The following is a 114920-nucleotide window of genomic DNA, read 5'->3' on the forward strand; positions in this document are numbered from 1 at the left end:
GTGGCAGTCAAAGAGAGACTGCCGAACAAAGAAGAAAAAAAAAAAAGCACGTTCATTTTGTTATTCAAAGGACGGTGCCAAAGAAAGAAAGAAAAAAAGGAAAAGTGGACGCGTGATTAACGCGTCCACTGCGTCCCCTTCTCCTATAAAAAGGAGAAGGTTTTCCTTCATTAATGTGTACAAAAACAAAATATATAGAATAGGAATACACTATTGAGTGTAGAAAATTTTAGGAACGGGTTCCTAAAATTGGGAAAGAGAGAAAATAGTGAGGATTAAAATTTTGGGGTGTTTTTGTTAAACACTTAAAGTACTACTATTTTTTGTAATCTCTTTTGTACCTACTATTTTTAGTAGAAGAATTATTCGGAGTTTTTGTCCCGTGGACGTAGGCCATAACAGTTGAAGGGTGAACCACGTAAATCTCGATGTTCTTATTTTTTTTATCTGGCATTTACGGTAATTATTTAATTTTTACCGTGATTATTATTTATGGTGGATTTGATCATCAATATTCAATATTTAATTATTGGAGGTATATGTGGTAATAGTAATTTTATTTTACTTTTACTACCGGTATTTTTCCGCGGCCCCACTCGGGATCAGTTATAATCCTAACAACAATCCCATTTTTTCAGGCCGAAAAACGCAGATGCTGCCTCATGACGGTGGAACCTATCGCCATAGTTGCTCCTGGCAAAAAAGAAGAAGGAGTGGCTCCTAAGGCGAACATTCCACCTGTGCCCGGCCCTACGCTAGCGCTCTCCTCTAAGCTTCTAGTTAGCTCATTAAAAAAACGGACTCCCGGGCACATGGCTTTGTGAAGATGCGTTGGTTGATCAGGATCCTGCATCAGCCAGAGATAATAAGAGAGCTTCTCTTCTTGCGCCAGAAACAACCACGCTGCCATTGCTATCCCTTATCACAAACTCATTGCCACAACTTCTACCCTCTCGTACAGCCGCATCCGTGTTAAGCTTATAGCTAGGAACCATGAGGGGAGGTGTCCAGTGAGTATCAGGGGTAAATTGTTCCACAGTAGGGATCGAATTAGCTTCCTAAAAATCATGTAAATATTTGAGGGCTGGACGATCTAAACCTGAATCGACTTTGTTTAAACTTCAACTGGTTCCTTGCATACAATAGAGACCAAGAAAGCACCGAGAACTATTTGGTTCGGTGAATAAATTTTCGATTAAAAATTTGGTTTAAAAAAAGTTAAAATTTTCGGTTATTGATTCAGTTAAAAGTTAATTTAATCAAATTAATCGACTCTTAAAACTATATCGTTTTGATTAAGTACATAATAACATCAAAAATATTTTAATTTTTATTTTTGATAAAATAGTGATTAACAAGTTCAGTTAATTTTTGTTTCGTTAATTAAATTTTATTTTCTTTAACTTCAGTTGATTAAATTTGGTAAAATAAAAATATTTCAGTTAATTTATTTTGATTAATTTATTCAAATCCACCGAATTGGCCGAATGTTGTCCCGTTGAAAACAAGCAAAGTTGTTCCGTAGCAAAATTAGCAGATAAGAGAGTAAACTAGTCTAAAGAGGAAAGAACTTGAAACTGAGATGAATACATTCGCAAAGCGCTGTAAACCCAGACCATTCGGGCAATGGAGCATTCCTTAGTACATGCAGGATTGTTTTGTACGCTCTCACCTCACTGACCACAAATCGGATCCATTTTCATGCCCCTCCTAAGCAATGCGTCCATGACAGGTAACTGGTTAGTGCATGCTCTATGAACGAAGTTGCGAACCTTTGGGTGGAATATTCTGACGAATTGGCCAAGGGTTATGAGATAGGCTTGTAATTCCTTGGCTTGAAGAATAGTTGTGCATTTATTTTTTATTGTCTAATAAATTACGAAAGAATGCTTAGGAAAAAGCAATCTTCATCAACTTTTTCTTATTAAATTAACCAATAACGTTTAAGAAAAAACATCCTTTAACTTTTTATTAAGCATAGTTTTAAGGTTTGTTTGGCAATATTAACCATTATAGTAGTTGTTTTAGTAACGTTTAACTGTTCGTTATTAGTTGTTTATATAGTGGTTTAAAGCAAAAGTGTTTGGTAACTATTGAATTAACACAAATTTACCTTAATATATATAATAAATTTTTAATAAATAAAATTAAATTTGATATCTTTCTCAAAAAAAAAAATAAAAACTTATTCAATTAGTAGCCTATTCAATTAAAGAATGTAATTTAATTCAAGTTAAAATTCACATTCATTAAATAATTAATCTATATAATTAAGGAAGGTATTTCACTATTTATCTATTATTTTTATAAAAAATTTAATATCTCCAATAAGCATTATATTTGGCATGTTAGATTAATTTTTAAGAACGCACTTTATATGTTATTTATACTTATTGTTGATACTTTTGATTTAGTAATTTTAATAATAAATGAAAATTAATATATGAGAATTTCTAATTGAATTCAAAATATTAATCTTTAGTAATATTTATCTTTTATTTTAAATTTTAATGTTGATAGATGATTTTTTAAAATGTTTAATATTAAATATTAATATTGGTGATCATCATAATAGTTGATTTCAAGTATTAGTCATTTAATATCATAATTTAATTGTGATATTAAGATTATAATTAAGTTTAAATATTAGTTTTTTCTAATGTCAATTATAAAATAATTAATACTTAGGATTTTTAATTGAGTTGGTAAATTTAAATATTGATTTTTTAACATCAGCATTAGTTATGAGGTACGTATTTTCTAAGATAAAAGATTCTTTAAATGGAAAAAAGTAATTTCAAATTTTTTTAGTATTACTTTTATATTTATTATTATTTTCTCTATCCATATAAATCTAATGTGATTTAGCATTATTTATTTATTATGATACTTGGATATTATATTTTTATTCAATTGATTGTATACATAATAATCAATAGTTAATTTTACTTTGAATTTAAAAATGAAAGTGTGAAATATTTTTAATTATTTTGTCATAGATTTTATATTTTTTTATTTTTTTATTATTAACTAAAACCTTTAATGGCTTAATAAGGGAGAGATTTGATAATTAGAAGAATTTTTCACATCAATAACTAAAAGAAAGGAAAAAATAATTTTAGAAAAAAAAAATAGTTTTGAGAAATAAGTAATCAAAAATTGAAAATAACTTATGTTTCTAATAAATAAAAAACTAAAAACAAACAATTATAACAAACACGACCTTCGAAAACGTCATTTTTTTTTTTTTAAAGAACAAAGACATTAATTGTGAGGTATGTCTTTTCTAAAATAAAATATCCTTAAAAAAGAAAAAAGACCATTTCAAATCTTATGTTCAAATCATATATTGCGTATACCTGACATTTCAATATTTATCTATAACTTTTTTTAAAAGAAAAAAATTAATACTCTTAATCAGCAGATTGAATTTCTATATTTTTTTATTAGAGAATAATAAAATTAATTATCTTAAAAAAAAAAATAATCCGAGAACGAGTTAGGGATATCATCACATATTTAGATATGAGCAAAATGATAAACCGACAAACAGCAAATAGCAAATAGCAAAGTGCTAAGATTTCAACTATAGCTGCGGAATTGTTGCTTTCATAATAAATAAACTTTCCTTCCTCATCCTCAAATAGTGCACCATAGCCTGCTAAACCAGAATTATTAAGTTTATATTTAGCTACTTAGATTAGTTTTTAAGGACGTTCTTTACATATTATTTATACTCATTATTGATACTTTTTGATTTAGTAATTTTAACAATAAATTAAAATTTAAATATGAGAATCTCTAATTGAGTTTAAATCTTAACCTTTAGTAATATTTATCTTTTTCAATTTAATTTTGAGATATGATTTTTTTTTATTTTTAATATTAAATATAATTATTAGTCATCGTCATAATAATTGATTTGAAGTATTAATCATTTAATATCATAATTTAATTGTAATATTAAGATTATAATTAAGTTCAAACGTTAGTTCTTTAACATCGATTATAAAATATAATCTTTAAGATTTTTAATTGAATCGGTAAATTTAAATATTAATTTATTAACAATGAGGTTAATTATAAGGTATGTCTTTTATAAGTTAAAAGATTTTTTAGATAGAAAAATGTGATTTTAAATTTTATGTTCAAACCATATATTGTATGTATCTATTGTAAGAATTAACAAGATTCAAAATCCACGTATAAAATCAATATAGAAGTACTAAATTCAATTAGCATAAAATACATACACATAAATATAAACATAAGTATTAAATCACAAAATAAAAAATTGATTATCGATGTTAAGCGATATATATATGATTGCACAAAACTTCTACACTAGCGTTCCTAGTTTTGAAGTAAGATTAGACAAAATTTTAAAATTTTAATTAGGATAAAATAAAAATTTTCGATTAGAATTCATAATATATATTTGCTTTAATATCAATGAAATATAGTTTAATTTTATATCATGTTTATTAGTATTTATAAAATATATAATATCAATGCTTCTCATTAAGTGTATTTAATTTATTAGATTGTTTTTTTTTTGGTCAAAATCTAGAATAAAATTCTTTATATTTGTCCAAATATTTATGTTAATATTGATATAATCACATGTTATATTATATAATATTTTTTATTTAATAAAATTTCAATTAAAATAATTTTCTCGCTATACAATTAAATTTTTAAATCAAAATTTATAATTATAACTTTTTGTAATAATAATTATTTTATTTATTTGTTAGCCAATAAATCTTACATTTAAATAGAAACTCAATATAACCAATCAAATCAAATTATTTTTTATTTTTTCAACCAATGAAATTAAAATTTTTAAAAATATTTTTATCAATCCATAGATTTAATAGAGATATTTTTATCAATCCTAATATTTCCTTTACCTATTTCCACTTTGATATATAATTGTAAATAGATTATCTATAGTAATTTTATTTCATTATATTGTCAATATGTTAACATTAGCACATCTAACATATTAATATCGTGAGTTAAAATAAACTGATCTTGATCTATGTATATATAAAATAAATTTTTTAATGTAAAAAAATTAAAATTCATATTTTGTTAAAAAATTTTGTTCAATTAATTGTCTAATATTCAACGAAGGAAGGTATTTTAATTCTGTGTTTTTTAACCAATGGAATTAAAATTTTTTAATATATTTTCATCCATTCCTAAATTTATTAAAGTTATTTTTAAAAAATCTCTATATTTCCCTTCGCATTCTTATTTTTATATATACGCGTAGTTTTTATAAATGTGTGATATACGTTGTAATTTATGTAAATGAATTTTTATATTTTTTCATTGAAAAAATAAAAAGTAAAAAGTGCACGACAACATGGTTTCTAATATTTTACAGTAACGGTTTTATGGTACAACTTATAAAACAAAATCAATCTGCTAGAACTCGTTCCCATTTCTCTTTCTTGCCCCCTGAAAAAATAGCAAGTTAAAAAAATAAAAAAAATAAAAAAAAAAGACAATAATCAAGAATACGAATAGTCTATACTCAAAAAGAATACGAATGGTTCAACAGACAACGCACACGACACGATATTTCCGATTTTTGCTCTAACACCTTACACTTACCGCTCTCTTCTCTCCTATATGATTCTACACATGAAAATTTTAAAATTTTCAGCTGCTGGGTACCTCCTCTTTTGTACATAAACAGGAGAGAGAGAGCAGCTCATTAGCATATTAATTAACCTTTTTCGAATGAAAAGAAACAAAGAAAGTTCTATTTTCTTCACACATGCTTCGAATCTGAGTCACTGTGGAACAGAAAATATGATTAGCGTGACAAGATACAATTATTATGGCCTCTTGGTCACGGCTTTTGTAATTTCTTTGTTGTCTTCTTCAGTTTTTGCCCATGATGGGAAGACTCGAGAAGTTAGCTACGATGGAAGGTCTTTGATCATTAATGGAAAACGAGAGCTTCTTTTCTCTGGCTCTATCCATTACCCTCGTAGCACCCCTGATGTAATATTGCATTCCAAGATTTTGGATTTCTTTCGTACTCATTATGGTTTTTCCATTTTTAGTGAAATATGGAAGAATTAATTGACATTTTTTCCATTCAGATGTGGCCGGAACTAATCACAAAGGCTAAGCAAGGAGGTTTGAATGTGATTCAAACTTACGTTTTTTGGAACATTCATGAGCCCGTTAAAGGCGAAGTAAGTTTTTGGATCGTTCCAAATACTAAATCAAGTACTATTATATATGCTACGTTTCTTGAACCATAATATAATAGTAATACATTCTATTACGGCTCACTAAATATAATCTTATATTTGATGAAATTTCATGGGATTAATCAATTTAAGATGTTGGTTTGTGTTTCTACAGTATCATTTTGAAGGACGATTTGATGTGGTGAAATTCATGAAGATAATTCAAGAGAAAGGAATGTATGCAACTCTCAGGCTTGGGCCATTTATCCAGGCTGAATGGAACCATGGGTATATATGCAATTATTGGTTAAATGAATTCTCCATTTCTCTATCTTTATTTGACTCTTGTATTATTGTATTTGTTTATGTATTTTTAAATGTAGTGGACTCCCCTATTGGCTCAGAGAGATTCCAAACATCATATTCCGTTCTTATAATGAACCATTCATGGTAATAATTAATGTCATCCATCGTAATAAAAAGAATAAAGGGATTTTTGTCTGAATTTCATGTAATTAACAGTATAAAACATTTTGCAGAATGAAATGGTGAAATTTATCACGATGATTATTGACAAGATGAAAGAAGAGAAGTTATTTTACCCACAAGGAGGACCCATTGTCTTGGCTCAGGTTAATTAATGATTCCCCTCCTCTAGCCTACATTTCTCATTTAAAAAAAAAAAAAAACAATAGTCTGATCCATTTTTGTGTTGTATAGTGCAGATTGAAAATGAGTACAACACTGTCCAACTTGCCTATAGAGAATTGGGAGATAAATATGTTCAGTGGGCAGGAAACTTTGCTTTGGGTCTGAATGTAGGAGTACCATGGGTCATGTGCAAACAGAAAAATCCTCCCGGTCCGGTGGTAAGCTTAACTATAAGGGCCTCCTTATCAGCACAAATACCCTCTGGTTCATTAAAAATCCTTAGTTTGATTTTTTTGTTCATAAGTAGAGCCGTGAACAGATAAGTTTTTCCCTTAGCAGAATATTCCAAGAAACAAATCAGGCTTTGAACCACTGATATCCTACATTAATGAGAAAAGCAACCAACTGCTTGCTTAAATGCAGGTCATTATTTGGTTTATAATTTTATAACCTGAAACACATGCTTTGTTATGTAGATTAACTCTTGCAATGGAAGGCATTGTGGAGATACATTTGTAGGCCCTGATAAACCTAACAAGCCTTATTTGTGGACTGAAAACTGGACTGCTCAGTAAGTTTATGCTTTCATACATACTTTTCCTTTTTCTCTTTTTCCTTGTTCGAGCAATTCATGAGGATGCATTAGTAGTCCAGACCAGAATATGACCTGTGTCCTAAACATCTTTGTTCTTTATTAATGTTGTATAATTACAGATTTAGAGTATTTGGAGACCCACCTGCTCAGAGATCAGCAGAAGATGCTGCATTTTCAGTTGCACGTTGGTTCTCAAAAAATGGATCTCTGGTCAACTATTATATGGTATGAAAATACATAAAATCTCTCTTTCATGTCTTGCAATATTTTTCCTAGAAGGTATTAATCAATTTATCTATGCAGTATCATGGCGGGACAAACCTAGATAGGACTGCTGCTTCATTTGTAACAACTCGCTACTACGATGAAGCACCTCTTGATGAATTTGGTATGGTTAAGAATATTATGAATCTCTTACTGTACGAAAAACAAACATAGATCCTTTAAACAATTAACTACATATGCTTCTTTCTTGGTGTTGCAGGTTTGCAGAGGCAACCAAAATATGGTCACCTCAAGGACTTGCATAGGGCTCTAGGACTATGCAAAAAGGCCCTGTTTTGGGGCAGTCCTGGTGTTGAAAAATTGGGTAAGGATCAAGAGGTAAGCGTCAAATGAAATTTCCTAAAACCTGGCAAAGAAGGAGTCTCGTGGATTCAAAAATCCCTTCTTTCATTTTCCACTTTGCAGGTTCGGTTTTATGAGCAGCCCGCAGAAAAACTCTGTGCTGCTTTCTTGACAAACAATGACACTAGAGAAGGAAGTTTTGTTAAGTTTAGGGGAAAGGAATTTTACCTGCCTCCGCGTTCCATCAGCGTCCTTCCTGATTGCAAGACTGTAGTATTCAATTCTATGCAAGTAAGTAGATAAGAAACGGAGATTAAAAATGTTTGTCTTTTGCTTGTCCATTTCTTGCGGTTAACAAAACTGTTGGTTATGTAATAACAGGTTGTGTCACAGCATAATTCAAGGAATTTTTTAAGATCAAATGAAGCAAACAAGAATCTTAAGTGGGAGATGACATCGGAAACAATCCTAACACAACTTAAAATGGATTCCAAGGTCCCTAAGGAGCTGTATAGCTTGACAAAAGATACCACTGACTATGCTTGGTACACCACGGTGTAAGTGCACTTTCTTAATCCACATGTTCTTTCTATCATATGCTAGAGCATTTATAACAGAAGCGTTAATTCCCAACATCCCAAATTTTAATATAATGCTCTTTGCAGCATGATATTGAATCCCCGGGACCTGTCGATGCGAAAAGATATTCTCCCAGTTTTAAGAGTTGCAAGTCTTGGCCATGCCATGCTTGCTTTTGTCAATGGTCAACTTGTAGGTAAGTATTTCCACATTCCTATCATCGCTGCGAGATATCGAATCAGCTTTGACTTTATCGGTATTCTCATAATTTCATTTAACTGAACGGACAGCAAGGTCTCAAGTTTGAGTTTTTGCAACATCAGTGTATACATATTTAGGTGATTGTGCTAATATCTTTTTCAGGATCCGCACATGGAAGTCAAATCGAGAAGAGTTTTGTCCTCCAGAGCCCTGTGGAATTGAAGCCTGGAGTTAATACTCTTTCACTTCTGGGCGTTCTAGTTGGACTCCCTGTAAGTAGCCACATATATATATATATATATATATATATATATATATATATATATATATATATATATCAGACAAAACTACAACTATTTTATAAATGATAAAAAAATGATGTTAAGTTTTTTATGAATAAAGGATAGCGGAGCTTACATGGAGCACAGATTTGCTGGTCCTCGAGGTGTGGAAATCCTGGGTTTGAACACTGGAACACTGGATGTATCCTCCAACGGTTGGGGTCATCAGGTACCTTTTTTATCACCTTACGACAAAAATTAAATCTATTCACTTTAAATTATCATCTACATAGTGTTTTTTTTTTTTTTAATAAATCTACGTAGAATTCATTTCATTAATAAAATTCATGCTAAAATGAATTTTCACATTTGTATCAACCATAATACATTTTAAGTACGTAATTTTACTAAGATGTACTCGTAGTGCTCTTTCATTTGCTAATTTTCTAAATTTGGTAGAATTTTGACAATGCATAATTAATTCCATGGAATTAAAAATGAGAAATTCCAAATGAATTTTCATTTCTACCTATATTAATAGCAATTGATTATCTTTTAGGTTGGGTTGACTGGACAGAACGAGAAATGGTATACAGAGGAAGGATTAAAGAAGGTAACCTGGAAAGAGGTTCCACAGGGAAAAGGTCCTCCTCTTACATGGTACAAGGTAATGATAAAATACTATATATATATATATATATATATATATATATATAGAGAGAGAGAGAGAGAGAGAGAGAGAGAAAGAGAGAGAGAGAGAGAGTTTGAAGTAATTAAATTGGCAAAGAATTATGTATTGGTACTCAAATAATTATGATCGTTTTCTTTGTTGGCAGGCTTATTTTGATGCTCCTGAAGGATGCAAACCTGTTGCTATTAGTATGATTGGAATGGTTAAAGGTATGATTTGGATCAACGGTCAGTGCATTGGCCGATACTGGATGTCGTATCTCTCCCCTCTAGGCCAACCTACTCAACCTGAGTGAGTAATTCACTGGTTAGGGATATATATTATCTCCAGACAAACTGAGATTATATATTAATTAACTTTCTGAATCCTTAATATTGTAAAATCCAGGTACCACATTCCAAGATCTTACCTAAAACCGAAGAATAACCTAGTAGTAATCATGGAAGAGGAACCATCAAACCCTGAAAGAATAGAGATAGTACTAGTGGATAGAGACACAATCTGCAGCTTCATAGGAGAATCTCATCCACCACATGTGAAGTCATGGGCAAGACAGGATAACAAATTTATACCGGTTCTTGATGACGTGAAACCAGCAGCTCACCTCAAGTGTCCAGCGGACAGGAAGATAGTAGCTGTCGAATTCGCCAGTTTTGGTGATCCTTATGGTGCTTGTGGTGGGTTTATTGCTGGAAATTGCACTTCTGCTAATTCAAAACAGGTCGTCGAACAGGTAAAAAATTATTACTGTTTTCGTTGTATTTTTATATGCGATTTAGTCTGTAAGAAACTTACGTGAATCAAATTGGAACAGCATTGCATGGGAAAAGCTTCTTGTGATGTTCCTATTGAGAGAGAGCTGTTTGACAAGAATAATGATCCTTGCCCTGATATTAGAAAGACACTTGCCGTACAAGTGAGGTGTGCCTAGAAGAAGAAGAAGAAATAGAAATCATCTTTTAGATATATGATTCCTATTCTTTTTTTTTTTTTTTTTTTAAATAATGTCACTTCTAAATTTGTTAAAATTTTTACCGGTTAATTAATATATATCCGATTTTTTTTTTTTTTGTTTAAATTTTGTGAATGAGTTTTTGGACAAGTTAAAAATGAAGGAATGCATCATATATTTTGTTTAGCCAACAAAAAAATTAAATTCCAAATAGAATCTTGGGCTTTAATACCCTCCTCTTTATTTAAAAATAACTATTACTTGTTACAAGTACAACACCTAACAGCTGATATACTTCAACAGGGCAAAAATGAAAATTTCATTGACAATTATAATAATTATATTTCTCATTCACCTATAATGCTCTAAAAAATAGATAACAATGTTAGGTATAAGGTATTGCTAGAAATCAACGTTTTTAAAGTGGGATTGCATATCAAACCAGCTTGCTAAATAAGTAGATCGCTACTTGTCACGACCCATTTCCGTGGGCCGGACCGGCACTAGGGCCCAGGTAAGCTTAAGGCCCCCGAGGCCCGTAGTAAGCCTAAATCTCAATTAACACATAGTATCTAACCAGGGCCTATTCACAATAAATTATAATCACATTATGGGCTTACTGGCTCACCTGCAGCTAATTACATAATATTTAATTTATAGTGTAGTGCTAACAATAAATCCAATAGTAATACACAACCCTATAACTGCGGAGTTCAATAATAATCTGATAATAGAGTAACTTATACATCCAAAATTAGACAACAGAAATGTAAAGTTTACATTTATAACTCTGCGGAGAAGATTGCAGAGCTTCAGTCGAATCAGCTGCTTCCTAGTACCTGGGAGGTTTGGAGAGAAGGGGGTGAGTTTTACAACTCAGTGAATAATAATAAATAATACACACCACATACAGTCAAGCAAAATGCACCCTAGTATACTGAATGAACACACAACAGTCAATCATATGACATTACATCAGCACCTACAAACAATATCACCTTCAAATAATCACATCACGTGGAAATTAGTCAGTGGAGTCACCGAACCCCCGATGAGCCGTCCTCCCACATGGCTCATCCTCTCACATGTGCACCAGGGAGCCGATCCCCCATACTGGCCAACCGGTCTAATCCTCACTTGACCAGCCCTCTCATTGTTTTTCCATTATCTCTTTTCTTTTCCATACCAACAGGAGGCAACCCGGTCGTCTCCATCAAATCTAGATCATCAGGCGCTCACAACAGGAGGCCACCCTGCGGGCTGCGATCAAATCTAGATTATCCGGTGCGCCCAATAAAGAAGCCAACCTGTGGTTAACAGTAACGGTAACGGTAGGTGCACACGGGGGCGCCGATCTCCCATTTACCCGGCTAACAGAAACAGAATCAGGATCCATATAACAGAATCAGAATATAACAGAAATCAGAATCAGGATCCGTATAACAGAAACAGTCTCACAAACCCATGGTGACCCACTTCATCCCAATTCCACACAAACAAGGCACAGTATATGCACAGCACAAGTAATCAAACAATTCTTTCAACGTATTACACCAATTTCATCCAAATGCACAATTATATATAAGTATAATTATAATGATCGTAACATAATATATATGATAAAATACTTGTAATATATTGTAAATATGTAAATAAAAATATAATGTTTATGAATAAATGTTATGCAAATGCAGTGTTGATATACATTATTTATTATTACTCACAGTGATGGAGAGCGAAATTCTAGCTTTGATGTTGTCCTGGAGGAGCACTAAATGGACCCGGGCGATCTAAGCAAAGTAAGAATAACACAAAAAGAATAACTCTATCAGACAAAATATTTCTTTACCCTTCTAATAATTTTATTTTATATTCTAAATTTTTCTACGTAATTTAATCTCGATATTTAATTTCTTTTCTGTAATAAATTTTTATTTCTCTATCTAACTCTATTTCATTTATTTTCTTCTAAAATCTATTTTATTTCCTACCGAAATCTATTTTAATTTCCACCGAAATTTATTTTATTTTTTTACTGAAATTTATTTTATTTTCTACCGAAATTTCGACAGCATCTCCCCTAAAAATTGGACTATCCACCTGTTAAAATATCAACAATTTATTTAATAATTCCAAACCACACAGCCCATCCGTCGGGCATTCAATCAATGCAATTTTTCCCGTCCTCCATCCAAATAGTAATATCAAAATTACATTCAACCTTAACATCAACCTACATCCATAATTTATAAATTAAAATTACATACAATATAATCTACCTTCAATCCACACTTAAATTCCATAAATTTTATTATTACCAAAATTTCCTAATAAATTATTTAATACTGAATTTAATTTTAACTAACTATTATTTTTATTAATCAATAATTACTTCATATTAATTAATCAATAACTATTTTGAATTCATTTTAAACTAACTAAACAACTAAAATTACTAACTAAATATTTTATTTATCAATAAATTAATACTATTTAAATTAATTACTCAAGATTACTAAAATCAATTACTAAAATCAAGTTAATCAACTAAAATTGTTAGAATTAAACTAACTAAAATGACTAAATTTAATTAACTATCATTAATAAAATTAAATTAACGAAAATGTAGTTAAATTAATTTATACCCCAAATATAATTTTTTTTTTTTGTCGAATTTTTGCTAGATCGGAAATTTGCTCGTGTTGGATCGGAGCTACGCACGCCAGAAGTGGTCCGATCCGACTGACAGTGGCAAGGGAAGGCGAAGGTGGCACGATCTGGTGGTGTTTCTGCGACAGGGAGCTGCAGCGGTGGCTGGGTGATCTGGCAGAGGGCGGAGGTGCGGCTGGCGGTGAGGCTTGAAGCTGGTGCTGCTGCTGTAGGCGCGACAGACCTGGCAGAGGGCCGACTGTGGCGCGCGGAGGAGCTACGGGACGTGCTGGCGCGCGATGGAGGCGGTGCGACTGCAACTGGCGCGCGGTGGTGATCGGCCGACGTTGCTGGAGTTGCTGGCAGTGACGCAGACACAGTTGCAGGGAAGAAGAAAGGGAAAGAAAGAAAGAAAAAGGAAAGAAAGAAAGAAAGAAAGAAGAAGAAGAAGAAGAAGAAGAAGAAGAGAGGGAGGAGGAGGCGCGGTGGCTGTGTTGGTGGAGTGGAGGTGGGGCGCTGGTGAGGATGAGAAGTAGAGGTGCAGCGCTGGAGATAAAAAGAAAAGAAATAGATGTTTCTAGATGGTTTGGGTCGAACCGGTTCGATTCGGTTCGATTCGACCCAAATCTTTGATTTTCAATTGGTTTTCGGCTTTTTCAATCGGTTTTCGATTCGATTTCTCACAGTGTTCGCAATAAAATATTAAAATAAATTTCCAAGCTGTCGGTTTATTAAATTTAATTGGAAAATCTTTGAAAATAAAAATTCGGGTTGTTTCACTACTAAATCAATCAACACGATTCAACTGATTTATTTTTAATTATAAAAATTAAAATATAAATTCATAAATAAATTTATAATAATAATAATAATATAATTATTAATATAAAATTATTTTCCAAATCATTCATCATCAAATATTAATTACAATAACAAATATTATAAATCAATATATCACTCTTTTTTATATTATATAATACATTAATTAAATTTTAGATTTTTATTTAGTAACAATAATAATGAGAAATAATAATAATAATAATAACAACAACGACAATAATTATCATTACCTTCTCAAAAAAAAATTATCATTATTATTGTTATCACTATTATTATTATTAGTTTTCTTGAACAGTGTGTTGCATGTTATTTGTGCTTGTTGATTTTATTTGTTGCAATTGAAATGAATTGAATTTTTATATATACTTTTTTATTAATTTATATATAATTTTTTTATATAATATTATAAACAATTTATGTTACTAAAAGTCCAAGAGCTTTCACAAAATAGAAAAAAATATATTTTATAAAATAAAAAATAAAAAATTTTCTCAAAGTGAGAATTAATTTATATTATAAGTATTATATACTGTAAATAGATAACTACTAATAATTAATATATTAATCATATTTTAGAACGTGGTTTATAATTTTGATTCTTTTTTTTTTTTTTACTTTTTGCTAAAATCCATTAGCACATAATTAATTTGTAGTTGCTTTTTTTTAGGAAAAAAAAAATCTCTCAACATGTTATTTGCTAATAGAATGCATTATATCATAATTTTATATTTTATATATATCTAGTAAGTTTTATTTTTTATTATAATATATTATTTAATAAATAATAATGAATTACATTTATTTATTTGTATAAAATAACTACCACCGATGAAATTAAAAATCTATTAAAAGTAATAATTAAATAATATTATATTTTTACTATATTTAATAATATTTATATATTATAATATAATCAATCAAAATTAAATTATTTTTTTAATCAAAAAATCTTTAAAGATATTATATTGTTAATATATTTAATATATTTCTAATTTAGTATATAATTTACGCAATAGAATTTATTATTGAATGAGAATTAATATAACAATCAAAATTATATCATTTTTATTTTTCAATCAATAAAATTAAAATCCTTAAAGATATGATATTCTTACCATATTTAATATATACTCTATATAATATATAATATAATTTATTATTTTATCCAATAGAATTTAGATTTAAATAGAAAATTAATATAGTCAATCAAAATTAAAATCCTTAATAATATTTTTTTCAACTATTGTGTTTTATAACTATGTAACTTATAACTGTGTAAGAAAAAATTTATGTTGTAATTATTTAACTTTGAAATATTTATGAATCAAAACCACTAGAAAACTCTTATTTTGAGTAACTGTGGATTTTGATGAAAACATATTTTGAGTAAATAAATTTTTTTTTTTATTGAAACTCTTAGTTCACATGGTGGACTCTTAACAAAACATCATTCTCACATATATTTTTTGTTAACCAGTGGTCACATCCTATGGTTATACTAAAACCACCAAACGAATTGTGTGTTTTAGTGAAAATGCAAATTGACAACGTAAAATTTTCCTTTTGTATTAAAACCACCAGTTGAATTGGTAATTTCAATATAAAATAAAAATTATTGTTTATTTATATAATTACTTTTTGCAATGCTTATCAGTACAAATTACTTTTTCTATTGCTAAGTTGGTGGTTTCATCTGTCCATGTCGAGACAAATATTAAATTAATAAATAATTTTGATTTGGCATTAGATTGAGAAATAGTTTTTTTGAAAAGTATTATTTTTGTAAAACCCCCATATAAATGCATCCTTCCTGAGTAGCTCTCTTAGAAGCTTATTTATCACTCAATAACTCCTTATAATTAACTTTCTCTATAATTGTAAAATTTTATCAAATTTATATATTTATTTCTTACCATAAATATAAGAAATTTTAAAATTATATTTTTGGTAACAGAATTTTGATTAAAATAGAAAGTAATATATTCAATCAAAATAAATATTTTCTTTATTTACTTTTTTGCTAATAATATTTAGATTCAAGAAGAAAATTAATGCAACCAATTAAATCAAAAATTATTTCAAATAATTTATTTTTTAGCCAAACAAATTAGACCGTGAATTGTCATTATCAAATTTAATCATGTGTTCTATTTTGGCAATCCCAATGTTGTCTTTCCCATTTCCACTTTTATATATATTAGTTTTTTTCATTATGCTCACTGCATGTTGACTATAATTATTATATACTCATTTCTTACACTCTTTTAATTTTTTTATCTATGTAATATTAAAGTATAAATTTTTGTTTAGATTAAAATAAATACAATTGGTCAATTTGTATTAGACTTTATCGTATAAACTACTTGTAATGTTACATCTTATGTACTTAATTTATTTTTTTATAATAAAAGTGATCTCAAAATAAACTTCAACTTCATCCATAAATCTGATCATTCGATTCTTAATTTATAAATACAGATTCTTAAAACCCTAATAAGTGCTCAAAAAGAAAATCAAATTATCACTCAATTTCCAAACCCTGGCACCCAAATCAATATCTATATGTAAATATAATGAAAAACATTTAAAAAATTAAAAAAACTTAATTATTAATAGACCATCTATTTATTTCAATGATATAAATCTCTTACTAAATTAATTATTTAAAGTGATAGCAGTTAATTATTAATTTAGTAATGAAAAAAAATTATTATTAAGAATAAAGCTATTTTCAGAACTTAACATATAACAAGAAACAAATTATATTAAAAAATTATCAAGTTGAATTTCAAAAATAAATCCCTTTTTCAATTGAAAATACCATAATCGAAATTTGATGTGGATGAAAAAATAAATGATTAATGCCGAGTCAATAAATACAAATTACAAAGAAAATCATGCTAGGATTTAATATTGGTCAGTTAATGAATTTCTTTAAATATTTTGTTTCTCGTAAGTTATAAATTTAAAATAAATAAATAAGTTAATTAATTAATAAAAAAGATTACATAAAAGAAATGTTTCATCCTCTTCAAATAAACTATTAATTTTTCCTATAATTATAAAACAAAGAATAAAATTTTCTTTTTTATCTCTCTCCTAAACAGTATATTTTAAATTTTAATCAAAAGAAAATGAAATATTTAAAAAAATAAAATTTTAAAAGTTGAAAATTCTTAATTATCTATATATTCATTAATAAAAAAGATTATATAAAAGAAACGTTCTAATATCTTCCAATAAACCGTCAATTTTTCCGACAACAACATGCACAAAAGAATATAATTTTTTCTTTTTATCTTTATCTTAAATAAAATATTATATATATTGTACTTGAAAACTTATTTTTTAAAATCCTTTTCAAATAAACTCTGAATTTTTCCTACAATCATACATAAAAATATATTTTTTTTCTTTTTTATCTCTCTTCTAAATAAAATATTATGTATATTCTATTTGAAAAAATATTTTTTTAAAAAAATATATCCAATCAAATTATACAAACATGAAGAAAAAAGAATATACTTTTCCTCTTTTTATCTCTCTTCTAAATAAAATATTTTAAATTATAATCAAAATTCTTTATTATTTATATGTATTTATTTAAAAAATAACTTTTATAAATTATATCCAATCAATTAATAAAATGTAAATTTCTAATTGGGTATAACTAAAGTTATTTTAGGATATTCAAATTTTAGTAAAGGTGATATCGAAAATTCTATTATTTTTCCATATTTCCACATTTATATATAGTATAGATAGATAGATCATAAATAGATAATATTATTTTTTTAAAATATAATTTTAAATAGCATACTTTATTATTACTTTTCCTATTTTTTGGATAGTAAAAATCATTTGATTTAATGATTGATTGTCCTATTAACTTTTGCGTTTGTGCATACATGTTTTTCGTTATATGTTACTTGTTGTTCTCACTTGTATTTTAATTTTTGTATATTTATAAATTTCTTGCTAATTAATCATTTTCTTCGATTAGATTTAAGTTTTAGGTTTTAAGGTTACTGGAGTTACTATTTAAGGTTAGATTTAACTAGACAATTAATCAAATGTAAAATTAACAATCAAATTCATACGTCTCACGATATTTTTTCTTAATATACTATATAATTTATAGGATTTGGTATATTCAACTATTCATTTTCTTGAATTTAGAATTTGAATGTTAGAAAAGGTAATAACTATTTTTTAAAATTAAATATAAAAATAAATAAATAATAGAATATAATATGTATCTTAAAATCAAGTAATATTATTTTCCTTAAAAATTCATTTTTATGACTAACAATTTAATACTTTATCCTTTTTGTGAGTATCATCATGTTGAATACTAGTTTGGTCTTCCATATCATTGTTATCTCCTACAAAATTATTTTAAAAAATAATTGTTAAGCCAATAAGAACATATTCTTGATAGAAAAATAATAAATTATTAATAGCTAAAAACAATTAAAATTATATATATATATATATATATATATATATTAATGCAATATTAATTTTCAGACCCTTTACGAATTCAATTGAGTTTCTTTGATTACTTATAAATTCAATCTAGCTAAGTTGATTGAAATATCGTTTAAATTCAATTATTTTTTATCAAAATAAGTATGGTGAAATTTGTATTTTGATATTGCATACTTTTTTTATTTATACATATATTATAAACAATTAAAATTTTAATTACGTTAACATTCTAGTTTAATATTTTAATTTTTATTTAATATGTTATTTTTTAATTATATATATATATATATATATATATTGAAAATTTATTTTTAAAAATATATATCCAATTAATTATACAAATATAAAAAAGAACAATATACAAAATATACATTTTCTCTTTTTTATCCCTCTCATAAATAAAATATTTTAAATTATAATAAAAAAGAATCAAATATTTTAAATAAAATATAAAAATTTTCAAATATGTCATTATCATATATATTTATTGAAAAATTAAAAAATAAAATTTCTATATGTATTTATTTAAAAATAGTTTAATAAACTTTATCTAATCAACTAATAAAATATAATTATTTAATTGGCTACGACTAAGGCTATTGTGGGATATTCCAAATCTCATAACCGGCGATATCGAATATTCCATTATTCCTCTCCCATGTTCCCACATTTATATATTTACTCGTTTATTTTATGACGTGCAATGCATATTGACTATACTCATAATTATATGCTGATTTTTTATATATGTTTAGCTTTCCTATTTATATAAGTAAAAAGTGAATTCTTATTTAGATTACAATAAATATAGTGATTTTTATATATATAGTAATTTTTTAATTATATGTCTTGAATTGTAATATCTCATTAAAAAAATTGATATATTTGTTTCTTGTTTAAGATAACAATTTAAATAAGAAATCTGTTATTTATATTCTCATTAACATACTGGTTCATATAGTTTTTATTATATGTTAATTTTTTTTATTTTTTGTTCAACTATCAAATTGATTTATAAAAATTATCATATAACTTTTATTTTACGTTTTATAATTAAATTATATGTTTTATTTATAAATTTCACTATAATCTATTTTAATAAATAAATATACTTTAACAATAGAATAAGAAACTAATATAATAAACCAAATTAAATATTTATATATGGTATTATTTTTTATTTTTTTATCCAATCAAAATCATGAAATTATTTTAAAAAATTATTAATAAAATCATATTCCTTAATAGAAAGAATAGGATTTGAATTAAATAAGATATAACTATAATTAATCAAATTCGAGATGTTTAAAAATAATAATTTTTTATCTTATTTTTTGGCCAATCAAATTAGAGTGCGATTTGTAATTAAAGAAATTTAAACATACCCTTTTTAAATTAAAATTTAATTATGTAGATATATTTATTTAAAATAAATTCAAAAAAATAAAATTTTCAAATGTCTCATATTTACACATATTCATTGAAAATAATAATATTAAATTATTACAATAATAGTAAATAAAAATAGAAAAATAAATTATAATTATTAAATTATTATTAATAATGTATATAATAATATAATATAATTAGATATAATAAGATAATAATATAAAATTTTAAATTTTCAAATGTTTAATTATTTATATATATTTATCTATAAAAAAAAGTTTAAAAAATATCCAATCAAATTATAGAGATGTTATATATATTTTTATGTTAAAACTTTTTAATTGGGTATGATTAAGGTTACTTTAAAGTATCTTAAAATTTACAAGGATAATATATAAATTCTCATTAGTCTCACCCCTTTATTTCTACTTTTATATATAGTATAGATAGATGGATACATACATAGATATAATAATAAAATATTATATATTTTTTTTAAAAATTACAATTTTTGGTCATTCCACACACACATATGTTCAATTTATTTAAAAATAAATTTTAAAACATAAAAATTTGAAATTTGAAAGGCTTAATTATATATATTCTATTTGAAAATTAATTTTTTAAAAAATATATCCAATCAACTTCAACAAACATAAAGAAAAAAATAATATTATAAAAGAACTTACTTTTTTTTTTCTTTTTTAATTTTCTTCTAAATAGAATGTTTTAAATTATAATAAAAATATAATCAAATATTTAAAACTATATTATAGTTTTTTTTATGACGTGCATTGCATGTTTTTATTGCTCATTTAATACTCGTAGTTTATATAGATATTATATATTTTTTTTTGTTAAAATTTTTTAATTGACTATAACTAAGATTACTTTAAATTACCTTCAAATTTACAAGGACAATATATAAAATCTTATTATTTCTTCCCCTTTATTCCTACTTTTATATATAGTATAGATACATACATATATGCATACATATAATAATAAAATATTATATATATTTTTAAAATTACAATTTTCGGTCATTCCACACACACATATGTTCAATTTATTTAAAAATAAATTTTAAAACTTAAAATTTTGAAATTTGAAAGGCTTAATTATATATATTCTATTTGAAAATTAATTTTTTAAAAAATATATCCAATCAACTTCAACAAACATAAAGAAAAAAATAATATTAATAAAAAATAATATTATCTTAGATAATCGTCTATAAGAAAAATAAAGTGAAGGAAAAAATTAATTAAATATTCTCATATACACAATTTTATCATTTATTATTTTTTCCATACAAAGAACTACAAAAAAATTGAATAACATAATATTTATATGTAATATAATTTCAAAAATTAATACTTAAAAATTTATTCTATTTGAAAATTTATTTTTAAACAATATATCCAATTAAATCATACAAACATAAAAAAGAATATTAATAAAAAATATTTTTTTCTATTTTTATCTCCCTCCTCAATAAAATACTTTAAATTATAATCAAAATAAAATTAAATAAATAATAAATTTTAAAAATAAAATATAAAATTTTTCAATATCTCATTATAATATATATTTATTAAAAAATAAATTCAAAAAAGATAAAACTTAAAATTTTGAATACTTAATTATTTATATATATTTATTTAAAAAATAAATTTTATAAATTATATCCAATTAATTAATAAAATTTATATATATATATAAATCACATAAATATATGTAAGTGAAGGTTAAAAGAAATATCGAATTTCACATAAACTATTATACAATTAAGTATTTATTAATTTTATTATTGTATAAATTTGTTTCACTTTTATTGCCATAATCTGATTACTTCTAAGAGTATTATAAAATAAAAATATCACATATTATTTTCTATAATGAAAAAAAAGAAAATTATTAGGTAACTATTTTTCTTTTAGATAATCATTTATAAGAAAAAGAGTGTGGCAGAAAGTGAAAAAAAAATTAATTAAATATTTTCTTATACACTACTTTGTCATGAAATTATATTATTTTTTTCCATAAAAAGAACTAAAAAAAATTAAATATCAAAACATTTATATGCAATATAATTTCAAAAATTTATATTTAAAATTTTGTTCTATTTGAAAATTTATTTTTAAAGAATATATCCAATCAAATCAGAGAAACATAAAGAAAAAGAGAATATTAATAAAAATATATATATTTTTATTTTTATGTCCCTCCTAAATAAAATACTTTAAATTATAATTAAATAAATAGTAAGTTCAAAAAAATAAAATACAAAAATTTTCATATTTACCATTATCATATATATTTATTAAAAATAAATTATATCCAATTAACTAATAAACTGTAATTTTTTAGTTGGCCATCGTTAAGGGTATTTTAGAATATTTTAAATTTCATTAAGAATGATATATGTTATCTCATTGTTCTCTCCTCATTCCCATTTTCATATATAGTAAAATTTATTTTCAAAAATATATATCCAATTAAATTATACAAACATAAAGAAAAAAAACAATACATTTTTTTCTCTTTTTTATCTCTCGCATAAATAAAATATTTTAAATTATAATAAAAATAAAATCAAATATTTAAAAAATAAATTTAAAAATGAAATATAAAAATTTTCAAATGTGTCACTATCATATATATATTTATTAAAAAATTAAAAAAATAAATTATCTATTTGTATTTATTTAAAAATAATTTAATAAACTTTGTCCAATCAACTAATAAAATGTAATTCTCTAATTAACTATAACTAAGGCTATTGTAGGATATTCTAAATTTCATTAAGAGCGTTATCGAAAATCTCATTCATATTTCCTCATTTATGTATAATATAGATTATAGATTATGATTATATGATAGTTAATTTTTTTTTGAATTGATTATATGATAGTTAATATATAATTTAAATTAATTATACGTATATATTTAGATTTTTTTAATGGCAATTGATGAAGAAAAAGGCATACTGTTTTTAAGAGAATGACTTGAGAGATTGAGACGGAAGTAAAAGTTAGATTTTGAAAATGTATTTCAATGTAATTAAAGTGACTCCAAATTATTTTTTTTCCGAATATTTCTCAATCTTTTTATTTACCCGCCAATGTCGAAGTGTTGTCCTTGTAATTATAACATACAAGTTGGCCAACCGAGTCAAGCGGGTCTAGTTCTTATTCAAGCCTCTAACTCATTTCTCTCTCTCTCTCTCTCTCTATTTGTCTAATGCATGACCATATAAAAAAAAAAAAAAAAAAAAAAAATTACAGATGCCACAATTTCGGTCTTCTTTATTTCTGATTTCGTTTCTGCTTAGAAATAAATAATTTCAGATGCTAAAAAGTTTGATAAAATGTTAAAATAAGATGGAAGTGACAATGAGCCACTTTCTTGTTCTCTCAATCCTGGTTTCCTTACTGTCTTCTTCAACAATGGCCAATCAACTCGGTGTCAGCTATGATGGAACTTCTTTGATCATTAATGGGAAAAGACAGCTTCTTCTTTCAGGATCAGTCCATTACACTCGTAGTACTGCTGATGTAATTAACACAATCTCATAAAAGGGTTATTGAAATTAAGAAATTTTTTATTTCGCCCTCAAAACTTCATAAATTTATTTTTTTGCATTACAAACTTCATGTTCTAGCTCCTCCCCCGATTCCTATCAGTATCATGTCCTATTCATGTCCGTCTTTGTGTTCTAAAGATTTTTCATTTGATAATTGGAACTGCACTAATAAGGATCATATTGAAATGGGTTTACTCAGATGTGGCCAAACATCCTTGCGAAGGCTAGACATGGAGGTCTTAATGTAATTCAGACTTATGTTTTCTGGAACGTACATGAACCAGTTCAAGGCCAGGTATATAATCTAAATACGTATTAATTCAAGGTTATGTGTATCTTACCTTTCTGTTTGATAATTAGGTTTTTACTTGAACTTGAGTTCGTAATTTTATGATCCTAGATATGGATTGAAAGCTAATTGGTAAAAATAACATGCTGTCATTTTTGGGTGCTCGATTATGAAACTTACAATCTTGCCCAAAAATTTGCAGTACAATTTTGAAGGGCAGTATGACCTAGTGAAGTTCATAAAGATGATTGGTATCTATGGTATGTATGCAACAATCCGGGTCGGGCCCTTCATAGAGGCTGAATGGAATCATGGGTATAAATTCTGACTAATCATGCTCTTCCATTATATACTAATTTCTGATTTGGCTTAATGGCTTTGAGAGTTATATGATTTTGAATAAATTTTTTGGTTTAGAGGGTTCCCATATTGGTTGAGAGAGATCCCAGGCATTACATTCCGGTCCGATAATCCACCATTCAAGGTGATCAAGATTCACCTAGATTGATTGCTTATAGAAAGCTTTTTCTTTCTAATTTCTCTCTATTTTCGTAAAAATACAAAAGAAAAAAAAAAGCGTTCAATTTGCAGTACTACATGAGCAAGTTTGTTGGGATGATTATTCATAAGCTGAAAAAGGAGAAGTTATTTGCATCACAAGGAGGACCTATAATTTTATCACAGGTTAGAATTTTTCAATTCTTATGTATATAGCCTTTCAATTAGTTTTGCTATCCTTTAATATATATATGTTTTAATTGACTCTGATTGACAGTTTAAGCTCGCAACCTTACAATCCCGGAAACTACTCTGTTACAGTTGAACTGAAATCATTTTCTATGAGTATTTTGCGTATGCAGATTGAAAACGAGTACAAGAATATCGAAAAGGTATATAAAGAAGCAGGAACTAGATATGTTCAATGGGCAGGAACCATGGCTGTGGGGCTGAAAACTGGAGTTCCATGGATTATGTGCAAGCAGAGTGATGCTCCTGATCCTGTGGTAATTATGCATTGATTTTGTTAATTTCAGGGAATTAGGCAATACTATTCTGATGAAGAAAATTTTTATATATTTTATGAAACTCCAGTTTCTTAAAATTATCACTTTCAATCTGTAGATCAATACTTGCAATGGAAGGCAATGTGGTGATACTTTCCCAGGCCCTAATAGACCAAACAAACCTTCTTTATGGACTGAGAACTGGACTGCACAGTGAGTATCTATCTATATATATAGCTTAGAGTTTTCTGCAATTGTTTTAATTTAAAAAAAAAGGCTAATGGTAATAGCATTTCCATTGATGATATGTGATTACAGTTATAGAGCATTTGGAGACCCACCGTCTCGAAGAGCAGTGGAAGATCTTGCTTTCTCAGTGGCTCGTTGGTTCTCCAAGAATGGAACTCTGGCTAACTATTACATGGTAAGGGCATAAACATCTGTGGCTTCCAATCTGTATCAATTTATTAACTATATCTGCTTGCAGTACCATGGAGGAACAAATTTTGGCAGATCAAGCTCCTCTTTCATAACAACTCGCTACTATGATGAAGCCCCTCTTGATGAATATGGTAGGGATTTGAAATTGATCATCGTCATCATCTCTAAAATAAGAAAGACAAAGCTTTATACTGGACTCCCTTGATTGTTGTAGGCTTGCAGAGGGAACCTAAATGGGGCCATCTCAGGGACTTGCATAGTGCTATAAGGTTAAGCAAGAAGGCTCTACTTTGGGGTACTCCGACAACTCAATCTTTGGGTAACAATCTAGAGGTAATTAATTCGCATCCAAAAGCTATGCATTGGCTATGATAGATTACTAGAAAGAGTTTTGTTTTTTTGCCCAAATTCATGAATGCTCAAATTGTTTTGGTATGCAGGCTCGTATATACGAGAAACCTGGAACAGACATGTGTGCTGCTTTTTTATCTAACAATGACACCAAATTGCCCATGACTGTCAAGTTCAGAGGCCAAAACTATTACTTGCCAGCACTTTCCATTAGCATCCTCCCTGATTGCAAGACTATGGTCTATAACACCATGATGGTGATCCTCATTACTTATGCTCTCTCTTTTACATCGTAATGAAATACAATATAAAGTAATCAAATGCATTTCTAATTTAAATGATAAGTTAAAAATGTATCTGATTACAGCAATTCTCATTTTGATTCATATGTAAAAATCAGATTGTGTCACAACATAATGTGAGGAGCTTTGTGAGTTCAGAAATTGCAAACAAGAATTTTAAATGGAAGATGTACAAGGAGCTTGTCCCAACCCAACTTGAGGAGACATCAAAGAAACCATTGGAGCTCTATAGCTTGACCAAAGATACTACTGACTATGGATGGTACACTACAGCGTAAGTATACAAACTTGTGGAAAGCAATTATCTAGATTCTGCTTCTACTACTTTTGCCAAATTCTAAGCATGTTTTATGTTATTCTGATTACAGTTTTGAATTGACGAAACGTGATTTGCCAATGTGGAAAGATAGTCTTCCTGTCTTAAGAATTGAAAGTCTTGGTCATGCAATGCTTGCTTTTGTGAATGGTGAATTTGTAGGTAAGCACTGATAAATAACATTGCAATTTCAAATCTGAGTCATCCTGATAAAAATTTCAAATCTTAACTACTAAAGTATCTTCTTAAAAACCTATTATACTGTGAAACTGTAATTTATTATGATTTAATGTGGGAAGTTTGTATTGAATGGCAAACCAATAGTAGCTAAGTATATTACCCACTTTAAAAAATAACTACCAGATAAATGTATAAATACAGTTTTTGAACTAACAAAGTGTTCGGATGAGTGGTTCGGCATCCTTTCCCCTTAAGTGAGATCGAGGGTTTGATCCTCATAGATGAGTGAGCCGACTCAGTGCGAGCAGGACTTTACACTCCATACAGTCAACTAACATGCTCCAACAATTTTCATATGATAATACAAATAATATGCACCTTTTAGATTCATCATCTAATTTTATGTATAAGGGTAATGACTTTTAGGAGCTGCACATGGAAGCAAAGTTATGAAGAGCTTTGTCCTGGAGAAGTCTGTGAACTTGAAGCCTGGGAACATCACCATTACTCTCTTGGGTTCTATAATGGGACTTCCAGTAAGAAAACTATAACTCATAATAAAACAAAATTATATTTTACCATTTTCATAAATAATTTAAGAAGGGATACTAAATTTCCTCTTTGTTATATATTGAAGGATAGTGGAGCCTATATGGAGCATAGGTATGCAGGACCTATTGGAGTTTCCCTCCTTGGTTTCAGCAAAGGAACAGTTGATCTCACACTCAACGGATGGGGCCATCAGGTATAATATTGCAAATGTTCAGAATTCAAATTCTGACAACTTTCCTCTCTCTTACACATTACTTCAGTTCAAATTTAGATGTGAAATAATGGAAGGAGTTACTTGCACCTGGTGTATGGTACACCCATATGCCAAACCAATCAAAAACAAAATGAGGCCTGCTGGTATTCCCTAGCAAGAAGATCAGGTAAATGTTAGGTGTAGCAGTGGCTAATAGATAGAGTGACTTGTTGAAGGTAGGCTTGGATGGTGAGAAGAATCAATTGTACACTGAGGATGGGTCAAAGAAGGTAACATGGACAGAAGTCAAGAAGCAAGGACCTACTCTTACATGGTACAAGGTATATCAATTTTCATTTCCATTCTCTTTTCATTTTCAAGACAAAAACAAACATTACAGTGGTGAAGCCACTTGATGAGGAACAACTGATTTTTGTGTTTAATAGTTTGCCCCTAACTTTTCAAAATCCTGGCTTCGGCCCAGCCTGGAGATTAGCTTTGCAGATTATATCTGGAAATTAAAAAAGAATCATATATATGTATATATATATATATATATATATATATATATATATATATATAGTATCACTTCTTGTGTTATTAGTTTCAAATTTCTACTGTAATTTCATATTACAGACATACTTTAACGCTCCTGAAGGTCGTGATCCTGTCGCTATTAATATGGATGGAATGGGCAAAGGCATACTTTGGATCAATGGGAAAAGCATAGGCCGTTATTGGATGTCTTACCTCTCCCCGCTAGGATCGCCCACTCAAACCCAGTAAGTAAAATCAAGAAATTATAACAAGTGTAATTTTTAATTTAATGAATGTCATTCTGAGATAAAGTTGATTTTATAGTACATGAATTGTAGTAATTTAGGTTTCTTATCCAATTCGTGGTTTGGAATCAGGTATCACATCCCCAGAGCATACTTAAAATCAACCAATAATCTAATGGTTATACTAGAAGAGGAAGAAGCAAACCCGGAAAAAATTGAGATATTCACTGTGAATAGAGATACAATATGCAGTTACATGGTAGAAGATCAGCCAGCAACTGTCAAGTCATGGACGAGGAAGCGAGGCAAGGTCATACCTGTAATGGATAATGTAAAACCAGCAGCTCAGTTAACTTGTCCTAACTACAAGCAGATTATTGCTGTTGAGTTTGCAAGTTTTGGTGATCCTGAAGGTGCTTGTGGAAGATATTCTTTTGGAAAATGCAATTCTCCTATTTCAAAGCTGGTTGTTGAACAGGTAATTTTAATTTCGTTTTAATTATAAAATAATATAATTAGTTAAATATAATTAATATGGTTAAATCATAAATTTTTTCTTAGTTCTTCCTAATATGCCTTTATAATTTTTTCCAAAAATGGGAATACCAAAGGTCCATGTTTTAGTTAGTCTGTTTTAATGTAGATTAATTTAATGGTAATGTATATAAAGATGCATATCAAATAGGGGTAGAATAAGAAATTAGAAAGACTATTATCTTCTAAAAAGGAAAATAAGACTGTAATTCGAGGCGAGAAAAAGGGATAATGAACCTTTTTTGATTCGGGGGAGGAGTATATTTCCATATTTAGCGTGAATTCAACAAAAGAAAAGGTTAAAATGGAGTGAAATTATACAAACTTACAAAGTTTCGGGTTATTGTGATACATTAGGCCTAAGAAAAGAGGAGGGAAAAAAATATTAGAGGGTAAATACATTAAACAACTTGTGTCATTTTAATGGTTAGGCTAATATTAAATGCAAAAGGCAGCGTAAATGATAAATACCTGATAAACAAACTGCTTGGGCCCAAGTAATTTATTAAGAATGTTCAATTTTATTTTTGTGAATTTCCTACAATTTTTGTTTCTTAAATTCATTTAGATCAAACTGAATAGGAGATATGCATTATGAAAGATGATTAATAGTTGCTTTGTGTTGGATTTGAGCAGCTTTGCTTGGGAAAGAGGAGTTGTAGCATTCCAATTGATAGACAGCTCTTTGATAACAAAAAGGATGATTGTCCAGGTATACAAAAAGTGTTAGCTGTTCAAGTAAAGTGTGGCAGGCATTAGCTAGAAAGCAGAAGATAGGTACATTATGTTGGGGTTGAATTGTAGAGTTTAGGTATTATTTGTTTATTATAGTTTTAGGTTTTGAATTTACTAGTTAAAAGTTATGTTAATGTAAAGGAATAAAGCCTAATTTGGTCCCTGAACTTGTAATTCAGGGGAAAAAAATAGCACAAAATCAACTTTTGACTCAAGTTGCCTACTAACTACACTGAAACGGTGCAAAAAGCCCCAAATATCAATTTGAGATCTCGCGTGAAATTACAGGGTCAGGAGGCAAAAATTGATTTTGAACTTCGTTTTTCCCTGAATTCAGGAGACAAATTGGGCGTTATTCGTAATGTAACAGGCCAAGTAGATGTATAGATAGAATATAGTTACAGTAGTTTTAATAGCTGTGTTCTTACCAGAAGTGATTGAATATCAGGAGTTGACAAGTATATTCAAATTTGATTCTTAAGTATTGTTTTTAATTAATTTTTCGAAAATGTTTGATATTATTTCTGTTTTTTGTTTTTGTTTTCTTACAGAAAAGAGTTGTATTTAGGAAAAAAAAAAAGAAATAAAAAATAATTAAACAATGCATATTATGGTTTTCACTTCTTGTTACAACTTGTTTTTCTATTGTAAGTTATTTATTGAATAATATATATATATATATATATATATATATATATATATATATATATATATATAACATACCATTCTTAAATAATTGGAAAACAAAAAACAGAAACAAGAATTGTACCAAACATTTTCGATTTTTTTTTCTTCTTTGATGCAACAATACAACTAGCCTTTGCATCGGAGAGAATACTTGGAAAAGAGTGCGACATGTAAAACTGCCTTTTACCGCATGTGGTAGAAGCTATCGGACTAAAAGCTAAGAAAAGGAAAATCAATGGAAAATAAAGGGAAAATATAGTCAATTGAGAATCAGATCGAGAAAGTTCAAATCGAAACTGGTCCAAAGATTTTGGTTTTGAACCACTGCAAACCTAAATTAGTCCAGAATTGCCGATTAAACCGATTGTTCTAAGCCGGTTTATTCCCAAATTAATAACCGAGAACAATAAAAAATAAAAAATAAAAAATAAAAAATAAAAATTATATCGAAGTGGTAGATCCTTACTCAGTCCAGAATTAGCCCAAAATCAATTGAATCGGTATCAAAATTGAAACTTTAAAATCGATTTTAATTTTGAAACAGTGTTTTTTGAACTTAGGCCAGAGCTTAGACACAAATTGGATACAATGATCAAATTAGTAATCAACAAACCAAATTAGTCGGAGATTCGAATTAGGTTCGATCTAACTTAGAATCTTATGCCATATTTTGTTGGATGTAATTGAAATGCAATTAACATTCCATATTTTATTAGGCTCCGTTAATAAAATAAACTTTCTCTAACTTGAATTTTCAAAATCTGCAACTACAAAAGTCAACCATCTATATTTTTTGAACTGTTAAAAAAAAATATCACATACGTATAAATTTTCTCAATAACGAGGAACAACTCCGTTAAAAAAAGAATATACAATAAATTAAAAACACATGATTCCATTAAGAGGATACTAAAAACATTGATGATCGGTGAACTAAGGCAGATTTAAAAGACTAAATTTAAGATTTATTCCAAACCATCACAAAAAGTAAAAAGGATGAAAGGGAACCACCATTGATAATTAAGATAGTCAATAAAAAAAAGACATCAGTAGAAAAAAAAATGAAAAACCATTTTTAGTCATTTACTAACTTTATCCCCAATAATTAATTATCTACCCTTAACAATTATAAAATAGATCCCACAATTAATAAATGAGCTAGGCAAAGTCAAATTTAATGACAAAACTTAAACCACAAAGACATTAGATCAAAATAGTCATGAGAATTTCACTTCTCCATTACCATGAATAAAGGCGTCATGCAATTGAAATGTGTTGGAATATATTTTCTTCCAAAAAACTTAGAAATTTTATTTTAAAATTTGAAAAAGCATGCTATTCCATTCCAACTTTTTGCGAATGAAAACTTTTATCTCGATAATCAAAATTTAGTTTTTCAAAATTCCAAAACGTCTGCCTAAATAAATAAATAAAACTTTCCAAATTCAATAATTAATTATTCCATTTATCTAAATAAAATTTAAAATATTAATATTTAATTATTAACAAGAAAACATTTATATTTAAATGAAGTAGGATTAATATTCCACTCAAAAACATTTATATTCAATTTATGTTAAATGTAATTAAAAATTTTAAATACAAAAATTTAAAATATGAATTGAAATATGAAATTTACTTTACAATTCCATTTCACATTCCTAAGCATTCCATCTTGAATCACATAATTTAAAAAATTCCATTCCAAATTAAAATGGAATATACCTAATCAAGTAACATCCCTAATTTCAAGAGAGAATAGAAAGATTTTTTTTTCAAGTATCATGGATGAGAACTCAAAGCTAGATCTATTGTCATATCGTATATTCACATACCACTGAGCTAAGCATTGATTTGCGAAAATAGAAAGATTTGCCCTTGAACAAAAGGCCAAAAAATTTTATACCTCAAAGTTCAAGCAATTAAACAAAATGAATATCCAAGGAAACCACATGCAATAAACATGATAATGTATAAGAAAAAAAAATCAAAAAAAGAGAGAAAGATAGGGGAAATTAATATTTAATATTTTATTTTCCCATTCTATGGTTTCATGGCATACATGTATTTTCCTACTAAATATGGTGAAAAAAACAAAAAGAAATAAAAATAAAAATGAAATTCCTATTTATTTACAAAAGCATTAGCAGCTTAAAAAGCCTTCCACATGTTCCCTCTTTACAGCATGAAAATGCGGCAATCCAACCTGAAGAAAAATTGAGTCGACATTTTAAAGGATCTAAGACTCAACTGTTGAAGAATGGACAACAATTTCAATTGAATATAAACTTGAAACACATACACAGATTTTCATTCCATCAGGCCCTGATTCAACAATTTTGGCAACTGACCTTTGATGACACCATTAGTTTAAAACGCCCCCACCAAAAAGAAGCCATTATTCAGCAGAACAGGTGGTACTTTTCTATATCAAATTATCCAGGAAAAGAGAAATAATCCCTGACAGTCTTGTGATACAATATACACCCCTTTAACCAGTTAGTCAAAAACTCATGACAAATCGAAAGAACCCTGTCCTTCACTGATTGCATATAGTAGTTTCTTGTACATTATTTCCTGTTAAACCGTGATAATTATTAGCATCCACAAGTTGATTCAAAAAATACCTAGATGACTTGGAAACATATAATGGTAAAAGGTAACAACAACTATTTAAAACTCCAAAATGCTTACCTTGGTGGAGTATGGAGGAAGCTTCAGGTAATTAGCACAGGTCATCACACTAGGCAAGTCATCATCTGCTGATTCTGAAGGGCCGGTTCCATTCGCTGCCACATTCCCAGCAGATGAAGAATGCTGCATCCAGCCATACAATGCATCACAACAGTAAGTTTCAGGAATATGTACACCAGCAATAACACTATAAATATTGCCCCAAAAAAATATTAACTACTTTGTAATACTATATATATCATTGGGAATATACACATATCAAAAGGAGCAATCAAGGCCCACTCGTCTGCCCATATAAAAACAGACACTTAAAAATATGAGTACAGAAACCCACTAGCAGAAGGTTAACAGTTCCATGAACACATGTCCATTGAATTAAATCAAGTCATAAGCATTAAAAGTAAATAAGAAGATTGTTTGAATCTTAATCATTGTATTGTACCTTTCTCACAATGGTTAGCTTTGGATTTAGTACTGCTAGACCACCAGGCGGTAACCTTGGAGCACCAGTAACAAACTGGCAGAAGGCACGCTGCTGCTCTGGTGTGAACTCTCCCATAATCTCCAGCAACTATAAACATCATAAAAAGATGGCACAACCATGATTTAGTTCATTTACCAAAAACACAAAAAAAAAGGGTGAAGGGCATGATCAAGAGTTCAACATACATTAATAATTGCAGGACTCTTGGCAGTGTATCCATGATCAAATTTTATATGATCAACAAGGGTCTCAGGCTGCACAAGTCAAAAATCCATCAGCACCATCTATACCACCGGATCCAGTTATGTAATGTAAAATTCAAAGAAATAGAAAAGTTACCTCCCACAACTCTCGACGCCCACAAAGCAAATTGTCCAATTCTTGTGGAGAGAAAATTTGTAACGATGAGATGTCAAAGACCTATTTGTTATAAAAGGAACAAATAAAGCAAAATAAGAACATGATAACCAGTAATTGAAATACCATATTATGTATTTGTAGATAGATAGACAAATCCACATATATGGCAAGGCCAAAGTCCAATTGAAGCATATATACAAATAAGAGACTTGATAAGACTCAAATCTGCAATAGTTTAATATAACATATAATGCACATACCTGATTAAATCCAGCTCTAAATGCTTCCATCTGATGCATAATCCCAGTCTTCACTGATGCATCAACAACCAAACCTATGTACTCTTCCAAGTTATTTATATTAACCTGAAGATTATAAAAACAAATACATAAGAAAAATCCACATAAGAAAAAAATGACAGAAGCAAGAAAAAAGTGAGAGAGAGATTCAAAATTATAAGGAAAAGGAAAAAATTTGTCATTTACAGTTTCATCTCCAGTTTTCAAACTGTAGTCAGGATAACCAGGAAGAGTGAAATCCAAGCAAAGATCCTCAATTGGCGTCCCACGAAAACGCAGATCATCAATAGCATCACGGTTGTCACTTCCTGAAGATTCCAAGTAACGTTTTCTGCAAACAAGGGTGTCCAATTCTTGCAAAACCTTCCCAAATTCCGCGTCAAAAGAAAGAATATCATATAGATCAAGCTCCTGCAATTGATTAAGAGAGTAGATATTTTGAGCAACTAAAATAAAGAAATTCTCGAAAGTGTGAAAAGGATATGTTCAGTGCAATTTGCATACTTGACCAAGCACAAGCTTATAGAATGCTGTTGAAAGTGGCAAGTCCAGAAGGCGTCCATCCTGAAGAGCTTTGGCCATTACACGTCCAACAAGACGGAAATACTCGATAGCCTTGTGAAACTGGCTACCCTCAGAAGCATCAGCATTCGGAGGCCAAGGCCGAGGAAACAAACCCAGAGGAGCTTGGACAACATCTACAGCACCGGCAGCACCAGAGCCATTATCTAATTTCCCATTCTTGTTTCCATCATCAATTTCCATTGATTGTTTCTCAGATGAGGAATTTGACCTCCACATTCCAAGTGAAACCTTTTGTAAATCATGACTCAAAAGTGTGTAAAACTCTAAAGTAGGACCCAACCCAGTGCCGACTTCGCCAAAATATTCTACTTCAAGTACAGCCTTCTGACTAGAATACATCTCCATCACTTTCGCAGCAGAATCCAAAATGCGGTTTCGAGAAACACGAACTTTTTGGCGTTGTAATCTTCCAACCCTCACCTCTCTTTCATTTGCTGATCCATGACCATCAGCACCCTGCTGCTGCTGAAGGCGATACAATGCACGAGACAATCCAAAAGCAGTTGAATAGAAGTACTGCCTCCGGATCTCAAAAGGGAACAAAAACGGACACGCCTTGGTTAACTGGTAACACCATGATGGAAGACTTCCACTGCATAATGCAAGGGCATCCTGAATTTGCCGAGCTAATTTAGGAGTGAGCTTGCTGTTAATAAATTCTTCAGCAGAAACCCTACTACCAGTAACATTAAGCTCATCCAAACTTGAGATTTTCCCCTCAGCAAAATTTTCTGAAACCAACTGGGCTCTGAGACGTGACGCCAGCTGGTTCAAGCCCTCCAGTACACGCAACAGTGCCAATATACTATAAGTAGGATTAGATTTCTCCAAATCACAAGGAAGTTCCCCTTGCAAGATACTATCTAAAAGTGACATACGATGCAATTGAATGTCAGAGTTCAAATTGGGAGAACCAGTTTTTGCTGTTTTTGTTGTCATCGTCGAACTTGAACCCCCAATGGACACCCTATCAGCCTGGCCATCTGCCCTTTGGTAAGTAATGGTATATATATCACTCCAGAGCCTGCTGCCATCACTGGAGATGAAATCACTGCCAGCATACCTGTCATCATCATCCTCCTCCAGCACAAGCTGCCGTTGAATAGCCTGATAGATTGTCAAATGCCTATTTAGCTGCTTCCCACCAGCAGTAAAGATTAACTTCGGGGGATCATTTGAGCCACCAAATAGTGGTCGTCCTTGGCGATCTCTGCCTCCTCTGATACCTCTACCATTAGCGGTCCCAAGACCAGCCATAGCAGCAGCAGCAAATGACATAGCACCCCTCGAACCATAAGAGCTACCACCCCTAAAGTCAGTAGAATCTGAGCCCCTAACAGCAGCTGCTCTGCTGCTAGAGCCAGAAGCAGGATTAGTTTGGCTATCACTTGTTGCTGGTGCACCACTGCTATCCTCAGGTGCATCACCCAACTTCACATCATGTACTTTGTCAGGCATGCAAACAGGTAGAGAATCATCTCTAAGGACCTGGGGGGAGGAAATAAACAACAAATAAACTGGTCAGGGAAAATTGTAAAAATGAAACTCACATTGAACATTCTGGTTATCAGTGGCAGCATTTATTTCACAGAAGTGAAAAAAAAAATGATTGAACAAAAATAAATTCTGTAAAACAATAACCATAAATGATCCGATAATACTATTTTCATGAGATCCCCCACAGAAATCCCTCTTTCATATCTAGCCTCTGATGCTATTCCAATCTACACCTAGTCTAGAATATGTATGCCATCAAAAACTAATTATAAATATCATCCAAAAAATTGTTAAGACATCATACATGTGTCCCACGTGAACTGTAGCAATATCTACCATGTGATTGTCTGAGTTGTTTTCGAACAAGTTACATATGATTTAGTAACATTCAAAAATTATTAATATGTACACAACTATCGACTTATTAACAAGTACTGTTAATAATTATAGCTCAGCCAACAAAATATAACTTGTTCTTAAACAAAATATCAATTCTTCACTGGAAAATATTCCTTTACTTGACATGATAAACCATATAGAAATCACATATAATGAACAAAAATCCAGATTCAGTTATATAAAAATCAGGATCCATATTTCATTTTATAATACAACTAAGCAATGGAACAGGAAACACTACCTAACAATCAAACTTTCATAACAGTTACTACAGTTGGAACCATATTCAATAATAAAAATAATCTAAAAAAATACTAATAAAAATAATCTAAAAAATATTGTGGGGTATGCGTAATGTAATATATTTTTGTACTTTATGTACAACTATCTATCTGCACATGTTTATCAAAAGTAAGAAAATTCCAAATTCCCTTAGTCATAATAATACTAGTGCCATAACAAAATAGTTCTAGTTTTGTTGAGCCCTTCCATATTGCCAACAAAAGCCAACTTATATCGTGTCCGCATATACATAGGGAGAAGGAGATAGAAGAAGAGAAAAAAGAGAGGCAAGCAGTGGAGAAGAATAAGATAAGCAAAAGGAAAAAGAGTAAACATATATTTCCATAAGGGATTCAGAGGATTACATCTTCGTGATCATCGTCTTCATCATCAGAGATATCATCATCTTCGATCACCAGTGCATCATCAATCTCAACCGGAGATATATCCAATTCCTCATCCTACAATAAAGCAAAAGCAAAATAATGGAAAGGTAAGCCAACACAAAATTATAAAGTTAAGGGGAATAGGAAACATGAGAAAGCTTCAAATATTAGCAGGATTCTCCAACAAATAAATTGACTTACTAAAGGTAGCTCAACCCAATTTATGAACTTTATCCACCAAAATATAAATCAAAGACATATAAAAGTATCCTGTTCTATACCAAACAGACTTGTTGTCATGCACATCTACAAACCCTAAATAATTCCAACCACAAAGAACTTTGAATCAACAGCCTCAATACTAATTCTTCTCTTACTATCGCACCATGAATTTGTAAATACATAAAAAAGAGCGTAAAAACTGCAGAATGAGATACCAACTTTCAAAAAAACAGAAGCCCCCTTGCCATGTTTATTCCTTCTTATTTATTTATTCTTTAAAGAGAAGACTTCAACCTTATCTCAGTCAAAATATTAGAAATCCAGTATATTAAGATATTAACATCCCAACATCTCTTGGAAAACAATGAAATTGGAAAAAGCTAAAAATTTATGCCTTTTAATTCTATCAAGCATATTAAAAGTAAATTTATGATATCTTGCTATTGGAGAAAACATAATAAACCGAATTTAGCAAGTTAAAAACAGATTTTGAATATATCATCATGATCATAACAATTTTCACACTCCATTGTAATATTAACATCCCAACATCTCTTGGAAAACAATGAAATTGGAAAAGCTAAAAATTTTCCACTTCTTATGCCTTTTAATTCTATCAAGCATATTAAAAGTAAATTTATGAAATCCTGCTACTGGAGAAAACATAATAAACCAAATTTAGCAAGTTAAAAACATATTTTGAATATATCATCATGACTATAACATTTTTCATACACCATTATAATATAACATACCTCAGAACTAGAATCCCCGTTCACTGATTTCATCTGTGCATCTTTATCTAAGGCTGCTCTTCTGCGAGCAGCATTCCTCGTTTGAGGTCCTTTTGCTTCCTCCTGGGCAGGCTTCAAGACAGCTTTCCCCTTTCCCTTCGAGGAGCTTGTGCTTTTCTCCGGTACAGGTTCTTTTCTAGCTGCATCACCTATATTAACAGATGATCTGGATCTAGAAGAATGACGACGAGTGTTTGATGGAGTGGAGGTAGATGGAGATGATCCACCAGCTCCAGCAGGGGTGGTCCCAGATTCAGAGTTCCCCACAGATGCTGTGAGCTTTTGACCGGATTCACCTCTCTGAACTCGAGGCCAAAGAAATTCTTCAACTGCTGCTAAACTTGCTAATGGATCAATAAGAACCACATTTGAAGAATAATCACGGAGAGATTTTTCTCCTTGGGCTCGGCATAGACGCAACTTAAAAGGTTGAGACAAGGCACTTAGTCCAGAAGAGAGACGAGCACTTCCACTGGATGACCTAGATGAATGGCTTAAAACAACAGGAAAACGTTCTAAGGATGACAAAGCATTTTGAAGTTTCTGAACCAAGACAGTCATAGGAGCTGCAGCACTCCCTTGATCAATACTTGAAGGAAGTGCAAGAGAAACAAATAACTTAAATCTTCTAAGAGCCTGTTGACGAAGCTTGGACAGATTAGCTTCTGAAATTCTCTCCTTGGAAAAGTAACCACAAGAAAAATAATTCAGCAAGGCTGCTACAACCCCACTGCCAATAAACTCAAAAGTGGATACACCATCCCCTTTACTTAGTTCTGTGAGCATCTCAGATATCACACCAATCAAATACTCTTCTTTATTAGCAAAATTTTCAACTGCACGAGAACCAGAAGCTTTAGATTTGCCTTTTGATTTAGTCTTTTGGTCATCAACACCAACATTCAACTTCGTACAAAGATTCTTTAGCTGTAAAAGATCATCAGTAACTCCAACCTCAGAAGCCCCAGGATCAGATGGAAAATACTTGTCTTTGAAATTCTTAGCACATGCACTCACTGCCATGCGAAGACTTGAATTAACTGTAGGTATTTCAATAGAACTTGGAGGTGACCCAGCAATTGTTGGAATAGGATTTTTGGATTCTTCAGATGAATTTCCTTCAGAAATTGAGTTACCACTGCGACGTTTATAACGCCTAGAACGAGATGACGTTCCAGATACATAATCATTGTCCTTGTCAGCTGAAGATACTTGGGTAGGAGTCGTATTTGGATTTCCAGCCAGCACAAGTTGATCTACAGCATGAACCACACCCTCTCTAACAAACATCTTGGAGAAAGTTCCAGGAAGCTTTTCCATAAGAATTTCAGCAATTTGGAGGGCAGGAACCAAGACATGAGGATCTTTCCATGCTAAGACACCAGCCAGGAAACTACGGGACAGATAATACATTTAAATAATCATACAAATTTCTATATTAATAGTAGCACGAGATCGCGCATAGATAAGACTGAGTACCTAGATATGTTTGTAGCACTCAATAAAGACTGAATCATCTCTGCACTGCCAAAATACATCAACTTTCCAATGACTGAAAGACATTTGTGGCGAACAGGGCTGTTCACACTGGAACCATATATCTGCCAGAAAAGGCTATAATTATCAGCTGAGGAAAAGCAAGAACCTAAATGACTTCTAGCCCAAGAAAACTAACCTGTATCAAAACAGGGAGAAGATCCATTCCAAATTGCTGTAGAAGCTCTGGCTGATCCTTCAATAATTTCTCTCGAGCTGAAACCTCCGGAAGATTTCCATTTAGATCATCTTGCTTTCCAGAACTGCTCGAAGGCAACTTCTTTACAACAGGTCCTTTCACAAATATGTTGGAGCTGGCAGGGAGGGAGATAGTTCCTTGTGGAAGTGGCGGGAGAAGCTCATTTGCTAGGTTGACAATCTCAAAAATCTATCCAATGCAATAAAAGTCAGATTGAGAAGAGAAGGCAGTAAAATAGCCAACTTTTCATGCAAAATTTAATAAAGATATGAGAAATACCATATTGATTGTATGGAGAAAAGAAAGGGAGTGGAAGGGGAAGGACAAGTAAGCAGAAACTCAACTTACATGAGGAAGAAAACCTAAATAACAAGTCCTATACTAAATGGTCTCGACAAATAAATCTAAAGATCAGAAATAATTAGAAGTATGTTTTATCAGCTCAAATTTACAAGTAATGAAGGAACTCCATAGCAAAATGGAAAGAACAGTCATACACATGCCTCCATCGACTAAAGGCCATTATATAACAGATGCTACATCTTTTTTAAGTTTTTCTCACTCTAGAAGCCAGTAACATAGCTCAAGAGAGTCAGTCTTCGCTTGGTGCAGGAATGGGAACATCAGACTCACCAATAAGCATATTACAAAGAAAAGGCTATCTAAAGTGTTCAACTACAAAAAGTCAGAACATAAGCCACCTATTTTTCCTTGAGTTATGAATTATTGGTAGAGGGATTATATACAATACAGAATGTAATCTCCATAACGTGTGTTAATATTCAAACCAAGTTACTTAAGTGCAGTTCAAGCTTTCACAATTTTCAATTATAAACTAGGGAGAAGAAGCAGTAAGCACCTGCTCTGCTGGTCTACTTAGAGCTGGAGGAACTGATGAGTTAGCAGATAATCCAGAACCTGATAGTATATCTTTAAGAATGCCACTTATGCCAAGAAGTAGCAAAGTTTTTGCTCCAAGAGGAGACCCACTTGCAAACGTGGATAGTAGTCGGATTAATCCCTGCATGCCTCAAAATCAGACTAGCAGCCTCAAAATTCAGAAGTACTAAACTCATATCAAAAGATATCTTTACCGTGTAAGTAGGCGGGCTAAGAGATGCCTGTCCACCTCCAGAATTACTAGTGGAAATGAGAGAGGCAGCTTGTGTGACCAGTCCATGATTACAAAGTTCATCCAATTTGTCGGGTGATGACGCAAAGGCTTCAGCAATTCGGGTCAAACAGACAGAAGCATGCTCCAATACCTTCAATCATTAACACAAATTTCATTTTTTCCAAAGGAGAAGACAGAAAGGAGCTTGTTGAGAAAATAGCAACCATACCTTTGCATCATGGTACTGAAGAAGATTGGTCAACAGAGGAACTGCTTCCATCACAAAGTCTGCCGCATCTGAAGGAAGTTTCTTGCACATATTTGCAGCAGTAGATAATGCTACCCGCTAATGAAATAAAAAGAAATACGAAATCCAATAAGAATACAAGACCTTTCACAATGTTAAAGCCCCTCACGTTCAACATGAACTCAATCCTAGGAAAGTAACTAGAAATCAGTTACCTGGACTCCAGTGGAGAAGAAATCCAGATAAGAAAGCACTGCCATAAGAGCACCAGCTCGCAGACATGCAGTAGGGTGCTCCTGAGATATCTTTTTCAGCGCTTGCAAGGACTGTTTCCATCAGAAAAACCACAATTCAATAACATAACAAAACAATAAACTCACAACAATGTGCTGATAAGATGCAATTACAGCCAGTAATAAGCAAAACAACTAGTAACTTAAAATATCTAGATACAAAACGGATGCTTATAAGAACAACTAACCTGTTCAGCCAAGTCCATATATTCAATGGTAAGCAACCTAGCAACAAAGCACGAAACAGCACCATAATGCACAACAGCTGCACAGGATGAAGGCAACACATCACATAAATGTGTAATTGCCCTCGCAGCAAGCAGCATTATATCCGGATTACTCTCATGGTTCAACAACCCAACAAGCACAGGCACAAATGAATCGACGGAGAAAGTACTCAAGGACTCCTCAGTTCCAATCGACAGCATTTCACAAAGCTGGGTTAAAGCCTCAACCTGTTTCCCTTCCTCTCCATCAGCTCGCAATCCCGATAATATCTTCTTCAACCTACTGGATTGATGAGAGGATGAAGCAGACGGCATTCCTGATGAAGGTAAAAGATCATCAAGACCAGCACCAAGCTTCCGCAATAAGCCTTGAAGAGCACTGCTTGCTGATGTTAAATTCTGATGGAAAGTACCAATACCACCTCCTTCACTATCGTTGTCATCATCGTCGTTTGGATTTATATTTCCAGATTCCATATTTAACCCTAAACTCTCTCTTTCCCTATTGTCACGAACCCTAACCTCGTGTTCCTTCTCCTTGCCTTTATCGGAAGATTCGTTTTTGCTACGACGAGAACGAGACGATGATGATTCAACGGGAGTGGTAGGGTCCATGAGCGGCGCAGGATGAGCGCGAGTAGGGCGAGTGCGGACGGTGGTGGTGGCGGCGGCAGCGGCAGTGGTGGAGGTGGAAGAAGAAGTTGTAGTAGCAGTGGCGGCAGAAAGGCGGGAGCGTTTTTGAGAACGAGTTGTAGGACCGGAGGAGGAAGATGAAGGGGCTGTTGAGGAGGCCTCCGCCCGCTTCCGGCTCCGAGTTTCCATACAAGAACTAAACCGCCCCGATTAAATCCGTGGTCGCGATCACGCGGCACCGGATCGGGATATAATTTTCTGCATCTGAGCACAAGATAATTAAAAAAAAAACCCTTAAAATTCAGAAAAAAAAAGAATAATTTATTTATATACAAATAGATAAATATAAATATATACTGTTTGTTTGTGTTGAAATTGAGCAATCCAGAGGAAGAAAGAAAGAAAGAATCAGAAACCTTATATACAATTGAAAGAGAAATGAGGGATTTTTGTGCAATTAGGGATTTGTGTGCAAACCAAACAGTGAGGAAGAGAAACCCTAAGGTGGGGAAGAGAATAAAGATGAGAAATGAGTGTGGACTTTTTATATGTGTTGTTGATGATACTGAGAAGAAAGAGATTTTATATTTATATTTTTCTTTGGTCTCTTTTCCGCAGTCGGATTTTGTTTCTATAATTTTTTTTTTTTTTTTGGTTGCGGGAGCGGAAGCGGTGAATGCTTCTCCGTTTGGTCCGTCCACATCGGGTAACAGGTTTAAGGGCATAATTTGCCAATCACTTGTGCAACTAATAATCGAAGTAATACTTTTTAGAGAAATTAATTATTCTGAAATATGACGAAATTATTTAAATAATTTATTGATTTTGGATGAATATTCAGCGCATTTCTCATGAAATTATTTAAATAGTCTTTCTATCTAAATTTTGAGGATTTTTTTCGTCCAATAGTGGAAAAAGTAGAAGAGAGATGAGAGAAAATTTATGAAATTGACAAACTTACCCTTCTCTTTTTCCTATTTGGCGACACTTTTCCCTTCTCTTCTTTTTCTTATTTGGCAAAGCTTTGACTTCCCCACAAACGCTCTAGCTACTTCCTTTACATGGTCACTACACAACTCACCGTCCAAATGGACAAAAACAAATTATGATCAAGCTAAATCTAAATCTCGTTCCTAATAATTTTAGGCAATAACCAGATTTGTTGCGATATGAACAAAACGACCTCAAAGACTAAGTACAACTTTCTCCTCTTAATTGTGCATATTAACACGATAAACACAAATTCAAGCACAAGGAAGTCATAAGCAAGAAAATAGAGCAAAGAATTATAACATTCATTCAAGATTGGTATATCGTGATCGGATGGCGTCACGGCTCTCACCCAAAACATCACCTAATTTGTAGATCATTGTCTCAAACAAAACAAATAAAGCTTCTTCATAAACACTTCCCATCAGCAGCAAGGGCCGCGATTTCACCTCTCTATCATCCGCCATGGTCTGCACTGGCACATAGAAAACCATGTTGGCATGTTTCACACGCAATCGCGTTTCAGGCAAAAGTAGAACTCTAGCACTGTTTCATTGTGCAATCCATCAGTAAAATATGTCAACATCAATCCAAAACCAAATCCAATCCACCATGTGGCAGTAGTGTATCATGCAAAAACAAATTAAAAGGAAAACGCAACCACACAAAAAGAGTGATGTCGCTAGTGTGTAGCACAAAGAGCAGCGACAACTTTGGTATTGGCTATGGCCTTTCTGCATGTTTAGAGGGTTTGTAATGTCGACTAGTATGGAAAGAGAGGGCTAGTGTGGGAAGCTTAGCGGTGGTGGAGAAGATGGCAGGGTGGGGTTGATGGTGAAGGTGGCGGAGAGGGAGAGAAGGTTTGTGGCTTTCATATTGTCCTGGGGTGTTTAAGTCATTCCCTTATGACTTAACAGAAAAAAACCCTCAAAATTGAACGGAGGGGCTACCTAGAGTGACAGATGCAAACGTCAAAGATGCATTAGATATTCGTCCAAAATGAATGGACTATTTAAATAATTTCGTCATACCTCATGGACTAAATAATTAATTTCTATACTTTTTATTTTGTTTAATTACAAGAGTACCAAATACAAGTGTTCATCCAATCACCCTAATCGATCTAAATTGATTCAAAGCCGCAGTTTTTTAATAACTGATGGTTTAGTTCGATTTTTTATAAATTAAAAAATCGAAATTTTGGTTTAGTGCATATATATATATATATATATATATATATATATATATATATATATATATATATATATATATATATTGGATAGCTAATAAACAATAAGTCAATATTAATAGGTAAATTATACAATTATCTGACAAAAAAATTCAAATGTTAAATACTAGTATATATTATGTGCAAATTATATTATATATAAGTAAAAGTATAGTTTTACTTGATTGTTTTTAGTACTAAATATAAAATAAGTCAAATTTTAAATTTTATATTTATAAAATGTTTAATTAACGTTTTATTAAATATATTAATATTTTTTTTACCATACTCAGAATAAATATATAAAAAAATTAATTTAAAAAATTTTGAATTATTTAAATCATATGTATTTTATGTCATAGTTTGTATTAATATATTTTTTTTCTATTTAATTACATAATCTTAATCTTTTTTTTCTTGTTAACTAGATGAATGAGAATTGTTTAATTTTCTTATTTCAAACCGCTCAAACCATCAAACTGAATCAAGTAAATCAAAATGTCACTAAGATCTAGTTTAGCTTGAAAATTTTGATGGTTTAGTTTAGTTTTAATATTTTTTAAACTGACACATTAGATTTAGTTCAATTATTGTATTTAAACTGATCCTCGAACAACCCTAGTACCAAATACCAATAGTTCAAAAATATTCCAAAAAAATATTTCAAAAATATAATTATAGACTAAATATAAATGATTCAAAAATATGAAATTTACTTTAAATAAATTTTAAGGAATTCAATTGGACTTTTTTACTAAATATTTAATTGAAGGCTAAACTATAAAATTACCTCCAAGTATGCGACTTCTTACAAAATCAACCTAAAACAATCTTGTATCTCGGGCATTCCATTTAAAAACTTAGATATATTGACAGTCTAGTGTAATTTTTAAGCTATAAAAATGACTAAATTGATATTTTATGCGGAACCCACTGATTTACCTTAGATTAGTTTAACCCAAGAACCAAAAATTCACCATTTTGGTATAGTTTCATCTAACTGAAAACCCTCTCAAACCGATGCCCAGAAATCTAACTTGGTGCTTGTTCTCTCTCTCGTTCTCCATCTACTGCTTCTCTCCATCGCCCAGAAAGCATACACGTGTCCAGATTTGGCCATTATTTGATCAGTTTATTTGACGTCTCTTCTTGTTTCATTGGTTTCACCCCTAAGACGGGGAGTTTGAACATTTCAATGCAATTTCTTATGGTACATTTTTTAAACTAGGCTTATATATGTTTTGTAAATTGATCTTGATGAAAGTTTACAATAAGTAAGAAATATTAAAGATAAACTTGTTGCATGTTGTGAGTAATACCGAACTGTTTGAAAATGCTCATGACTAAGTCCACCATCTTATCTTTGATTTAGTCTTCCTTATTCTTAGTTTTCATTAGCTGGTTTTCTGTGATTATATTTTTCATATTCTAGTTATTTATTGTTGAGAATGTCTTGTAACTCTGATTGAGTATACTGCTTATATATACTCAATTCACTTTTGAATAATATAAGCTTCTCCATTACTCAATTATCTTTATGGTATCAGAGCTTTAATAAACTCCAACGAGTTGAATTTTTTTTTCATATCCACACTGTCCAATCTCATAATGTCGTCCACTATAAACGTTGTCAACTCTGATAACACCACCGGCACCAATATTATAATGCAATTTAACCCAGCCTCACAATTACCTATCAAACTCACATGCAGCGATAACTACACAACCTGGAAATCCCAAGTTTCCATGCTCATGTATGGACATAATGTTCATGGCTATTTAGATGGTACCTTCCCTGCCCCACCACAAACAATTACTGTTAACAATGTTACTGCTCCCAATCTGGCTTACATGAAATGGTTCCAACAAGATAAATTGGTTCGTAATGCCATATTAGCCTCTGTCGATCTCACACTTGCTCATTTTGTCACCAATGCTTCCACTGCTCACAAAGTATGGATCTCACTTCAAACTGCTTTTGGTCTCAAATCTTAAACCCGAATTATTCATTTACAAGACCAACATGCTCGTACAACTAAAAATGGTTGCCCTGTAGCCGACTACGTGCGCGACATTCGTTCAATTGCTGCTGAGGTATACACTGCATGTGAACCTCTCACTAATATCGCCTTAATGGGTCGGATTCTACAAGGATTAGGACCAGAATATACACCCACTACTGCAGCCATTCGATATCGTCCCTCCTTTATATCCTATGAAGAACTCTATGAACAACTTATTGATTATGAAATTTTTCTCCAAAATGAAGAGGCCAAGAAGACTCCAAATATCACTACTGCAATTGCTCAATGCAACACTTCCAATTTACCTCGCCAATTTCATCAACAGTCTAATGGTTCCTCAAATACTCAAAATTGGCGTCCTCAACAACCCAGAAATAATTACAATGGTCCTAATCAATGGCATTCCAGGAGAAATTCTCAAGACACTGAGAACCTCATTCGATGTCAACTATGTGGCCGCTTTAATCATACTGCTAATGTTTGTCGCTAAAAGTCACACGACCATCTACAAGCAAAAGCATTATATGCTAGTCACAGCTCTCAACAGCAACAACCTTGGATCATTGACAACAGTGCTAATCATCACATCACATCTGATGCAAATGATCTAACCACTTTACATAACTATCACGGTGAAGATGAAATTTACATGGGCAATGGTAACTCAATTCCAATATCTCATACTAGTAACACTAACCTACATGCTTCAAACTACACCTTTCAACTTTCTCGTATTTTATGCTCTCCCACCATCACAAATAAACTAATATTGTCTCTCAATTCTGCATTGACAATAACACTTCAATTGAATTTTTCCCTTTTCATTATTTTGTAAAGGATCAGATCACGGGGGCTCCTCTAGTCCACAGACAGAGTAAAGATGGACTCTATCATTGGCCTCCAAGAAGTCTACATGCCAAATGTAATCTTACAGTGTCTCATGATCTTTAGCATAAGCGTCTAGGTCATCCCAATAATCAAGTTTTGAATAAAATTCTCTATAAATTTTCAATTCCAGTAACTGATTCATCTACTTCTATTTGTAATTCTTGTCGTACAAATAAAATGCATCGTCTTCCATTTGCAGAAAATAGTCTACAATGCACATCTCCTCTACAAATAATATATATCGATCTTTAGGGACCTTCTCCCACAGTTTCAATCAATAAAAAATGCTACTATATTTTATTTGTAGATCATTTTTCTAGGTATATGTGGTTATACATGATACAATCCAAACAAGAAGTTGTACAAATTTTTTCATCCCTACATCCCTTATTGGAGAAACGTTTTGGCACCAAAATTTTATCTCTATACACAGATGGAGGAGGAGAATTTCAAAGCTTGACTGTATATTTAAAAGCCTATGGCATTGAACATCTAGTTTCACCACCATATAAACCTCAACATGTGGTTCTAGTTGAATGCCGACATCGTCATATAATTGAGACTACCAAAACACTATTATATCAAGCCTCTCTTCCATGAAATTTTTGGAGTTTTGCCTGTCATCAAGTTGTCTATCTCATAAACCGTCTAATCATGCCAAATCTAAATCATCAAAGTCCTTATGAAATTTTATTTCAAGATGCTCCTAAATGTGAGTCTATTAAAGTATTTGGTTGTCTATGTTACCCATGGCTTCGACCCTATACAAAAAATAAGCTAGAGCCCCGCTCCTCTCTTTGTGTTTATTTGGGGTTTTCACACATTATGCTCATCAATGTTTTGATCTAGTAAGATCCAAGTTATATTTGTCTAGGGATGTTTTGTTTTTTGAACATAATTTTCCTTATGAAAATACTTTTTCCACTTTTAAAGATACAACCACCACCACTTTTTGTACAAATTTACCAAGTCACGTGGTACCCACTAAAATAAAAATTTCTCCATCCAATCTTGATCTTCCAGACTTGGCTAGGACTCCATCACTTTCATCTAGTTCCACTTGCTCTGTTCCAACTATGGCATCACCGAGATCAAGAACTTGCACTTCCAATCCTTTACCTACAACTAATCAACAAACCCATCCACCAACCTAATCACCAAATTCAACTGCTACATCACCATCCACTACAAATTCAAACTTCAATGTCCTACCTACACCAACCTCTACATCAAATAACACCCTTCCACCAATCCCTACAAATCCCAAACACACGAACTCAATACACCCCATGACTACCAGATCCAAAACTAGAAATCTTAAACCTAAACAATTTCACACCACAGTTCGCTCGATCCCTATTCCTAGAACATACAAGCAAGCTATTCTACAACCCTGACGGCATACAACCATGAAGCAAGAGTTTAGTGCACTTATCAGAAACCAGACATGGGATTTCGTACCTTGTGATTCATCTAAAAACGTGGTTGATTATAAATGGTTATTTCGGATTAATAATACCCAAATGGTTTTGTTAACAGGTACAAGGCAAGGCTTGTAGCCAAGGGCTTCACTCAGCACCCTAGATTGGATTTTCATTCCACCTTTAGTCCAGTGATTAAGTCAACCACAGTCAGACTTGTTCTCTCTATTGCAACTCAGCAAAATTGGTCTATACGTCAACTTAACGTCAATAATGCTTTCCTTCAGGGTCACTTGGAAGAAGAGGTTTACATGAGCCAGTCATTGGGTTTTGAGCATCCCACACACCCGACACATGTTTGCAAGCTACAAAAGGCAATCTATGGCCTCAAATAAGCGCCCCGAGCATGGTATAATGAGTTGAAGAATTTTCTGGTAACTATTGGTTTTTCCAAATTGAAATCAGATCCTTCTCTCTTTATATTGAATAAGTTTGGCTTCACTGCATATATCTTTGTCTATGTGGATGATATACTTATCACAGGAAATCAGATATCTAGCATTCAACAGATTATTAAATTACTGGCCACTCAGTTCTCACTTAAAGATCTTGGACCACTACATTATTTTTTAGGGATTGAAGCTGTCTTTACTCCAAGTGGCTTATTTCTATCTCAACAAAAATACATACAGGATCTTTTAAGTGATGTTGGCATGCAAGATTGCTAGGGAGTCTCTACACCAATGACTTCTACTGATGTCCTCACGGATGCTTCTAATAGTCCATCTACTGATGGAACTCTTTTTCGACGAGTGATCGGCAAACTTCATTATCTTTCTTTTACTCGACCAGATGTTGCATTCAGTGTAAGCAAGTTGTCTCAATTCATGCATGATCCTAGTCAAATTCACTGGAAAGCAGCCAAACAATTGCTTCGCTATTTGCATCACACTTCAAAATACAGTTTCAAACTACCCAAAGACACAGATAAACATCTCATTGCATATTCTAACTCAGACTGGGCTGGAGGTCCAACTGACCGTACATCCACCATAGGCTATGTTATCTATTTTGGCGATTCACCCATTTCTTAGTCCTCTAAAAAACAAAGAGCTATTTTTCGATCCTCTACCAAAGCAGAGTACCGTGTTGTTGCTAGCACAACTCTTGAAGTCAAGCGGATAGTTAATTTACTTCATGAACTACGTGTCTCTACCATCAGTGTTCCACGGATCATATGTGATAATCTTAGTACCACCTATGTGTGTCATAATCCAGTTCTACCCAGTAAGATGAAACATGTTGCAATTGATTTTCACTTTGTCAGGGAATATGTGCAAAATATTGAAATTGAAGTTCCTCACCTACACTCAATTGATTAGGTAGCTGACCTTCTTATTAAACCACTTCCCAAGTCATCTTTTCAACGTACTTTTAACAAGTTGGGTCTCGTTGATGCTGCTACACAATTTGCTGGGGCGTAATACCGAACTATTTCAAAATGCTTATGACTAAGCCCACCATCTTATCTTTGATTTAGTCTTCCTTATTTTAGTTTTCATTAGCTGATTTTTTGTGATTATATTTTTCATATTCTAGTTGTTTATTGTTGAGAATATCTTGTAACTCTGATTAAGTATACTTCTCCTGTTTGAACCGGGGTTTGAAACCAAACTTCTCCTCAGGAGGATAGATGGGGCGATTCAGGTGAGATCCAATGTAGATCCAATGTTGTTATGTGTTTCTTTGGTTGGCTACTCTATTGTTTGCAATGGGGAGGTAGTGGGTCATGTTTCACCCCATAGGGGGTTGAGACAAGGTGATCCATTGTCCCTTTATCTTTTTATTTTGTATTGTAAGTGTCTTTTCATATTATTAAGGATGTTGAGAATAAAGATAGCTAGGATTTATATTAGTCGGGCTAGTATTAGATGTCCTATAATGTCTCACTTACTTTTTACAGACGATTGTTTTTTCTTTTTTAAAACAAATAGAAGAGAGGGTAATTATGTTAAAAATATTTCGAGGGAGTATGAAAATGCTTCAGGTTAGGCTGTAAACTTGCAGAAATCAGGTATCATATTTAGCAATAATGTAAACACATGGTCTCCCAAAACCAAATTTCTGATACTCTAGGGGTCCATAATTCTTTAGGTAATGATAAGTATCTAGATAATTCCTCCTTGATAGGAAAACAGAAAAAATGAGCATTTAACTATATTGGGTGTAGGCTTTGGAACATGATTAATAATTGAAACAGTAAACTATTATCTAGAGCTAGAAAGAAAATCCTCCTCAAATATATTGCTTAAGCCATCCCTTCATATTGCATGAGTGTGTTCATGCTTCCTTTATCTTTGAGTGATGAACTCAAAAACATCATGAAGGCTTTTAGTGGGGTTCCAAAAGAGGAGGTGGGAAAAGTATTCGCTGGTTCTCTTAGGATAGAATATGCCAGAGTTAAAAAGATGGGGGTATGGAATTCATAGATTTTCATTGCTTTAATGCAGTTATGCTTAATTAGTGAAAGTGGGTGGAGATTAATTTCTAATCCTAACACTCTTTTGTATAAAATCCTCAAAGCCAAATATTTGCTTTAAGGGATTTCTTATCTACTCCTTTAGATAGCAACTAAGTTTTACTTGGAAGAATGTTATTCTAGATAGAGACATTTTAAAGTATAAATGTTGGTAGCGTATTGGAAATGGAGAAAAAAATAATGGTAGGAGAGGACCCTTTAATACCAAAATATGACTCATTTAAAGTGGAAGAAGGAATGAGATTTATAGAAATTTGAGGGTTTGTGGTCAAAAATGAGAGAAGGAAATGAAATGCAAATAAAATATTGAGCTTTTTAGTGAATGAATATTAGAGTTATTCTAAATATTCCTTTAGGGATGGGGAACAATGAGGAAAAATTAATTAGCATTTTGATAAAAGAGGGATTTATAGTGTAAAATTGGGTTATTACTTGTGTTTAAGTTTCTTGGGAGGGGTGGAGAGAGGTTACAAGGGGATTTATGGAAGAAACTATGGGAACTAGAAATTCATCATAACTATAAAGAGTTCCTTTGAAAAGTTATTAGAGGTGTGATTTCCACTAGAGTGAGACTTAACGAAAAAGGTGTTGGGATAGATAAAACATGTCATTTTTGTGATATGGAGGAGGATATGAACATAATTTTTTTGCGATGCAACACAATAAAGGAGCTATGGAGATGGAGTGGAGTTATGGGTCCTTAAGATAATTTCACTTGACGAATTTTTAATGTAGATTATCGTTTCTACAAATCTATCTCATATTCTCAAGCATGTGACCATTCTTTGAAAAATTTGGAAAGCAAGAAACAAGGTTACAAGGAGACCTATTGAAGAAACTATGAAAACTAGAAATTCATTATAACTATAAAGAATTCCTTTGAAAATTTTTTTGAGGTGTAGTTCCCACTAGGGTGAGACTTTACAAAAGGTGGGTGAGGATGGATAAAACATGTCATTTTTGTGATGTGGAGGAGGATATAAACATAACTTTTAATGATGCAGCACGGTAAATAAGGTGTAGAGAAGGAGTGGTGTTATGGGTCCTCAAGATAATATTTCTCTTAATGGGTTTTTAATGTATTTTGTTGTTTCTGCAAATCAATTTCACATACTCAAGCAGGTGGCCATTCTTTGAAAAATCTGGGAAGCAAAAAACAATGCTATAAGGCAGAATAGTTCTTTCCAGCCAATATCGATTCTCCATGCAATGTACGTTATGATTCAAGATTGGCAATATTACAAAAATAATCCAGGCCCTTACGCATTCAACACGGCTCATGTAAATTTGATATTACCATGCAATCAGGAACGAAGCTAGACTTTAAAATTTTGGGAGGCCAAAATAAATTTTTCAAAAGTTAGGACGACCAAAATGAAGAAAAAAAACTTTTTATACGTTATAAGGCAAATTTAAAAAAATTTTGGAGTTTGGGGGCCCGAGCTCCTCCCAATCCCCCCTCCCTCCACCCCTGCATGCAATGTTATCTTAGTGGGTACTACTAACCCATAAAGTTGTCAACTATTTTGTAAGGGAGAATTTTTCCATCAAATTCACATGGCAGGTCTCAGTGCAGTTTTGGAATATGCAAAAGGTCGTTTCATTAGTGTCATTCCAGATTTGTTTGATTCTGTCAAAACCCTTTAATGGTGGAAGCATTAGCTTTGCGAGCCAGTCTCCATTGGATACAAGACAAATTCTTTCTCCAGGATTCATTTATGTAGACTCTCAAATCTTATTTATGTTTTAAATTCTGCTTCTCAAGTTTTTTCAAAGTTAAAATACTATTATTACGAATTGCAAAATTTTATTGGGCTTTAGATCTAATGTAATGTGGCTGTTAGATGGATTAGAAGACGTGCAAATATACAGGGCTCATTTACTTGCTATAGCCTCTTATTTATATACCCATTTTCAAGAGTAGTGTAATATTTCACAGCAATTGTTGTCATTTACAATTCAAATTAATGAATTTAAGTTTTCATCTTCAAAATAAAAAATAAAAAACTATAAATTAAATAACAAATATCTACAATAAAAAGCAACACGTATAACGTATAGTTTAAATACTAGTTTATTCAAATACATACTTGTCACATTTGAAAAAATGGTTTGTTCCAAAATATTTATCACATTTAAGAAAATAGTTTATTTCAAAATACTTGTCACATATATGGTTTAAATGAGTAATAGATATTTTTTTTTCCATGTTTACCCTTTATATATGATCAATGATTATTCAATTTAATGGTTTTCTTCGGAAAATTAGTATTAAATTAAGAGTAATATAGTCAATTTATTCAATAATTTATTATAACTTGGACAAATTTAATATTTTTTTTAAGGAACATGAAATTTCAATGTGACGAATATTATAGAACAAAAAGTAATATTTCACTATATTGTTGTGAGTCAAAAAGTGTCAAATTAACATAATGGAAGTGATACAATAAATGCTTCCCAAACTTATAGCCTCAATTTCCTTTTTGAACAAAATAATAGTCTCATTAATATTTTAAAAAATATTTTTTCACTTTCCACAATACCTTTATAATATAATCCATGTAACTAATTAATATCATTATAGTGAAAAATAAAGTCTTAAGATAATTAATTCTGAAATATTAATATACTACATCCTATTTTGAAAATCTCAAAGAACCATTAATGTACAACTTTTATACATGCAAAAATAAGAAAACAAATTAATAAATTGCTACCTTTATTCCATAATATTTGTCACATTTGAAACTTTACATTCCTTAAAACAACCATTAAATTTATCCAAATTACAGTAAATTATTGAGTAAATTGATTAAATTACTTTTAATTTAATACTAATTCTCTAAGAAAATTATTAAATTGAAATAATAATTATTGGTCATATATAAAAGGCAAACATGAAAAAAAATATTTATTACTTCTTGAAATCACAAAAGAACGTATCGAGTATTTTGAAACAAACTATTTTCTCAGATGTGACAAATATTATGAATTAGAGATAGTATTAATTTATATTAAGTATATGGACTATAAAGCCCTCTGTTCAAAAAATTGAAAGGGCAAAAGGCAAAAACATACCAATGGAAGATGATGAAATTGACAGTTCCGTACATAAGTATATGTAAGTATATATATATAAGCCCCCTTGGAATTTTCTTGCAATATCAGTAACTTAATATTATCAGACAATATTACTTGGAAATTTATAATTTGCAATTGCAATTTTTATCTTGTTACTCTTGACCACTGAAAAAGAAGAGAGACAAGAATGTGCCAAGTTGGACTTCAACTGCTCTGCATTCAGATTGAATTAAATAAGCTTGAAAAAACGAGAAAAAAGAAAGCATCTATGTTAGTCCGTCCATCTAATTCAAATATGCCTTTTCTTACAATTGGCGACCCACTATCTTGGAATAGTAACAAAATATTACACAACCATGGCAGACTACACAACACTAGTTTAGCAAGTCTACATATGAATAACTAACCTTATAAAATTCCAAGCCTTCATTTGTTAGGTTTTCATCCCCATAAAATTCCCACTTCAATGAATATAATCCTCCAGTTAGACCAATACAACTCCATTGGTAAAATTGCCAGCCAACTCCTCATAGGATAAATTTAAGGCTGAGGTACCGGCTAAACGCGCTCTAAGTGTAAACTTCTTCAGATTAATGGAACCACTGCTAGAGTAAAAGCTGCGGCTTGTGAACCATTAAATTCTCTCTACATTAAGAAGCCAATGACATGCGAAACAAAGGAATCAGCTATCATGAAAATAATAATAACAATAATAGTAATAGCAAAAAAACATAGAAGATATATATTAAGATTATGCAAGACAATCAACAGAGTAGATTTAGACTTCATTTAAACACTCAAAGAAACAAATTAGACTATGCTTACATGCATGGAAATGTAAACTCGATCTGAGTGCCACTAGAAAATATCGCGCCTCACGCATGACCTTATCCATCAAAAACCATGTTCTCCATTTAAATACCAACAGAAAACACATAAAAGGGACAGGTACCAGTTAACAAATTTATGTTGGAACTAGAAAATTTTTCATTTGCTCTCTTTAATCAGAACATATTTTCAGGTCATTTATGTGATACTGGATTAAGTCAGTAATATACTATGATTAATACTGCCTTCATTTCATAATACTTGTCACATTAGGAATTTCACATCTCTTAAGAAAATCATTAAATTTATCTAAGTTATAATAAATGATTGAATAAATTGACTATAATATCCTTAATTTAATACTAATTCTCTAAGAAAACCATTAAATTGAAGTCATAATTATTGGTCATGGTCATATACAAAGGGCAAACATGGAAAAAAATATTTATTACTCTTTGAAACCACAAATGTGACAAGTATTTTGAAATAAACTATTTTCTCAAATGCGACAAGTACTATAGAACAGAGGTAGTAAGTAATAGCATCCATGCTTTTAAACTATTCTATTGGGAAGCACAAAATAGGTTCAACTGGTTCACAATCATTTCTATAGTTCCTCATATTTCCATGTTTCTTCAAACCTTTTTATCAGTTGCTAACTGGAGGATATTAAGGTCATATCAGCTGTCCAGATTACTAGTTATCAAAACTGGGCCAAGTTCCGTAATATAATAAGAACAGAAAAGGAAACTCACTTGTTAAAATGCTTGTAACTGACTGGAGTATAAAAATCAACAGAAATCTATTCACACGCCTCCTGGGTAAAGACTACTTCATCCCAACTGAAGACAGTTTGTCCTGGCCAGAAGGCCGAATTGAACTTCCAGCTGTAGTTGATACAAATGTATTAGAAGGGGTGGGAGCTAATGTCCCCATGGGTCTTGCAATTGGTGGCCTTTGGGAAGTCATGCTCATAGGGGGTCTTGGAATTGAATTTGCAAAATTCATTGCAATTCTGTTGGTGGGTAATTGTGGCGGCATTCCTCTAGATGAGGATGCTGGTAGCCCAAGCCGCGCTGCAATTATCTGTGCTCGCTCATGATACAGCTTTTGCTTTGACCTGTCAAGTTGCTCCCTAACTCTCATTATTACATGGTCCATTTCATTAAAGAAAGCCAGTTTTGTTTCCAGCTTACGCAACTGAAACAAATGGAACCATCAGAAGTCAAATTTCTACAATCAACAATACACAATACCAGTAAGAGCCCCCAGAGCATGACAATACCTGCTTTTCTATCAATGATGCAGCAAGTTGTCGTATTTGGTCTTCTTCCTGGTTTGCGAGAAGCTTTGCCTTCACTGCTGCTGCCGAAAGAGCAGAAACTGCAGCACGCTTTACTTTATCAATGCTATTATCATCATTCTGCTTAAAATCAGCACTCTCTCTTTTACTGCCTTTTTGGTCCTCAGCTGCAAACAACCAAAAAAAGTGTAAGAAAATTGAGGGGTGATAACACTCAACTAGAATTTCAAATTAAGTTCATATTAGTCCTTGCATAGAGGAAGAACACAAGAATGACGTTACTCTCTTTATATACCAAAATAGACCTACTCTCTTGCCTCATAGTGTTCCAAGTTCTATCATCACAAATCTAACTAGATCTGTACACACACATGCATAACACACAAAGGGAGGGGAAAGAGAGACCTTTAGTCGCTCCATTTTCAACCACTGAATTTGGTGCAACTGGCTGCGGAGGCTCTTTTAATTCTGATGTCATTGAAGATAACATGTCTACATCCTTTGGTGCCTCTATAGACGGGGTAGAGTCTCGTACTGAATTTGATTTTACTGGTTGCTGTTGTTCATTCTTCTCTGCAGGCAGAGAGTCTGAGATCATATCTACGTCCTTTGACGTTTCTGCAGTTTGAGATTCCTCTTCAACTGGCACTGATGCAACTGATGGACAAGGCTCATCATTTTCAGCAGGTGTTGAATTAGACACCATTTCTACATCTTTATTAACCTCTTTAGGCTGAGAAGGCACAGTCGTCGAAGTTCCTTCTGTTTCCTTCGTAGAACTTGGTGGACACTCGGAATTGGATGGCATCTCATTTGATTCTTTTAAAACATTTATTTGGGGCTCCTTTTGCAACACCGAGTCGCTAGATTCCTTCAACTTACCATGTTCAACCTCATGAGAAACTGCAGTGCCTGCTTCGTTTGCAGTGTTTACATTCTCAGTGGATTTGTCACTTGGAGAATTCAGAGGTTGCTTTTCTTCTGCAGCAGAATCTTCAATTTTCCTGTTACTGTTATCAATTGACAACTCTCCGCCATCAGCATTATTTCCCTTCTGGGCTTGGCCCTCCTGGTTGAAGTTTTGAGCATCTTGATTAGCCGTTTCAGTGGCACTGCTGCAAACCTCTTATCAAATGAGACAAAACCCAATAGTTGCCACATGGAGTTTAAAGCATGGAAAAAACTTAACATACCAATCCGGTTCAGCTGGTTCCTGCTGGTTATCTGGTGGATCTTCCAAAAGAAAGCAATGCCTTGCTGCCAGCTGCATGCCTGGAGAATCACTACTTAATGATTTCAAAGAGCAGCCAGATGAAGCAGTAGAAACATCACTTCCCACCAGTCTTGCCAAAAATGCTGCCTATAAATGAAATATATAGAATGTAAGTTAAGAGATATTAGCTGCATTTTAGAGGTGAAAATGCAAATAAGATATTTTACTGTCTGCAAGGCGACAGTGATGAAAAACTATATGCATATGGAAGATGGGTTTTTGATTCCAGTGCACAAGTTAGTAACCTCATTACTGAGGATGAATTTGGCTGGAATGTGGGCCTGGTCAAGCGTATCTTCCAGAAAAACAATCTTGTTACTTCCCTATAAACCATAAATAAGAGCAGAGGAAAAAGAAGCAAACATTCTCTTTGTATTATTACGACCAAGTAAATTTCACAGCCAACGAGGGAGAAATTGAATGTTGGTTGTAGATATTTGTAATGTTGAATGAAATACCCCAATTTTCCAAATATGACATTTGACTTACCAAAGCCATTACAGGATTTCCAACTTCAGCAAATGATAGTTGGATTTCAGGAGTATGAAGATAACCAATAGCTTGAAATGCTTCAGTGAGAGCTTTGACTGCCAAATTTTCACCCAAATGCTGGGCAGCCTTCACTTCACTAGTATCTTTTGATTTGGTAGTCTCCTCACCAACTATAGCTTCATTGGCATTGCCCAGCTTTGCAGTTTCCTGGACAACTTTTAGTTCACTTGCATCTTCTTGTTTGGAAGCTTCCATTGGCAAAGCCAGAGGAAAGTCCTCCTTAGCACCAGTTTTTTCCTCACTAATTTCAATCCCATCTTTAGGAACAGATGCATCATCAACAATTGTAGGCTGATCTGTAGTTTCTTTGGAACTCCCATCTACATCATCATCACAGTCAAAAAAAGCATCCTCAGTTGGCATTTGAACAAAGTGCAATATACATTGAGCTTTAGTTTTTGTGGCAACATGCTCTGCAATCTCATTCCAGTTTTCTTTATAAAGTTCCAATGCCTCAAGGAGAAGTAGGGTCTCCTGATCTGTCCACTTTCCACCGCTTAAGCCAGGATCAGCAGGCTCCATGAGAATAAAATCTGATGAAGACATGTCTGAGCCAAATTTCCGGTTACTAAAGCAATCAGCACACAAATCATAATCTGCCTGTTTACCAAGAGGATAATCAGAAAGAACGAAGATGATGGTGAAAATGAAACGCCTAAAATTTATCCATCAACAATCAAATTCTCCTATGACACGAATATCATTATAAATAATTTCATTGTTCACTACCGTACTGCTAATGTAAGTAAGTAGTGTATTCAAGGCATTGAATCATCTGCAAGCAAAAAAACAAACAAACAAAAAAGTACAAGAGACTCTAATCCACTGCTCCTTGCACATGCTATATGGTTCCTTTATTTGTTGAGTTTGAATAAGAAGCTAAATAAAAGCATAGAGACATCCATACAAAACTTATAAACCGAATGTTGAGTTATCTAATTCAAAATTCTAAAAGTGCCATTCTCAGAAACTTCTGCAGATTACAGAACAATAAATTTAAAAGTCTAACTAGCAGCATGATTCAGGCATAATTTGATATACATCATATCAGTGTCTCAAAAGTGGGGAAAAAAGGATCTGGATTTTGATATGTGAAACTGGTCAGCAGCACTTCTCAATGATGATATTCAGTTAATAACTGGAAAATTACAATTCTCTACAACAAACCAGTATCACATTAACTAGTGCAAACTGATATATCTGTTAGTTTGGTGTTATTACCATTACTTAGCATCTCAGGGCTATTAATTCAATCCTAGAAACAGGAACCCTTATAATGTGCAGAAAAAATCCCAAATATCAGATAAGAGTATGGAGATACAATTCTCACAACTATGAAAAAAAAAAAAAAAACATGCCATGCATAGGAAAATAAAAACGCACCCTATCAATTGGCTGAACATTAATAGTCTGACAGTGTTTATCATGCATTTCTATACCCATTTTGACTATAAATCTAATATTGGCCAACAGGGAAATTCCACAAAATTATGCTTTGTGCGCGACTACATACTACTTTGAGTTCAAGACTCAAAGTGGTTCAGAAAGGAACCTTCTATCCAGATGGTGATTCGGTACAGCAAGGTATCTCTTCCTTCTGTAGCAATAACTGACAAATTCTAGGAAACAACCAACCTGCTTCTGGCAATGGTAGCGTTTACGAGAGCAATCAGCTGAACAGGAATTGCAGTGGTACTCAACAGCTGGCCCCTCAGGCTGCACCAAATCTTCTGCAATTGAAGACTCAGGAAATAACCCAGATGGTACAGATGGAGTTGATAGATTAGGCTTATGAAGAACAAGAGGGGATGGTTGAATGGTTTCAAAGTGAAATAACTTCTCAAGCAATGAATCCTTCTTTGCTGCTTCATCACTATAAGCATTGGCAGAAGAATCTATTTGTGGGAATGGGTGGAAATTAATCAATCCCCAGTAGTCCAAGAATTCAAGCACCTCTTGCTTTGCATCTAGGTCTGCAACTTCAAGCTCAGAAAGATCTTTTAATTCAATCTGTACATTTGGATTTGCATGAAATTTTTTCACAATCCAATTTCGTATCTTCATGTAGGTATCAGGTGTCCGGGTTTGGGACTTCCCATTAAAGAATGAAGGTAATGCACGCTCCTCAAGGAGGTGAATTTTTGACCATGAAAACCAACCTGTAATCCAAAACAAAGCAGCATCGCCTCATTAAGTTACTTTTCCAGTAATTGCAAAACATGCAATTGCTTATAAATTCACTTTGACAAGAAAACCTAAAAAACCTTGCCCTTTAACAATTTTATCAACCACACACATGGAAATAGAAGTTTCAAATGAAATTTTAGCTAAGTATTTGCAAATATGTACCGCTACAAAAGATCTTTTATTAGAAAAAAGTTCAACTTGCATAAGCTAAAATGCAAGAAGTAAAAACGATTAAAATAATAAATAACTCCAATACTACTGGATAGAGCGAAGAACCAACCTGACTAGCAGTATGCATTGGCAACCAAAATAACAGAAAATTTGATCCCTCAATAGAAGACAGAATAATAGAGCCGCCCAAAAACAAGATAAACTTTCACTTCCTTATTTCATTTGTTTCCTCATCATCCAAATATATAGGAAAGAAAAAAGTAGAAGAAATAAATAAAAGAACAGGAAAAGAAAGGGTTTGATAAAAACATCATATGAGGAGAAAACAACTGAAATTCCCTAAAAACCATGACCCAAATTTGGGACTTCTCTGCAACTAAAGCAAATCCAAGAACACAATTCAGTAACCATAGTAGCACAATATCCCAAAACCAAACAGGAGAAAAAAAACGAACTTTCAAGGAAAATACATAAAATTCAAACTTCCACTCACCGCAATGATTAGGCACTACATGAGCATTAGAATCTCTAGATCTAATACCCTCAAACTCCGCTTCTATAGATGCTTTCAACTTCTCCAACTTACTTATCTCCTCCTCCAATGCTGCCACCGTCGCAGCCTCCGACGCAGACAGAGCAACCTTATCCTCAAGCTTAAATCCAGCGCCTGCAGCCGCAGCAGAAGCTGAAGAACCCAAATTGTTGGGGCCCTGGCGGGCTCTGGTCAACGGACCACCGTTGTGGATCGGCGGGTGAGAGATCGCGGCCTTCTCGCGAGTGAGCCGTTTCGACGGTGTAGACGAAGAGCTGTTTACAGACGTCGCGTTGGCTTTCCTCTTCAGCCCTCCCGCCCGCCTCCGTGACGACGCTGGCTCGGCTGATGCCGGTGAGTCGGCACCCGCCGTGGCCGAGCTCCCCGCTGGTTTCTCCTCCATTGAGTGAATTCGTCGAGGGTTTGTGCTCAAAGACTGTAGACAACATACACCATTTTTGCGGATTTATTGCTTCCAAGTTAAGTGAAAAGAGTTTTATTGTATAACTGTATAAACTTGTATCTGGAAATAGTACATTTCAACCTGGACGAGGGACTCGTTATTTTTTAGCGTTCCTGTGCAGTGGCGGTCCATAATAAGTTGGTAGGCCTTTTGATTTACAAGTTTGCGAATTAGAAAGGTCGCTATAAAACAAAGTGTTGATTAACATTTGTTAAAACCTTTCAACCCATATAAAATAACGAGAAAAGATAAATTCATCACTAACTTGTAATACCACTATTTTTCAGTACCAGTTGTTTTATGGTTTCCATTGTACGTTGATTTTTTTTGTTATATATTTATTTTAATTTTTTTATTTATATAATATTAATATAAATTGTTATTTAGATTAAAACAAATATTTCCAATATAACATCTAATAGAAAAGAAAATAATATTTTTGTTAATATTATTTCTCTCTTAAATAAAAAAATATAATTTTGTTGTTAATTAATTACATAAATTAATTAAAAATTTACATTTATCATACTATAAAATATTTTATAATTTGACAACCTTATAACATTAATCTAATAAATCAAGACTTGCTCTATATAACCACAACATAAAATATAAATTTGATCTTTGCATCAATTATTTTTGTTATATGATGTTAAGTTAAAATTTTATTAATAGTATGTAATATTTTGGACTTCATATCTTTTATACAAAATCTAAAAATAAATTGTTTAAAGTTCTCAGCTTCATATACGGATCGATATGCAAACAACAATATTGATAATGGAAAATCTTTTCTTAAATTTATAAATATATATAAATGAGATTAAATTCAAAATTTTCTAAGTCATATATATTTATTTAAAAAAATTAAAATTTCAAAGGTCTAATTATCTTTATATCTATTCCAAAAATTATTTTTAAAAATACATCCAATTAAATCTTAGAAAATTAAATCAAATTTGAAAGTAGAACAAAATATTGAATAAAAAAAGAGCTCTTAAATTTTCTCTTTATTTCATCTTTAATATAAAAAAAAGCTGAAAAACAAAAATAGTAGCAAATATGCCTAAATAGTCATTTTTTTATTAATTCAAACTTTTAGAGCCTATATTAGTCAAATACTATAATCCATACTTTTATTGTTTTTGTTGAATTAGAATTATAAAAAAATTTAAAAAACAATAAATTGTAAATAATTCAAATACGTGTAAATCAAAGAGAAATAATATATTTAAAATTTTTTATTTTAATTTTATCGTATTTAACTAATAAACTCTCTAATAGCAAATTATTTAACTATATTTCAAAAAATTCAGAATATAATAAATTAGAAGAATTTAACATTTATTTTCAATACTTAAAATTAAGGTTTTCGATATACCTCCTAAAAAGCAGTATCACGTGAGAACCTATAATTAAAAATATCAAAATTATTAATTATAAAAATTATTGGACAATAATACTGCAAGATCAAATAGAGAAATATAAATATACATATATCTTGAATTAAAATGCATAAAAATATAATTAAAAGGATATTCAAAAGGATAAATAGAATGTTTTTTCTCAATGTAAAACGCACAAGAGAATATAACTAAAAGGATTTTCAAAAGGAAAAATGAACTTATTTTTTCAAATTAGAATGCATTAAAAATCTAACTAAAGGGATATATTAAGAATTTTTAATTAAATTAAGGCTACTATAGAAAATCTCGTTATTTTCCTCTATTCTCATATTTATATGTATATAGTATAGATTTGTTACATTTAAAATTTCACGACACTTAAAAAACCATTAAATTTTATTTAAATTACAATAAATTATTGAGTAAATTAACTATGTTACTCTTAATTTAATATATCCAAACACTAAAAGTGTGTTCACTTGTAGAAAACTGAAGTATTTTTCTAAAAAAATGTCTTCAAGAAAATTGAAAAACAAAATTTTGTGTTCAAGCTAGAAAATAATTTTTCAATTTTTTAAAATTTAACTAAGATTTTATTAGAGCTTTCCTTTATAACAAAAGACATTTTTTTCATTTTTTTTTAAATGACATTTCATAATAAAAATTATGCTTTAATGATAGAAAATATTTAAATAACATAAAAATTCATATTATGTTTTAATAAATAATTAGCTTTATTATTACAAATATATTAAATCCATTATTTTTAAAAAACTTTGCAAAATGATAAAAAATGATATTATTATTTAAATAACTAATAGTAAAATTAAAAAAATTTTACATAAAAAATTTCTAAATTTATCTTATAAATTTTTATTTCTTTTAATTATGGAAATTTTGAATAATGTTTATGAAGTTTGATTAAAATGTGACTTTTTATTGTTACCAAGCGAATGCATTTTCCATTTTTTGTTTTTTATTGTCCATTTTATAAGAAAACTATTTTCTTAGAAAATAGAAAATAAAAAACAGAAATTTATTTTATATAAGTAAACACATTCCAAATTTTTAAAGAATTGAAACAATAATTGTCGGTCATATACAAAGGATAAATATGAAAAAAGAATTATTACTTCTTCAGAGCCTGTTTGAAATAAATGAATTCCACATAATTTTATGTTTGGAATAAAAAAAAACATATTTAAATTCAACGAATTGAATTTTATAGAATTAGATATGACTAACTCAAATTCTACTAAAATTAATGGAATGTGTAAATGGAATTCACAAAATTAACTATTGAAATGTTATTGACAAAATTACTCTCTACTATAAACTAAAATTTTTTTTTCCTATTTGTTTATTTTCTTTGAAAATTTCCAAACTATGATAATATTATTTTTTTTTTTAAATCCAATAATAACATTAGTTTATATTTTTACTTTTTTTTTATGAAAATTTCAAACCAGTAATAACGTTTTTTTTTTAGTCCAGTAACAATGTTAGTTATTATTACTATCAAAATATAGAAACTAAATATCACAGTTATTTTCAAATGATATTTAAAACAATAGTAACATTCTTATTTTTTTTTAAATTTTCAAATTAATTATTTAAATCAACAAAACTTTTTATTTCAATAAAAGATAATTATCATGATGAATGTTATTGGTTATATAATTAGCGTGGAATATTAATGTAGTTATTTATATGAAATTTATTATTTGCATTTTAAGAAAAAAAAAAGACAAGTTATTATATTATACATAACAAATGTATTTAATGTTTGTTATTTATTTTTGTCAAATTATTATGTCAAGGTGTTATAAGAAATGAAGACAAATGAATTTTATTTAATAATTTATTCTAAATATAATTTCATAGAATTTAATTAAATTTCTTATTTTAAATTGTAGCATATTAAACATGACAAATTCATTTGCAAACAAAATTTACTTGAAATTCAATTATAAATGAATTATATAACCATAATTCATTTGTTCTAAATGGACCGTAAAACTACAAATGTGACAAATATTTTGAAATATATTACTTTCTCAAAATGTGACAATTGTTTAGGAACGGATGTAGTAATTCAATTAATACATGCAGACATCTATTTTAGAAACTAATTATGAACTCAATAACTTATGATTCTGTTAACATGTTCGTCGTTTCATCCAAAATAATCTATTTTAATTGTCAATTAACCGAAAAATTGATTTATAAGTTATTATCAAACTAAGTATAAGGTCTTTAACTTGATTTTGGTTATCACTTTACTCTCTTTTTTTATAATTTCTATTAATATTTTGATTCTTCCGTTTTGTAATGAAGGACCAAAATATTAATAAATCATATTTAGAGACATGCTAATTAGTTTTTGAAAATATAAATTTTCATTAAGTTAATTCAATCATAACTCAGGGCGCATTTATTTATTTTTTCTTATAAATAACTATATTTATGTTTATATAAATGGTTGAAGCTGATCTATCTCTATATAAATATATGTGATGGCATTTTTTTATTTCCTAACATTTGTTTATTACTTTTTAATTTGAAGAAATTAAATTATAAACTCTTTATTTTCTTCTACCAATAATTAACAATTATATAATAAATTTATTATATTAATAAAGAACTCTTTATTTTCTTTTTATGCAATTATTAATAATACGAATAATAAATTTATTGCATTACAATAAAACTCTTCAATTTTTTTCCATTTTAAAGAATTATACTTTTTAATTATTTTATTTATGGGTATTTACTTCTTTGCTCTATCAATTTTGATATTTTCTTTTGTACCATTATGCATTTTTTTTAAAATTTTCAAGCGGAGCTGAAGCTGAGTAATTTGAGTCTTAGTCTATGTTTAGTTTAATGTAATGCAATGTAATATAATCAAATATATAATGTAATGAAAAATGTAATAGAATGAAATGTAATTAAGATTCCATTACTATGTTTGATAATATAATTGAAAAAAATTTATGGAATGTAATAACTATTCTATTTTTATATTTATTTATAAATATGTAATGTAATTAGCATACCATTGTCACTCTACCACCACTACCACTTCACCATCATCACTACCATAATCACTCCACCACCACCGCCTCATAGTGGTTCAAGTGGTGGTAGAGCAATGAAAATGGTTGTAGTGATGAAGCAGTGGTGGTAGTGGTAGAGCGGCGGTGGTGATAGTGGAATGGCAACGGTGGTGGTGGTGGTGGAGTTGTGATGGTGATTGTGACGATGGAGCAGTGGTGTTGGCGGTGGCATTGAACGGTGATGGTAATTGTGGTGGTGAAGCGGTAATATTAAATAACTTTGAATGGTGTTAAATAACCTTAATGTAATTGATATTACATTTAATTGATGTAATTGACCATCAATTTAAGTAATCAAGATTACACATATAATCTTAATTACATTACACCATTAAAAAATATGTCTAACCAAATAATATAATCAATTATATAATGTAATACTCATTTCATTATATGGTTGATTACATCATACAAAATCCGATAACATCTTCAGTAAAACACTAAAAGCTAGAAATATTGATTTATCAAAAATAGAGTTGAAGTTATATTTCTCAGAATTATTTGTGATAAATCCGTTTCTCTCTCCGACAATTTGCCTCTATGCATAACAGATTCAGTGGAGAGTGAAAAAATAAAAATAAACAAAGATTATTGCTGGGCACACGAAATCGATATCAAAAAGAAAACATTTGCCACTGAGTCTGCCAACAAGCCTGACAGATTCAGTAACAGAATTTTTTTTTTAACAAAAAAGAATTTTTAATAGAACTTCATATTATTTTTAAAGTTTTCGTGAAAACCGAATATGCCCATTTATTTCTTCTTACAATTTTTTTTTTTTTAATTCCTTATTGGGAATATGAGAACGCCGAATCCGTAGAATATTTTGCACTGAACAGAGTCACAAATTAGGAAAATCCATTTGCACCGAACCCGCTTACAGATTAAGAAAATTCACTTTACCAGTCAGGTTAGGGATTCAAAATTTAGAAGCCTCACTCTGGACTTTACTTAAATATTACAAGAAGCAAGTATATGCCAGCCCGAGACTGCTTCTGTCAATGTAGACATCTAACTTACAATTCTCGATTCAGTCAATCAAATTTATATGCCACCTAGCTAAGCTTTATGTTGATATGATTCAACATATTTTCAACTTCGTTTCTCGTATTATCCAGAATATCCTACCCATAGCCTCACAGGTTCTGTAACTAGATTCTAGGAGAAATAGGAAACCCTATAATGCAAGTATGCAACAATATAACCTGACATTTGAATGACTCCAATGGCATAAATATCCATGTGTTTCCTTGAGGAATCGCAAAGGCAATTGAAAATATTCCTATGGAGCAAAAAGATACATATAATTTTAAACAAATAACAAAAAAAAAAAAGTCGATTTTGATAACCTAATGTCGTCCACTTCAGCTGGATGAGAGCATTTTATATATTACATCCAACAGCAAGCCACAAGCACTCCAACTAGCCGGGGAAGTATATATTCAATGAGGTGGCTTAACACTACACAGTACCATTTTCTGGACTCTCAGCAATGTGTTATACAGTGCATTTTAAGACCGAGACATGCTGCTTCAAATCAAACAACACAAAAGACATAAATAAGGGAACTGATTTAGCCTTATTTCATCCTTCAGGATCCTATGATGGAGCCTTAGTTTACTAGTTTTATTGGGGTTGGGAAGCAGTAATGCCACTGTCATTGCCATTGCAACCACTAACAGCACATTGGCGAAACCAACTTTCCCATCATAACAACACAAATGTTAACCCATCAGAAAACAACTTATCATGGAAAAAAAAAAAAAAAACATTCGTTCCTGATGAACCATTGTTGGAAATTTGGGTGAAGAAAGTTCATCTAGAAGAAATTTAAGAATCCAACCTAAATGTTCCGTCAATCTGTGTTAACAATAGGGTTAGCTTCTACTTAATTAGTTGTTCTAGTACTTAAAAAATGTCACTGCCAACAACATTCACACTTTCACAATGCATTTAAGTTGTAATCAGCCTCAGTTGATAAAAGCCCTAATATAAGGAATATGAATCACATTTGACATAAAGTTTTAGGTGAATCACAAATGCTATCTAATATAGTAAAATACATGCATAACATATATTTCACAGATCAAAAGAAAAAATTATAATGAACATCAACAATTGGCAGCAGGGCACCTCAAAGTCAATGAATACAAAATACAATTGCTCTTTCATATCTTACTTGGTGGCCTGGGCAATAATATTACTTATGGAACTGGCCTGCTCTTTTGCAGTCTCCACCAATGAATCCTACAGCTCAATGAATGATGCACTCAGAAACCTGTAAGAAGCTAAAATTTATGATAATGTGAGAAAAAAGAGTTATACCTGCGTAGCTATTAGCTTGGCAACTGTTCTCTTGCTCGACTCCTGGAGCTCCCCAGCAATCAAAAGCTCATCCAATATGTAGTAGGCCTTTCACATGAAAGAGGCAAACAACTAAGCAAAAAACATTGAACATCCATGTACACAAAATAAAAATTAATAATCTAATTTAATTACTGAAGCATATATAATAACCAATTGTAACATAATTACCAATAATAACCATATACTAAATTTAACTTTCCAATGCTAAGTTAAAGAAGGAAGGGGAGGTTAGAAGATGGAGCAAATCTTGATTGGAAGACAATAAGCATACCTTATGGAAGTTGAAGATCAAATCCAACTCACAAACCTGCATGGAAGCATAAATCAATTGTCAAAAAAATCAAAATGTAGGACTATGGCCCTTTTTTTTTTTTTTTTTTTAAGAAAACATGGTCATTTTCAAAGAAATAACATTCCATTTTAAAAACAAGACTCAATTTCCAAGAATTCTGCATACTCACAAAGACGCAAATACCCACAAAATAAGCACATAACAGCCAGTCCATCAATTACTGATCACACTGATTGCCACTCACCATTTAGAGTTCATATAAGCCTCTATCAAAGATCAACACCATCACAACCCACATCTTTTGTAAACAGCTCTCTCTCTCTCTCTCTCTCTCTCTCTCTCTCTCTCAAAGATCAACACCATCACATCTCTCTCTCTATCAAAGATCAACACCATCACAACCCACATCTTTTGTCTCTCTCTCTGTCTCTCTCTCTCAATATAGATAGGTGCAAATCACCAATCACACAAGTTCTTATATTTGTAACTATACATATCCTCAAAACACCAAATACAAACATCATAACAAACATAACAATTCCCGGTCCAATTATTGCGTCATAACAAACATCATAAAATAATTCATCTTCTCAAAAAATATTTTCTACAAAAAAAATTTACCATATGAAAATCATTTTCCAAGAAACAAAGAGCCTAAATGAAAATGAGTGGAAACAGTTTTTAGTTCACTCACACTGCCAAAGTATCGATCCAAAATCTCAACATAATGATGGATCATTTCAAGGACCTCTAATTCGTTGTCATCCTGATCAATGCACATGCAGAAATATAGGCTAGCATACCTGCTTATGCATTGGAAGCAACACATTGATCAACAATAAAATGGAAAAACATACTTCACATACTCTCTACATAACGGCGAAGGTAGTGTCATATTCTTACATTACCTTTTATAAACAACTTTATAGCCTCTCCATTCAACAAAATTACAAAGCTTGGGCCCTCGACTCAGAATTACCCCACTCAGCTCACGAATAACCTTCAAAAAGTGTTATCATACACAAATAAATATTATTAATGTTAAGAAAGCACAACATTGTTAGAAGAATTTTCAAAAGGATGTTTGCCACAACATCGTTAGAAGAATTTTCAAAAGAATATTTGCCGCTAAGACCAACAATCTGTCATCATTGAGGCCCACTTAAAAGATATTTATTTCAAAATTTGGGATACCTAATGGAAAGATATGAAAGAACAAAAAAGTCTTAGTCATTACCTTAGTTCTTTCCTTCTGTGAATAAGCTGAATACCATTTTGTCAACCTCACTTTTCCTTGTCGACTAATAAGAAGGACAAAATGAATCTAGAACACAGCAGAACATAAACCATTATTGCTTTTATATTCTTATCAAAGCCAATAGAATTAAATCAATGACATAAATTCGTAAAGCATTTCAAGATAATTAGAACATATGTATAATCAAAAATAATAATTCATATTTGAATTGGAAGTCTAAAAGTAAATCACACATGTAAAAGACTATTATTTTCTTCCTTCTCATTTTTTATTCAGTCGATTACTAAACCCAGAAAGGAAATAAGTTCTTTACACCTAATGAATAAAGATTTAGAAAGATCTTTGTAGAAAAATGAAACTCCAGCAATACCCAATGCACAGAACAAATAATCTTATGACTTGACTATGAATCACAAATGGGTTTTTTTTTTCATTTTTTATTTTTGAAATTCGTCATTGGACGAGTTAAACAAAGAACCAATAAAAAATTATACGCTTAACATCTCTCAGTTCTACACAATTAGACAATTACGAATATCATAATTTTAAAATCAAAACCATCAACAATCAGATTCGCAAAGCAACCAACTATTTTCCCGTTCAAACTGGCTAAAATAAGCAATCGGAAATGAAATAAGAATACAAGTAAAAGATCACAGATACGAAATATTAGATCCAATTTTTTTAATGACTTGAACAGATGAAAAGAGAAGAAAACCGATAGAAAACGCAAAAAATTAAAGAACTTACCATTTTATGGAGTCTGTCTGTTCTATTAAGAGATCCACAATTCTATCAAAACAACCAAAACCCCTGCTGCAGCCAATCTACTCTGTAGTATTTTTCTTCTGTTATTTTTCCTCTTCTTCTTCTTCGGGAAATCTAAATCAGTGAAAAGTTGGGCCGAGCCAATGTTATTAGTACTGTTTGACTAAATACCAAAAAGATGCGAGAGAAGAAGACCGTCTGGCCTGGAATGGCAGCTGGTCCCATTACCCACTTAAAATGTATCAAACGAACCTGATTATAAATCTGGTAATAAAATTCATCTTCAGAAATTATGCTTATTACCCAACCTATCTCAATTCCCATTACAATTACTCTTTTAAATATCCAACTCGTTTAAATATTAAAAATAAAAATAAGTAAAAGTTATAAAATTATATTTTGACTTAATAGAAAATATAATATTAATATTAAATATAACTATAACATTAATTATAATTAGGAAGGTATATATAGTTTTCTTTTGGAAAAAATAATTATTTTAAATATCTTTTAAAATATTAGTTAAATCGATAATATGTATTGAGTGTTTAAATCTTTAAATCTAAATTCGATGCAAATAATAAAAATACTGTTATGCCTATTTATTCACCTTTACTTATTTTAATACTGGAAACGAATGTCGTACGGGTCGGAAAAAATTGTTATCCTTTAGCCTTCTTGACAAGGGGCGGATCCATGCTTGTAAATTTGTCCTATCCTCGCTCGAAACCTAACCAGATGCAAAATCTCATCCCATTTTCCACCTTATTAAAAAAAACAAAAAAGAAATCCCCTGTCTTTTGACAAAAATAATGCTCTCCAAACAAAATAGTTTTCCATCTAATGTCATTTCAAAACTATTTATTAATCTAATGTTTGTTCTAATATGGGGAGAGAGTGTTGTATATGAATGCAATAGAAAAAGTAACCGTACTAACAAGATAGTCAGCAATATATACTAAATACATATTAACATACACTAAAAATATTCTCAACATCTAGAAGACAACATCTAAAAATATCATACTAGAAATATTAACATCTAGAAATATATCCTAAATTCATACTAGAAATATTCACATCTACTAGAAAACTTATTCTAGAAATACAACATTAAAAATATTATTTGAATATAGCAATGATCTATATTATATAAATATTCACATTAACAAAAAAATAAATATTCATGTTTATTCCACCAAATAAATATTTATGAACTTTTATTATTTTTAAAAATTATGTCTTTTTAATTTATTAATAAGTTTAAAATTTATTTATATTTATATATAATAAATATACCTTTAGAATGAAAAACTAAGCCCAAATGCCAATTTCTCGGAGCAAAAAAAAGCAATCTACAGAAAAAAATTAACAAGGCATTATTTAATTAGAAATGAAATTAAAAAAATTTATACTAAAAATAAAAAAACTAAAATATAAAAAATTATTTACCTTTATCGACACCTTTTTGATGGGGTTTCTTCCTTCTTTCTATGAAAAATGCTTGAACTATTGTGCTGAACGAGTTTTAAGTGATACCGAGTGTTGTGGTAGTTTGAGTGTTGTGGTATTGCGAGTGTTATGATATTGTGAACTCCTCTTTAATAAGAAAAGTTGAGTAAGGGAATAAGGGATAGGTAATAGCTATAAGGAATCGAATCCCTGATTCTTTGCATCCTTTCAATCACGTTAAGTTTTTTGAATGTCATGGCTTGTCCAAATAAAGGAATTGGCACCAATATATTAACAAGCCGTGTCAATGCAAACATATTGCACCAAAACCCCTAGATCATACATGTGTTTTGGTAAAAAAATATTTGGAGTGAACAAATATTTTTTTTTATTGAAACCACTGATTAATTTGGTAGACTCTTAATAAAACATTATTTTTCAATGTACTTTTTGTTGACTAGTGATCACATCCCGTAACTACAATAAAACCACCAAATGAATTGTGTGTTTTAGTGAAAAGACAAATTGATAATTTTAAATTTTTATTTTATATTGAAATCACCAATTGGATTGGTAGTCTCAATACAAAATAAAAATTTTTGTTTATTCATAGAACTAGTTTTTGCTGACTGCTTATCAATACGTGTTACTTTTTTATTGTTGGTGGTTTCAGTACAACACTCTCTCTCCATGTTAGGACAAACATTAGATTGATAAATAGTTTTGAAACCATTAGCTTAGAAAATAATTTTTTGAAGAGCATTGTTTTTGTCAAAAGCTCTAATCCGCGAGCCATGTAAAACCTTATAAATTTTATTTATGTAATTTACCAAAAAAATCTTATGGAATTTTAAATTTTACAAGTGAGCTATAATTCATTGAAGTTACGAATTTGATAATATTGTACCATTCTCTATACCGGTAATAATAGTTTTTGGCTGTTTTGAATATTTATATGCAAAATATTCACTTAATGTGTATTGAGTATAATTTTTGAACAATATTTTTTACATTTTTCAACTTTTTAATAGGTATTTAATTGATCTAATTTTATAAGATTGAGTTTTCAATAGAATAATTTTTGCAAGTTGAAGTATATAGAATTTTATAAGTTGAATTGTTCGATAGATGAACATAAAAGTTGACAGTGCCACAAAAAAATTTTTTTTTTTTATGTAAATTATAAGTGTGAATTTATACATTGGACACATATAAAACACATATATTATATGTAGTAAAAATTAACAAAGAAATATATTAATATGTTTTTTTTATTTGAACAGGCATCTAAAATATTGACTCATTTCGTCTTTGGTAATATAATGATTGTCTCATTCTTTATGAGGCGGGTAGGATAGTCTCTACAAAATTGAGGCATTCTGCCTTCTCCAATGGAAGTGGATAGGATATCATAGAGTTAAGCTACCTTGAAATCTGTTTAAAAAATCTGTCACATTACTATTTTAGTGCCCATATCCAAAATTCATTTAAAATTTTACTTTATACTTATACGAATATAGTACTTGTAACTTTTAAATTACCATTTAAAATAAGTGGTGAGTTTTTATATTTTTTGAGAGACAATTACTTTGTCTCTATCTTTTTTTTTTTTTTTTTTTTTTTTTTTTTGTAAGAAAAATACTTAGTTGTATTGCCCATTATGATAACTGTGTAACAAAAACTCAAGGATCAAAGTCTAAATATGACAACGACTAAAACTAAGAGAAGCTCTTGCAATAGAGTGAGCTTTCTCATTCAAATGCCTACGCACCCATCCAATTCTAATATCAGGTTTGTCAACTAAAATACTTTTATAGTCTCAGACAATAAGATCAAACTCAAAAATATCAATAAAGGTCGAATGACAAGCATTAACTAACAGTTGGCAATCCGAGAAAATACTACCATTATGGGGCATCTGCTGCTGAGCATAGAGGAGGCAGCTTATGAGAGAGATGGGTTCAACAACCGCAGGATCTGCACCATCCTCTTGGTGACCTAAGACAGCACGCATAAACTCGCCTTTTGATGTCTGTAGCAGGGAACATAGCCCATCAGTAAAGGCTAGCCACTCATTACTTGCCACTTTAATCGTGTGGGACACTGTCAGGGTAGGGTCTGGGGCTCGTGTCACCTGTCGCACTAACCCATAAGCATTCTTTGACAACTTGGAAGTCCAGCCAATAGCGAGAGGTGGAGAGGTGAATTTGTTGCGGTGAAAAGTAGGAGTCGTTCCATAATCTCTCGTTACGACGTGACCATAGCTTCCATGCATGAAGCACGATCCATATGCTGAGACGAGACCACCTGCACAAACCAATCTGAGAATTTGACATCAATACGTAAACCAAAATTGGGAAGGTGAAACCACCCAACCTCCAAACATTCACTGTCCTAGGGCAATGAGCAAGAACAGGGCGGATCTAGAAAATTTAATTAGTCGGACAATACATGAAACTAATAATTCAATGGGGCAAAAAGTAAAAATTTAATGAAGTAAATATAAATTAACATAATTATATACACTAAAATGGAAAAAAATATAAACTAAACTGTAAAAAATTAGTGGGAGCAATTGCCCCCATTGTAGATCCGCCCTTGATGGTATATTTGTCTTTCAAAAAATATAAAGACAATGTAATTTTCAAGATATCTTTCTTACTAATAGCTATTATTTGATAATAGCTTTTAATATAACATTTACATAAAAATTTTAATATCTTTATTATTTATAGTGTTTAGTAATACCGTGTTTATATTAAAAGTCAAAATACTACTTTTATTATTGTAATATTTGGTAATGTAGAGTTTAAACTAATATTTAAGTTACCACCTTTTAATGTTTAATGGTCGGTGAAAATAAAATAGCTCATAACTACTATAATAATTAATAATTATCAAAACAACTAATTTTGAATAAAGACTTTAATATAATAGACCTAGAGATCTAATCCCATACATGTCATAGATAATAATTTGGGGTAATTATTATAAAGTCTCTAGACTTTTGTTAAGTACACTAATAAGGACATAATTTTCAAAATTATACTATTTAAATCCATGTATTATAACTATGTTACACTGCAGGTCAAACGAATAATTTTTTCATAAAGTAGAAATGAAATATCAAAAGCACCTTTTAAGAATAACTTTTGTTAAGGATTAAATAGTGTAAAATTATGCAAAAATTGAAGTCTTTATTAATGCATTTCACCAAATTATAAAGATTCGCGGTGATTATTTTTAGGGACTTTTTTGACATTTTATGGTCGCTTAAAGAGAAAACTAATGGCCAAAACTCATAGTGAAATCAAATTATAATATAAGGACTAAATAATATAATTTTAAAAAACTGAGGTCCTTATTAATTCATTTGAGCAAAACCTAAGGGGTTGTATAGCAATTACCCATAATAATTTTACTAACTATATTCATTAAAATTAATTTATTAGCTATCTAAAAATCTGAACAAATCGAGAAGAGCAGATATCTGAGGATACCCTATTATTTGCATCCCTATTTTGCAAAGTGATTGGCAGGTATAATTACGAAATAAAGTCCAATTTACTTTCTAAACATGTTATTCGGAAAAAAAAACTAGAGAATCGACATTTTAATTTAAATTACCACATGGACTTGTACTTTACATGTAATTTACCGTAAAGGTTTGAATTCATCCACGAATTTCCTAAATTGCTCGACAACTTGGGTAAATTTAATGTTTTGGGCAAATTACTCGCGAATTATAAGTTGATGGATAAATTGAATTAAAATATCAATTTTATAATGAATATGGGGGCAAATTAGACTTTTCGTCGATAAATTAGTATTGGCATTATCCAAGTATAGTCATGCAGCACTACAGCCACGTGTCTACATTGATATCTTTAATAGGTCCCACGTCCAGGTGCCTCAAAATAGAAACAAAGTATAACGTGTTTGGATTATTAAAGAAAAGGAAAAAAAAATTAAATGCATTGCACGCACTTTGTAGCTAATGAAGAGTTTCATACTTTCATTCTCAATTTTTGTCCTTTTCTCTCTCTGTATGCTTCTGCGTTATGGTTCGGTGACTGCAACTGCATGGCTCGTGACACCTTTCGCTCCTCTTTCTCCGTTGGATTATTCTTTTAATACGATCAATCAAGGTCATGCCAGTCATTTCGTTAATACCTATGCAAAGTGCGTGATCGGAGAAACCGAGAAGATTTGGCGAATGAATTTTCTTTTGCATTCTGATTAAGCAATAGAGAGAAAAACAAACGAAAGAGGATTTTGTTAATTAAGAGACTGTTTGGTTGCGTGGAATTATTAAGAATTGAGAGAAAATGGGTTTTTTCAGTGCGATATTCGGTTTGTTTGGATTTGGTGTTGGAATTTCTATGGGTCTTTTAATCGGTTATTACCTCTTCATCTATTTCCAGCCCAGCGATGTTGAGGTGACATTTTTTATCTCTCTGTTTCTTGTATTCATGTCCATTTGTTCTCTTATTAATTTTTTTTTATTTATAGGTTGCTTGTGTTTAATATTTCTCATTTTCTGCTTGGTTGCCTAGAAATGCTAGGAAGAAATTGTAATATTTTTGGTGTGTTTTCAGAATTTTGTCATTAGACACAAATTCGCGTGCATGTTCTGTCTTCAGTAATTGTAATTTGGTTTCAACTATTGCATGTTTGCTTGTTTAGGATCCTGAGATTCGTCCTTTGGTTGAGCAAGACCAAGAAACTTTGCAACGGATGCTTCCTGAGATACCTCTCTGGGTGAAAAATCCAGACTATGATCGTGTGAGTGATTAATATCTCTGTTTTTCTTCCTATACTATAAAATTTTACAAGTGTGTTTCGCATTTTATTTGGACCAACTTTACTAGCAATGCCTTTTGGTATTTTGTAGATTGATTGGCTAAACAAGTTTCTTGAGCATATGTGGCCTTATCTAGACAAGGTTTGAACTCTGCTCAAATTACAGTTTTCTTTGTTGGTGGCTTGTTGCTTATCTGATCTGTTTGTATGTTCATTACAAAGGCCATTTGCAAGACTGTTAAGGATATTACGACGCCTATAATTGCTGAGCAAATTGCCAACTATAAAATTGAATCGGTTGAATTTGAATCACTTACTCTAGGATCCCTACCACCTGCTTTTTCAGGTTAGTAGATCTGATTATTGCTTTTTAAAAAAAAAAAAAAATTCTTCCTTTTATTGTATCTGTGTATAGAGAAAAAACATTATTGTTTAAAATGGCTTCTTAAGCTTTCTGTGGACTGTCGATGCATTTCATAGTTGTCATGAATTTTGGTGTACAAGGTGCTTTTACATTTCACATGAGAAGTTATGATCATAATAAGGAATGACATAGTTTTGTGAGCCTATATTACTTAAATGTTAAGGTTTAAGAATATGAACTCTGAAAATGATGACAATATGTGGTGAGAGCTAATTCCTCTTTTTGATTTGTAATTTCACAGTAAACCTTTGTAGATCGTGTGGTGATTATCAGGGAGAATTCAATTTCTAGGATATTGTTCCTGTATTTAGTTCTGATGCTTGTCATGTAGAATGCATTTTCTTTTCAGTGTCTATTTCATCTTTTGCATAAGTTTTTTTTATCAGGAATGAAAGTTTATGTTACTGATGAGAAGGAGCTGATAATGGAAACATGCTTAAAGTTGGCTGCAAATCCTAATATTACTGTTGCTGCTAAAGCATTTGGATTGAAAGCAACTCTTCAGGTTAATGCATTCTTCGCTTACCTTGGAAGGAAATTGCAAGGCTGTTAAGTCATGTTTGGAAATTTCTTATATTGGACTGTTTGAATAATTTCAGGTGGTGGATTTGCAAGTTTTTGCTTTACCACGTATAACTCTGAAGCCCTTGGTGCCTAGTTTTCCTTGTTTTTGCAAAATCTTTGTCTCTCTCATGGAGAAGGTTGGTGAATGCATTTGTCTTTCTTTTATCCTGATAGTTAAGCAAGTTCAAATCATGTTTACTAGATGTCTAGATCTTCTATAATCTAGATATTTGGAACTTTCCTGATAATTTATGGTCCTCTTTTAGCAGCATGAAACTGGGTGATTTTTTGTTTCATTACTGCTGTTTGTGAAATTTATTATTTCATAGTATTCGTTAACAATTTTTATTCCATAGTATCAGTTAGCAATTTTCTGTTTTTTTTTCTCCATATAAGGTTATAGCCTCTGCAGTACATTTAAGGTTTTGGTTGAATTGAAGTATTTTGGGTGTTGAACTATTGCTGTGTGTCACCTTATCAGGCAGAACATGTGCCACTTGTGTGGCACACATCTCTGTAAAAAGTTATAATGATGGGCATATTTGAAGAAAAGAAAGGGCCTATGGCTGTTTAATCTCTTTGTTTGTCATTACATGAATATTCCTATAACACCATTTCTCGAGGCTTTGGATATTGTCAATCATAATGATGTTAAAGTCAAGTAACAGATAGCCAACAAATTAGACATGTCTTTGGCTTGCCCAGGTGCAACTTATTTATAAATGAGCTTTAAATTTTGAGGCTCATGCTTAACCTCATTATTAAACTAGCTCTAGCTGAGTAAATTGTGATATTGTTCTTGTTAAGAATCCGCATCGATTAAATATCATATCCACAAAGGGCATATAATATAAAGGTGGCAAGCTAGCTAGCTAATTGGTTAACACTAACCTTTTAACATTGGTTGGCCCAAACTCAAGTAAGCACATATTACACATTTTCACCTCATGCTGGTTTAGTTATCCTTCAGTTCATCGGTGTTGCCGTTGCATTTTAGTTCGGGCTCTCGTCTGGATGTCCAGTCCCAGCTAGACCTATTCAATTTCAGGGCAAAAAGCCCATTTCAGGGGAAGGATTTCAAATGTGAAGTGTCAATCGGATGTCCAGTCCCGGTTGCACTTGAGGGGGAGTGTTAAGAATCCTACATCGATTAAATATCATAGCCACAAATGGCATATAAAGGTGGTAAGCTAGCTAGATAATTGGTTAGTACTAACCTTCTAGCATTGGTTGACTCAAGCTCATGTAAGCTCATATTATACATTTTCACCTCATGGGTCTGACCTCTTACCCAATTCAGTTCTACCCTTTCATTTGTAATAGTTTTAATTCAGCTCACTTGTGAACAAGCAGAGAGGGTTGTCTTAATTGACTTAAGCTGTATATGAGACTACTTGCTCCTTCTTTAAAAAAGTATTCAGATATTTAAACAATTTCAATTTGCTTGACTATGTTTTTTCTTTTTACTGAGATTATGTATTATAAAATTTGTAATTGTTAGAGACCACTCTAGAGGTATATAGAATTTAAAGAAAAGGTTCAAGTATAATTTTTTCAAATAAGCTTATAAACCATATAACTACTGAACTTTAGTCAGTTGAGCTTCACTTATCTTGAGTTTGGCTTACTTAATTATTCAGTTTTGAAAGCAAGCTCAAATTGGCTCATTAGCTAACAAAGGAGCTCATATGAGTTTTATCAAACCAAGCTTTGAGCACTCATGAATGGCTTGGCTCATTTACAGCCCTGCTAGTGGAGGAGGCATTTGAGGATTTAGTAATATTAGCAAATTTATAGTTTGGAGAAGTTTATGTTATAGTTTGGTTTGGCTGGAATTATGCAACCTGAATATTTAATTGTATGATTTTGTTAGCTACTTACTCTACTTTTCTTAAGGTTCTACATATCCAGATAGGAACTTATTAGTTTGCTTATTTGTCATTCATTCAACCGAACTGTGTCCCTGATGTATGGGTTATTTCTATCAGCTGAAAGATGCTTTAAAGTATTAATGCTACAGTAGGAGTGGAGACAATCTGCAAAAGATCAGTTATGCCAAGTTTGCATGCTAAAGAAGTATACAAGTTATTTGAATGGGCAGAAACTGTCGATTCTGCTCATATTTATTGTAATCTGAGATATAATCTAAAGACTTCGTTTTCTTTAAGCGCTCTATCTCTATGAACCTCTAAGCAAAATGTTATTGTGAATTTTTCTCTTGGCAATGAATTGTTATTCTGAATTTACAGGGCTTTATATTGAGCTAGATTTAGACCTGTTTGTTTTTGGTCATATACTTTCATAAGGTGCACATACGCATGCTAACACTTTTTGTATAATTTTCATCTCTTTTGATTTATTTGTGTTTGTTTTTGCAGCCACATGTTGACTTTGGGCTGAAGCTTGTGGGAGCTGACCTCATGTCAATACCTGGCCTCTACAGGGTTGTCCAGGTAAACATTCATTGAAATTTCTATTCAGCTCTACTCCCCTTTTCTTGACTTTTTAGTTTTCACCATCCAACTAGTTGGCCGAACAAGTTTTGTTAAACATATTATGTTGCCTTTTAAGTCAGAATTGGCTTCTGATCATTTGTATATGGTGTCCACCTGGTAATATTATCAAGAAAATTTTAGATCATTAGTGCCTTAACTTAGCATCTAATCCTAAATAATGTTCATAACCTGATTGTTTTCAAGGCCCTGGCTGCAGCCTATTGTTTTCCCTAATATTGTATTGATTGATTCAACTTGATCTGCTTTTCAGAGTCAGAGGAAGAGAATGCATTCTTCCAAAAATTGTTTTCTTAAAAAGTGGCATGAAAAAAATCTTAACATATAAGTGATTGGTTTAACAATTCTAGGCTGATACTAATTATTCGTATTAAAACGTCTATTGTATATAATATTAAAAAAAAAAAAGAAAAAAAAGAAAAAAAAAAGAAACATCTATCAAATAACAGCATCTACAATTGGAAAAATAATTTCAGGGTTGACAATGGATGCTATATGTCTTGATATTGATTTATAAGCTGATATACACTAAATATTCGTTTTAAAAGGTCTATTGTATATAATATTCAAAAAAAGAAACATCTATCATATAACGGCATTTCCTTGTATAACTGCAAATAATTTCAAGGTTGATGATGAATGCTTTATGTTGTGATATTGATTTATAAATTTTGTAGTTGTCCAATAAAGGACAAAAAGCAAGTGCTTAAACAATAGAACTTCTGATTTATGTTGCTCTCTGGCAGCGTACAACTATTTCTTCCTTTTACAGATTTATTTGCTAAATAATAAAATTGTTATGTAAGTGCCATCTGAAGGCATTTTAGAATTTGACAGTGATGTTAGCTAATATTGGTTTTTTGAGGTTCATGATTTTAACAGCGTTATTTTTCCCCCTTCCAGGAGATCATTAAAGATCAGGTTGCCAACATGTACCTATGGCCTAAAACCCTAGAAGTAACAGTCATGGATCCTGCAAAGTGGGTTTCTTCTATACTCCAGAAATTTATTTGAGCTTTGACAACTTGAAATTAGTTCTAGATCATAACAAGTTTTCTGTAAGTACACTTTGTGTTTTCTGAATTAATTGGAAAATGCAGAGCTATGAAGAAGCCTGTGGGAATTCTCAGTGTCAAAGTTCTAAGGGCGATGAAGCTCAAGAAGAAAGATTTGCTTGGTGCTTCAGATCCATATGTGAAGATAAAGTTGACTGAGGATAAGCTTCCATCCAAGAAGACCACTGTAAAACATAAGAACTTGAACCCAGAATGGAATGAGGAATTCAACTTGGTTGTTAAAGATCCAGAGACCCAAGCTGTAGAGTTTCATGTTTATGATTGGGAGCAGGTAAAGATAACTACATGCTTTTCTGGAAATTATCATCTTGTGCTTCTTATTTGTTTATTGCAAACTGTTTATTCCCTTTTCTTAGGTGGGCAAACATGATAAGATGGGTCTCAATATAGTTCCTCTGAAGGAACTCCCCCCAGAGGAGCCAAAAGTTCTGACTCTTGACCTCCGTAAAACTATGGACTCGAATGATCCCCAAAATGATAAGTCACGTGGGCAGATAGTGGTGGAATTAACATATAAACCCTTCGAAGAGGAGGACATGCCTGCAGGTTTTGAAGAGACAAATACAGTGCAGAAGGCTCCTGATGGAACCCCTACCAGTGGAGGTCTGCTTGCAGTGATTATTCATGAAGCTCAGGATCTTGAAGGAAAGCATCATACTAATCCACATGTACGGCTTATCTTTAGAGGAGAGGAGAGGAAAACTAAGGTATATTCGTAAATATAGCTTTGGCTTTAGTTTTTTAGTTATTTCTGCCTGTCTGTGTTTTTATGTGGATATATGTTTACATTTCTTCTGGTCTTTGTTTTTCTCATTTATGGTGCATCGTTATAATTCTTGAAAATTTTTAGGAACCTACATTGGACCTTTCATTTAGTTTGGTTAGGAAAGCTACATGATAGTTATCTCATCTAAGTAATTTTTAGTTGAATTGCCAGGTGCTGTAAAATAAATGGTGACTGTTTCCTTGCAATGAAAATTGTTGATTTAAAATATTTATTTAAGTCCATTTCATTTTCTTTTCTCTGTTGATTATGCCTGCTGTTCAAATGATGGAATCCAAGAAATGGGAAACTTCTCTGTGCATTGAAATTGATGGGATATATATGGTTAGTCTTTCTGTTAAGTTGAAAATAATAATAATAATAAAACAAAATTCTCGTGTTCTGTTGGTATAGCATATGAAGAAGAACCGAGATCCCAGATGGGAGGAGGAATTCCAGTTTATGTTGGATCAGCCTCCGACTAATGATAAGATACATGTGGAAGTTGTCAGCACCTCATCAAGGAACTTGCTGCATGCTAAGGTATGGCCTATATGGTTTCCTTTTGGTTTTGTACAAGGCTTTTGGAGAGAATGATGTTACTGAAAGTAATTATTTTCATTTCAGTTGTCATGGTGATATAATGGTGCAACAGATTTTGATTTTATGCATTGAACCTGAATAAAAAAGGGGAAAAAAAAAATTCTATGTTTATTCTATGGAATTTAAGTTTTCTCACAAAGGTCAAGTTAGGAATCCTGGATCTTTCAAACTTTGCTTTGGCCTTGATTAAACTTTGTGCCTTTCTTTGGAGATCATTGAACTAGACACATTCTTAGATTCTAGAAACATACTCATAGGAAAGAAAGGAATGTTCGACTGGCCACTGCAAACTGTTTTGTGCATGTTTTTCCTTAGAGTTGATTTCTCGATCATAACATATGTATGGTTAAATAAAAGCTGAAAGAGTTGTCGCTAGTCATGCTTCACTTCTCGGATGAGTAGTAATTATTTTGGTTAATTATTTAGTTTTACATTAATTTTAACTTTCTTTACTCAAATAAAATGTTCCAATGTTTTGTTTTGATCAGGAGTCTCTGGGTTACGTGGATATTAGTCTTGCAGACGTTGTTAGCAACAAAAGAATCAATGAGAAGTATCATCTTATAGACTCGAAAAATGGTCGAATTCAAATTGAGCTGCAGTGGAGAACATCTTCGTGAGCTTATTATTATTGGTTGTTTTGTTTTCATTAATTCACTTATTTTATTCGAATTTTGTTTTTAGGTAGCACCTGATAGGAATACGAATCTGTAGTTTCTGGCCTAAAGCATACCAATTATTTTTGTTATCTGTAAATCGTTACAATAAAATGAAAAGAAACCATCGCTGACTCTGTAAGTTAGATTTCTCCTTTTTGGGCATTTTATTTATAGTTGAAATAACCTCTTTTACCTGAAAAGTGACTTCATGACAGAACAAAAGTCTGTCAGTGTATATCTGATATGGCTACATGGGGCTGTGAACCCAGCACAAGTTAGCTCTCTGTAATGAGAACTGTATTAAAGAGGTATATAAAAGGAACAACTGTTTATTTATTGATTAAAATTCCTATTGTGAGACACTTTTTTTTTTTTTTTAAATAATATTTAATTAACACAAATTAATAATTTGGTAGCCCATAACAATTTTCTTGGCTAATTTCCTTTTCTTTCCAAACAAGGTGAAATGGGAATAGTCATAGTTGTCCTTTGCTTTCGTCAGTGCAAATGAAGTAGGAGGTAAAGCTGCAATGCTAGAACAAATTTTGACTTTGAAACTCAGGACTTGCTCTTCTTTTCTATCTACTTTCAAATTTAATTTCAAGTATTTTCATGGTTATCTGCCTTCAATTTTTATGCCAAAACAAATTAAATTTATTTATTGTATATTATTATTTTGGTTTGAACGCAAACGAAATGAATCAAGAAAGGGAGACAAACGGAACGGACTATATTCTAATAATTAAAAAAAAAAAAATGTAAGGAGGCCATTTGATGAAGTGTTATTTCAACGAGCCACGTAATGATCGCAAGTAAGTTTGGTATGTAAGCCTGCATGAGATAAGAACTTATTACTTTATCTAATCTAATACCATTGGTCCCTCTTATCTCCGAAAACCAAAATAAAAATAAATAAATAAAATAAAATAAGCTCCTTGTCCTTCACTTATCCGACTCTTCCTTCCTTCTTTCCCATTGCTCGTCTACTCTACACCAGTTCACCCTCCTTTCCCTCTCAGCAGAGACACAGTCGCTCAACAGTAAAAAGCTCGTCGGATTCCGATGGCGTTACCCGTGGTTGACACTGAGTATCTGAAGGAAATCGACAAGGCTCGTCGTGATCTCCGCGCTCTTATCGCTTACAAGAACTGTGCTCCGATCATGCTCCGTTTAGCGTAACCATTCTCTTGTAATCTGATTACATGTTTTAGTTCTATAAACGTTGATTGAGTTATCGATTGTTTGTTTGTGAAGGTGGCACGACGCAGGAACTTATGATAAGAACACAAAAACTGGTGGACCTAATGGCTCCATAAGGAACGAAGAGGAATTCTCTCATGGCTCCAATAATGGATTGAAGATTGCTATCGATTTTTGTGGTCTGTTTCTTCTTCTTGCTTGTTTTTTTTCCATTTCTCCACCAATTTGATTTTGCGCGTGCAAGTACTTAAACTGGTTGTTTTCATTTTTCAGAAGAAGTGAAGGCTAGACATCCTAAGATTACTTATGCAGACCTATACCAGGTGATTATTTATGGAATTCTTATGTTTGCTTAATTCATAGATTATTTGCTTTCTTTTTCTTTTTTTAGATGATTTTATTATTGAATATCACTTAGCAAAGCATCAATGACATAAGGAGAGGGTTGTGAAACCATTCTCCTAGACCTGACATATCATGAGTAGCCCGAGCTAACAAATGGGCAACAACGTTTGCAGATCTTTTTGACAAAATTAAAATAGGCAGTAGGAATTTCTACAGGTAGAGATTTACAGTCCTCAATAGACCAAAACTAGAATCACATGAGCACTCTTCCTTTAAGGCTTGAATTACGCCTAATGCGTCTGACCCTGTGATCACTTGTGTCCAACCTTCAACTTTAACTCAGCTTAGTGCTTCTCTAATACCCATAGCTTCAGTTATCTTTGAACAAAAATTTCCAAAAAGCTTCTGACTTTGGGCCTCAGCTATCTATTGATTATATGCTCTTATTTTCTCTAGTATATCTCACATCCTTCTATACACTAATATACACAACTGCTGATTCTTAGAGATATTCCATTTCTGCCAGCATATTTTTCTGGTAGAGCATAATCCCGTATTGGTTAGATTGGCACAATGATGTTCAAGCTAAATGCCAGAATTGATAGATCATTTTGCCCATTGGTGGTGAAGAGAGAGAGAGGAGTGATGCTTGTTAGTATTACAGGCTCTCAGTACTCAAGAATAGACTTTGTTTTTTGTAAATATGAGTGAGTTGACTTACAATAGTTACCTCCCTTTGTGGATGTTATTGCAATCTCCCGCCGCGCGCCGGGGGGGGGGGGGGTGCGGGGCGGGGTGGCGCCTTGGAGGGACTGAATGATGCCTTGTTAGTATTACTGGCTTCCAATACTCAAGAATAAACATTGCATTTTGTAAAAACAAGTGGTTGGCTTACAATAGTTACTTCTCTTCTAGCTTGCGGGTGTTGTTGCAGTCGAGGTCACTGGAGGCCCAACCATTGATTTTGTTCCTGGTAGAAAGGTATGTGATTGTGGCTGTTCTTGAAGTTATTGTTGATTTCAAAATATACTATCACCAACTATTTATCCTTTTTGTAGGATTCAAAAGTCTCTCCAAAGGAAGGGCGACTTCCAAATGCTAAACTAGGTATTCTCCATGCTTCAATTAATTTCACTTCAAGGTTAGAACTTTATATTAATTCTGTGAATGATAATTTTTAAATTTTGAGTTATATCTTCTATGATAATGCTGTAAAATATAAATAATTTGAACTTTACTATTTGTAAGGCGAGGCTACATTGTGTATGTTTCTTTGTATTACAAGATTGGAAGATTATGTGTTGGTGTATGATGCAAATAGCATTAATGGACTTGTATGCTCAACACCAGTGGTAAACTAAAATTGAATGTCTAGTGTGATACATTTATTGTGTTCTTTGGTTTCCAATGTTTAACACTATAATGGGACGTTAGATTAAAGTTTCAGTTGTAACCTGAATTGCTTTTTTGGTTAACAACATGTGAGAAGAGAGTGTAGTTGTGTGTGCGCATGTGGATGTGTGTTTCTCCAGGCTGTCTGTTTTGCAGGTAGTCCCGTTCTTTTCTACCATGAAATTGCTAGGTGGTGCTTCACTCTTATCTGTTAGACTTTTCAATGGTACTAAATGGCTACATTTCATTGCAGCACATTCTGGTATATCAACCAATCATTTTACTTATCATGAAAAGTCACCATTAGCACATAAACAAAGTCACCATATGCTTGTCTTTTATGGTAAAAGTGGATCTTTGTAGAGATTATAACTTGTCCAAGATCATGTAATGTAGATTCTTCAGTTTGCTAAGTATGGTATGTATGACCTCCATGTTTCAGGTTAGTTTTGAAGTTCCCATGTTTAAGTTAGAGCTGTAACTTCGTGACCTAGCCTAAACTCTGGATAGACTTGCAATGACACGTGTGGAATGCTTAACCTGAGCTCTCATACTTGCGGATTTAGTCAAAAGACATAAATCTTTTATTTTTATTTGAAACATACTTTATCCCTTGATATCTATATGGGTGTCTTTTACTCCAAATTTTAATGTTATTTTTGCTTACTTTGTTTAATTTCAATAAATGACTGAGAAAGCTGATGCGTACATATGAAAATCATGCAGTAATCTGAGCCTAATCTTAGCTTAAGTTGATACTTGCATTCTGTTATGTTAATGTTTAACAAGTATCTGAGCCTAATCTTAGCTTAAGTTGATACTTGCATTCTGTTATGTTAATGTTTAACAAGTAGATGGTGTAACACCTATCCTTTAGATCCTAACTGGTTCTGACCTTCTAAGTTAGAATTACAATATCACAATTTTTTAAATAGGGACATAGAGCACTGAACTAATACTGTGCAACTCAAATCATTGTGTAAAGGTCTTAATTGAGACTCAAGTTTCTATAAAAGTACTCTTTTATCAAGAATCCAATGTTTGTCAAAGGTATTCGTCTTTGACATGGGGATCACATAATTGCATTATATGGTTACCATTTGAGAATGCTTGATGAGTTTTCTGAGCTATGTTAGGATCTAATAAGCAAAGTAAATTTAGTTCAAAGACATAGGGAAGTAGGTCATGTAATAACTTGAGATGACTAATATTTTGATTTTTTGAATCAATATGAGGACTAGTTGGTGCATTGTTACTGAAACATACCTATGTATAACATGAAGAGTGTAAACTTGTACCTGCTGGTACTCAGTCTAAATGCTTGCTGATGGAATTCATTTTTCCCCCCAAGTACTGTTGATTTATTCAATACATACTCTGAGGGTTCTCTAATACACTTGCTTATAAAATCCACCATTACCTTTTGGTTGTTAAAAGAGGCTTGTGCTGATGCAAAGCAACCTAGCAATCTCATAACATGCAAATATTCTACTGCCCTCTATTTTAGAATGATTTATCATCATCAAATTGATACCTTCGTTTAAATTGATGTTGATTGTCCTTTATAGAAGTTAATGATTGAAATTCTTCAGCTGAAGGAAAAATCATACAAAGTTTAAATTGGAAAACTTAAAGTGGAACTGTTAATTTTCTGAAAGAGGTCTCATATATTAACTGCATAATGCTAATGCTTTTATTTGTGGCCCTTTTATAAACCAAGGGTCAAATAGTTACTGGATCCTCACAGTAGTAGTTTCATGCATGATTGTATATAGCTGTTAATAAGCTGTATGTTTAAATATGCACTATGTGTGCTGGATCTGAATTTTGAATATTTTATTTGTGAATTTGGTGGTAGGTTCACCACATTTAAGAGATATCTTTTATCGGATGGGTCTGTCTGACAAGGATATAGTGGCACTCTCAGGGGGTCATACTCTGGTAACTTTTTCTAGCTGTTTTTATTTCGTTGTGGTAATCTTTAATGCACAAAACTATAATTGTTTGGTTGTCTATGTCATAGGGAAGGGCACATCCAGAGAGATCAGGCTTTGACGGACCTTGGACTAAGGAGCCTTTGAAGTTTGATAACTCATACTTTGTGTAAGATGTAAACCTAGAATACCAAAATTTTAGACCTCTCTATGGAGTATATAAATTGAAATTAATCTTCATATTTATTGTCAATCCTAGGGAACTGTTAAAAGGTGAGATGGAGGGGCTGTTGAAACTTCCAACTGACAAGGCTTTGTTGGATGATCCCGAGTTTCGTCCTTATGTCGAGCTTTATGCAAAGGTAAAGCAGGCATTTTTTCCCCAATCGAATGACTATCTTATTGTTGTTGCTAACGCGTGGATCAAATAAATGAGGAATTTATTTCATTAATAAAATTTTTATGTTTCCTATCCTAATCAGCAAGTATGGAATTAATTTGCATGGTAAACTAATTCTATTTAAGCCAAATTTTAGTCTATCAATATGCATTTGTAAAATTTTATAGGATTTGGTTCAAGTAGAATCAATTCTATGGAATTTATGGGGGAGGATTCCAAACAAATTTTTATTTATACCAAGTGTGTAGTATATAGCTCTGCAAATGAATTGCATAAATTTATGGAATTCATTTGTTACAAACAAGCTTTTACAATTTACTTGTGCGACGACATTAAACATACATGTACTGTATATACAAATAATTATCTAGTGGCAACTCTGTTTGTATCTAGTGCTTGTATCTTAGATATTTAGTACCATTATACTGTTTAAGCATTTCAATGGACATACAAGTTCAAATTTACTATCACACACTAGAGAAGTTGTCTAATCTGACCTGAAATGCATCTGTCAATCCACTTGCAATAAATATAATTGGAATGAGCTGTTGATCAAGCAAGTTATTTTTTTAATGCCCTTCCAACCAGAATACTGTCTTTTTGCGGTTGGGCCTGGATTAATACTACTCCTTTGGATAGCTTGAATCCATGTGTAGTCTTTTTTCTTCCCCCACAGATTTTCCTTTATTGAAAAGAATGTCTGGGTTTACACATCAGTTGTTTGAATATTGGACATGTTAGTTACTTGAAGTAGGGTAAAAAATTCTTGCCTGTCTAAGCTAGTTTTTCAATAATCAGTGCCTTTTGGGTGATTTTGATGGCCTGAAAATGGTTAAAACAGTTGGGCTCGAAGCAATATGTAATTTTCATGCAAACTTTGTTGGGTGGCAGGATGAGGACGCATTCTTTAGAGACTATGCAGTGTCACATAAGAAACTTTCCGAACTAGGGTTCATGCCAAGTTCCTCTGGATCCAAGGTTATTGCAAAGGATAGCACCATACTAGCACAAAGTGCGGTTGGAGTCGTAGTTGCTGCTGCCGTTGTGATCTTAAGCTATTTGTATGAAGTTGGCAAAAGAGTGAAGTAGAGGGTGCTTCATCTTTATTCTCATATGTTATTGTTTCTATTGAATCAGTCATTAGTTCATTTTCAGAGTCGCAAACTGATTAGTGAATATTTGTATTTATTGATAAAAATAATATGCATCTTACTGAATACTAGCAATTGTTCTAACGTTCTTAATTAATATTAAGGTGCATTATTTCTTATAAATATCTTTGATCAAATCTTTAACAGAAAAAAAAAATGATTGTATTATTATTATTATTATTATTATTATTATTATTATATATATGTGCACAGATATAGCAGATATATGCATGTATTTTATAAAATAATATAAAATTAGAGAGAGAAATAAAGGGAGAATAGAGAGTATTTATTATTAATGAGAAGCTATATATATATAGTTACATAAGTGGAAGCTTAATAGAGTTTTACACAAATAAGGAAGATAGAGTTGACACGCAAATCAATAAGATAGAGTTTGAAATAATTAAGAATACAACTTCTAACCCATATAGAACATCTATTTATTTCATAACACTCCCCTTGCATGTCCATTAAAGAATATGTCTCTCCCTTTGCATGTCCATTAAAGAATATGTCTCGGATGTCCATTCTTTAAATATAGAGTTCGCAATAATTAAGAATATAACTTCTGGCTCATATAGGATATCACTTATTTCATAACACTTTCCTTTGATGTTCATTCTTTAAAAAATATGCCTCGAATGTCCATTGTTTAAAGAATATGTCTCGTTAAAACTTTACTAAGAAAAAACCCTGTTGGAAAAAAAATCTTAATGAAAAAAAAATAGTACATTATTCTTTTCTTAAATACGCGTTGAAGTACTGTCTCATCAAAAACCTTTATCAAAAAAACCCAGTGGAAAAAAAAAACATTGGTTAAAAGGAAAAAGAGTACAATGCGTATTTACTTCCCCTCATATTAGCTATAATATAAATCATGTATATCATGCCATGGAGATATCAAATACATATTTAACTTTATTCATTTTCTTCATATTCAAGAAGAAGTATATCTTGCAAATAAAATTTATAAAAATGCTTATATCTATTCATATGACTAGCAAGATACATTAGCATTTTTATTACACTAGGATATGGTACTTCAGGAACAATAAGTTCTTCATAATTTTCTTAAAGCTGAAAAATTGTCATTTTCTTATCAAGTGACCTCAAAGCCATTGAGATTCATAAAAAATTATTTTAATAACTTAGTCATATATGTGGATTTATAGACAAAAATCATTTATGAAATACTTGAACTTTTGGCGGAGACAAAATTTTATATTCCCAATGTTTTAGATCTCAAACTCTTCCCTTGAGTAATCTATAATCTTTGGAAGCTCTTCAGGAGTTCCAATAATATTCATAAACTAAATAATGATAAATTCATATTCAAATCTCTTTATGAACATATAACATCATTATTATAATATTCTTTCAAAAAATATTTCCTAATCAAGATATTACCTTACTCACGATAGCATATAAAATAAATATTAAAAGTATAAAAGCATGTGACTTTCAACAAAATAATGTAATATTTTCTCAGGCATAAAATAATGTAGTTATAAAATAATGTAATATTTTATAATTATATTATTTTAAATACAATATAATTATAAAATAATGTAATAATTTCTCAGTCATAAATATCATTAAAGCGATTATACTGTATGTATTGAGATTTCTTTATTTTATATTGAAATCTTGAATATATTTCTCGGGGTCCCGATTTGCTTGCTTCAAGCATTTTTCCATATTTCATGGATATCATGTTTAGGAACTTCTTCCACAATTTGCTCTTCTAGAGCTTAACCATATTGAATATTTGCTCATTTTCTTTTCTAGGATTTTTATTTTTAGAACCGATTAGTTTACCACACTTCAGGTGTGCCATAGACTCATTAGTATAGGCAGTTTGTCCTTTATAGACTTTAATTCTAATAGGAGCATTTTGTAGCTAGTATGTGAGATTTAGTTATTCTTGTTTGATCAGAAATATATTTGGCAATTAATTTGCAATATTTTGCAAATGAATTATCTTTTAAATTCACATTGCCTTGAATGATGATCAAGATATAATAATGATAATTCTTTTTCAATCAATTATCTTCTAGTTGCTTATTTTCTCCCCCTAATATGAGATTCATAACAATTAGCAAATTTAGCATATATAAATTTCTTATGTGAAAGTTCTAAATATTTAATCATAGATCATATCCAACATATATTTCCAACCTCCTTTTTGAGAACCTGTCTTATAGTACATTGTGGTGGAGCAATTAGAACATATACCGCACATTTAAAAAATTCCTCAATTGGTAACGTTTGGTTTCTAATGCAAAAATCAATTACAAAGAGGAGATCTTGTAATAACTTATTGGCTTGATGCGAGTAAGTACTTTTAGATTTAATAGCATGTCCTTCTAAAAATAGGAAAATTTATTCTCATAATAACTGCCTTGCAATTAATTGCAATCATATAATAAATTATTATACTAAATCATTTTGAGCATAAATAAAAGCAACAACGGGTTGACTTATAATCATTTCAATTAACACATACCATAATCATTAAAGGCCTGATATGTAAATTCACCATCATTCTCAAGATAAATTAGCTTAATAGCATAATCTGAAAATTGTATTCTTAATCAAATTATTTGTGCAAATAATCATGCAAACTTCTAGTTGCATATTGATAATAATTTTTGCAAACTTCAGGTTGCAAATTAATAATAATCATATAACTATCTTTTGGATGCATCTATAATATATCCAAATAAACTTATTAATAATTTCTCTTTTTATATTCCATAAAATACAAACAGTTCAATTTGAACTCTTGGTGAAGCTCAATAATTAATTTACTTTAAGAACAAACTAAGCATGAAAAATTCATTAGATTTGAAGAAACTTTTGGTTCTTTAATAAATATTCACATAAGAATTAAATTTTCCTTTTTCGCATCATTATTGATCGGAATGGTCCAATCGATCATGCCAAATAATAAAGTACTTGGATTTGTAAACTTCTGGTGTATAACAATATTTATTTCAATTATAAATATCTTTGTAATACAACATTACGCATAAAATTCATTCCTCTAGGTAGTAATATTTGCTTTTTCGAAACCTTTAAATATTCTTCTACTACCAAAGTCAAATATGTCACTCAATATTTTGGTGTACAACAAGTACATAACCAATATCTATATATATAACATTTATTTGTACCACTTCTGGTGGTAAGATTTAATTCTCAGTTAGGTGGCCACCATAATTGCTAAAATTATATTTCAACTGTGATCTTATCAATATTCTAAATGACAAGTATATTTTTGTCATTATTCACAATCACATCCATTTGTTGCATTCGTTTCAGAGAATGTTTCATGTCTAGTTAGGCGGTTTCACATCCCACGTCTATTATTATATATGGTTCCATTCACTTTTCCCCAATGGAGCAGATCCAGTTGGACGGATTTCATGATTTTTATTTAAGATATCTTTATTTTGCTCAATGATAAAAAGGATATGAAATAAATTCAAAACATATCTTAAAATATTTTCTCTCGATATTGCTACTTCAGGAGTATGTTTGAGGTATAATGTGACATCCTACTGAGTCGAGTCATTTCATAGAGTCGAGTTGAGTCGGGCCAAACCAAACCCGGTTGGGGTAGAATGGGATTATAAGTGGACTTACTTGATTGAGAGAAAAAGATCAAAGCATATGGGTGAGGATTTATTTGCATTAAAAGATCAAGCTTGGGTATTAAGTTATAGCCTTTTGCTAATTGAGGTACCATTTAGGAAGTTTCACATAAAAATTCATTGATATTTTGATGGCCTACCCGTAATAACCATTTCACTTTCCCATTTTCATCTTTATCTTCATCTTCTTCATTTCCTTCCTTTCTCCATCCATTTTCATGGTAGTTAAGCCTTAACTTCAACTTCTCTTCTATCCAAGTAAGTAAACCTTCTTGAAGTTCATAATTGAATCATTTGGTGCTATTTTTAGAATATTCATAAGAATTCTTATTTATAGGTGAAGTGAGTTCAAAGGTAGTAGAAAAAGGAAGTTAAAGAAGAGCTCAAGCTTTTTGGAGTAAAGGTTTGATATCTCTTTTCATTTACCATTTTCTTTGCATGAGAATTTGTGTGGTGTGTTGCTAATGAGACAATATTGCTTCATGTTGAGTGGGAGGACTGGTAATGGTGAGAAAACAGGGGAGGAATTGAATAAATGAAGTAAATAGTGAGTTTATGCTGAAACAGGTTTTGCTGGAAATTTTACCAGTAGCTTCATCTTGATTTTGACCCCATTTAATGATGGAATTAGGAAGTGTTATAGAAGAGTTATTTGTTCCTCTATGTGTTAGCTTTACATGGGTTTTTGAATCATCCAAATCGGAGTTGTATATTGAGAGATATGACCAAAAGAGTACAGACTGTGCAGGCTGGAAAACGCGACGCGCGCGCGAATTGCATGAAGAGCTCGCGACTTGTGCCTGAAACTCACTGACTCTCATTTTGCACTGTACGGGCTCGCGACTTTCATTTGCGCGCTCGCGACTTTCACCTGAAACTCTCTGACTCTCATTTGGTGCTTTACGCGCTCGCGACTTTGCACTGCGCGCTTGCGCCTTGTGCTCGATAACACACTGACTCTCATTTTGCACTTCTCGCGCTCGCGACTTTGCACTGCGCGCTCGTGACTTTCACCTGGAAACTCACTGACCTTCAGGTGTGCTTTGCGCGCTCGCGACTTTACAAGGCGCGCTCGCGACTTGTGTTTTCATGCACTTTTGGCCTTCTTTTTCTATGCAATTGGATTCCTTTGCTCAACTTGTATGCCTACAATCATTTTACAACAAAAATACAACATTAGAACATGTATCAAAACAACATGCAAGCATACAAATGATATGAAATCAAATAAACATTATGATTTATGAAGTTATGAACTATGAATATGATGTTGTGTTATATTATTGACATACCAACATTAGGCTCCATTGAGGTTAGGTAGAAACCACTTAGATAAGGCTATGTCGCGACATAGGATAGCAGATCTGCATCCCATACAGTTTGATACTCCGGCTACAGGCCGTTGAGTGGATATGATTATATATGGGCCATAGCAGCCAAGCATACAGTATTCATCCAGTTTCATACAGTTTTTCTTATCACTTCGGTTTCACTGTAACCTTATGGAGCCATACAGATATCTTGACATAACATTTCATGAATCATACAGTATTATAAACAGTACGAAAGATAATCAAGGTATAAGGAATGGATCATGCTATATGTGCTTATATGTTTAATTATCCATATGCATTTACATGCTTATTTCTATCTATGTATGTGCTTAATTGTTTCTTTATTTGTTGAGATATCCACTGAGCTTTATTTGCTCAGCGAGTTACCTGTTTAACTCGTAGGTTTTGAGATTGGACCGTAGAGAGTCAGCTTGCAACTGCTGCAGTTCATCTGTAGAAGACTCAGTCTTCAGGGTAGCTACTCATTTGGATGTGTATCTTTTGTCTACCCTTTTTATGGCATGTACAGGGCACACAGTTGGGCCCATTTCATTTTGACACTAGTATCATGTCTTGTAAATATAAATTACATTATTATTGTAAACAACATCAGCTGATATTATATTCAACATACATTATGATATCAGCATGACAAGACATAAAGTCAACCAGTTTGTAGCGTCTCGGTTCGGTTCATTCGGGTTAACGGATGGACCGGGAAGGGATGTTACAAATTTTGGTATCAGAGCCCTAGGTTTAGTTTCCCCGGGCTTACATGCATAAGTCAGTATAGTGTACATGCCATGACTACCCTGATGAACTAAGCTGTTGTTATTCTTTTAGGAGGATGTCTCAGGAAGGTGAGAGTGAGTCACACGCCTCCAGAGCAGTGGAGGGTGAGGCTCCAATAGCACCAGGTCAAGAGGTATTGTTAAAGCAACTTGCGGATACTTTTAGACAGATTGCAGGGGTGATACCTCAAGCACCAATAGTAGTAGAAAGAGAAAGAAAGCCCCCACTAGAGAAGCTTCGGAAATATGGGGCGAAAGAATTCAGTGCTAACAAGGATGATAGTCCAGAAATAGCTGAGTATTGGTTAGATGGGACATCGAGTGTTCTGGAACAATTACAATGTACACCAGAGGATAAGTTGGTTTGTACCACATCATTGCTCATAGATGAGGCATATACATGGTGGACTACTGTTCAGCAGCGGGTATCAGCAGAGCAGCGTACATGGCAATTCTTCTTGGATGAATTCAAGAAAAAGTTCATCACAGAGGCTTACCTAGATGCGAGAAGGAAAGACTTCTTATACCTGAGGCAGAACAGAATGTCAGTTGCCGAATATGAAAGAGAATTCACCAGGCTCAGCAGGTATGGTAAGGGGATAGTGACTACAGAGGCCGAAAGGTGTAAAAAGTTTCAGGAAGGCCTGAACGATGAGATTCAAATGGGAGTGGTAGCTTCCAGATTCAGAGAGTTCTCAGCTTTGGTAGAGGCAGCTCAGGAGATAGAGCGAATTCAGGCCAGTCAGCGTACCAGACGCCAGCAGTCTCAGCAGAGGAGAGACCAAACTCAGAGTGCACCCAGTGCATATCAGTCAGAAAGCAAGAGATTCAGAGGTGCTAGTAGTTCAGCTAGTTCTAGACCTTCCTTTAGCCAAGGCGCAGCTGGGGTTACTAACGCGCCAGCGGTATCAGTTGTGGCTAGTTCTGTTGGTGGTAGTCGAGGTTCAGGCAGAGGAACTGGTAGAGGCACCAGTAGAGGTGCAGAGTCAGCCGGTTATACTTTTCCACCTTGTGAGCATTGTGGCAGACGGCATGGTGGAGATTGTTGGTTGGTGACTGGTAAATGTTGGATATGCGGAGCATTAGACCATCAGAAGAAGGATTGTCCGAAGAGGGCAAAAGTTCCTTTACAGGTCATAGCAGGCAGAGGGAGAGGTGAGAGCTTCGGAGGGCAGAGACAGCAGTCAACGACTGTGGACAGACCCGATACAAGAGGTCCAGCCAGGGTCTATGCGATGCGAACCAGGGAAGATGAGGAAGCTCCAGATGTAATAGTTGGTGAGTTTTCTTTAGGTGATCATACAGTTTATGCTTTAATTGATCCTGGCTCATCTCATTCATACATTAGTGTACCTAAACCTTGGGTTAAAGGGTTAGAAGTTGCATATGTGAGTCAGGGTATGTTAGTTACTAATCCATTAGGAGATGTAGTACAAACTCATACAGTGGTCGAAGGATGTCCAATTGTTATTCATGGAAAAGAGTTTCCAAGAGATCTGATAGAGTTGCCATTTAGAGAATTTGATGTTATTCTGGGTATGGATTGGCTATCCAGACATCAGGCTATAGTTGATTGTGCAAAGAAAAGAGTGACATTATATACAACAGCAGGGGAAGAGATTACAGTAGTCGGGAAGCGGCGAGATTTTCTGGGTAATGTGATATCAGCCATGGCAGCAAAGAGATTAATTCAGAAGGGTTGTGAAGCATACTTGATATGTGCATTACAAGCAGAGAAAGAACAGTTAAAAGTGCAAGATATACCAACAGTGTTGTGACATCCTATCGAGTCGAGTCTTAGCACTGAGTCGAGTCATTTCATAGAGTCGAGTTGAGTCGGGCCAAACCAAACCTGGTTGGGGTAAAATGGGGTTATAAGTGGACTTACTTGATTGAGAGAAAAAGATCAAAGTATAAGGGTTAGGATTTATTTGCATTAAAAGATCAAGCTTGGGTATTAAGTTATAGCCTTTTGCTAATTGAGGTACCATTTAGTAAGTTTCACATCATTTTTCTTGATATCTTGATGGCCTACCCATGATAATCAGTTTCACTTTCCCATTTTCATCCTTATCTTCATCTTCTTCATCTCCTTCCTTTCTCCATTCATTTTCATGGTAGTTTAAGGCAACCTCAATTTTCTCCAAGTAAGTAGAATTTCTTGAAACTTTATATTATTCAACCTCTAATTGAGCTATATTGTAGATAAGTTATAAGAATTCTGATGTGTATAGGAGAAGGGAGTTCAAAGGTAGTAGAAAAAAGAAGTTAAAGAAGAGCTCAAGCTTTTTGGAGTAAAGGTTTGATATTTCTTTTCATTTACCATTTTCTTTGCATGAGAATTTGTGTGGTGTGTTGCTAATGAGACAATATTGCTTTATGTTGAGTGGGAGGACTGGTAATGGTGAGAAAACAGGGGAGGAGTTGAATAAATGAAGTAAATAGTGAGTTTATGCTGAAACAGGTTTTGCTGGAAATTTTACCAGTAACTTCATCTTGATTTTCACCCCATTTAATGATAGAATTAGGGAGTGTTATAGAAGAGTTATTTGTTCCTCTATGTGTTAGCTTTACATGGGTTTTTTAATCATCCAAATCGGAGTTGTATATTGAGAGATATGACCAAAAGAGTACAGACTGTGCAGGCTGGAAAAAGCGACGCGCGCGCGCGAATTGTATGACGAGCTCGCGACTTGTGCCTGAAACTCACTGACTCTCATTTTGCACATTACGCGCTCGCGACTTTCACTTGCGCGCTCGCGACTTTCACCTGAAACTCTCTGACTCTCATTTGGTGCTTTACGCGCTCGCGACTTTGCACTGCGCGCTCGCGACTTGTGCCCGATAACTCACTGACTCTCATTTTGCACTTCTCGCGCTTGCGACTTTGCACTGCGCGCTCGCGACTTTGCACTGTGCGCTCGCGACTTCGCACTGCGCGCTCGCGACTTTCACTTGGAAACTCACTGACCTTCAGGTGTGCATTACGCGCTCGCGACTTTGCAAGGCGCGCTCGCGACTTGTGTTTTCATGCACTTTTGGACTTCTTTTTTTTATGCAATTGGATTCCTTTGCTCAACTTGTATGCCTCCAATCATTTTACACAAAAATACAACATTAAATCATGTATCAAAACAACATGCAAGCATACAAATGATGTGAAATCAAATAAACATTATGATTTATGAAGTTATGAACTATGAATATGATGTTGTGTTATATTATTGACATACCAACATTAGGCTCCATCGAGGTTAGGTAGAAACCACTTAGATAAGGCTATGTCGCGACATAGGATAGCAGATCTGCATCCCATACAGTTTGATACTCCGGCTACAGGCCGTTGAGTGGATATGATTATATATGGGCCATAGCAGCCAAGCATACAGTATTCATCCAGTTTCATACAGTTTTTCTTATCACTTCGGTTTCACTATAACCTTATGGAGCCATACAGATATCTTGACATAACATTTCATGAATCATACAGTATTATAAACAGTACGAAAGATAATCAAGGTATAAGGAATGGATCATGCTATATGTGCTTATATGTTTAATTATCCATATGCATTTACATGCTTATTTCTATCTATGTATGTGCTTAATTGTTTCTTTATATGATGAGATATCCACTGAGCTTTATTTGCTCAGCGAGTTACCTGTTTAACTCGCAGGTTTTGAGATTGGACCGTAGAGAGTCAGCTTGCAACTGCTACAGTTCATCTGTAGAAGACTCAGTCTTCAGGGTAGCTACTCATTTGGATGTGTATCTTTTGTCTACCCTTTTTATGGCATGTACAGGGCACACAATTGGGCCCATTTCATTTTGACACTAGTATCATGTCTTGTAAATATAAATTACATTATTATTGTAAACAACATCAGCATGATATTATATTCAATATACATTATGATATCAGCATGACAAAACATAAAGTCAACCAGTTTGTAGAGTCTCGGTTCGGTTCATTCGGGTTAACGGGTGGACCGGGAAGGATGTTACAAGTGCGTGATTATCCAGACGTATTTCCAGAAGAGTTACCAGGGTTACCACCAAGGAGGGAAGTGGAGTTTACCATAGATGTCTATCCTGGAGCAGCACCAGTATCAATTGCACCTTACAGAATGGCACCAGCAGAGCTAAAAGAGTTAAAGATTCAGCTACAGGAGTTATTGGATAAAGGCTTTATCAGACCCAGTGTATCACCTTGGGGAGCACCGGTATTATTTGTAAAGAAGAAAGATGGATCACTCAGATTGTGTATTTACTATAGACAACTTAACAAACTGACAATCAAGAATAAGTATCCATTGCCTCGAATCGATGATTTGTTTGATCAGCTAAAAGGTGCAGGTATGTTTTCTAAGATCGACCTTAGGTCGGGATACCATCAGTTGCGGATAAAGGAAGAAGATATCGCTAAGACTGCATTCAAGACCCGATATGGTCACTATGAATTTTTAGTCATGCCATTCGGTCTCACAAATGCACCAGCGGTTTTCATGGATCTCATGAACCGTGTGTTTCATTCATATCTGGATCAGTTTGTGGTGGTGTTTATAGATGACATTTTGGTCTACTCCAGAGACAGGGTTGAACATGATAAACATTTGCGGATTGTACTCCAGACACTGAGGGATAAACAGCTTTATGCCAAGCTCAGTAAGTGTGAGTTTTGGCTGGAAGAAGTTTCTTTTTTAGGACATGTGGTGTCATCTGAGGGTATCAGAGTGGATCCTAAGAAGATTGAAGCTATTGTTGATTGGAGACCACCCAGAAATGTCACAAAAGTTCGAAGTTTTCTGGGTTTAGCCGGCTATTACAGAAGGTTCGTAAAGGGATTCTCCATCATTGCATCACCTTTAACAAGATTATTGAAGAAAGCAGTTGTATTCCAATGGGATAATAGATGTCAGCAAAGTTTTGACACTTTGAAGAAAAAGTTGACTGAAGCACCAGTGTTGACTCAGCCAGTGTCAGGTAAAGACTTTGAGATTTACAGTGATGCCTCTCATATTGGGTTAGGATGTGTACTCATGCAAGACAGAAAAGTGGTAGCTTATGTCTCCAGACAATTGAAGCCACATGAATTGAATTATCCAACCCATGATTTAGAATTGGCAGCCATTGTTCTAGCATTCAAAGTATGGCGGCATTATCTGTACGGTGAAAAGTGTTACATTTACACAGATCATTAGAGTTTAAAGTATTTGCCGACACAGAAGGACTTGAATTCAAGACAACGGAAGTAGATGCAGATTCTGGCTAATTATGATTATGTCATTAATTACCATCCAGGCAAAGCTAATGTGGTAGCTGATGCCCTTAGCCGGAAATCATTGTTTGCTTTGAGAGCAATGAGAATTAGCATGGAGTTACAACAGCAGGGAGTTATTCTAGCACAGATGCAAGTACAGCCATCTTGGGTTAAGGAAATTGCAGAAGCACAGAAGAAAGATGCACAAACAGCACTATGGGTGAAACAAGTACAGGAAGATCATGGTGGGAAATTCAGATTGGATAACAGTGGAGTCTTATTCTATGAAGACAGAGTTGTTGTACCACAGATAGGGGAGCTTAGACAAAAGATTCTGCATGAAGCTCATAACAGTCCATATACAATGCATCCAGGTAGTACCAAGATGTATCAAGATTTGAAGAAAGGCTATTGGTGGCCGGGCATGAAGAAAGATATCGGAAATGTTGTAACAAAATGTTTAACATGTCAACAAGTAAAAGCAGAACATCAACTGCCAGCTGGGTTACTTCATCCAATAACAGTGCCAACATGGAAGTGGGATCAAATCACGATGGATTTTGTTACTGGATTACCTCAGACGCAGCGGAAGCATGATGCAGTATGGGTGATCGTGGACAGATTAACTAAGTTCGCACACTTTCTACCAGTTCGGATGGACTATTCTCTGGACAAGTTAGCAGAAATTTATGTTAGTGAAATAGTTCGACTACATGGAGTTCCATCATCCATTATCTCTGATCGTGATCCAAGGTTTACATCGAAATTTTGGGGTAAACTGCAGGAAGCATTAGGGACGAAATTGCATTTCAGCACTGCATTTCATCCTCAGACAGATGGTCAATCAGAGAGAGTAATTCAAATCTTGGAAGATATGATGAGATCATGTGTTATAGAATTTGAAGGCAGTTGGGACAGATATGTACCTCTCATGGAATTTGCCTACAACAACAGCTACCAATCAAGCATTAAGATGGCACCATATGAAGCATTGTATGGTAGACCATGTAGGACACCTGTGTGTTGGACAGAACTGAGTGAGAAGAAGATTTTGGGTCCAGATTTGGTTAGAGAAACAGAAGAGAAAGTGGAAATCATCAGAAAACGACTGAAAGAAGCAAGTGATCGACAGAAGTCCTATGCCGATCTAAAGAGAAAGGATATGGAGTACTCGGTCGGTGATAAGGTATTTCTGAAAGTTTCACCATGGAAAAAGATCCTAAGATTTGGACGAAAGGGTAAGCTTAGCCCTAGGTTCATTGGTCCATACGAGATTGTTGAACGTGTAGGACCATTAGCCTATCGCCTAGCGTTACCTTTAACCTTAGATCGAATTCATAATGTCTTTCACGTATCAATGTTAAGGAGGTATCGATCAGACCCATCGCACGTGTTATCAGCAGAAGAGATTGAAATTCAGCCGGATCTCACTTATGAAGAAGAACCAGTTCAGATCTTAGCCAGAGAAATTAAAGAATTACGGAACAAGAAAATAGCATTGGTAAAAGTTCTTTGGAGGAATCATAAGACAGAAGAAGCAACTTGGGAATCTGAAGACACCATGCGACAACAATATCCGCAATTGTTCACAACAGGTAAACTTCGGGACGAAGTTTTTATTTAGGAGGGGAGAATTGTGACATCCTACTGAGTCGAGTCATTTCATAGAGTCGAGTTGAGTCGGGCCAAACCAAACCCGGTTGGGGTAGAATGGGATTATAAGTGGACTTACTTGATTGAGAGAAAAAGATCAAAGCATATGGGTGAGGATTTATTTGCATTAAAAGATCAAGCTTGGGTATTAAGTTATAGCCTTTTGCTAATTGAGGTACCATTTAGGAAGTTTCACATAAAAATTTATTGATATTTTGATGGCCTACCCGTAATAACCATTTCACTTTCCCATTTTCATCTTTATCTTCATCTTCTTCATCTCCTTCCTTTCTCCATCCATTTTCATGGTAGTTAAGCCTTAACTTCAACTTCTCTTCTATCCAAGTAAGTAAACCTTCTTAAAGTTCATAATTGAATCATTTGGTGCTATTTTTAGAATATTCATAAGAATTCTTATTTATAGGTGAAATGAGTTCAAAGGTAGTAGAAAAAGGAAGTTAAAGAAGAGCTCAAGCTTTTTGGAGTAAAGGTTTGATATCTCTTTTCATTTACCATTTTCTTTGCATGAGAATTTGTGTGGTGTGTTGCTAATGAGACAATATTGCTTCATGTTGAGTGGGAGGACTGGTAATGGTGAGAAAACAGGGGAGGAATTGAATAAATGAAGTAAATAGTGAGTTTATGCTGAAACAGGTTTTGCTGGAAATTTTACCAGTAGCTTCATCTTGATTTTGACCCCATTTAATGATGGAATTAGGAAGTGTTATAGAAGAGTTATTTGTTCCTCTATGTGTTAGCTTTACATGGGTTTTTGAATCATCCAAATCGGAGTTGTATATTGAGAGATATGACCAAAAGAGTACAGACTGTGCAGGCTGGAAAACGCGACGCGCGCGCGAATTGCATGAAGAGCTCGCGACTTGTGCCTGAAACTCACTGACTCTCATTTTGCACTGTACGCGCTCGCGACTTTCACCTGAAACTCTCTGACTCTCATTTGGTGCTTTACGCGCTCGCGACTTTGCACTGCGCGCTCGCGACTTGTGCTCGATAACACACTGACTCTCATTTTGCACTTCTCGCGCTCGCGACTTTCACCTGGAAACTCACTGACCTTCAGGTGTGCTTTGTGCGCTCGCGACTTTACAAGGCGCGCTCACGACTTGTGTTTTCATGCACTTTTGGCCTTCTTTTTCTATGCAATTGGATTCCTTTGCTCAACTTGTATGCCTACAATCATTTTACAACAAAAATACAACATTAGAACATGTATCAAAACAACATGCAAGCATACAAATGATATGAAATCAAATAAACATTATGATTTATGAAGTTATGAACTATGAATATGATGTTGTGTTATATTATTGACATACCAACATTAGGCTCCATTGAGGTTAGGTAGAAACCACTTAGATAAGGCTATGTCGCGACATAGGATAACATATCTGCACCCCATACAGTTTGATACTCCGACTACAGGCCGTTGAGTGGATATGATTATATATGGGCCATAGCAGCCAAGCATACAGTATTCATCCAGTTTCATACAGTTTTTCTTATCACTTCGGTTTCACTATAACCTTATGGAGCCATACAGATATCTTGACATAACATTTCATGAATGATACAGTATTATAAACAGTACGAAAGATAATCAAGGAATAAGGAAAGGATCATGCTATATGTGCTTATATGTTTAATTATCCATATGCATTTACATGCTTATTTCTATCTATGTATGTGCTTAATTGTTTCTTTATTTGTTGAGATATCCACTGAGCTTTATTTGCTCAGCGAGTTACCTGTTTAACTCGCAGGTTTTGAGATTGGACCGTAGAGAGTCAGCTTGCAACTGCTGCAGTTCATCTGTAGAAGACTCAGTCTTCAGGGTAGCTACTCATTTGGATGTGTATCTTTTGTCTACCCTTTTTATGGCATGTACAGGGCACACAGTTGGGCCCATTTCATTTTGACACTAGTATCATGTCTTGTAAATATAAATTACATTATTATTGTAAACAACATCAGCTGATATTATATTCAACATACATTATGATATCAGCATGACAAGACATAAAGTCAACCAGTTTGTAGCGTCTCGGTTCGGTTCATTCGGGTTAACAGGTGGACCGGGAAGGGATGTTACATATAAATCATAAATATTATTGATAATTTTAGATCAAGAGCTAATATAGTCTCTAACATTAATAACAACAATATTTTAATTATATTTAAAATAAATCAATCAATTTTCAAAATTGGTAGCACATTAATAATATATGCCAATATATAACAATAATTATAATAATAAGATAATAACCTTAATATTGCAAAATTAAAATAACTTGCATTTTTATAAGCTTTGCAACAATAGATGCATTCATTCATGATAAACCTTTGGTAATTATATATTTCTTTCAAACCATTTCAAAGAACAAACAAATATTTAATTATCAAATATACAATAGAAGAAAATTATTGCCTTGAAACTATTTCAATTAGATTCTTGATTTCTATCCTTGATGGTGTCACCAAGACCCATAGCATCCAAATGTATTTCAGCATCCAATATCCATGATAAATAGTTCTTGCCCGTGATATCAAGGGCCACAAATTCAAAATTTACAAGATTTAATATCATAAAAATTATTAAAACAAAACAAAATAATTATATTAGACAATAAGATGATAATAAAAGAATTTAAATATCCACTAAGATAATTATGGAAAGTACTATCACAATAAAACAATTATATTAGGTGATAAAGATTATAGAATAATTCAACAAAAATAGAACACCATAAAATAATTTGTTATTGTCATTATAAATTATAGACATTAAATCTAGATCTCAAATATACATAATAAAAAAAAGATTATTAAATATTATGTATTGTTATTAATTATTAATTATAAACATATACCAATAATAATTAATAATTTATGAATCGTAATACGTGTTCATGAAACCAAAATAAAATAAAGCAAAAATAACATACTACACTATGCTTTGTACGAAACAAAAAACAAACAGAAGAAGAATAATCAACGCATTCAATGATGCATACCACATCAATATCTTTTGCCTGTTAGATTTTATTATCAATCGTTATTATACTTAAAAGCAATTGTAGCAATAACTTGCTAAATATTTAACGAAAACATATGGAATAATTATAGAGATACAAATAGAAATTAGCTCTTGGATGTTAATAAATTAATACATACAACATTAACTTTGGTCATCGGAAATCATAAACTATCCTCTTTCTTTAAGCTACTTTTGAAAAGAGCGATGCAACAAAATCGAATCATATTATAGATCGAAATCGTGTTGATAACATATTATAAAATAATATAAAATTAGGGAGAGAAATAAAGGGAGAATAACGAGAGAATACGAGACTGTATTTATTATTAATGGGAAGCTATATATATATATATATATATATATATATATATAGTTACATAAGTAGAATCCTAATAAAGTCCTACACAAATCAGGAAGATAGTGTTCGCAATAATTAAGAATATGGACTAGACATCCACTTATTTCACAACAATGTAAATTATTTACCTTGTAACAAAATGTTGTTATAACCTACAAGATAATATTCTCAATCAGGTGTGGTCTGGTTGGTGGGTTCGAGTCTTCTCAACTATAAGTATTTTTACCAATTTAGTGAGCTTAGGTGAGGGCTACCCCTATTGTGTATGCTCACTTTCAAAGTAATATTATTACGATAATTCATTAATTTTTAAATAATGATCATAATTGAAACACTAGTTTTATATCTTAGTATCTAATTTTAATTCAACTTTATGTTTTCTTTTTCTCATACTCTAAACTAGTTTTATATCTTCTTTTTTTTTTCTATAATTTAAAAGTTTTTAAATGTTATTTTTGTAACAGTGTCTGACTTTTACTATATGTAGGTGATAATTTGAGAAAAGTAAAATTTATGTAGTATTGCAGATGAAGTTCTCCAAAAGGAAAATCGAGCTTTTCTTTCTATTTTGGTTTTGGCTATTAGGAAAATTGAGTATTAGTGGATATTTAATTAATATTGTTATTCAGGTATTTATGAAAAACTTGACTAAAACATGTAACTTTCTGATGAATTATTAAATTTGATTTTATAGAATGGTTAGCCTATGCATCAGCATGGTTCCATGGTCTAGTGGTCAGGACATTGGACTCTGAATCCAGTAACCCGAGTTCAACTCTCGGTGGAACCTTGGTCGAAACATTTCAATTCATTTTTGCAAAGCTTTTAATAGTTATTTATATAATTTGTTTTAGAAGAGTTATTTATTTAAGGGAAAATTATAGTTATTTATATAATTTGTTTTAGGAGAGTTATTTATTTAAGGCAAAATTATAGCACAATCCATATGATTTGAGGAATATAATTAGTTTATCTTTGTATTTTTAAAAGTTTTTCATATATTTGCTTTTATTATATTTCTAAGTTCTTTTGTCCATTTCTGTTAAGTCAACAAAAAAAATATAAAAATCAAAATAGAGATATTTAAAATTATAAATTGAAAAAACTACTGTTTGTGGTGGGTTAAGAAATATAACTAATATATATCTTTGTTTTTTAAAATATATCAAAGGAAAAAAAAAAAAGATAAAAGGAGTATTTTTGTTATTCAAATTACATAACGGAAAAATACAAAAATCCTAGTTGTACAATCGATGAAAAATATAGGGAAAAATTAGTGTATTTTTAAAAACACAAAGACACACTAATTTTATTTTCTAACCCATAAAAACCGTACTAAAAATTTTATTTTTTATTCTCTAATTTTAACTAATTTGAAATTAGAATACAATTTTAACAGAAAAGGGAAATAGGTGTACTCATAGATTAAAGCCGTTTTATTATATAATTGTTACAAGTCGCAAAATTTAAAATTTATCAAATTGTTTAGCATGTCGATAATATGTAAACTAGAATTTAAGATAACAAGTTACGTGCATCTAAGGACCAAAAAAATTTCTTTTAATTTATTTTTAGTTTATTATTTTGTTTGATTTTGTTTTTTTAACTCTCTTATAGTTCAATTTATTTTACAAATTTGAAATTAAACAAGTGTTTAATATTTTATTTACGATCCTTTTATTTTATAGCTCATGTAGTTATTACGGTGCATGAAATTAAAGTTTCATATTATGTAGAAAATTATATTCTTATAGTATAAGACATGATTTTCCATCTGTTTTCTTTCACTATTTTGATCTTTATTGAGATTATATTCAACATGTTTTACTTTTATTTCTTCAAATTTTTTAGCTAAGTTATTTTATTACATATATTTTTTTTAATTTTTTAATGTGGATTTCATGAGTTTTTTTTTTTTTTTTTTTTCACTTGGGATATGAGTGTCTATTCTTTATGATCCAATATTGAAATAAAGAATAACATATATATATAAAACATGCGAATGGAGAAAAATTAGATGTATCAACTCTGCAAGAGCGTTTGGTTCAGTTTATTCATTCCCAATAATTATTAAATTACTTTATTTATCTAAATAAAGTATAAAATATTTTAATGATAATTTAATAGTCGACTAGAAAAATTTAATGCATGAACACTATTTAAATCATAATTTAAAAAATATTCAATTTCTAATAAAATAAAATATTGTAACCGTAAATACGCAAGTATACCAATATATAATCTAGTCGTAAGTGTATATATAACTTGACAATATATCTAAGTACAAATCCCCTTCCCTTAATATATAAAAAAAAAAAAAAAAAAAAAAGAAAACTGTAAATACACAAACACAATTCAAATCATGTTATGAAAAATAAATAAAATAAAAGGTTATAGCCAGACTTAACAATAACCAAAAGACAAAAAGCAAGTTGCCAAACCTCAACGTATAACGTATAGAGTAAGCTTTATTTATTAAATAGTTAACTTTTTTTTTTTTTCATAATGACTATTTAGTAATGTATCTATTTATTTCTTAGCACAATTTAAAATGATTTAACTTTGAAAATAGGTACAACTGTTAATTTGCCAAATATCAGTTCTCAAATAATAATTTACTCTATTAAGTAACAATTCAAATTGAAGTATACTATTATATATCCTTTAATTTAACATATTTTATTTTTATTTTAATTAAAAACTAAAAATAAATTTTAATAATTTCTTTCCATATGTTTCTAGAATAATTTTTTTTTAAATTTTATATCTCGAATTTTCAATCTAACTTTTGATTTGGGATGAAATTGCAGTTTTTGACATGAAATATTGCGAATCAAATTGGACCGCTTAAGAACTTATCCGACTTTACTTGGCCAAATTCAGAGCGTTGCACGGCTGAGGACCTTTCAAATCGGTCATAAAACTCCGGAGTGCTGCAGCTGGTGCATCATGCATGTTCTAGAGACTTTCTAGTTGTAATGAAGGCTGTCGCTGCTCTCCGCCGCTACTCAAAAGGAGGTATCTATCTATCTATCTATCATTTTTCTCCGTTTGTGCTAATTTCGTTGCTTTCCTTAGTCGGTTCTCCAAAGAGTAACTTCAATGGTGGTTTCTTCATCTTTAATTTTGATTTCGGAAATAAATTTCTATCTCTTGGTACTATTAGTTCGTTTCACCTAGTTCAATTTATGGTCCTGGTCCATAATCATCCATGTCTATAATCAGCATAAGCTTTAACTCGAGCTAACTATAACACTTCATGTTTTGCGCTTAACTGTGTACTAATTGCGTCCAATCGGCAATTGTTGTTTTAAGTGCTGTTGAGAAAAGCACTTGTGTTCTTTCCAGTGAATTAGATATGTTCTAGTCTTAAAATCTCCAGAACAAACTGTAAAAAACCAGGTTCAAACCTCAACGGTCAACAATTTCTTAATCCAGAATGTTCATCCTGTATCTAGAAATTTTGTAGCTATAATTGAGGAAGCTTGCCTCTGTATCGGGGTTGTGCAGTGTGATGGTTATTTGTTATTCAGATTTATCTTTTGTTGACTTCTACGGGTTTAAATGCTATGAATGTGTTGAATCTAATTCATGAAAATTGAAATAATTGAAACTTTTCTGCTCCTTTTCCTGCACTAAGAATTTAAATTCAAATTAACTTCAATTAACCAGTTAAATTATTGTAGTAAATTCGATTGGAAAATGATTTGGGAATTTTAGTTGCATGAATGGAATGTTTACCTTCTGATAAAGCTGAATTAAAAAAAAGCGATAACACTGTTTTGTTGTTTTTGTGTATGTCTATAACCAAAAGCTTTAGCAACAGGCAAAACTTTATTTCTCATTGAATTGAATTTACTTTTGTGGTTGCAGAGTTGTTATTGACAATGATTCTAACAGTGACTCCACAATTATCCAGGTACACCTTGAATGTTCAATGTATGAAACTTGGGTACTAGATGTTTTCTAGTTATTTTTTGCCTACTTTTGTCGTATGCATATGCTGCTTGAACAAGAAAGTTTAAATTCGGTAAATTTCATGTTCAGAAGGATGTGGTCAGCAGACAAGTTAGTCCCCTTGAAAATGGTCCAATGATTATGTTCTATGCAGAGTACATGTCAAAACATAAATCAAAATTGAAGAAAGATCAAGCAAGAAGTTACTTGAAGTGGTTCCCAAAATTTCCAAGAAACCTATGTCATGGTTGCATGGCAACTTGACATCTTGTTCGAGTAACATGATGACAAATATACAATAAAAAAATTTAAAAAAACAAGGGAAATGTAGGCTTAAAAAATTATATAAGTAAACTTTTGAGATATTTGGATTGACAGTCAGATTTTTTTCAAATTGCAATTTAATTTTCATAATTTTTTTGGTTAGATGCATATTGGTGTAGATAGATTTATTATTCTTTATAATTTCAATGCAATGGGGAAATTGTTTGCAATAAAACTGTGTATGATCGAGAAATTAAAAGAGATCATATTACTTGTTTTTGAAGAATTGTGGGCTTAAATGAAAATCTTTAAAGAAAAATTAATGTGAGAAAAGAATTAAGAATCTGTAAGACTCACGTATCTTGAGTTTGAAGATTTTTAAAAGAAGATGTAAAAATTCAAGGCTTTTTTTTTTTTAAATAATATTATCTAGTTAAATGAAGAGAATTTCATTAAAAACATATATTTTTTTAAACAAACTAGACATGGTAGATCTCATAAACTTTTTCTGAATTTATTTTTATTAATTTAGGCACATTAAATATAATATATAATTACTCGAATTAAAATTAAAAATGAACAAAACTAGATAAGGCAGAGTTTGAATTTTTATGTTATTTGGATAAAATAAATTGGTATGAATAATGCATAAAGTATTCAGTCTAAATGTTCGTAGTTGAATCTTCTAAGGATTTGTTGTTTGGCTGTGACAGAATTTTGTTCTTCCTTATTGCACCCCTTTTCTTCCTCAGAATTTTGTTCCTGAACTTCTGTTGATTATTCAATGCATAATCTGAGGGTTCTCTCTGATGCTTACTTCTAAAATCCATAGAAAATTTTCATAATAGGGGAGGTTTCTGCTCATGCAAATCTGTCCCTTAACATGCTAATATTTCTAGTGCCTTTCCTTATGTTGGAGTGGTTTGCCAAAGTGTTGTCTAATATTAGTCATATCATTCCACAAGTTGATGTTGCTTGTCTTCATGTAAGTTAATGATTGAATCTCTTCGGCCAAGGGGGAAGCCATAAAAAATAAGAAAAATTCTTGCACCGGCTGGATTCATGTGGATCTCTCTTACATGTAATGGAATCCCATAATAGATGATATCTTCTCACACGAGATAACTCCCATTTATTTGGTGACAGCTACTCCAAATTGAAACCAGTCCTTGTGGACTTAGTCTAGATAAAAACTATTCAAAAAATAAGTTGAAACTCAGAAGTTATATATATAAATGTATAACTATAAGCTATAGGCTATGTGTTTGCGTACACATGCAGGCTTTGATTTGAATTTGAATTTGTTTCTGAGTTTTGTGGTAGGTCCAGCATGTTGTAGGAATATCTTTATTGGATGCATGTGTCTGACAAAAGGGGTCATACTCTGGTAATGTTCTGTTACTGTTTTATTTAATTGTAGTTAGCTATAATATATAAATCTTTAGTTCTCGGATTGGCAATGCAATATACAGGAAAAAGAGATCGCATTTTGATGGTCCAAGTTCGCTAATTTCACACTTTGTGTTAGTATTTTAGACTAATAACAGAAGAAATGTACACCTCTTGGTATGGAGTATATGAATTCAGATTAATATATTCATGCTGTACATAAAGGAAACTTGAGCCTTTTTGTTTTTCCCTTCCCAAAGACGGCTTTTGCTTTATTTTTCCTTGAATTTTAATTACGTGATTCACGCATATGTACTATAGGCAAATAATCACATGTATGTTGACTCCTGTTTGTCTCTAATGTTTGCATCTTAAGTTCTTACTATCATTGAATCACCATCTAGGCATTTCAATAAGTGGATACAAGTTTGAGTTTGTCGTCATAATCTCGTGGAGTTGTCTAATCTGGTTGACATATATATTCCAATTCACTGGGAACGAATAACATTGGGATGGGCCATATATCAACGAGTTAATTATTCTTTAATTCTCTTCCAACCTGAATGTTTAATTTTCGTGCAAGTCAAGTGCAGATTAGAATTCCTTATTTGTTTAACTTGAAGCTCTATATAATCCTTTCCAGAAAAATGTTTTGGGGGTTTTACATGTTATTTATTTAAATGGACTGTGCTTGGGCGTAACTAGTGGACGCTAATTAGTCTTCCAAAATTTTGTAGTGTCAAATATAATTCTCGTTTCATGCAAGTTTTGAGACAATCATTCATTATATCTTGTGAAAACTAGAATCAATTAATCTCAGACTTCATGTAAAACTAGTAGGACCGAGTGGAGCTGCTTTTTAAAACTTTGCCTTGTATTTTTCCACTTCTTTTAATTTTTTTTAATGTCATCCTTTTCCAAACTATGGTTTGAAGTCTTAAATATTACAACGCATCTCAAATGCAACACCGAATTGCACAAAATTACATTGGTATAGTATTATATTAAAGATTCTCGGATATGATGCATGCTTATATCTATTTACAATGAATCGAGCACACAGTTGATGATTATAATGATGATCTTTTGATTAGAAGAATTCTCATGGGATTTCTGTAGTTTTCTATAGTGTCATGTTTCATTGCAGATATTTTCTGTTCTGAGACAAATTTTCTAGATGCCATCATGAATTTTCTATAGTCTGTCTACTTCTCATTTCTTCCACTTAGGACCCTAAAAACGCGGAACCATTAAAAAGTCAGCGCACCTGAACTCAATCATGATTAGATGTCTTTATTTTTCCTATTTCTTTGTTTTTTTTGGTCTGGTTATGTTATGGTCTTATGAATGTTTGGAATATTTTGTTCAGATTTCTTGTTTGTGCATTATGATCAATGTCTACCATCAGCTATGGATTGCTTGTTCTTGAGCTTGCATAGGATCCCATCTTAAAGCATGTCTTATTGATTCATTCTCGTTTTGCTCTGAATAACATTAGATATTGGTCAAAACCTTGTTGCTCTAGTCAAAATGTCCCAAAACTAGAACAAAATAATAATTTAGTACCCTCTATTCATCAAAAAATGAAAAAAAAAAAAATGTATGAAAAGACAATTTTTTTTTTTCTAAAGCTCTAGTTTTTTTTTTAATTCAAGATCTATTTGTTTTCTGTTAAATACATTTACACTTTGTTTTGAAAGGAAAGTAAGGAAAGTATATTGACACGATGTTTCTTTCTACAATTATTTTCTCTCCTTATGTTTGGATATAACGAAGAAAAAAAAATTTTTTTTTCTTTGTTCAGAAATAGCAAAATGTTAGATGAAAGAAAATTTTATCATTGAAAATTGACAATTATGTTCTCATTTAATTTAAAATAATAAAATGTGCTTCTAGTTATTTTGAGCTATTTGGGTAATTTAATAAAAATAAGTGAAATTTTTATTTTTCTCCACCATTTTCTGTCTAAACTGAAGATATTTAAAACATGTGTATCCATATAAAAAATAAGTAAAATATTACATCCTTTAATATTTTCCTGCTTTTTCTCAAAGTAGGGAAAACACCTTTTCCTATATGGTTATTTTCATTCCTTAAAAAAAATATATAAAATACTCATTTAAGCAAATGCTAAGAGTTAAAAAATTTATCTAATTTTTTCAGTTAAAATCTAATCATATGTTAAGCAATCTTATTTTGAATCTGGAATTCAAAACAAATGTTCTAATTATTTATGGTATAACTGTTAATAAATAATTTCAGTAACTGTAATACTTTAGATTGGAGGAATTTACAGTTAGATTCAAAACTTTGATTTCCAGGTGCAGACAAGGCAATCTTACTTTTATAATTTTACTACCAGACTGAGCCACCAAATTTAACAGCCAACAAATACAGCTTGTCTAAAAGGTTTTGTTTTGCCCCATTTTGTGTCCTAGCACCTCAATTTATGCCCTTGAAACAAATGTGGGAAAGATTAGGAAGATCTGATTCGTTCTTTCTGTTAATATTTTACTGAATAATAAATAAATAGGAAATCATTTGAGGAAACTAAACCTAAAAAATAGAAATAAATTAATAATACAATAAAGGGTTTATCCCAAGGTGGGTGCTAAGATTGAGGAGTCCCACATGTGAAGGCCAGCCAAAGAGGTAGGTAAGAGTTTTTAGGACACACCCACGATTACGATTCTTCTTTAGTACCTAAGCACATGATATCCACGTGTTTGCTTTGCTGGATGTCACCACACGTTCTTCATTTTTGCCGATTCTCACCCAGTTAGTTAGGTATATAATTATAGAATTTTAATTTTAATTCTTTCCAGGTTACCAAAAAAAAAAAAAAAAAGAAAGAAAGAAACAGTTTCTCTCCAGATACATTTACTTATAATTTTATTTTCTATTTTTCTCCCTTTAAAGA

The 114920-nt window shown here is 31.8% G+C and overlaps 7 protein-coding genes, 1 long non-coding RNA gene and 1 other non-coding gene across 14 annotated transcripts; 5 read left to right on the forward strand and 4 right to left on the reverse strand.

Moving 5' to 3' along the window:
* Positions 1–5670: 5670 nt before the first annotated feature.
* Positions 5671–10847, forward strand: LOC105641781 (beta-galactosidase 13). Its single transcript, XM_089716528.1, has 19 exons — positions 5671–6021; positions 6123–6218; positions 6391–6503; positions 6599–6665; positions 6755–6847; positions 6941–7084; positions 7343–7437; positions 7581–7686; positions 7765–7849; positions 7946–8064; positions 8152–8319; positions 8410–8585; positions 8694–8803; positions 8971–9080; positions 9211–9318; positions 9649–9756; positions 9926–10071; positions 10168–10513; positions 10595–10847. The coding sequence occupies exons 1-19, from the start codon at positions 5755–5757 to the stop codon at positions 10709–10711; spliced, it is 2574 nt and encodes an 857-aa protein (XP_089572654.1). The 5' UTR covers positions 5671–5754; the 3' UTR covers positions 10712–10847.
* A 471-nt stretch (positions 10848–11318) lies between these two features.
* On the reverse strand, positions 11319–13918 carry LOC149499247 (uncharacterized). Its single transcript, XR_016318962.1, has 3 exons — positions 13378–13918; positions 12457–12522; positions 11319–11571 (listed from the first exon to the last, which is right to left on the reverse strand). It is a non-coding gene; the product is annotated as an uncharacterized LOC149499247 (long non-coding RNA).
* Positions 13919–23308: 9390 nt separating this feature from the next.
* On the forward strand, positions 23309–29867 carry LOC105641779 (beta-galactosidase 13). The gene is made up of 19 exons (XM_012226377.4): positions 23309–23661; positions 23890–23985; positions 24182–24294; positions 24397–24463; positions 24571–24663; positions 24840–24983; positions 25102–25196; positions 25302–25407; positions 25471–25555; positions 25639–25757; positions 25865–26032; positions 26176–26351; positions 26446–26555; positions 27000–27109; positions 27211–27318; positions 27555–27659; positions 27955–28100; positions 28233–28578; positions 29271–29867. Exons 1-19 carry the CDS (start codon positions 23488–23490, stop codon positions 29391–29393), a joined length of 2484 nt encoding a protein of 827 aa, XP_012081767.2. The 5' UTR covers positions 23309–23487; the 3' UTR covers positions 29394–29867.
* A 2195-nt stretch (positions 29868–32062) lies between these two features.
* Positions 32063–42952, reverse strand: KAK (HECT ubiquitin protein ligase family protein KAK). Of its 4 annotated transcripts, none has more exons than XR_016318805.1 (19): positions 42724–42951; positions 41636–42571; positions 41370–41480; positions 41137–41253; positions 40888–41058; positions 40653–40814; positions 39734–39982; positions 39538–39659; positions 38020–39451; positions 37022–37117; positions 34398–35966; positions 34080–34304; positions 33855–33959; positions 33574–33654; positions 33420–33488; positions 33193–33321; positions 32751–32873; positions 32408–32633; positions 32063–32262 (listed from the first exon to the last, which is right to left on the reverse strand). XR_016318805.1 is itself a non-coding variant. In XM_012226379.4 (18 exons), the coding sequence occupies exons 2-18, from the start codon at positions 42494–42496 to the stop codon at positions 32568–32570; spliced, it is 5688 nt and encodes a 1895-aa protein (XP_012081769.1). In that variant the 5' UTR covers positions 42497–42571; positions 42665–42952; the 3' UTR covers positions 32063–32567. The 4 variants fall into 4 exon arrangements, 2 of the variants coding, with proteins under 2 accessions (XP_012081769.1, XP_012081768.1); XR_016318804.1 differs by having other exon boundaries at positions 32359–32633; XM_012226379.4 differs by having other exon boundaries at positions 32063–32633; positions 42665–42952.
* An 11726-nt stretch (positions 42953–54678) lies between these two features.
* On the reverse strand, positions 54679–61836 carry CHB3 (DNA-binding family protein). 2 transcript variants are annotated; one of them, XM_012226374.4, is made up of 8 exons: positions 61289–61836; positions 60073–60596; positions 58375–59037; positions 57806–57972; positions 57018–57724; positions 56595–56779; positions 56065–56509; positions 54679–55126 (listed from the first exon to the last, which is right to left on the reverse strand). In XM_012226374.4, exons 1-7 carry the CDS (start codon positions 61728–61730, stop codon positions 56138–56140), a joined length of 3060 nt encoding a protein of 1019 aa, XP_012081764.1. In that variant the 5' UTR covers positions 61731–61836; the 3' UTR covers positions 54679–55126; positions 56065–56137. The 2 variants fall into 2 exon arrangements, with proteins under 2 accessions (XP_012081764.1, XP_012081763.1); XM_012226373.4 differs by having other exon boundaries at positions 57018–57727; positions 61289–61835.
* Positions 61837–67176: 5340 nt separating this feature from the next.
* Positions 67177–71217, reverse strand: LOC105641777 (AP-1 complex subunit sigma-2). Of its 2 annotated transcripts, none has more exons than XM_089716285.1 (8): positions 70983–71217; positions 70212–70298; positions 69883–69974; positions 69669–69777; positions 68954–68989; positions 68641–68727; positions 68495–68562; positions 67177–67842 (listed from the first exon to the last, which is right to left on the reverse strand). In XM_089716285.1, the coding sequence occupies exons 1-8, from the start codon at positions 70983–70985 to the stop codon at positions 67827–67829; spliced, it is 498 nt and encodes a 165-aa protein (XP_089572411.1). In that variant the 5' UTR covers positions 70986–71217; the 3' UTR covers positions 67177–67826. The 2 variants fall into 2 exon arrangements, with proteins under 2 accessions (XP_089572411.1, XP_089572408.1); XM_089716282.1 differs by having other exon boundaries at positions 67177–67845.
* Positions 71218–76427: 5210 nt separating this feature from the next.
* LOC149499248 (synaptotagmin-2-like) lies at positions 76428–83996 on the forward strand. Its single transcript, XM_089716294.1, has 12 exons — positions 76428–76891; positions 77139–77237; positions 77347–77397; positions 77478–77601; positions 78066–78184; positions 78279–78380; positions 80622–80696; positions 81660–81736; positions 81857–82103; positions 82189–82539; positions 83010–83138; positions 83687–83996. The coding sequence occupies exons 1-12, from the start codon at positions 76781–76783 to the stop codon at positions 83816–83818; spliced, it is 1617 nt and encodes a 538-aa protein (XP_089572420.1). The 5' UTR covers positions 76428–76780; the 3' UTR covers positions 83819–83996.
* An 838-nt stretch (positions 83997–84834) lies between these two features.
* Positions 84835–90398, forward strand: APX3 (ascorbate peroxidase 3). Its single transcript, NM_001308704.1, is given in 9 exon segments — positions 84835–85032; positions 85112–85236; positions 85331–85380; positions 86318–86383; positions 86461–86509; positions 88653–88735; positions 88818–88897; positions 88988–89090; positions 90020–90398. Coding segments are annotated over 9 exon segments (867 nt in total). The 5' UTR covers positions 84835–84919; the 3' UTR covers positions 90218–90398.
* Positions 90399–107108: 16710 nt separating this feature from the next.
* On the forward strand, positions 107109–107180 carry TRNAQ-CUG (transfer RNA glutamine (anticodon CUG)). Its single transcript has one exon. It is a non-coding gene; the product is annotated as a tRNA-Gln (tRNA).
* Positions 107181–114920: the final 7740 nt, after the last annotated feature.

This window comes from Jatropha curcas, chromosome 1 (assembly GCF_041381405.1).
Source record: "Jatropha curcas cultivar XTBG-Jc1 chromosome 1, XTBG_Jcur_1.0, whole genome shotgun sequence".
NCBI lineage: Eukaryota > Viridiplantae > Streptophyta > Magnoliopsida > Malpighiales > Euphorbiaceae > Jatropha > Jatropha curcas.

Excerpts from the sequence above, each read along its gene's own strand:
- LOC105641777 (XM_089716282.1), bottom strand. Across the intron at positions 68,990-69,668 it reads TGGATCGATACTTTGGCAGT|GTTTGTGAGTTGGATTTGAT; the intron begins GTGAGTGAACTA and ends GCTTCCATGCAG. Across the intron at positions 68,563-68,640 it reads CCAAGCTAATAGCTACGCAG|GATTCATTGGTGGAGACTGC; the intron begins GTATAACTCTTT and ends ATTGAGCTGTAG.
- LOC105641781 (XM_089716528.1), top strand. The coding sequence starts at position 5,755 with ATGAAAAGAAACAAAGAAAGTTCTATTTTCTTCACACATGCTTCGAAT. Across the intron at positions 7,687-7,764 it reads CTCTGGTCAACTATTATATG|TATCATGGCGGGACAAACCT; the intron begins GTATGAAAATAC and ends TTATCTATGCAG. Across the intron at positions 9,081-9,210 it reads GCGTTCTAGTTGGACTCCCT|GATAGCGGAGCTTACATGGA; the intron begins GTAAGTAGCCAC and ends TTATGAATAAAG.
- LOC105641779 (XM_012226377.4), top strand. The coding sequence starts at position 23,488 with ATGGAAGTGACAATGAGCCACTTTCTTGTTCTCTCAATCCTGGTTTCC. Across the intron at positions 25,556-25,638 it reads AGCCCCTCTTGATGAATATG|GCTTGCAGAGGGAACCTAAA; the intron begins GTAGGGATTTGA and ends TGATTGTTGTAG. Across the intron at positions 27,660-27,954 it reads CTACTCTTACATGGTACAAG|ACATACTTTAACGCTCCTGA; the intron begins GTATATCAATTT and ends TTCATATTACAG.
- KAK (XM_012226379.4), bottom strand. The coding sequence starts at position 42,496 with ATGGAAACTCGGAGCCGGAAGCGGGCGGAGGCCTCCTCAACAGCCCCT. Across the intron at positions 33,960-34,079 it reads TGAAAACTGGAGATGAAACT|GTTAATATAAATAACTTGGA; the intron begins GTAAATGACAAA and ends TATAATCTTCAG. Across the intron at positions 33,322-33,419 it reads AGAGTCCTGCAATTATTAAT|TTGCTGGAGATTATGGGAGA; the intron begins GTATGTTGAACT and ends TGATGTTTATAG.
- CHB3 (XM_012226373.4), bottom strand. The coding sequence starts at position 61,730 with ATGGAGGAGAAACCAGCGGGGAGCTCGGCCACGGCGGGTGCCGACTCA. Across the intron at positions 60,597-61,288 it reads TGTAGTGCCTAATCATTGCG|GTTGGTTTTCATGGTCAAAA; the intron begins GTGAGTGGAAGT and ends TTTGGATTACAG. Across the intron at positions 56,510-56,594 it reads CATCATTGATAGAAAAGCAG|TTGCGTAAGCTGGAAACAAA; the intron begins GTATTGTCATGC and ends CATTTGTTTCAG.
- LOC149499248 (XM_089716294.1), top strand. The coding sequence starts at position 76,781 with ATGGGTTTTTTCAGTGCGATATTCGGTTTGTTTGGATTTGGTGTTGGA. Across the intron at positions 81,737-81,856 it reads ACAGTCATGGATCCTGCAAA|AGCTATGAAGAAGCCTGTGG; the intron begins GTGGGTTTCTTC and ends TGGAAAATGCAG. Across the intron at positions 83,139-83,686 it reads GGAACTTGCTGCATGCTAAG|GAGTCTCTGGGTTACGTGGA; the intron begins GTATGGCCTATA and ends TGTTTTGATCAG.